A 128,504-nucleotide genomic window follows, 5' to 3' on the forward strand; every position below is an offset into this window, starting at 1 on the left:
CGAACAGATTCATCTAGTTTTTCTCCCAAGGCAAAAAACTCATTAGAAATATCAGATAATCTTTCATAGAAATCATTTAAAGTTTCAGTATCTGACATTCTCAATTCATCAAATCTAGTTTGAAGCATGGTAAATCGTGATCTCTTTACATCAGCAGTACCTTCAAATTGAATTTGAAGGATTTCCCATGCTTCTTTTGCAGATTCACAAGATGAGATTAATTTAATAAAACCTTCACCAACACCATTAAAAATAGCATGTAAAGCCTTATTATTATAACCGGACGATGTTTTTCATCTTCAGTGGTCCAACTGAGTTCAGATTTTACCTGAGTATTACCTTTTTCATCATTTCAGTAGGTTGAGACCATCCTGTAAGAATAGCTCTCCATGCTTTCTCATCTTGCGATTTGATGAAAGCTCTCATCCTGACCTTCCAATAAGGATAATTCGACTCATTCAATAGAGGAGGTCTAGAGATGGAACTTCCTTCTGCAAACAAAGACATCTCACACAAAACAAGTTAAACGGAATAACCTCAAGATCTCACTAAGAATTTAGTGACTTGCTCTGATACCAATTGAAATTCCGTATTTTAATATTCCCAGTTTGATTATTTAATTAAATGATTAATTAAATGCGGAATAATAAAACTTGTGCGAAAACGGTTTTACGTAGTTACGAATGCAACTCCGTAACTCCGCAGAAACCCGAGAAAAACAAACAGTGCATAAAAGTAAAAACACACAAGATTTTTGTACGTGGTTTCAACAATCCTTTCATATTGTTACTAGTCCACGGGGCCTCGCCCAGAGATAAGATTCATTAGATCGGTATCAAAAATACAAAGTAATTGACTTATGCATAAATAGACTCCCTCTTATTGTATGCCGCAAGCTTGATGTATTCCACCTACTAACCGAATCTTGATAAAACTCCAAGTGCTCGAACTCCCTTCGATCACCTTGAAGAGTGCTTGAATCCTCCCGATTCAAGGCTTAAAGGCTATCTCCCGAAAGCCTATACAACCATCTCCCGAAGGTTGTGTGCTTGTATCCTCCCGATGCAAGACTTCAAAAGCAATCTCCCGAAAGCTTGTAAATACCCTTCTCCCGAAGGTGCACTGATGTTCTTCTTCGTTGTAGACTTGAATACAGACTCAAGACAATACAAACAACAAATAAACAGAGTAAGAGTAGAACAACTCTTCTCTACAAATCAAAGACTCTCTTTTCTTATGATATGAAAGTGAATAAGAGAGTTAACATAACAAAGACACTCTTTCCTTAAGATATGAATATAATTCTAAGTGTATAAAAGAGATACAAAACCTAGCAGCTATAAGATGTATTTATAATGAATATACATCTCATAGACAGCTTACATTCGGTCTGAACAAGACCTCAACCCACTAGAAACTTCCCTAAAATAATTCTTCAATCAGTCCAGGAATTTCCGTTTCTGTACATACAGAATCGTGGGCAGTAACTACAACTTTCCTTTTATAGAAAAGGAAAGTCTAGCTCCGGTTTTCTCTTCAAGAAACCTGATCTTAGAAAATGGGAAACTCAACACAAGATCAGAATAACAGCTGGTTAGATAAAAAACGAAATGGGTAACCAAACTTACCATTTTTACCTTTTTTTCCAAAAATAGGAAAGCTAGACAACTTTCCTTTCAAGTTTGATTTACACAAATATGGAAACCAAATCAATATATGCCAGCCGAAATATACATTAAATAATAAAATATTTTTGTCAATTAAATATGCCAAAAATAGAATTAACATAAACCTTGAGAGCCTTCTTGGTCAAACTGGAATTGCCATAGGCCTTAACCACAACTATATAGGCAACTATTTTGGGCTTGTGGCTATTTTGCTTGATATGAGTAAATAAATCCAATGCCTTATGGGGGTGAGTTTTTCCTTAGTCAAAGCATCGATGTCTTTGTTGTATCATTGTGGAGGGTTTTGGTTTGCAATTCTTTGGTGTCTTTTCCCGCTCGTTATTCATCAACATCAATTGCAGGCTCCTCATTAATCGAGTCATTCGATGGGGAGAGCTTTGATTGAAGATTTTTTTGCGGATTTAGATTGCATAATGTTAAATTTGAGATCTCAACCTAAACTTATTATTATTATTATTTTGCAAAGTTTCAGCCATAACAGTTTGAAACTTATCCAAATCATTATATATAGCACTTATAACCTATAAATAGCATTTTTTCCATTAATATATATTTATATATCTATTTTATATAAAATGTGAGTGACGGATCCATTGATTTTACTTTGTGGGGGGGTTTATTCATCATTAAAAAAATATTTTACTTACATTATAACCACTTTTAATAAATTTATTTAATTTTGTGGAGGTTTTTTCTACTATTTTAGTCTATAATTATCAAATTAAATAAATACATTTAATTTTTTAGAAGGTAATATTTTTATTAATGGAGGCTATAGCCCTCACACGATTACTAGTGGGTTCGTCCTTGTATGTAATAGAATTTCATTTTTGGTTTTCTACGTTAACTTTAACAGAATATAACTAAATTTTAGTTGACGTCTTTGCCACTTGCTCTTTCTCCCGTCTTGACCGACTAACTAAATTCCAAATCCCAAATCGCACCACCCTTGCCCACTAGGAGTCCGATACTGAATAAGAATTAATGGATTCTATCACTCGCCTCCAAATCCCAAATCGCACCACCCTTGCCTGCTAGGAGTCCGATTTTGAATAAGAATTAATGGATTCACTCGCCTCCACATCTGCCGCTAGGAGTCCGAGTTGGAATAAGAATTAATATTTATATATTTGAATGGAAAGTTATTTTCATTCATCTAGCAATATAAACATAAACTCAATAAGAACAATAACTGAAGATTCAATCTGAAAAAAAAAAAAACAGAAAGCTCTAGCAAAACCATGAGTTACTCTGTTAGCAGAACAATAAATGAACAAAAAAGAGACTTCGCTCAAACAATTAATCAAAAGTCTACAATCATTGACAACTAAATTAAAAGGAGAGTTCATCATTAATTATCATTAATTGATTATGAATGGCCTCAAACAATCCGTCTCAAGCAAGGTCGACCTTGAGATTGGGTGAGCCTTAGGAAAATAAAAAAATTATTGGGCTCTTTTATTTAAAAATATGTAGTATTTTTTAAAACTATTGAAAAATATGTGTATATTTTTAAAGGAGAAATATTTTTTTGGGCTCCTGGGCTAAGTGGGCCCTAGGCGCAGACCTAGTTTGCCTTAGTCCAGGCCCGACCCTAGTCTCAAGTACCATCGTCAGTCATTGTTGTCCATTATCCAACTTAGAGCCTCCTGAATACCCATCACTTCAACCAACTTTTCCACATTGCCACAACAATAAATGGTATGGTCGCGATGTCCTAGTGTATATAGTTTGTATTAGGTCGCGATGTCTCTTTTCTCTATTATTTTCTAGCATTTTTTATTTTCTAACTTTGAAAAAGAGATTTCTATGTGAGAAGAACTTGTGTCCAGCTTAGCTCTTAGCATTATGTTATGGTGTGCTTTGCATTATTTTTCTTGTGATTATTTTGGCTGGTTGCTTACACTCTTGAATGTGTTTATCAAACTTCGAGAGAAAATTTATTCGTGAGATACTTTTTGAGAGAAAAACTACATGCATTACTGTTTGAAGGGATTTCAAGACAGTAATGTTTTCAGAAGGTTGATTAGATGATTGGATTACAAACAACAAATATAAGAGAGAGTCTTTTTTTTATACAATTCAATTTTTGGTTTTGTAGTTATTGTATATTTTTCTAATAAATTTCATTTTCTGAGCATGAACTTGTGAACTAAAATATTAGTTAAAATACTGATACCACATAAAAATTCGTTTGTTATTTGTTTTATGTTCATTTTATATTCTCTATGATAATCTGTTTAATCACAAGTTTTTTTTTGGACATTTCATTCACAATACTACAACAATTAATTATTTAATTTAAATAAATTAAACTTAGTAATAATAAATAATAAAATTCAAAATAGTTTACATTTGTGGTAGAAAATGATTTTTCTTTTAAAATAGGAAGAAAAGTCATTGCAAAATGAAAAAAAAAAATTATACAAACTAATTTTTATTTCATTTCATTTAATTTCTATTTATATTTTTATTCTTAATATCTCCAACGAAACAAATCCTAAATTTTATTTAATTTTTTTTTTTTTTTTTTTTTTGATAAATCAAGAGATTGTATTGCACAAAACAAATTTTTTTTTTACAAACTATACGCACCCAAGCAAGGGCCGAAACTCTATGAATACAATTATATCAAGATGGGAATCAAAGAACAAAATTAGAGACAAAATTGAGATTTGAATTACAAAAGGAGGAACCACTCTCTATCCTTAGGCTTGACTTTTTTAGGCATCACTCTATCAATCCGAGCCTTAATGTTCCACTTTGTTTCTTCAACAATTCTAGTCGGGTTTACTCGACCATTTTGCCAAATGATTTCATTCCGAGCCTTCCAAATATTGTACACCAGCCCTACAATAGCAGCCGTGTAAACACCCTTTTTAAATTTGGAGAGTTTTGACTTCCCAACCCACTTGAGAAGTTGTTGGAGGCTGCTGGTTTGGGCAAACCAGTTCAGCCATAACTTCAGAACCTGCAAGCACTGCTCAGCAACAGAACACTCAAAGAAAAGATGCTTACATGTCTCGGGTTCCATCTCACAAAGGCAGCAGGTCCCCTGCACTTGCATACCAAATTTCAGCAATCTATCTTGTGTCTTTAACCTGTTAAGCATTGCTAACCAAACAATAACACTATGCTTTGGAATGTTAAGTCTAGACCAAGCCTCTTTACTCCAATGCAACCTAGTTATAGGGATAGAGAACATTTTGTAACCTGCTGCAACATGATATTTTTGCTTATGAAAAGCATCATAGTCTACCTTGTCTCGGATATGATCTTTCAATGCCACCATTTTCTTCCAATACCAGCTGGAATGTATGGAAGGAGAGTAGGTCTCCCATGATTGACTCTTTATATAGACACTGTGAACCCATTTAAGCCATAAACTCTCTTGTTTATTTGAGATTGCCCAAACATACTTACTTATTGCAGCCTTATTCCAAGTTTCCAAGTCCTTGATTCCTAACCCTCCACCAGCCTTCGGTTGACAAATGGAATGCCAGGCAACAGAACCAGCACCTTGAAACATAGAATTCCCTTTCCAAAGAAAAGCCCTACAAATGGCTTCAATAGATCTCAGAACTTTCTTTGGAAGGATCATGATTTGACTCCAGTAAGCTTGTATAGCAATAAGAACAGAGTTTATTAATGTGATCCTTCCAGCAAAGGAAAGATTCCTAGTACTCCAAGTTTTGATTCTAGCAGTCATTCTCTCAGCTAGGATATCACATTCCTTTCCTGAAATCTTTTTCCCACAGATTGGTATCCCTAAGTAAGTGAAAGGCATTTCCTGTCTACTGAAGCCAGATATCTGTATAATACGATTAAGATCAGCAGACTTCATGTTACAACAATACAGGGCAGTTTTGGTAGCATTAGGATATAGTCCAGATGTGAGTGAGAAAGTTTTGAGTGCCTGTAACATGTATAAGATACTCAAAAACTCCCCATGACAGAATAACAACACATCATCAGCAAATGCAAGATGATTCAATTTCAGACTAGCACATCTGTCATGAAAATGAAATCCCTCTTTTTCCCCCACTTTCTTCATCAGTCTCGATAAGTATTCCATACCTAGCACAAAAAGCAGAGGAGAAATTGGATCACCTTGTCTGATCCCTCTTTGAGATTCAAAAAAACCATGAAGACTTCCATTAAACATCAAGGAGAATCTAGGAGTTGTGATACAGTTCATGATTAGATGGATGAAGTTTGGAGGAAAATTCAATCCAACTAACATTTCTTCAATGAAGCTCCATTCAATTGTGTCATACGCCTTTTGCAAATCTAGCTTTATCAAGCAACTCGGTTTGTTTGCCTTTCTACCATAGTGCCTAACCAAATCTTGACATATCAAGATATTATGCCCAATAAACCTCCCTTTAACAAAACCACCTTGAGATTGTGAAATTATTGAAGGAAGGATGTTATTGATTCTAGAACTCAAAAGCTTGGTAGCAATCTTGTAAATCACATTGCAACAAGCTATGGGTCTAAAATCTTTAACAGAACTAGGACATTTCACCTTAGGCACCAAAGTAATTATAGTAGAATTGATCTCTTTTAAGATGTTACCTGAACTCAGAAAAGATTGCACTGCAGCACATATGTCCTCACCAATAATCTCCCAGTTGTCTTGATAAAATCCACTAGAAAATCCATCTGGCCCCGGAGACTTGTTTGCAGGTATGCTGAAGACTGCCTTTTTGATCTCATCTTTAGTGAACACCTGTATAAGAGATTCAGCCTGACTTGGAGAGAGAATCGGGCCAACTCTAAGAATCTTGCTATCTACAACCTTCCTCTGCTCTCTTTTAGTTCCAAGTAAGCTTTTATAGAACTCTAGAAATGCTGATGTAATAAGTTCAGGATCTGTAACTCTGCTGCCCCCTTGATTTTCTATGGAAAGGATTCGGTTTTGCCTTATTCTATGCTTAATGCAAGCATGAAATAAGGCAGAATTTGAGTCTCCATCTTGAATCCACTCCAATTTAGCTTTCTGCTTTAGAAACAAAGAATAAGCCTGCTGCTTTTGTAACAACTGCTCACGGGCTAGCTTTTCCATCTGATGCAAACTCTCCTCAAGTGGCTGCTTTTGTAGTTGACTTTGTATATTATCCAGAGAAATCTTGGCCCCAATCACTTGCTGATGAATATCACTAAATGCTTCCTTGTTTAAGTTCCTCAATCTCTCTTTGAAAAACTTCAACTTGCAAACAACTTGATACATCTTACTACCGGAAGTTCCCAAGCACCAAGCCTCCTTTAATAAAAGGTCATACTTAGGGTGAGATTTCCACATCCGAAAATACTTGAACGGCTTTTTCCCCCCAAATATTTGAGGATGCAAAGTCAGAATAGCTGGAGAATGGTCAAAGAGTCCCTCATTAAGAAAAACGGCTTCAGCAAATTCATACTTCCCAATCCAAGCTTGATTGGCCATAATTCTGTCTATCTTAGAATAAATTCTATCATTCCCTGGTTGCTTATTGTTCCAAGTGAAGAAATTACCACTAGCCTTAACATCCTCAAGCTGACAAGAATTCACACAAGTAAGGAAATCAGAGTCAGGATGAGTCCTTACCCGATGGCCCACTCTCTCTTCCTTGGCAAGAATATCATTGAAATCGCCCATTATACACCAATTTTCACTAGTAGCCAGAGCACATAAATCCTTCCAAAGACCTTTTCTCTCTTCCCTGCTGTTTGAAGCATAGATAACCGTAAGTAGGCTATTAAATCCTTCAATAGTTGAGATCCTCAAATGCATTAGTTGACTAGTACATTTGATAATATCAACAGTAAATCTGCAAGGATTCCATGCAATAACAATTTTCCCTCCCGAGTGCCAAGCAATATTCGAAGAAAAACACCAACCATTAAAAACATTTGAGTACAAGGCTCCGAGTTTTGGAGCCTTTACCCTTGTCTCGAGGAGACCAACAAAATCAATCTTTTGAGCCAAAATGAAATGCTTGATTAACTGTTGTTTAGATTGATGATTAGCCCCTCGGACATTCCAACATAACAATCTATCCATTTGAAAGAGAGGGTCCTCCCCCCCCTCTTGTATCATCAAAATTCTGTTCACCATTACTAACCATGTCAACACCATATTCACCATGTCTTTCCTCAAAGTTCCCATCTTGTTCTTCAAAGCTAAGTGCCTGAAAAGTGTTCCCCATCCTTACTGTAGTAGGCATGCTCTGTTCTTTATTTTTGTCTACTCTCGGGCCTGAAGCAATCTTGGTAAAGCCATCAGAATCTACCTCAGTAAGTTTCTGTTTTCGATTATCATTCTTGACCACCCAGTGTTGCTTAAGCGTGGTGGCATATTTTTTACACTCCTCAGCCGAATGACCAATCCCATTACAATGAGAACATGTAATCGGCCTCCACTCGTACTTGACACCCACTGAAGTAATACAACCATGTTCATTTTCGAATTCAATCATGGATGGGAGGTGCTGATCCATCTGAACTTCAATTAGAACACGAGCATAGTTCAGCCTTTCCCGATTTTTAGTAATAGAGTCTTCCAAAAGAGGCTTACCAATCTGTCCAACAATCTTAAAGAGAGATCTTTGGCCCCAATATTTCAGTTCAAGATCTTCAAGTTGTATCCATATGGGTACAATCTTGACATCCTCTTTCTTGAAATTAATATTAGGGTTCCAAGGCTTCAAGATTACAGGTCTTCTATTAAAAAACACATAACCCCCATTCATAACCTGATCTCTAAACTCAAGAGATGTAAATCGGATGAGAAAAATTCCATGAGCCAATGCTTTAACCCTGTCCACCTGATCAGACCATATCCTTTTGGCAAAACCTTCAAGAATGTGCAATGGAGGATTAACTCCAAGAACATAGCACACAATTGAAGGTTTCCAAAACAAAATTTCCTCTTCAATGTCATCAAAAGTGATTTTTACTTTCCCATTCACCTGCTCTGTATCTTTAAATGAAGTTTCTAGGTTTCTCATCACAGACTTTGAACGCAAAATAGGGGGAATGGAATCCTTACCTTGTTGCAGGTCACTGTTACATTGATTATTTGCCATGAGGAAATGTAGAAAGTCATTCCGAGCATCTTCCCTAACCTCATCTTGCTTCTGAATCATCCTCAGAGAAGTATCAGGGGACAGAGGACGAAACTCCTGACGATCGTCGCCCACGAAGAACCGATCCTCCCCTAGCACTTCCTCTTCCTCTGAGACTTCCAGTGGGTCAACTTCATCAATTCGCTCCATCGCCTCAGCAAGATCGACATCAGCGTTGCCATTTCCAGCTTTCTTTCGTGAGATTTTAGTAGCAGATTTTGATTTTCCACGATTCTTGGACCTTGTTTTAGCCATAGCACCAGCCTCCCAGCTGCAAGGGCAAAAACCAGAGAAAATCGTTTATAATATTTACAATGTTATAATCCTAATTTGATTAATTTTATTTAAATTTTTCAATAGATTTAACATTATTTTTGTTAAACGTTGAGAACAGCAAATAGTTATAATAGATAAATATTAAAGGGAACTTAAAAAAATAGCAAAGATGTATGTCATAATTTAGTAAGTAATTAATATAGAATCCACCTCTTAACCTTAACCTTAAAGTGTCACTCCTTAATCCTTATAATTTAATAAGTCAATCTATATTGTTTTAATCTAATTTTGAAAGTTTTTTTTTTTATCTAAAAATTTGAAAGGTAATATCGATCATCTAGGATGCCTAATAATGTAACAAAATTTTTCATCAAAAAAATAATATAACAAATTGAATTACATTATAATTATAGAGTTTGCAATAGTTAGCTACATCATCATCCATGCACTAATATAATAATAAACATTAAATAATTAAATTATGGTGGTGGATAGCTATGTATATCCACATCAACGTCTGTGATTGGACACCTGTCACAGTTCAATAGGAGTGATTTTTAAGATAAGTGGAGGCAAGAGAATAAGTCAAAGAATTGAATTGATGCTGAAGTGATGGCTGATGTGGCATTATTATATAATAAAATATAGAAGATCACACCATTTACTATTCCTATGAGTGTGAGGTCTTAAATATTATTTTGAATTATTTTGTAAAAGTTATTAATTAGATTTTTTATTTTGTTAAATAATAAAATGGTTTTGTATTTTTTAAAATGGTACAAATAATTTTTTATCAAAATAAAATTTAATAATAATTCGATCAGAATGTGTTATGACAAAGCTGTTTATATTTTTTTGTATCTGTTCGTGCTGGGAATTATTTTTAAGTTGGTTATATTAAAAAAAAGTTGTCGAAAATTAAGCTCAGGGTCTTGTTTTTATCATTTTGAAAAATACTAGATCTATTTTATTATTTAACAAAACAAAGGGTTCAATATGTAACTTTTGCAAAATACAAGGTCTAAAATAGTATTTACCCTAAATTATATAAGACTCAATATTTAATTACACTAACAGTGATATTACATCTAGGAGGATGTTAAATACATATAATGTCTTTTTAGCATTTATCGAGAAGATTTCTATTAGACAATAATAGTACTTAACATCACCTAAAAATATAGGACATTACGATTGTTTAACGATACTTTATAAATATTATTATTATAAATAAATTATGTGAAACTCAATCCATAATTATACAAATAACAATATGATTACAGGATGTTTAGGGCTTTAGCCTTTTAGTATTTCTCTTACTAATATATAACCTCACATTGAAAGTGACATTCAATCCATATTATATTAAAAATAATCAAAAGAATTAAACAAGATTGTCTTAATAATTATATTTAAATAAGATAGACTTAATAATTATTTAGTGGTAGGTTTAGATGCTAATATTATCCACTTATCCAACCTCATCATCAGGTATCAACGGCCTGAATAAATTTTGGTTTTGGACAACACTTTAGAGCTTTCAATACTTTATTATTAAAGTTTATTGGTGTAATTAAGTAATTAAGTAATTAATAAGATAATTAATAGTAGTATTTTTTTTTTTGAGATAATTAATAGTAGTATTAGTAGTGTTGGATAATACAATTATACAACTGTGCTCTTTATTATTATAATCTTATATATCACAGATTCTGTACTTTTATTTTTATTTATTTTATTAGAAAATGAAAACTGGGTTACACGTAAGCCATGTTTGGCGCGTGGTATCATCTGTTTTAAGGTTTGGCTATACAATTACACAGTTTTCAGAGCTTTCTTTTTTAGGGTTCCTTATCTTTATCCATAGCCGAAATTAGCTCCTCCTTCTTCTTCATCATCATCTTCTTCACTCAGGTTCTTCTTCTTCTTCTAATCATAATAATAATGCTTATGTATATTTCTTCATTTAGTTGGATTTTATAAAAATAATTTCTCAGTCACTAGTAGAGATTTGACAAATCGATTCAGGAAATGAGCTTTTTTTTAATACTTGGATCGTAGTTTCATGGAAATGGAAATTCTATTCTTCAGTAACTTTTGTTTAAATATTAATTGATGTGTTAAATCATTTCACGATTCTGACAGAAGCTGTAACGGATTCTTTATAAGATGTGATGTGCCGATCCAGAAGGATTTGTATTCTGGCGTTTGATATATTTTAGTAGCTATGTATATTTTGGCATGATTTATATCTGGATATTTTATTTTGGTTTGCTTCATCACGGGCCAGGGATTTTGATCGTAATCGATCACTTTTAGTTGTTTTTGAATGATCTTATTTGATTAAGCATTTTTATTAATTTGGATTAAGGATGCGTTGTGATTTACAGGCTTTAGCTTTCTGTTCAATAGTGGATTGTTCCAATCACTTTTTCTCTTTCTTTCAAGGATTGTCCTATAATCACTTAACGTACTTTAGGAAAGTGATATGCTTTTATTTCATTGATTCAGCACTAATTATGTTATCAGATCCTGGTATTTACTTATTTACAGACCATTCTCACATATATATATAATAAATATTTTCATACACCTGCATTCCATATGCATTTCCACGTTTGTAGTACGAAATGGGTACTGCAAGAAGAAATTAAATATTGAGTTGCAATAGGCTCTCAGCCATTATATTAACAGGAGCCCTTATTCACAACCCAATTGATTAGTATTCAGATTTGGAGTGTGGTCTTTTTAAACTCCCACAAGTTCATTAGCTTGTAGATGATTTAATAGTGCAAATACTTGTAATATATATTTGAATGTAGAAGTATATTGATAAAGTTGTTGTGCTATGTTCTTTTCTATTGATCTCGCATTATAGTCTTAGAAAGAAGTTAGGGAACATGTATGTTATTCTCCTGAATAGAAAACTATATGATGTGTGCTGCAAGCAATAGAGGGCTTTACCTTTCAGGTTATGAGTTTTGTTTCGCAGATGTTAGTTACCACTTGTTATACCTTTGTGAGAATGGAATAGAAATTTGCATGATGGAGAAGAGCTTGAAAATAAAGCCTATCTATCTCTCTCTTTCTCTCTGCAGGTAACAATGCAAGGAGTAATTCGAGGATTTTTTTCCAATGGAAACGTTGTGAAAAATGCAGTTTTGCAACGCATTTCTCTTGTGAATCCAGTGTTGCAGCCTGCCATCCTGTCACGTTTTCAGGGGACTACAACTGCTCGTATAGAAGAGCATGGTTTTGAAAGCACAACTATTTCAGATATCATGAAATCGAAGGGTAAAGGTGCTGATGGTTCTTGGCTATGGTGCACTACAGATGACACTGTTTATGAGGCCGTTAAGTCGGTATGGACACTATTTTGATCCTTTCAATTCCTGCAATTAACATAATCCGTTTGAGTCTGAGATGCTTTCTTTAGCGTTTTGACTTGAGCAACTCTCTTCTTTGCAGATGACCCAGCACAATGTTGGTGCCCTGGTGGTCGTGAAACCTGGAGAGGAAAAGTCAATTGCTGGAATTATTACAGAAAGAGGTTTGTCTACTTTTTTTGTTGCACCTTATAACAGATATCATTCGATAAACACTTATGCTATTCTGTAACCATGTTTTAAATCTGGTGATATAGCTTGCAAATTCTGAATTAACATATTACTAATGTTTGGAAGTTCAAGTTTGGAATTGTTAAATTTTTTGATGTCTTTTGTCTGATGGTATATTTCCAGATTATCTGCGGAAGATCATAGTGCAGGGAAGATCATCTAAGTCCACTAAGGTCGGGGATATCATGACTGAAGAGGTATAGTGCATAGAGGTTTCTTTGTCTATAGCAGCGATTCATAGCTCTCTGGATTTAGATTTTTTCTTTTTGTCTATGGTTATCATGCAATTGTGGCTCAAAATGCTATGACATGATGGCTGCAGAACAAGCTTATCACTGTCAATCCTTCCACCAAAGTTTTGCGTGCAATGCAACTGATGACTGGTACATTTGTTCTTGATTTGGAATTTCTCAATTCATGTTTTCTTATTTTATTTCTCTCAAGTAAAAGATACATGGTCTAAATCTCGAAATTGATATTTTGTGGTAGATAATCGGATCAGGCACATTCCAGTGATTGATGATAAGGGAATGATTGGCATGGTGTCCATTGGAGATGTGGTACGAGCTGTGGTGAGTGAACATAGGCAGGAACTTGACCGCTTGAATGCTTTTATTCAGGGAGGTTACTAGATGATGACGACAACGACCATGATGATGATGACAAAGATCAGACAGGTTGCCCTGGTTTAACAGTGAACAATAATAGGACCAGGTGCATGTAAATACCCTTTGCTCTTTGCAACTCCTATTCTGGTTCTTTTCTTTTCTTTTCGATGTTCATATGCTATGACATCAAGACACCAATGTGGGAACTAACATGGTTAATAACGAGAACTTATTTTCTGCTTAAATTTCTGGTTCCTATATTGGTCATAGACTCGTAATTGTTTCCCTCATCTATGGTGTTTGGGATCTTGGTTTTTCTTTGAGAGTGGAATTTTCCATCCATCAATTTGTTTTTGTTTTGGTTAATTTTACTCATCTCTTTGTTATAGGGGGGTGTAAAACATCTTTGGTTTTTCTTAAAAAAAAAATCATTACATTGTCATAAAGATTTAAGAACAAACCAGTAGGTGGTGGATCAGGAAGTTATTATTTCCTTGAAGGAATATTCAATTACAATTCTGTATTATTTATTCCTCACTAAACAGGGATTAAATGATGTAAAAAATTGAATAGGACTCCTAGTGTTGTAGGTCTCTGTTGTGAAAATTGTGTACGCAAGTATACGCAATCGTAACAAGTAATAAAGTGATAAATCGAGTATCGTCTCCACAGGGATTGAAAATTGGAAATTAATTTATAAAACTAATTACTCACAAATTGGTTTCAACAAAAATAAAATAAAGTGATGAGAATATGTAAAAAACTAACAAACACAAACTACGAAGAAAGTAAGTTAGAATTATTAAATTGGCCTGAAAATGCAAAGTTGATATAATAGTGCTAAGGAGTATTGTTGTAAGTTGATAATGTCAACTAGGAATTTAAAATGTCATAATCCTTTTTCCAAAGTGTTTATGGTTTAATTCTCTAATTAATTAATATATTCCTATGCCCAATTAATTTTAAGAATACCAATTTAAGCACAATTCCTTCAAGTCATACATGGTAAATAACATATTCCTATGCCATTTACAAACCACATTTTTCCAAAGTGATATTCATGCATCATTCAAGCAATTCCACTACTAATCCTATTTTTTCCAAAATCAAGATTAGCTACTACTTACTAATGGTGATCAAGCAAAAGTAAGCAATTGTACAATAAACACACTTGAATGAACAAAACCAATTTACTAAAACATAGCAATAAAATATCAAATCACAATTCAAATTAATAAAATAATTCTAGCAAAAAAAAAAAATTAACTCATAATAGATTGTGCAAAAATTACAAAGTTTAAAAGAAAAGAGAGATAGAAATAAAAACCCATTTGGAACTTGTCACAACTTTTTTTTTTCCTTCTTTTTCTTCATTTTCTTCTTTTCTTCACTGTCAGCCGCCTCCTCTTTCAAATCCCATTAACGCCTCCTTTTTTGAGTATATATAACAATATATAAACTCCTCCAAATTCATGCCAAGCAAAACCCTCCTAACTTGGCCATGATCTCTTTTCACCTTTTATACATTTTTTTAACAAAAAGGCCTAATAAAGAAAAAAAAAAAAACAAATTAATCACTTGGGCTTCAATTAGTTTATGGACTTTAATATTTTTTTTTTTTTCAATTTTAACAATAAGCCCAAAATATACATTTAATTTTTTTTTATAAAAATACACAATACTGAGATTAACACTTACAAAATAGGAAACTAAATAAAACTGATAAAATATTACAAAATTTAACTAAAACTAATCTAAAAATGTTAAAATTAATATTTATTTAAAACTAACTAAAAGTCACTAAAATAAACTAAAAATACTTGAGAACAAAACTAATTTAATGCCCAAAAAGATATAAATAATTCTATTTTCATGGAGTTATCAGTCTCTGGTTTAGTCCTGAATGTATGAAGGGTATTTTAGCAACAACTGTCTCAAAAGGTGCTTCTTTTGTATTTTATATTTTGTGCTTTATGATTAAGAATAATAATGACAATTTTGAAAGGATAAATACCATTTTGAACTTTATATTTTGTAAAAGTTATTAATTGGATCCTTTGTTTGTTAAATGATAAAATGAATCCTGTATTTTTTAAAATTGTACAAATAGGACCCTGAATTATTTTCTGTATCTGTTCGTATTATTGAAAGTTGAGCTCAGGGTCTTATTTTTACTATATTGAAAAAAATGTAAAATCTATTTTGCTATTTAATAAAATAGAGTCTAATTAGTAACTTTTGTAAAGTATAGGGTCTAAAATAATATTTACTTATTTTGAAATGAAATTATCATTCTAGTCCTTGTAATTTTAGTGGAATATCATATTTTGACTTTCAGTTTTTAATTTTGTTTTTCCCTTTATAAACAAAATATAACTAAAATACAAGGTCAGAGTCAGATCAAATGATAGGCAAAGAACTTTCTTCAAGTTGTGAGGTTAATGACTCTTAATGTCTCATAATCTTAGGAGTCTTAACATTACCACACAACACCATTTAAATTTTAAAATATAGTTAATGCTAACCATGTTCCATCAGAGGCTGAGGCTTGCTCTTCAAATGAAAAGTTTTTTCAATATGATTTGATGAGTGATCTTTATTATCTTACTTTCATATAATCTTCAACTCATGTTTATGACCAATTTTTCTCTTAAGGCTCTCAATGATTTAAAGTCACAAAATCGTTGACAAAAGCTGGCTCCTCCATAAGTGGTGTTCAGTTTAGTGTAATGTAATGGTAATGGTAATTGCAATAGTAATGGTAATGTAATAGAATAAGAATGGTAATAAAAAATGATTACAATGTTTGGTTTGTAGTTAGAGTGAACATTGTAATTAGAATCAGAATGTAATAGAATAAAATGTGTATTGACCAAAATAACTCTATAAAATATTTTTTTCAAAAAAAAGAGTAGACTTTGACTTTTTTTACTATATTTTTATTAAGATATTACTTTTCCTTTGTAATGAAGTGTAATTGTAATGAGAATTATATTGATTTTGGTATGTAATTATCATTACAATACTCAATGTAATAAGCATTACATTGTAATGAATTAGAAAAAGAAAAAGAGAAAAACAACAATATAATGAACTTATTCATTAGCATTGTGATTACCATTACAATGAATCAAACATCACTAACTGCTTTTATCTTATACATGAAAAAATCCACTTAGATAGAGAAGTTTAATTAAAATCTACAAATAAATGCAAATCATAATTAATATATTGTTTAAATGCACACTGAATTTTACATTATAGTCAGAGCAAAAGTTTGCTTTCTTGAGTAAGTTTTTGTTCTAACATCTTAAAAAATCTTAGCGTTTTTTTTTTTTTGAAAGGTTAAAAATTCTTACTCAATAATGATAGAAATTTGCAATCTTCTTAATTGGCAACAATAATTAGTTATAGTTTTTCATCTATCTATACATTAATATAAAAGAAAGCATATAAGAGATATATGTGACTTTCTATAAGTTTTTTTTATATGTATATTTTTTTTTAATTTTATTATTCAACTAACTTTATTTTTTTGTAATAAACCTACATGATTTTTTTTAAAAAAAAAAGTACAAGAAAACATTACATATACACTATAAATAAATCTTCTCTTTTATCATTTTTGTTTTGAATGGAAAATCATAATGTATTAAATAACCATCTTAGTCACCAAACAAGGTAACAAATTAGTTGGAAGAGACTCCAAACTAAAAATACAATTAGGAAACAATACAAAGGCTCTAAAAAACTTATAAGCTGCCATATTTACTGATCGTCTAACAAAACAAATAAAAATATTTTTTTAAAACATTGAGCCCTTACAATTACTAACCACTTGACCAAAGGTGAAAATCATAACAATAGAGCTTCATAAGGCCTGAACAACCGAAAGACAATCGGTTTCCAGTACCACTGGCTGCCAATGACGTGCCTTGATCCAGCTTAATGCTTCACGGACCCTCATGGCTTCGGCTAATTCAGGAGAAGGATGACCATGAAAAATCTTGGTGCAGCCTTCAATAAGCAGTCCACGCCCATCACAAGCCACGAAACTTAATACAATTAAAGATATAAATTTTATATAAAATAAAAATTAGGGTAAATACCATTTTGGACCCTGTATTTTGTAAAAGTTACAGATTGGACCCTGTGTTTTGTTAAATAATAAAATGGACCTTGTATTTTTTAAAATAGTACAAATAAGACCCTGAATTGATTTTTAAAGTTTAATTATAATCCGATCTAAAAGTGCTATGACAAAACTGCTTACATTTTTTGTATATGTTCTTATTAGGAATTGTCTTCAAGTTGGTTGTATTAAAAAAAAAAATTGTCAAAAATTAAGCTTAGGGTCCTATTTTTACCATTTTAGAAAATACAGGGTCTATTTTGTCATTTAACAAAACAGAGGGTCCACTTTGTAACTTTTACAAAACACAAGGTCCAAAATAGTATTTACCCTAAAAATTATTAAAATTGGGTCTCTTTGAAAAAGGAAAATTTTATTTACACCTCAAAAATTTATAAAGACACCATATTTTAATAATTTTTATTTTCTATAAAATTTATATCTTTAATTGTATCAAGTTTTTTTAATTTTTTTCTTATAATTCATATTCTTAAAAAATATACCTATCAAACAAAAATAAATTATATTTTGAATATTATGACAAAAAAATTAAAATAAAAAATTATATGAAATTTTCTTAGAAAAAAATTAAATTTATATACATGAGTTAGAAAAAAATTATAAAAATAAAATCAAAATAAGTATTGAAATTAACATGAAATAGTGTGAGGAAAAAAAAATTAAGAGTAATTTATAAATATTATTTAAGTTTATATTTTTTTTTAATAATAGGGTGTATTTATAATTTTATGGAAACTCCACTTAAAATTTTTTTGAGTATAAATAAAGAGAAATTTTATTTACACTCCAAAAATTTCTAAAGACACCCCATTTTAACTTTAATTATACTAAATTTTTTTAACTTTTTTCTTCCAATTCATATTCTTGAAAAATATACTTATCAAACAAAATTAAATTATACTTTAAATATTATGGCAAAAAATAAAAATAAAAAATTATATGAAATTTTCTTAAAAAAAAAAAAAATATACATGAGTTAGAAAAAATTATGAAAATGAAATCAAAATAAGTATTGAAATTAACATAAAATAACGTGAAGAAAAAAATTTAAAAAAATATTAAGAATACGTTTTAAAGAATTATTTAAATTTATATTTTTTATAATAATAGAGTGTATTTATAAGTTTATTGGGGTGGAAATAGAACTAAATAAAATTTCCAAATATATTTGGTTAAATTACAAAAGTAACCCTCTTCTATCCATGTTCCCAACTTTCATTTTCATATATTTTTTTTCTTTTTTTCCTTTCTTACTTTGTTTCCTTTTTTCCACAATCTTCCTGGTCCAGCTCAATCGTACCATTACTATTTACTATAAATACTGGCCCTGAATTATTCTTCTTCTTCTTCTTGAAAAATAAAATTAAAATTAAAATTATTGTTATCGAAGTCTGCTTCTTATTCTTTGATCTTCGTTTTACTGGGTTCTGCCTCCTCTGCTACTACCTCACCCTCAGGTATGTATATGTATATGTATATGCATGTATATATACACAAGAATTGATGTAAATTTTGTGTGTTTAAATTTCTCATACGTTTTTTTATGGGATAAGATTCGAGAATTTGAAGACAAGCGATTGAATATCTTCGCGGGAATCTGGTGAATTTTGGTTCTGAAATTTACAAGAGTTGCGGGATGGTTGGATTTTCGTTACCGTTTGGAATTGCATCCGTTGCTGGATATGAAACTTCCAGCAGAGAATTTCAATACCTTGCTTCGGTGTTATCGGGCATTGTTCTATGCGCCATTGTAAGTGTTCCTCTACGTGAATGTTTTTGTGTGTTTGTATAAATTAGGATAGTAAACCTGGAGAGAGGGAAAATTTTTGCTCAATGATGTTGTAAAAACAGGACCGAAACTACATATTTAATGGCTGGATTGAATAGAAGAGAGAATGAATTACTGAGGATTTATTCCAAGTGTTCTGATTTTGTTACTATTTTTGATTTTGTTCTATATGCATTTTTTATGATTGAACTAATTATGGGGATTACAGCAAACAACAAAGATTTTTCAAGTGATGCATTTTGTTTTTGTTTGAAGGTTTATTGGTTAACTGGTGCTATAAGCTCTCTTTGTTTCAAGTCATATAGAAATTTAAGTGGAGCACAAAAACTTGAATGGAACAACAGGTGAGAATCTTTTTTTGCATTGTACACGCTGAATTCTACGTATTGTTTTTCAAAATTTTAGATTTCGTTTAGTATCTGTGTAATTGTTGATGCCTTACTCGTACAGGGGGTTCTCCACTGTTCATGCTATTGTTGTAGCATTTGCATCATTCTACCTCCTGGTGTTATCAGATTTGTTTCGTGAGGATTCCGTTGATGGACTAATTATTGATAGAAACTCTACTTTATCAAATACAGTTTTGGGGGTAAGTGGATACATTAGAAGTATCACAAGGTGTTTGCAGGATTCTCCATCCTAGTTATAAAATTTATCTGTCACCATCAAATGATTGTGATAATCTCAAATCTTGGTGTGTTTGTTTCAACAGCCAACAGCTATGCAATTATTGGATTTTATGCATATTAGAAATCTCACTCGTTTTGATCTTTTACTTTGCATCAGTTTTGCTTCATGCTTTGTCAATGGTTTGGTAGTTTATCTGTGCATCATGACATTTTTCCTTCTATTTCCTATTTAAGTGGTAGATTTCAGCTTGATATTTAAGTTTATGGGATGATATTTAAACTTAATGTTCTTACTGTTTCTGAAGAGATTTCTTACTGTGAGTGAGTTCTGTGTTATATCTTACTTTTATGGTATTGCTTATGATTCAACATTTGCTTTTGTTCTTCGTGCAGGTCTCTATCGGTTATTTTCTTACAGACTTGGCTATGATTTTCTGGCTCTATCCAGCTTTAGGTGGTTTCGAGTATGTAAGTGCTTAAATGAAAAGAAAAAAAAATGATTGCTTGGCACCTTGATATTAACATATTATATAAACTTGTTAAAAAAAAAGCCTATTATGAACATTGGAAAATCATATTGCTAAGGAATTTTTTTAGCTGTTTGTTGGCTCTGGGTATAATTCCTTGGCTCCACATTTTATTTGCTCAACTTTAAAAATAAATGTATTTTGTGAATCTCTTTTGACCTGACAATCTGAATTTCATATGCAATTGAAAATTTAACATGAACTGCCACTTTTCTCTTTTTCTTGTTTGATTTTACTAGGTTATACACCATGGGCTATCCATGTTTTCAATCATTCTCGCCCTTTTAAGTGGTCAAGCACAGATTTACATACTAATGGTTCTCTTTTCCGAAAGCACCACTCCTTTTGTGAACTTAAGATGGTAAGATTGGAACCAAGAAGTTTTCATTTTTCATGTTCATGGTTTTCAACCCTTGATCATTTTGAACACTGATACAGGTACTTGGACATTGCTGGTCAGAAGAACTCCAGTCTTTACATTTGCAATGGCATTGCTTTGTTCGTGGGGTGGTTGGTACGTTCCAGATACCCAAAATTTATTCATCGCTTGTTCTCATTCAATTGTAATACTGTTGCATGATGTATCCATGTTAGTGCTGGCAACTGGATAAACTATCCATTGGATATTAATTAATATTGTCGTTGGGTTTTATTCACCAACCATATGACCTTATTATTGTGGTGGGAATAAACTCAAATAAATTGGAAGTTGAATAGTTTTGTGAACTTTTGCACAAAAAGTATACAAAGCACGAATGAGCTGAGGTATCTGCCTTGGGCTATTTCATTGAAATGTGGAATTATGCATTTGGCTAATTTTTCTCCCTCGATCAGACTGACGAGAACTAGTTGTGGATTCTCTCGTGGTTTTCTTTTTTATCTTTAGCATAAATGTGTTTTCAAGTGCGTGCTTACCGACATACTATATGTATAGGTATAAAAAGATGCATTCACATCAACACACACACACACATATATATATACTTACACTTATTATTGAAGATTGATGTCTCTATTCTATAATTCCAGTACAAGAAATGGTGGGGTTAGTCTTGTGAAAAGTTTAACGACAAGGATAGGAACACTAAATAGGATTCTGTTTTTCTAAATTCTCTAGCTTTTGTTATTTCAGCAAGTATTTATCTTAAACTTTCATGTAACTTCTTTTGATGCCTGCAGGTTGCAAGGGTTATTTTATTTATATACTTTTTCACCCACATGTTTCTCCATTTTGAAGAGGTGAGTCCGTACCATGTTGTTACTGAGTCTTGATAAACACAAACTTCAGTATTCAATTTAATCAAAGACAATTCTTGAGTATAGATTCCAATGACCAATTTTTTCCCTCTATTTTCACTGGAAACACTTGTAATTTGAAAGTATTTGGGTTTCTGGCTATAAATTGTGCATCTTTCTGATAAGTCTTTAAACTCGTATAATTTTAGGTGAAGACAGTTTTTCCATTGGGCTTCTACAGCTTGCTCTCAGTGCCTCCTGTGTTAGGAATCATGAATCTGTTTTGGTTTTGGAAAATATCCAAAGGTTTGGTCAAAACTCTTACTAAGACAAGGCAAGGTAGTAAGAAGACTAAGTGATGCAACCATACATTCAAAGTGGGTATTTGACTTGCCAAATGTACATTTATTTGTATGTTTTCTCTTGAGCCTTTTGTTCTTTGTTGAAGAATAACTTCATATTGTATGAAAGGTGAATAGAACCAAATTTTTGATTTGCTTGATAAAAAATTACATTTGAAAGTGTTTATAAGATTAGTGACCACTTCATTTTTGTGATAGCTAATGTATAAAAGCTTCCTTTTTGAGACCCTGCTACTATTGTTAGGAAAGTACAAAGCAATAATTTTAAAAATTCTAGGCAAATTTGAAAGAAGAATTATCAAGGGTTTGTGTACTAACTTTGGTTTCATTATCTGTAAATTTCCTTTCTAATTGATTTTTTTCACTTTCCCTTTTTTAATTGGAAGGTTCCTCTCTATCTCTCAGGGAAGGTTTCTTTTTCTTTCTTGTATTGTATAATTTGGTGAATCAGATCAATATGAGACAATCTATTAGAAAACCAAACCATTTTTAGCTCCTTCATAAAGCTTTAACTTCTGTTTGTTAAATTGTGATTCTCTTCAGGAACTGATATACAGAGCCACCACCATAGGTACTTTTTTTCTCTCACTTTAAACAAGATTCCATAATTAATTTACTTAAAGCTTATATGATTCTTCTGTTACTTTAAATTATTTTATGTATGTACATCTGAGTTGGTTTTATATTAAACAAATTTAATATTGTGGTCGAGGGACAAATGTTTTCCACGAGTAAATAAATATGTTTAGGCATGTCTATTTTTATTATATGTATTCATTTCTTAGTGGCAACTTCTAGGAAAGGACTGCCACTTGACAGAATCTTAGTAATAAGAGGGATAAAAATATTACATATGCATATATATTGAGGTATTTTTCTTTTTAAAAAAATTAAATGAAAGCACTAACTCCAAAACTGAGAAAAACGAAAAAGGCCGGCACGTGGTGATAGGGTCATGTAAAAAAGGATTATTTTAGTGAACTATTTATTGAAGTTGTAGAGCAGTAAAATAGATTTATCATGAAATGTGTATTGGTCGCATTTTGACTTGTATATCTGCTTTGAAAGATTCGTAGTCACCTCACAAGTCACAGCCAGTGCTTTAACTGTTATCAAATTAAGTCATAATGTGTTATTTTTCTCTAGTATTGGGAAATTGGAAAGCACACTTATGTGGACATGTTTGGAGTGTTAACTCATGTGGGTCAACACGTTCATCGACTCGGCTAAGCACAATAGTACTAAGGATTAATTACATGCGTCGTCTTTATTAGCGATATTTTATAAAAATTATATATTAAAGGGTGACTATTCAATGGTTACATTTTTATTGTAACCATATGGTTATATTTTTCTTTAACCTGTAATAGCAGGTTACCAATAGGTAAATTTTCCTTTTTTAGATTTAGTTAATTATAATTAACTATTTTCTTAAAATAATTAATTAAATAAACATTCCTTTTTTAGAATTATTTAATTATAATTAACTATTTTCTTAAAATAATTAATTAAATATTTAACAAGACCTCTTTTAGCAATTAATATTTATATTTAAATCCCTACTTGAATTATTTTAATAATTAAGCCATTTAATTATAATATTTACAATAAAATTTATTTTTTTTACAAAAATTAAACTTCTTTTGACACAAATTAAAATTCTCTTCTTATAATAAATTTTTAAATAATTAATTATTTTTGAATTATATTTAATTATTTTGTTACAATTATATGAACTAAGTATGAGGCCTCAAGCTAATCAATCGATAACAAGTGCAGCCATTTTTTTTCTAAAAAATTCTTCAACTTATTTCATTTTTTACTTTTTAAATATTTAAATAAAAAAATTAAATAATTAAGTGTAATAATTTAAAATTAAGATTACAAGAATAATAAAATTTAAATTATGAAATTATTTGTGTATAATTTTAAATTATAAAAAGTTTTGTTATAAAATTCTAAATAATTTAAGTATAAAAAAATAAATTTCTAAAAGATCCTTATAGAGTAATAAATTGCAAGAAATTAATTAATAATTATAAATAATTTAATTTTAAAATATAATTAATCTTAATTAAAGTTTTATAAGGAAATAAATGATTAGGTTACTTTCAGGTTACAAGTTATTTATAATTTATTTTTATTTAATTTCCAAATTAATCACAACCATTTAATAGTAATCCAATGGCTTAAAAAAATGTAACCATGATGGTTACAATAAAAATGTAACCATTGAAACCTCTTCCATATATTAAATTATATGAGACTTGATATTTTTTTTTTGACACGGTGATCAAAATCACACATGATTAACAAAGCGACAATCCATAATCAGCGGTGACACCTTCTCAAACTAAGATAGCTCATCATCTAATCGAAGAGCATGCTTTGCCAAACCATGAGCTGTAGAATTTCATATCGCAAGACACATGGGACAAAACTGCTCCCGGAATTTTAGACAATAAAGCTATAACATCCTCAAACAGCACCCCCAACTCATTAAAACACCCTTTCTTTATTGATAGCTGAAAAAACAAACAACACCAAGCGACAACAGGTATTAGAAGAGACAATCCTTGAATTAAAACTTACCGACAAAGTCTCTGTAGACGTAGGGTGCCCTCCACAAAATTAACCTACAAAACAACAATAAATAAAACTCTATTACTACATAATTTAATGAAAAAATCACTTAAAGACAAGATAGTAATAATCCATATTATAATATAAAAACAATTCATAAATATAAAGACTTGAAATACTTATCTGTCTAAACTGAAAGGTCGTTGATATAGAAGCCAAGAGCACAAAATAGATTCTTTTGTCCATTGACTGTACCACAAAACTACTCTAAACAATTAAGGGCAAACCATAAAAATGGCACAAAAGCCGTAAAAGGCACAAAAGTCGTAAAATGCACAAAAATGCCCGTAAAAGGTATAAAAACCATCAAATCGTTATGAAGAATATTGAATGAGAAACCATAAATATAATTAATATATTTTAATATATGATTTTAAAATAATTTAAAATAGATAATTTATCCATATACTTTAAATATTTTTATTTGATCTTATTTATAATTAGGGAAAAACAAAAGTAAAAATATTATAGATATACATAAATAGGCTCAAAAATAGTATAAACTATTTTAAAAAGGGAAATTTATATGGTATACTAACTTTTGCTATTTTTTTACAAAAATACTGTCAGACGGTATTTTTTACTTTTTTACTGTGTTTTTTTATAAGTTTCATACTGCAGTATACTGTGTTAAGTTTTCACTGGTGTTCTAATGGTGTTTTACTAGTATTCTACTGTTGTTTTGAGTTGTTCTGCTTTGTGTTTTACTGGTGTTTTATAAAAATACAGTATTTTTGAAGAAAAAAAATTCTGTGTGACAATATTTTTGTAAAAGTTAACCCAAATTCCAATATTAAAAAAGGTATAGTATAATTAATAGTGATATGACATGTTAAAATGTACTATGTTACTTTTTGGTATTTCTTTAAGTATAATTTAGTGTACTATCATAAAAAAATATATATTAATTTATAATTATGAAAGAATTTATTCTTATTGGAATTTTCTTTATATGTATCTTTAATTAAAATAAGTTCGCATACAACTTGCAGTGCTTTTTGTCTAATTTCTGCTGCTTCTGTATGAGATTGGACGCTTTTTTCGAGTCTTTCATGATTTATTGGTAACATTGTTTATTTGTTTTGTTGTTAGGGTATGTTTCAGATAATGGAAGAAAATGAATCTATTTTCATTTCGTTCATTCATTTGTGAATAATTGAAATGACTTTGTTAATATTTATTTCGAATGATTATTCTTTTAAAAAACAAAACACAATTGTTACTACGCCGGAATATTGTTTTTTAGTGAATGGTAAGCCTAAGGGGTGTGTGGTGCCTTCAAGGGGGCTGCGGCAAGGGTGCCCACTTTCGCCTTATCTATTTCTTTTTTGTGCTGAAGCGTTGTCATCCATGATTCGGCAAGCTGAGGTTAGTGGTGAGTTGATGGGTTTTCGATGCTCCCGGTATGGGCCTCGTGTGTCTCATCTTTTCTTTGCAGATGATAGTTTAATTTTTGGGAGAGCCAATTGAAGGGAGGCGGAGTCTATCCGTCGGATCCTTCAGTGTTATGAGCATGCTTCTGGTCAACAAGTCAACTTTGATAAATCTGCTATCACATTCAGTCTGAATGTGTTACCTGCAGATCGCACGAGTGTATTGGATGTATTAGGCTTGGGTTCAGTGGCTACTCATGATAAGTATTTGGGTTTGCCCACAGTTATTGGAAGGAATAAGAAACGCACGTTTGCAAGCATTTGTGATAAGGTTCAGAAACGGGTTAGAGGATGGAAACGGAGTTTCTTCTCTGCAGGGGGTCGAGAGATTCTAATTAAGGCTGTTCTTCAGGCGGTTCCGAACTATTTGATGAGTATTTTCCAGCTTCCCGTGGCAACATGTGATCAACTTCGGTCAATTATTTTACAGTTCTGGTGGGGTACGAAGAATGATAAGCGGAAGATTGCTTGGGTGAAATGGGAGAATGTGTGCCAGCCTAAGTCGAAGGGGGGATTAGGCTTCAAGGATCTTAGGCTTTTTAATCAAGCTATGATTGCTAAACAAGTTTGGCGTTTACTTCAATCTCCGAGTTCTTTGGCTGGCCGTGTGTTAAAGTATAAATACTTTCCCACCACATCAATTTTGGACGCAAAGGAGCGGCCAGGCTCGTCTCATTTGTGGTCAAGTTTGGTGTGGGGGTTGGAATTACTGAAGCTCGGGATGAGGAAAGTTGTGGGGGACGGTCAAAGTGTTGATGCGTTTCTGGATCCTTGGCTTCCACGGCCTAGGACATTTCGCCCTATTTCGCCTGCTCCTACTGCCAGCGTGCAGGTTAGTGAGTTGATGGGCGTGGACGGTTCTTGGGATATTCGTTCTTTGTCTCAATATTTCCTGCAAATTGATCTTGATGTCATTCTTGGTATACCGTTGCGGAGTGGGCCTTCTGCGGATTCCTGGTGTTGGCATTATACTTCAAATGGTTGCTACACGGTGAAAAGTGGCTATGCAGTTGCTCTTGATTTGGTCAGTGGATTGAATGGTAATTCATCTATGGATCTAGCCCATTGGTGGAATGGGATGTGGAATTTGCGTGTGCCACAGAAGATCAAAATTTTTGTATGGCGTATGTTTTTCCGGGCTCTCCCTACTAACTCCCAACTTATCAAACGTAAGCTCCCTCTTCAGCCACTGTGTCACAGATGTGGCGATGAGACGGAGACTCCTGAGCATGCACTAATTTTCTGCTCTTCCTTACGTCCGTTGTGGTCGAAGCTTCGGCTTTGGAAGGTACTAGACCGTGGCAGAGCCGTCTCTTTGGCGGAATTGCTTGTTTATCTCTTTGAGGTTCTTGATGCGGATCAGTTTGCTCTGTTAGCTATGATATGGTGGTGGGTGTGGTATGATCGAAACTCGGTTCAGTTTGGGAAAAAACAGTCTCGGTTGGACGTGATTGATGTGTTGGCTAAGGAAGCTTTGATGGAGTTTCATGGGCTTGGGGCTAGTTGTGGTGGTCGGGTGTTGGGTGCGGTGGTCCCTGGGGAGGTTGGGTTGGGTGTGGGGGGTGGTGGTGTTGGTCAGGGGCGGGTGGGGAGGGGAGGGGCATGGACGGGTGGGGGGCGGTGGTGTTCACCTGGGGTGGGTGAATTTGTGTTGAATGTGGATGCGGCTGTCACTCCGAGTCGGGGCTTTGCGGGTTTTGGGGGTGTTATCCGTGGTGGTGGGGGGGTGGTTTGGGCGTCTTGGGTGGTGGGCGCTGTGGGGGAGTACCAGGTGGCGGTGGCCGAGCTCCTTGCTATCCGGGTGGGTCTGTCTTGGGCCAATAGACTGGGATTTTCTGTGGTGCGTGTGGAGTCGGATTCTTCTGTGGTTTGTTCTTGGGTTAATTCTCCAGATTCTATTCTTATGTTTAACCCAATTGTTGAGGAGATTATTTCTCTATTAGCTGCTGTTGGTGGTGGTTCTTGCTGTGCCATTTCGCGTGATGCGAATGGTGTGGCCCACGCACTAGCTAAGTCTGTTACTAGTTCTGTAGGGGTTAATGTTTGGACTGATGCTTGTCCTAGATTTCTTAGTACTCCTGTAACAGCTGATTTGATTTGAATTGAATAACAGCCTTTCTTTCAAAAAAAAAAAAAAATCAAACAAAACACAATTTTTTCTTTCTATGTATTTTCACTCCCACTCATCCAAACAAACCAATATACTTTATCTTTGTTTGGATTTAAAAACTTGAAGTCATTAGTATATAATGATGAAGACATAATTTTTATTTATAACCAACATCTTGATAATAGTGCTACCTAAACCTGAAGATTATGTAAAATAAAATTATGACAAAGGTATAAGATAAGTATTGGAAAGAAATAATAATAATAATAAAATCCTACAAATATTGAAATAGTGACGCGACATAAAACGTGCATGACACACATTATTATTACAAATTGGATGATTTTGTTCATTTCTTTTAGGACACAAACTCCTATCTTTTTAGATTGTGTGACGTATATATGTACATTATACATGCCAACCAATCCACCACCACCCTTAGATGAATGGGCCTTGGGGTCTTCTTTAAGACCTTGGCGTAATTGTTGTATTTAAACTGAGATTCATTACTTTAAAAAGTAGTGCTTATGTTAGGGAAATTTATATGGTATACTAATTTTTGTTATTTTTTTACAAAAATACTGTCAGGCGGTATTTTTTACTTTTTTACTGTGTTTTTTATAAGTTTCATACTGCAGTATACTGTGTTAAGTTTTCACTAGTGTTCTACTGGTGTTTTACTGGTGTTCTACTATTGTTTTGAGTTATTCTGCTTTGTGTTTTACTGGTGTTTTATAAAAACACAGTATTTTTGAAAATATTTCTATGTGACAGTATTTTTGTAAAAGTTAACCCAAATTCCAATATTTTTGTAAATTTCCCTTATGTTATTGAAATTGAATGTAATATTTTGGTGTATATTTTAAGTGCAAATCATTATTCTAGTTAAGTTACTTTTTAAAACTAATAAAATACTTTCAATTTGTTCCAAAAAAAAAAAAATACTTTCAAGAGGAGTGTTAATTACAATTTTTTAGTCAACATCCACGTTTAAAATTACATGTCGGAAATTTTTTTTTCATAGCGATATTCGTTATAGTTACAGTATCATCTATGTAAATTTTTTAAAAAATTTGAATAGTTTACAGTGCCCAAAACAGAGTTTTTAATATTCTAGCTTAATTAACAAGCATGTTTAAAAAATTTTAAACGTATTTTTGGCACTGTAAATTATTCAATTTTTTTTTAAAATTTACAGGAATGATATTGTAAGCATAATGAATACCATCGTGAAAAAAAAATTGAAAAAAAATATTTCGACGTGTATTTTTAAGCGTAAAAGTTGATTAAGAGGTTGTAATAGAGATTTGACAGTAATACTCCTCTACTTTCAATAGATGATTTATAATAACTCAATATTCTTCAACATTTAGTTAAGATTTACTTTTTAGCTAAATAATTTTTTTAATTATTGTTTGATCATTTGTGTTCTTTCCTTCTCATATCGTGTACATTAAAAATTAGTGTGTAAAAAATCTAAAAGAAAATACAAAATTAAATTCTAGTATTTGTATTTAAAATAAAGGAGTAAAAGGGTTATTTGGAAGTTAGGCCTTCCTTCACACAATAACAAAATTATAGGAAAATTGTATAATTGTCACTAAACTATTTTTTTTTTTTTCCAGTGATTGTGTTTGATTATTATTACAAGAAATGAAAAGAAAATCATCACCCACATATTTTGTGTTAATGCATAGTGTAACGTATCAGGAACCGAGAACACCACCACAGTGACCGACCTCCCACTCAACTCATCCTCCTTTCTTTTTCGTTATTAATATTCTTAAATTCCATTAAGTAATAATCCTAGAATTCAAAAGGGTATTATTAACTGAGAATGAAGGGTCCCAACTCCCAACTTTACGTGTGGGTTCAAATTCAAACACTAGTTAACTGTACAGACAAAACGAGTCCAAAACATTCCCATAACGTGTCCGAGTAGTGTATCTATCTTTATTATCCATATAACACTCAATTAAACAGAGTCTCGATTTTTCTCAGTTTTCGATTGCGACAAGAGAAAGAAATTGAGAAAAACGATAGATCTAACAAGTCTCTCATTGCCTTAAAGGTACCCTTTTGTGTGGCTGAAAGGCTACACTTTACCTACCTACCCTTCTAAACCAACCCTTATAATTTTCACTTATTACTATCTAACACCACACCACACCACCCAGAAATAACTAATAAGTGTGTAAAGACATATAGTGGAGAAAGAAAGAAAGAAAGAAAAAGAGAGAAAAAAAAAATCATATGAACCAATCCAACAGGTGCTTGGAGATCCACCTTTGCTTCATTACGTTGCACTTGGCTTTTTGTTTTTGCTTTTTTGCTCTTTAATTCTCACCCTCCCACTTATTCAACACCAATTTTAGATTTATTATATATTTTTAATAAAGATATTTATATTCTCCAATCTCCATTTCTCGAGAATATAAATGAACTATTTAATATAAATAGAATATTGATTTTATTTTTTGTTTTTTCTTTATTTCCTCTTTGTTTATTTAAATCAATAAAACCCATGTCTCAATTTCCAAAGAAAGAAATTGAAATCCCCAGTTATATAATAGGTAATTCTAAGAATAGATTATAGCCAATACTAATGGAGATTAGAGAGAGAGCTATATTTGTGGTCCCATTATTATTGCTATACCTGTAAATGACAGTTATCTTTGTTTGACCTTTGATTAGATTTAGCAGCGTAAACTGATTTTGGGGCCTTTCATATAAAGATATATTTTTTATTTTATATATATATATAAAAAAAAGCTGTTTAGAAGAACAGAGAGAAATGTGGAGGAGGAAATGGTGGTCTTATGGAGGAAGTCTGCTACTGAAGCAGACCCAGAAATCATTCGTGGTTAGCCATGGCTTACAACGAACAAAAACCCCTTCTCTTCTTCCTCCTTCTTCTTCTACTTTGTTCGGAGGAGTTAGGGTTTTCGTTACCCAAGATTATGTAACCTCAAAAAACCTCTGTTTTCTTCCCTTATTATCCATTGGGTCGGCTAGGGCATTTTCATCGTCGATTGACCCTTCAACATCCAATGGCAACGGTAAAAGAAGAAAAAACAGCGACGATGATGAAGAAGAAAACGGTGAATCAGATCCCATATCGTTCTCGGAGGCTAAGAAGCTAATGAGGCTGGTGAATGTTGAGGCACTGAAAGCGAGACTTGGTTCAGAAGGGAAAGAGGTGATTTCGTATTGTGAGCTTTTAGAGGCTTGTGAAAGCATTGGAGTCGCTAGAACTTCCGATGAGGCCGCCGCTTTTGCCAGAATCCTTGATGAGGCCGGCGTTATCCTTCTCTTCCGGGATAAGGTTTATCTTCACCCAGATAAGGTACGAACCCTTCTTCTTCTTCTTTTTGTTTTTGTTTAAACTTTTTTTATTATTGAATTTGAATTGGACCCATTTATTTGTGTTTTCATCTGATTTGTGGGTCAGCTCTGTTTCTCCATACTTGTTGTTCTGTTTGTTTGGCTCTCTGAAATTTCACCATTTTTGTACTCAAAAGATTGTTCCTTTAGCTACAAGCGTTTTCTTCTCATTCATACAAGAGAGGAATATGCTGATATGTTAGGTGTGTATCACGTGTTTGGAGATGAGAATTTTCAGGGGAAAATTAATGAAATTATTACCTTTTTTTTATTATATATGTACAATACATAGTGTCTATAAACAACCATAGATTAGATTTGTTTGTTGGAGATGAATAATAATATAAATTTAGGTTTTTTATTATAAACAAAAAAAAAAACATCTCTATTCTAAAACATAAATACGAGGTTTGGTTGGTTTATTTCATTGTGCTAGGGTACCATAAACTTAAGGTTTGATTTTGAATTTTTTGATTGGGTGGTTTCTCAATTGACTAGTGATGTAGAATTCACATGGTCCACCATTAACAAGGAGGAAGGAACCTATTTTATCTTCTTCTCTTTATTTTCCAAGAATCAGTCACTTTCCATTATTATTATTATTATTTTGGTATTTCACTATAAATTAGAGTGTTTATTGGACCACATGCAATATGTTTAGGTCTATCAATTATGTAGTAGATGTTAAATTTTATTATCCGATTTAATTCAATTAGTTTTAATTATCCAATCGATCGAACATCCAATGAATATTGGATTGGAACGATTCTATCTATTGGATGTATTTTATGCATATCTATTGCTTTAATTTAGGGTTATCTAGAATAATATGTTAGACATTAGATTGGTTTGGATTCATCTAACATTTTAAATTCAATATTTATTGGATTTAATTGGATTCATTCAATCTAAACAAAAATTAATGTTAATTTTTATTTATAAATAATTTTTTACGTATAACAATATAAAATTTAATTATTCATTTAAATTGAATTAAAATATTAATTAGTTTAATTAAATGTTAGATTTATTAGATTTTCGGACATCCCATTCAATATCCCATCCGATCTAATTAGATATTAAAAAATAATATCCAATCTAATCCGATTATAATTGAATTTTTGATGTTTAACGGTCAGTTATAATTAAATCAGTCAATTGTCATTGGATTGGATCGATTTATGTATACCCCTATAAACTACTCCAGTCCTGTAGTTACATCAACTCACTTTTTCAATTTGGAGTCAACTTACTTCTTTTTACAGAAAGTAAAAAGCACAAGCATCTACAATAGTTCAGAACATCGAAATATTCTTAATGTGTATGTATGTGTAACTGAAAGTGTTGTAGTGTACCTATATTGCTCGCCTGTCAAGCCATGATATCTACAATATTCTCAGCAAAATAATTTAGGAAAAATGTGTATGTTTCGGTAGATTCATATCTAGTTTGTCATTCTTTTTCCTTTTATTATCATATACTTCCTAGTTATTTAGAATTATACATAAATTTTTAAAAAATTCTAAACAATTTACAGTGTCAAAAATTAAGTTAAAACAATTACTGAAAATATTTAAAATTTATTTTTGATATAAACTATTCGAAATTTTCTGAAATTCTATAGCTACTCCTAAATAATTACAACCTTCACAATAAAAAAAATTATACTAAAAAGTTTCTTGAATACTTAAGATACGAGGTGTACCAGGTTAATCCTTTAGGGGGTATGCTAGACTTTCCCAATAATTTAATGATTTGCTTTTGGGCATCACAAGTCCTACGTTTTGGGATTTCTGATGGATTGGTTGTCCTCATTCTTGTTTTGTTGGTTGTTCAGGTGGTGGATCTGGTAAGAAGAGCAGTTCCCATTGCTTTAACTCCAGATGATGACCCCTTGAGAGATGAGCTAAGGGCACTGCATGAGAAGAAGGAAGAAATTGATGTCTTGGCTCATAAACATGTCCGACGAATACTTTGGACCGGGCTGGTCCTAGCGACATTACAGGTTGTGATCTTTTTCCGGTTAACATTCTGGGAATTCTCTTGGGATGTAATGGAGCCTATTGCCTTCTTCTCCACAACTACCGGTTTAGTCATAGGCTATGCCTACTTTATGATCACTTCAAGAGATCCAACCTACCAAGACCTGATGAAGAGGCTCTTCCTCTCCAGGCAGAGAAAGCTGATTAAGAAACACAATTTCGATTCTGAAAGATTCAAAGAGCTGGAGAGAAAATGCAGAACGCGACTAGATGCCACTGCCTCGATTAAAAAACGAGTTGGCCTGGAACTGGATCTAGATGATGCCATGCATAAAGATTAACATGTCAAGTTTGACAATTTTTTTTTGGAGGAAAATATGTTTGTAACAATGTGATCCCTCCTGTTTTTAAGTAGGTAGGGGACATAATTTTTACTTGGACTTGTACAATTTTGGGTACTTACCATAACAGTTGGTTACCCATCTTAAAGGGAGAACACTGAGAGAAAGTGTAATGCCGGGCCAACTTCACAAAAAATCTAACTAGGATAACCAAGTTCAATTTGATGCATACTTACATACATATACACATATATACTAGTGCTGACTTTCATGGATTGGACCCAACTTGATCGTTTTAGTAGTTCCTAAAGTAAATTCAAGATTACCAGAGGGAATTATTTAAGGGATTTTTTCATTTTTACACTTTAATTTTTTTTTTTTTTTTTTTTTTGTATTTTTACGAAATTCTGCATAGAAACACCTCTTGCAATTAGCGCTGCAACTTAAATTACAATAAAAAATTGTATGGAAGCTCCTATTGCAACTAGCGCTGCAACTACTTTAGAAATTCAAACCGTAAATTTAAAAAAAAAAGTTAAAAAATAGTATTTGGAGTAATTCCCCATTATTTAATTTCCTGAATTGGCTTAAATGATCTCAGAATGAAATATTAATTTTTACAATTTATAAAAACTATTCTTAACACATAACCAGAAAGTACATCACTCATATTTGTTGCATATAAATATATATCTTTATCTTTATATATTAAAAGTGCCTATCTAACGGAAATTCTTGGTTTAACAGAATATTACTTAAAAATAAAAGAATATTCTGTTAAATTTAACGATCAGGTTTGATCTCCCGTTAACAAATAAACCCAATAATTAAACCAAAAAATTAAACAATCTTTTAAATATTAATATTCTCTTTTTAAATTAAAAAAATCATCTTAGTCACATATCTCTCTAACAAACCTAGGAGAATATTAATAATTTTTTTTAATTTATAATAATAAATAATCACAATTTTTCTCCCTCTCGATTGGGAAAAACCAGCATTGCAAAACAGAAGACAATTTGGTAGAGAGAAAAGCTAAAACCCTCTTCTTCCCAAAATATAAAATAATTGAATAAATGATAGGGTATAGGGAACATCTAATCCCTCTTCTTGACTGCCAACGATTGGAGATGACTCCTTTCAGGTAATAAATGATTGGTTGTTTGTTAATGATTGTCAATATTGATTTTTTCCCAGGAGTTGAGTGGTGCCGCATGAATGATGTTGTCAATATATTTGAAGATTATTGGAGTTAATTCTTAATTTGGTTTTATTATCATTTAATTTGAAAACTTGAATATTTGATCTATTATTTTTGCATATGTTAATTTTCCTGTAATGGGTCTTTGGCTCACTTAGGTTGTAGCAAGAAAAGTTAAAAACCAGTATACATGGAAGGATTGCTTTGAAGCAGTTGAAGGTAAAGTCTAGCTTTAATTTGTTACTCTTCTGCTAATAAATATATATATATATATAATCGATAGTCTTAACATATGTATGTGATTTCATTACATTGCGTTCAATTAGAGACCAATTTTCTTTTCTATTTTTTTTTTTTTTGTATATATAATTGCATTCACAAGATCTTTTTTGTCTAATTTGTTTTCTCACCACTTATGACTTATTATTGACTAATGATTTCTCTTATCACACTCACTTCTAAAAGTGACCAATAAAATTAAATTACTCTTTAGTGAAGAAACAAATTGTTTATGTAATTTTTTGTGTTTGTGTTTGTGTTCATTAGGTATATTGTATTTATTATGCTTTATTCTGTGGGGTTCTTTACTTGTAAAAGTAAGTCTATAACTTAATTAATTTTGAGTTGTAAATATATATATTATGTTGTTGAAACTTTCTCCAATTTGTATTTTCTTACTTCTAATCAAATGCATATATTAAATACAATACTTAAAAGTTCATATATTCAAATTTTATTTTCTGTTTCACTTTAAATTTGAACAGAAAAATATTAAAGTTCATATATTCATAAATATATATATTATGTTGTTGAAAAATTCGATCAGGTTAGCGCTAAAAAATTTGAATTTTGTCATGAAAATTCTGGAATAATAGTTGGGCATTGCAAATCATTGGTGGCGACTTGCACTATTTGAGTTCTTCCGTAAGGTATTTCTTCCTTATTGTGATCTTCATTGAAGAGTTATTGGTTTTCTATGTAATAGTGATTGTTCCTTATATTTCATCAGGAGGGGATTCTTCTTAGTCTATGTTTATGTAATGACTTCCATGAAATTTTCTTATAAATAAAAAATAGTAAAGTTCTCCATTTTTCAAAATGGTTTTCTGTTTTTTTTCTTTCTTATTGGTTGGTGTTAATTCGCCCCGATGATTCAAGTGTCATGGTTTAGCAGAAATACCACTTCTATCTTTGTGTGATTGCAGATATACCACTTCTGTCATTGGCTTTATAAATGCAGTTGATCATATAATATTAACACTTAACAGAATATTTATAGATATAAACTTACATTACTATCTTAAAAAAAGAACTAAATAGAATAATCTACTACTCCAATAATAAATTTATTTACAATTTTATAATTACACTAATATTATTTTTGATACATTATCAAATAATATTTCAAATATAAATATTTAATTTTTTCAAACAAAAAATTTGTAATTTTTAAAAATAAAATATATTTAAAATCTTAAAAAGACCAAAATCTTAAATGAAACTAGCAATATGTGGCTCGGCACGTACATTCACCTAGTATATATATATATATATCTTTGTTTTTTTCTTTTCTGATTCATTCAGAGTTTGAAAACACAAGCATGACATGGAATGATGAGGTTAGAATGATTTTAGAGAGTTAATTAGAATGTTGTAATCAATGCATTTGGTTTGTTAATTTGGTGCTATGGTAATCTACGGCATGTGCTGGTTCTGGTTCATTCATCCTACCAAATCCAGTTAATTTTTAGAATTGTCATTATTGAACTACTGAACCACTAATTTCCATTTTAGTTTGTGCATTTGTAAAACTTGAAGAATCCGCTACATAATTTTAGCATTCCTCTTTTTATTAAACACTTATATCAGCATCTCTACTTTATTCTTTAAAATATATTATCAAAATCCTTTTTTTTTTTTTATTTTTTATTTTACACTTTATATAAGTTTTTCTAATTTATTTTCTGTATCATTTAAATATTATATTTATAAAAATATTTATTACTTTTATTTATACTTTTAATATTAATATATATATAATTAAAAATAAAGTAATAAATAATGTTCTGTAAATATAGAAAAACTACTATGTTTTTTTACTCAAATCGGTATCTTTATTAACTAATTAAATCGTTAAAAACAATAGAACGTTCTTCAAAGGAACAATCCTCCAATTGAAGCACACGACTTGGAGAAAAACAAGAATCTCTGGCTAAGCAGTGAGCCGGCTTGTTTGCAAATCATTTGACAAAACACAATTCAACATTGTCTAAAGATAAAAGCAACACACGAACATCATACACTAAAAGACCAAAAGAAAATGACGTAGAGATTTTACTTTGAATAGCTTGTATGCATACCAAGCTGTCTAATTCCAAAATTACTTGTCCCCAATTGTGATGATCAATCCAACTTAATGATTTTTTGATGCCAACCATCTCAGCAACTTCGAGTTGAACCCTCCCCAAATGACCCTGATTGAAAGCCTCCACGACATTACCATGGCAGTCGCGAGCCACACAACCCCACCCAAACCTGCCTTCATGCTCAAATAAGGCGCCATCAACATTAATCTTGATCTTTCCTGAAGAAGGTGCACTCCAATGCTCAAACAAATGGCCTCTGTCGAACAACGAAGACAAGGAAAGACCCTTTCTTTTTTGAGCGTCTTTGAACTGATCAAGTAGCATTCTTGTTGATGTAACCACATTTGCAACAGTCCAACTTTTTTGCTGCCAAACAAAGTCCTTCTTGGCACGCCAAATGGCCCAGCTGACCATAGTCGCCTCCTCCAACTCGCCTTCTCTTCCTCAGCATTGCAGCACCAGCAGCTGATTGCTGAAATCATCATCCATATTGCTGCCAACATCCACACTTGTCCTGTTCCAGCAAGCACGAGCATGAAAACACCCAACTAACGCATGAAAAATAGTTTCAGCTATAGTGAGACACAAGGGGCATGTTGGGTTAACTGGAATGTATCTTTTTTCCAATTGGACACAAGTTGGTAACGAGCCTGAAGCCACCTTCCATAAAAAGTTGCTAACTTTAAGGGGAACTTTTAAACTCCATAAATCCTTCCAAAAACCCATAGCTCCATTAACAGGCCAAGCTCCTTTTTCTTCTTGTAAGAACATGTAGGCACTCTTAACCGAGTAGTGCCCCAATCGTTCAAACCGCCAGCTTCAATAGTGAGATATAGCATTAGAACTCAATTGTATAGAAAAAATCAGCTCTTGATTTAGAGAAGCTACTATCCATCACTTAAAAAAGGTTAAAATAGCTCATTTTATAGAGGTGGTTTTTTGACACTTTTAAACTATATTAATTTTAGCTGATCAAATGAGGATGCTCGTTCAATTAGTTGCTAACAAGGTACTGCTATTGAATTTTTGTTTGTTAATTTGTGCCTTGTAAATTAGATTGAAATTAATTTTGTTCTTGATTGTTGTTCACTCATTCTTAGTTAATTATTAGATGAATTAATATTAATTTCTTAAAGTTTTGTATAAATTTGATGTGTTTTCTCTAAGTTTGTAAATTTGTGCTTAAAAGATAATTTTGTGATAGACTGAGATCTTTGAGCCAATTTTTGATAATATTTTCATCATTTTCTCAAAGACCTTATGAAACCTAAAATGATAGAGCTCGTTCTCAATTTTTCAAAACATGTTAAATCATCTCATTTAAAGTCCAAATGCGTTACTGAGCAAGGTCGAAGTAGTAAAAGAGCGACGAAAAAATAGCCTGTAACGCTATAGTGCCACTCCTAAGAAAAAAAATAAAACGAAGAAAAAAAAAATTAGCACATGGGTGATATCGAGAAGTCATGTATGGCACTATAGTACTGTGTCTTTGGCGCTATAGCGCCGTACGAGTATTTTTGAATTTAAATCCTAATTTTAAATGGATTCTTTCTATCTTTTTGGACTTATATAAAGAATGATATAATTTGAATTTTGAGACAAGTGGAGAGATACAAATAAGCAATCTTGAGATTAGAAAATACATTAAAGAGCAAGAATCTGTTTTGATGCTCCAGAGAGGGTAGCATTAGATTTGGAAGAACTCTGCCATTTCCACAGCATCGCAGAGAGACATCTCGTGTTCTCAATCTAATCTCCTCGTGTTCTTCTCATTTGTATTCAATTTCATCTTACTACTAACTGCATAGTATACAATTGGTTAGTAGTATTCAATATACAGTATTGATACATATACTTCACATCACATGTGAGAGCATATTTATATCCCATCGTTATTCATTAAGGCATGAACAAAAGGTTAATACATTATTATTATATAGACAATAGGTGTATGTTGTCATTTCTTCACCTATTAAAAAGCAACATAACTCTAGGTACAAAATCTCTATGTATAATCTGGTAGAAAGAATCTTATGTTCTACAGTTGTCTAATGAAAACAAATTTTGTAGAATTAGAATGGGAATGATGGGAATTGAGGAAGACATAGATTGAAGGTACATAGAAGATTAACTCTAGTGAAAAATAGGATAGTCTATTACACCACCACTATCCCAAGCTCCAACCCAAATTTCAACTACGATTTACATATTTTGCTGCACGCGCAATTATTTTTTCTTATACACGTGGCAAGTAATTGTTTATGTTGTGGACATTGTCCCACATAGAATAAATAGTAGAGAATTGAGTCATATATAAGAACATGGACTACTCCACTCATTTCCAATTAGTTTTGAAATGGAACCCCATGATTCTCAACAGTTTAACCTAACTTTCGGTATTGTAAACTATTCGAAATTTTTTAAAAATTTGCAAGTGGTTCTAAATAACTTTAACGTAAGAGATCATATAAAAAAACAAATAGATTAAAAAATTTATCTAAATGCCGCAACAGATAAAAAATCTACCCAAACAATCTTTTTAGGATTCTACTAGAGGAATTTCCAAAAATTATTTATGTAAAACAACTAAAGAAAAATAAAACACTTAATTAAAACTACTTTAGTGTATAAAAATAAATGGATAAGAATTATTTAATTAGTTAAAATATTAAAGACAAAAGAAATGAATAATCATAATTTTTTTTAACTTTCTGAATGTATGAGAATTTTAAATTATCAAAATAGGTGAAAAGATTTACATTTGCAATAATAGTTATTTTATCAATTTAACTATAATAATAATATGGATTTATCTTATGCTACTGTCTTTTTTAGGAGTATTCATTCAATCCAATACTCACTATTTTGCTTATAGTACATTCAATCCACACTAAGTACAGATTTCATTTTTGATTTCAATCCAATCCGCACAACAACTCAAATTGAATCTAATCCAATCCGCAAAAGTGCGAATTGAATCAGTTATTTTGAATTTGTTACTTTTTAATATTAAATTATTTAATATTTATGAAAAAAAAAAATTTTGTTTCACATAACTAGCAATAAAATAAAACAAATTATTGTTATTTTATGTCTCCAACAAAAAATTAAAATAAATAAAATAATAAATAACAAATTCAAAAGAAAGAAAAAAAAATTGTATTTATAAAGAAATGTTTAATTTTTTTTTAAATTGTACGTAGAATAAAAATTATATAAAAAAAAATATACAGAAATATAATTGTATTATAGGTATTAAACTTTTAAATTATTATTTTCTTTACATAATATTATTTATACATACAATTTTTTAAATTTTTTTATAAATATGCGTAAATTAAATTAGATCAATTACTTTTAAATGTCAATCAACATCTAATCTGCACAAGTACGAATATTCACACTTTGTGAATTGAATTAGATTGAATCGTGCAAATTGAATTAGATAGACCATTTTATGAACACCCCTATTCTTTTCTCTATAACTAAAGGAAAAATAATAAATTGATTCAAAAAATGTAAATTTTTTTTTTTTTTTTTGAATATGATAACAAAGGACTTGAAAAACATGCTACTCCATTGAAAATGGTACTATATAAGACAAGGGATTTAAGGAATCTACATGAAAACATTTTGGTTCAATTACATAATCTTATATACGTTATTCTTCTTATAGATTAAAAATTCAGCTTCAAGAGAACAGATTAGCTCATTGATAGATTCTTCTTGAGATCCATTAAAGTGCTTCACGATATCTGATAGAGTAACCTGGCAATAAACCCGAATTGGTAAACATAACAACGAAAACAATAGTTTGACAAAAAATAGATATCTAGCATTGAACTCACTCCATCCTTAAAGTTCTTAATCCAATCTAGCACAGAATCCTCAGTTGCCTCCGGTGGTGTGGAGATTCCTTCCGCTGGTTCAACGACTCTTTGTCGTTTTTTTGATACTGGATCCTCATCAGAGTCTATGGGCAGATCTGCAGGTTTCTTGTGGCAGTTGGACATAGTATCCGAGGGAGACACCCCAATCTCTTGCATTGTCAAGCAGACCTTGATATGTGAATAACTTACCTGTCATTATACAAAGCATATTTGAGTGATTATATATAATTATATATGTATTGTACTTATGGAAAAATGTTCAAGGTTGTATTGTAAGCTTACATCTTCTGGTAATTCATTCTTTATAGGCTTCAACTTTTCTTTCGAGCCAACCTTTAAAATGGCACTCTGAATATCTGACAACACTTCGTGTGTTAGTCCGATCTCTTGGCAAAATCTCATCCAATCCATTGCCAACCCTTCTCGGGCCGCATCGAGTATGTAGTCAATAACAGTTTGTTCTTTTATAGGAGCTGACCTACCTGGGAAGTTCTATGAAGAAAAAAGAAAAAGCCAGAGAATGAAATACAAATCCAGAAAAATTATGTTAGTGTAATTATGAAATAAAAACTTACAGCAATTTTCTCTATTTTGAGACCATCTTCCATCCACATTTTCCAAGCCTCAAACTTTGCTGGTGTTAACTTTCTCTGTTGATTGGACACCCCTTGTTGATCGGACACTGGATAGACTTTTCTGGTAATAGCAGTTTGTAAGTTTGCTTCTCCATCCAAGGAAAGGCTAAGACGGTGTGATAGCTGCTGAATAACTTGAAGAAAACGATCTCCGTGTTTCGTTACCAAGTGCTGCAACATTAGCTCAGTTAAGATTTCATTCAGCATCAAGTTAAGTTTCAAGTCAAGACCTTGAAGAACTCATGACCTCAATGACAAATGGTAAAAATGTGCATGATGCAATAGAAAAATTATTCTAATTTGTGGATTGCTTTGTCATTTCTCCCACCCTGAAGAGATACCTGGTTGACACCGTCGATGTTTGCTAAGCGTGCTCTCGTAGATGGTCGAGTCAATGCAATTCTTTTCATTGTCTGGTCGCCACATATGGCATATCTACAAAGGATTATAAAGAACAGATCAATTTCCCGAAACCAGCTCTAGGAAATATGTCAAAACAAAAATTTTAACGACCAATGACTTGGACAGTATTATTGTGAAAGAGAAGGGTAAAACCCTCACGGAGCTGTTCCAAGCTCCTTCGCAAGTTTCATTCTTTCTTCTAAAAGCATGTGGTAAAATTTTGCCTCAGTCTGTAAAAAATAATGTGCCAAAGTGAATATCTGAAGTGAAGCAGGAGTGGCAGATAAAGGAAATAATCAATTAACAAAAGTACTAATAGTACACCAACCTCAGAAAATCCTTCACTCTCCAAAGTACCCAAACTTTTAATTTCTCCATTGCCAGCAACGCTTTTATTTTCCTCATCGTCCATCATTTCACTGGTCACTGACAGAACCAGGGGTGGTTGATAATCAGGTGTGGCAGAACTAAGAAACTGTTCCCCTTTTGGACTCACTCTGATAAATGATGAATAAACTAAATTTAATAACTGAAAGCATACACCACATGCAGCTTTGAATGAAATTTAGATGGAAAACTGTGCACCTTATAGTTTTGAACACATCAGTTACAGTTTCCGTCAAATAATCTGTATGAATTACAATCTCAAGTTATAAACAGGTCAATTACAAAAACCAATTTTATCAGCATAAACCAAAGATAACTTAAATAACACCCATCCCAGCATTCAGGGCAAGTGTCAACGCAATATGATGTAAGCAGTTTCAAAAAATTTACTAATGCTTTGCTAATTATTTGATAGTTATCAAGCTACTGCAGTATTCAAGCTCTAAGTAATTTATTAGATAAAAAAAAAAAAGCTCTGAGTATTTTATAATGGTGGTCAACCCAAATCAACTACAGTATTAGAAGTGTAATCTCTATACCGTTAGAAATTAACTGATGAGCTAGAGCTTTCCACCAATTTGCAGAATAATCCTTGCCAAGGCCATGAAGTGGAAGCCTGTCAAACTGAGCATCCAAAATCTTTTTTGCCTGCACCAACAGTACAAGGACAAATCAAAGAAAAAGAGGGGATGGGGAAACTCATAATACATCAATTGTACACCTTTATTTATTAAGGAACAGTACAGTATGAACCTAAGTATGTATATCATTACACTATTTCAAGCTAGTAGCAAGCTACTTAAAAAATAAAAAAAAAATTAAAAAAAAAAACTAGTAGAAAATTGAATTGCAAAACTTCTCATGGATAAATCTAATTTTAGGCAAAAATAATTTTCAAAGTTAGCCTACCCTATAACTTCTGTTGCTCAAGGATTTTCCATATGCCAGATTAGCAACTAAATTATTTACTAGTTTTCTTTAAAGGTGGCAAGTTCTGCATTGGTTAAATTGCAAGCAAACAACTTTTTTCAAGTGCGAATGGGGAAATAACAGGGCGACCTTCAAAGCTATAAAATAAAAATGTCTAGACATGTTAGTCTCTAAGCACTAAAGATTCCCCCAAGGTAAACAAACTTTAGACTCCATAAAAATAACAACATGCAACACTGGGCCAACGATAAACAATTTAGAATCAAAAAGCAAATACTGTGAAAAAAAATTACAAGTAAAAAGAAATAACATATAAGTAAAGTGGATAAGAATAATATGTACCAATATACACTTCAAATTATAACAAATCTACCATCCTATTCCCTACTGATGAAACTTACACGAGAACCACGGAGAATGTCAACAGGCATATTCAAGCCCCATCTCCCCTTGCACGATCGAATACAGGCCAGTAGAAGGAATGCTTCTCTGGACATGTCACGCTCATTCTTTGAACTAAGGCAATTATCACAATTTCCTGAAAACATAATAACAGCCAATAATGAGAAACGTTTTAAACATTAATGCAGAAGATATTGTGCTAGTAGTGTGGTAATTAAGCTGAAACAACAATGTCAACTACATTTACATAATTATTAAATCATTGGAAAAAAACAATCTCAATGTTCAGAAGTCATATTAACTCATAATTGATTTTTCTATTATAATATTACTCACCCTATATTATCAAATATTGATGGTATTTTTACAGATACATTGCTATGTAAGCTAAGGTTGGTACTATTTCTAAATGTTTAAAATAACTCCTATTAATATTGAGCTATAGACCAAATAATATCAAAACCTTAACCAGGGCAGCACAGTATTCAAGCTAAGAAATCCATATGTTTCCCGTAAAAGCCCAGTATTAGCAGCTGTTGATGAAATCAATAATGTTAAAAAGCTAAAAGCCCCCCAAAAAGAACTAGAGATGTAGAATAACTCGCAAAATAAAAAATTGCTAAGAAGAAATTATATTTGAGTTCCTGTAACAAATCAAGACTCTAGATATTAAAAAAAATCTAGAAAAGACAACAATTCCAATGCAAAAGGTGAAAGGAAGCAAAATCCAACCACAGTTATCGGCCGGATAATTCTCCCCAAAATGTTTAAGCAAGAACGTTCTTCTGCATGTAGTCAACAAACAATAGCGTTGTGCAGCCATCAGTGACTCCATGACAGCTTTTCGCTGAGTTGCCTGGTGAACAGCACCCATAAGTACTCTCATATGACAGTGATAAACCCACAGAAGCAATTGTTAATAGAACTTGCTTACTTAAAATGCTAAGTGAATTAACAATTCAATTTATACAATCTGTATATAAGGCAATCAACTTATTAAGAAGCTATAAAGCAAATCAACTGAGAGAAAAGGATGTGTACTGTGTGCGATTCAGCTGTATAGAAGTCTCCTTTTGCAAAATCACTTCTTGTGTAGTAAAGCCAGCAGATAGATGGCACACCATCTCTCCCACAACGACCACTTTCCTGGTAGTAGCATTCTAGACTTTTGGGACAACCATAATGAATTACTTGTCTAATGTCCGGCTTATCTATTCCCATACCAAAAGCAATAGTAGCAACCATGACATGCAATTCGTCTCTTATAAATAATCTGGAAAGAGTTGAGAAAATGAAAAAATGGTATTATTATGTCTGATAAACATCATAGCAACCCTATGGCAATGAAAGAACCGAAGCATCCACTCCACAGCATGTATTCATGACATAAGAATGATGAAATCTGCTACGCAAATATACATAAAATGAAAGTTGGAACCTGTGGGACTCAGCACGAGCTTTATTATTCATTTGTCCATGATAAATTCCAGCCTTGATACCCACATCCTGAAGTGACTTGAATATCTAAGGAAAAAAAAGGTGAATAGAGTTAACAAAACAAAGTGATTTGAAAATACAACCGGGAACAAGATAAATCTTACAAACAGCCTACAAAAATCTGAAGACAAGTCATGTTAAACCTATAGTGGCTGTGCTTGTAAAAAAACATATATACTTATCTCTATTGTCTAGTAAAAGAAACAACATAGGTGAACTACAACATGTAACAGATGAAAAATCCCATTTCACAAAAATGTAGGCATGTAAAAAAACGAACCTGCTCAACATCCTTAACTGTCGTGCAATAAATAATGGTTGAACCAGCACTAGCTACATATTTTGCAATTTCTTTAACAAGCTCATCTACAGATGATTGACCGCGATTAAATAACTTGACACCATAGAAGAGATTGTGCCTGTCAAATGAGCCTATAGAGACAACAGGGTCTTTCATCTTTAGAGAGTTAATGATATCATTTCGAACCCTGAAATAATGCATTAAAAATAATCAAATAAATATATAAACCCTCATTCTCCAATCACAACTAGAAGTAGGCTACTCTTAAATTAAGATTTGACCAAACATGATGATTAGGTACATGTTTAAAAGATAATTTCAAAAGAAACAAAATAGTCTAATTGAGAGAGAGGGAGAGAGAGAGATACTTTTCAGTAGCAGTTGCAGTTAGGGCAACAAATGGAACGTTCACAAGAATACCCCGCAACTTGTCTAACTGCTTGTATTCCACCCTGTAAATCAAAAAGGACAAACTCCTCAAGTAATGATGGTGTGAAAAATATGGAAAACGGTGTATTAGTCCACAGTGATGTAGACAAGAAATGGAAAAACCTTCATGATCAAAAACCAAAGACAATAAAATAAAGTAATAGAAAACCTTAATAACAAATCAAAAAACTGAAGAAAGTACTCTGAATGGTAATTGAAATTTAAAAATTCAAATTACATAAAACATTTAAAGATCATAAGTTGATAACATATATTTCCAATTGAAAATTGGTTAAATTGATCACAAAAAATAGCCTTTTGCAAAGAGAAATTTAATCAAATTAATTTGAATAACCAATATACATGTTTAAGATTGCCGAATCTTATCAATCATCTAGGGACCATAATGACGGCAGACTCTCTACCAATTCCAACTTATAGTCCCAATTTCGATAGTACAGATTACAGAAGCAAATTTATCTAATGCATTAGTAGATTCCAAAGGCAGAGGCCAAATTTCTGAGAAGTCCAAGTTGGAAAGTAATAGGCAAACGTGATTACCTGAAATCATGCCCCCACTCTGATATACAATGAGCCTCATCAACAGCGAACAAACAAATTCCCACATTAAGCAAATTTGACCAGAAGCTGAAAATGAAACCAAAATCATGACACTAATTCGTGTAAAAAAAGTCATCCAACATTATATAATGTCACAAAAATGTCTACTCTTGTTTATAACTATCCACAATGATTTGTTACTATATACACCAACTCAATTACTAATGAAAAAATCACTATTTCCTTCTCTCATTTTAAGAATTTTAAAACATAATTTCCAACAAGGCTAAGATACCTTTTAAAATGTATTTGCAACTTATTTTCATTAGGTAGATTTGAAGGGCTAAACACACAAAAAAGTATTACACTACCAAACCTAAATGCATTGCATATGTTCATTCAAGTTTAGATGTATCCTGCAAATGATGTACATATAACAGTTCAAAACACTGATCTCCAAGATAGTGGCACGTCATTAATGCAAAAACCAATTATACCTGCTAGGAATCAAGCATGCCTTTTCAGGAGTCATATATAAGATATTGAAATGACCATTCTCGGCTTTCTTCTGGACAGATTGATCAGTCTGAGCACTTCCAAGGAACTCAGCTTTAATGCCCCGTTCTTTCAAAGCCATCACCTAATAATGCGAAATGAAAGAAATGCTCTAATCTCAAATTTGTAACCCAATGATGTCTGAACATTGAACACGAATAATTCGCTGCAAACTTACTTGATCTTGCATCAAAGATATAAGAGGACTCACTACAATTCCAGTCTTTCCAGCAATCAAGGGAGGTACCTGATAACTATAGTCCCAAAATTAATCGAACTTCTTAACCCGAAATCGAAACTTAAAGTTAAAACAGCAGCCGGAATTAAAAAAAAAAAAAACTGTTGCTTGCCCGGGCCAAAAAAAATGAATGGACTGATTTTGGGTAGCTTACCATAAGGACTTGCCACTTCCGGTTGCCATGACCACCATACAGTCCTTTTTTTCTAGAATATTCTCGATCACTTCCTTCTGGTACGGCCGAAAGGAAGAATAACCAAAGTAATTCTGCGCAACCAAGAAAAATCCATATTATACAGATAAAATCTATACACAGTAAGTAATAGCTTATGCATTTTCCTACAGCGCCACATACAAAAAATCTGACAAGGATAAACCCTAATCCGTATAGAAAATCATCAATGAGTGATGAGCAGTGACATGAAATATACTAAGTGTAAATGAGGAAGAAATCGCTTATATATTTTGAATACCTAAAAATACTAATAATAATAGTAAAAAGAAAAGGCATTGAAATCTTACTTTGAGTATGGATTCCATTGTTGTTCTGAGTTTGGAGGTTGAAAAGATGGGTTTTGAGGCGGGAAGAAGACTCATTAAAAGCTCTGAGTCTCAAGGAACGAGAGGCAGAGAGAGTACTGCATTGGGTGCACTGCCACCACTATAGTCTGGTGTTTGTAGTGCTTTACTGTATTTGTTTAATAATTTTTTTAAACTAAAAGTATTCATTTCCTTTTTTCTTATTATTTTGGGGAAATAATAATATGTTCCCGCCATATGTCTAAGTGGGCTCATTGCAAGCTCAAGCCTTTAAGGCCCAGTCTAGGCCCATTCTTCTTCATGTTTTTGATAAATTTTGATAAATATGAGATTTTTAATTAGGTTTTTACACCACATATTCAAATTTTGAACTTTTTTAGTCTAGGGCGGAATTTATTTAAAAAAAATATTATGTAAGTATTATACTGTGTATTGTGCTAAGTTTTTACTATTATTCTATTGTTGTTTTTTAATCGTTCCACTGTTGTTTTAATTGGTCTGTTTTATTATTTTACGGTTGTTTCAAAAAAAGACAATATTTTTGTAAAAAAGATTGTGTGACAGTAAAATTATAAATTTTTTGCTCAAAATCTAGTATTTTTGTAAAAATCTCTTTTTAATTTGAGCAATTTATTTTTTTTGTAGTTTTTTTTTTCCATATTCATAATTCGATATCTTCTTTTTCTACTCTTACAGCAAGAGCGATACATATAGGGTGTGTCTAGTAATATTTTTTTAATCAGGTTTTTATTTTTAATATTAAAAAAGTGAAAATATATTTTAAAATCATATTACATATTCTATAAAATTGTTTTTATTTTTTAATTTTTTAATTAAGAATCTAAATTTTTTTATAAAAAAAAAAAAAATCATCACTTTCAAGTAAAGTTGTTTAATCATGTTCTATGAGATATTGGTGGTGTTAATCAAGGAATAAGAAACCTGGCTCTCTCAATTCACTTTTGTCTCTTCTATCACATTCATTGAAAGCATTAGAATTAAACAACTCATTTTGAAGTGTAAAGAAAATAAAGAAAGAAATTAAAAGTGTCATAGAAAAACATAAGAGCCTTACAGCAGGCAATGCTGAAATGGTAAAAGACTACAAGAAAATCTTTCTATATTCTTCAGCTTCTTGAGCCCTCTCCTCAGGACTTCTGTCCTTCCTTTCGATATCTAAATCCATATTTTGCTTCAGTTTCTTATCATTGTCATCAATCTACATTGTTAAAGTGAAATACATATTAATTAAATTAAAAGGACTAGTGGAAGAACTTTCTATTTATATTCTTACTTACAGCATCATATATATCATCATTCCTCTCATAGTCACCAACTTTCCGTGGAACAATATGGATGTGAACATGGGCTACACTTTGTCCTGCTTGAGGTCCATCCTATAAAAAGTAGTGTACATTATACATTGTTATAAATACAGTTTGCTCCACTGGTAAGAGCGATTTATTTGACATTTAGAAAAAGAGCATTGTTATTGGGCACTAGTAGCGATATTAAAAGGTACTAGTAGGCACTATTGATGTCTTTTAGCATTTCTCTTAGAGAAATTATAAGACTAATTATGATTTTTGCCCCCTAAACTTTGACATGTACCAAATCATGCCCCCGGAACTATTGAGATTGTTAAATTTAAGGACTTTTGTCTAATTTCATTCAATTTTACTATTTATGTACTAAACCATGCTCTCCAGATTTTGATATATACCAAATTATGCCCCTCGAACTTTAAAATATACTAAATTATGTCTCTTGAACTTTCATTCATGCTATATTTTTTTACTAAATTTGGATAAAAGTCTTTAAGTCCAACAATCTCAATAGTTCATGACGCATTTTTAATGACCTTAATGTTGGGAATAAAGGACAATATTCCGATTCCCCTTCAGGATCAATATTTGCGGGAAAATACAATGGGGACTCCAAAATTCCTTTCTGATGTGAAAGATCAGTCAAAGCTGGAATCACAGAGCATATTCAGAATTTTTGGATATCTTCCAACGTAAATAGTACTTTACGAATAATAATCAAAGAACTAAATACATGCCAAGAATTATCTCGTGGCTAATAAAAACCACGGTAAACCTTCTACTATAACAATAATAATGGGTACACAATATTATACTCTCAAGTTCTGACAAATACTTGAGGAATACAGTCAAATCTCTCACACTCACTAGTATGGCAATCTCATCATCTCTCTACAAAATATTTCTCATAATTTTGTAAGAATTCTCTTTTTCTCACTTTCTTAGATTTCTCTTACTAAGAGGTATTCTCACTATTTTCTCAAGAGCCTCACTCTTCACTCTTGGAATAGCTTGTGATGGTTGTAATGAGATGAACAAATGAAAGGGATGGAGCTCTATTTATAGACCTCCTTGAATGTATGAACAAGACACAAAAAATCAATCTTGCATTAAATGCATGGTTGAAAATGTGCATATGTCTCAAGTCAAAAATTACTATTGTAACTTTTTCACATGGTTGAAAAATACAACCATATTTTCACATGGTTGAAAAACAACCATTACCCATCACTTAATGTCAAAGTTCAGGGGTAAAATTCTTAATTACGCAAATTATAATATAAATTATTTTATATGATGATATATATTTTAGGATATCACACTAATTTTTGTGACATACTAAATAATATTAGGTGTTGAAAATTGATTTTAAAGCAATTTATTTCACGAATGAATAATATAAACTTTAAAACAAGTTATTTTGAAGCATGTTAAAACTGATTACTGCAAGTCATATAAAAAATTTTGAAATATAATTTTCCCAATTAACAAAATCTTACTTGTATTGTGAATGTGAGGGAAGATGCTTTGTGGTAGGTCTGGAGGGGAGCAGAGATTTTATGAGCTATTGTCCATAGATCGTTAGTCTCATCAATAGTTAGATCAGCAAAGCGTTTCACTTCACGTTTTGGGCACACAAGTACATGTACTTAACATTATATATGTTAAGTTTAATCAAATTGAAAACTATTTACTTCAGATATTTAATGAAGTTTAATTAGCAGTTAACCCCAGTTTAATTAGTCGTAACCATTAAGCATGCAACTTTGGGTTTTAGATAATTTGAGTATACATACAATACAGATTAACAAATTAGAGAGGGGAAAAAACAAAGGATATGACCTGCAAAAGAAAAGAACTTAAATAAATATCACACAGAAATGAAAGAGAGTTTTCTTTCCAAATTGATTTTAACTTGAGAATTTGAAGGATTATTTGATTATAGAATATAAGCTCATAATTTTCGTAAGTAATTAAGTAAATTATACCAGGAAGAACAGGACGGAGATTAACGAAGGCAAAGGAGAGATGGGTTGTGTAAAATACATCGTTGCTGCTAATCTTGTGAGGCCCAAAGGCATAGAATAACTCCTTCTCCATAGCCATATCTAATTTATTATTAGTATTCAAGTTATTGTGATGGGAATTGAAGTTGAAGATGAGATTTGAATTTATTATCTAATTTATTGATTGATTAGTTTCACTTTTTTGATGGTGGTGTCTTCTATAATAAATCTAAGGAAGGTACTAGGTGGATTCTGAGCAATAAAATATTTCCCACTCGAAGACCATACTTTCTCAAAAAACAAAGTTGGAAGAAACTACCTTCAAATATAATATAATATAATATATATAGTAACAAAGTCTGAAGTCATGCCCCTCTCAACTTTCCAACTAATTTGTGTTAAAACAATGGTATTGGCGTATGTTTTGTTTCATTGTTTGTATTGATTTCAATTGAGTTTTTTATTTTTTTGACAAATCTTCTTGTCCCAATTAGCATTATTTAAAAATTATTTTGTAAGTTTTTACTTTAATGACCATCAATGTAGTGGTAGGAATGCATCACCTCCACGTTGGTTCATGGTTTGATTTAATCCAGTTCCAACAGAAAATGTTGAAGATGTTATGAGCTTATCTTGATCTTGGCGGTGCACCCCTTTGCGGATGAAAACCCATAACTCAAACATGTGAAGGGATCTCTTTGACTCCTATGGTTAACTAGGGATATTTGGGTTCGCCAGGCGTGACAATTTGGTAAGCAATCTCAGTGGCACCTTAGAGCCCTTAAAATGCAAGGTATTGCGGCAGAGAAAGACTTGCAGTTTGTTAATACAGAAAGTGATCCTAACATAGTTATTAAAAGTTAAGAGTCTAAATTTAGATGTAACATTAATAACTATGTTGCTTGTTGTAGAAGTTTTTTGAACTCTTTTCTGAGATGTAATTTTTTAAAAAGTGTTTAGATCTTTTAACTTTGTTGCTCACAATTTAGTTAGGTGGGTGTTTACGCAAAATGTAACTGGTATTTTTGAGACTTCCTCAATATTAGATAATATTGTCTATAATGGCCATTAGGCCTATTTTGTTTACTTTATATAATAATGCTTCTTTTCCAAAGAAAAAAAAAACGCAAGGTGCTAAAGGTTACTCCACACTAGCTGCTCCTTGCTATAAACATAGTCTCATAGTGTGAGGCACTTCAATATCTAACTATTACTCGGCCTAACATAAAATACATTGTCACTAAGCTGAGTTAGTTTTTAGTCTTTTAAAAAAAGGGTGTGTTGAAGTAATTGAAACACACAACTACACATGGAGCTAGCTTCAAAACTAGCTCAATCAAGGCACTCACTCTACAAGGCTTCTCGGATGCAAAATGGGCCAAGTCGCCCTAATGACAGGCACTCGACGAGCCTATTGTGTTTATCTTGGAGCTCCAAAAAAGTGAATTGTTGTGGCTCGGTCAAGTACTTAGTTTGAGCATAGAGTGTTAGCACATGCTGCTGCTGAAGTCATAAGATATAAGAATATACTTAAAAGAGATGCATATTCCTGTTCAAATAGTCTGATGTGTCAGCCTTAAAGCTGCTTCACTCGCGGCTACTCCAATTTATCACCATGCAAGGACAAAGTACTGAGATTTGGTGTCCATTTTGTTCAAGACATGGTGATACAAAGACTCATTATTATTCGATATTTCCCAACTTATGAACAGATTGCATGAAATTACAAAAAGCTTATATGTAGAGAGATTACTTCGAAGTCAGAAATAAGCTTCAAGTTCAAGTGAAAAAAGTAAGTGACGTTTAATTAACACATAATGTTAGTAATCTGACTCCCAACTTTTTGTCACTTTCAATTTAGTTAACAGTACACAGCAGAAAAATGTATGTATGTAGAATCACTTATCAAATAAGTTTTGACTTACAAGTCAAAGGAAACAACTGGTATCATATGCATATGCATTGTCTACAAAAATAGCTTTCTATATTCTTCTGCTTCTTGAGCCATCTCCTCAAAGCTTCTGTCCTTCCTTTCCTTATCCAGGTCCAGCTTTTCTTTTAGTTCCTTATCATTTTTGTCAATCTACACCACCAAATCCAAATAAGACAATATTTAAACATAAGTAACCAAAATCAAGGACAGGAAGAATTTTCCATCTTACTGCATCGTATATGTCATCATTATTCTCAAAATCTCCAACTTTCCTTGGTATAATATGAATGTGAACATGAGGTACAGTTTGTCCTGCCTGGGGTCCATCCTTGATTTTCAAAACAGAGATCAAAGCAGTCAGTTTTCTCTAAAGGATTCCCACCATTTTCATCATTCCCAGTGCTGATTAGCAACGAATGTAGAAGGGGATGGTATGAGGAGGTTCTTATGAAGTAGCTTCCATCAAGACATAACAGATAAAAAAATAAATGAATCTCATTGAACAAACACAAAATGTAGGTTCTTGCTATTCTACATTCATCATCTGAAAATGGAAAACTCCATAAGACAAACAATGTAAATTTATATTAAAATGAGAAGGAAAGAAAATGAAAGAAAAATAATGGAACACACTTGTATTGTGAATGTGAGAGATGATGCTTTATGGTAGCTCTCAAGCTGGCCACCAACCCTTTGTGCTGTGATCCATAGATCTGTAGTCTCATCAGCAGTGAGATCAACAAACCGTTTCACTTCACGCCTCGGACAGACAAGCACGTGTACATATTGTCAAGGAAACAAAGTTGAAATGACTCATAAGCAATTTGTGGGCTAATTTTACTACGAATGCACCAGTAGCAATGCCAATGAAGTTCAACATAATTTAAAGCATGCAACTTTGGTCAATTGGTTTACATGTTACAAGTTTGTAATAACTTGATGTTGTATACCAAACATACATACAAATTATAAGAAAACTGATTACTCTTTTAAAAAGCTGCTGTGTAATTGTTTAAAACAACCCAAAAAATAATAATCCCAAAAAATACAGAGTTAGCACAATTTGTCCTTTTTCTTTATGCAAACAAATCAAAAATCAAAGTATTTAGCTCACAAATATCAAAATGCCACACACTTCATAAGAAAAAGGATATGACCTGCAAAAGAAAAGGAAGAAAAAGTAATCATCGCAACTGGAATAACACATCGATATCATCACATGAAAGGGAAAGAAAAGACAAGAAAAAGAAGCTATATTAAGGGAAATTCTACATTAAGAAATTGTTATGCTATATAATCAACTCAAAAGTGGACAAATGTAAAGAGAGTTGATTGATCCCATAACTTAGCTTGAGCTTAATTATGAAATAGCAATATAGATATTTGCAAAAGACAAAACAATGGAAAAGACGAAATAGACAGTTAGTCATGGGCCATACCAGGAAGAACAGGACGGAGGTTGACCATGGCATAGGATAGGTGGGACTTGAAGAACACTTCCTTGTCGTCTATCTTATATGGCCCAAACTTGTAGCTGTCCATAGCCATCTGGGTATAGTTGAATCAATTTATCAGTAAATCAGAATCAAAATAAAAAATACATTAAGAAAAAAAAAATAAAAATAAGAAGGAAGAAAGGGGTTTGGTTTGGTAAGGTTAGGGTGGGAGTGGGAGTGGTAGTTGCCTTGGGGGTGGAGATACGTCGGAGCGGTGTAAATGAACGAGCGACGAAACCAGTGATATGCGGAGCCAAAGACAAAGAGGGGAGTAGTTGCAACGCCCAATGCTTTACCATTCTCTGTCAGCTCCAATATTTTTTTTTTTTAATATTTAATTGGAAGTTTATTTATTTATTATTGTTTTTTTTAGGGTCCGTTTGGTACAGGACTGGATTGGATTAGACAGACTAATTTGTCTAATCCAGTGTTTGGGCATGTTAGAAGTCTGCATAACTAATCCAGTTAACCTCATCTGTCTGGGATTATTTATCCCATCCAGCAGGGTGGGATAAATAATCCCATGCAGGTGAGATTTTTTTTTTATCGTTTTTTTTTATTTTAATTTTATTAATATATTTTAAATTTAACTATTATTTAAAGGAAATAATTATCACACATTTATTTATACATTTTCTTTATCAAAAACTTATTCATTAAAATTAGTGAAAATGTATAATTTTAAATTATTATACATAAGTTTTCAAAATTTAGAATATTATTAATTAAATAATAGTTACTTAAATTAATTCTAAGAAAAAAAATATGACAATAAAATTATATATTATTTTTAAATTACTAAAAAATTTATATAAATATTTTTAAAAATTAATATTTATATTAAATTAGTGATTAAATTAGTGTTTAAGATAAACAATTTTATATTATTCAAGTATTTTTATTTTACTATTTTATTATATATTTATGATATATTCTTAATTATATATGATGTATTATTTTTTTTTACTACGAATTATTTATTTTTATTTATTTATTATTATATATTTTAATTTTAATTTATTATTATATATTTTTATTTAATTTAAATTTAACTTTTTCTAAAAAGAAATAAATAAAATAGTCCAGTCCATTCTTAAACCAAACACAGGATTACTTTCAGCATAATCCAATCTTGTCCAGTCCAGTCCAATCTTTTTCAATCCAATCCAGTCCAATCCTGCTTACCAAACGGGCCCTTAAGGGTTAATAACAAAGGAAAATTTGATTTTCTATACTTAAAAAACCTTAATATTTTATTCTTAAACCAATACATTTCAAACTAAAAAAATATATGACACTTTTATCTAAAACCCAAAAATACCCCTCTCATAACTCAGCCCCATTTTTTCCCAACCCGCATATGCATCGGACCCCCCCCCCCCCATTGGGCCCCATCGGACCCCCAGCTTACAAGCATCGGACCCCATCGGACCCCAACCCAATTTTTTTCCCCAACTCGCAAGCATCGGACCCCATCGGGCCATCGTCTTCCCCAAACTGCAATTTTCCCAAATCTCAGATCTGAACCTAAAATCGAACCTAAATCTAACAAAACTCACCGTGCACACATAAACACATACATTATACATTATAACCCTAGAATCAATACCTATCAATAGTCCAAAACATATATCACACAAAAAAATGACAAAAAAAAGGGGGTCGGCGTTGTGGACGGTGGTGAGGGGGGGTTTGGATTGTGGTTCGGTTTGGGTTGTAGACGAGCAGAGAGAGAGAGAGAGAGAGAGAGAGAGAGAGAGAGAGAGAGAGAGAGAGAGAGAGAGAGAGAGAGAGAGAGAGAGAGAGAGAGAGAGAGAGAGAGAGAGAGAGAGAGAGAGAGAGAGAGAGAGAGAGAGAGAGAGAGAGATGGGGTTGAGTTATGAGAGGGCTATTTTTAGGTTTTAGATAAAAGTGTCATATTTTTTTTAGTTTGAAATGTATTGGTTTAAGAATAAAATATTAAGATTTTTTAAGTATAGAAAATCAAATTTCCCATACCAAATCACTATCTATTTTGCAAAGATTATTGATTAGATTTTTTGTTTTATTAATTGACAAAATAAACTTTGTATTTCTTAAATTAAAAAACAGACATTGTATTTTCTAAAATAGTACAAATAGGATTTTGAGCTCAATACTCGATAATTTTTTTTAATATAATAACTTAAAGACAATTTAGCACGAATAGAAGTGAAAAACGTAACAATTGTTATCATAACACATCTATATTAGGTTATTATTAAGTTTTATTTTACATAAAAAATCAATTCATGATACTATTTAATACTATCTTAGAAAATATAAGGTCTAATTTGTCATTTAATAAAACAGAAGGTCTAATTATTAACTTTTACAAAGTATAATGTGTGAATATTTATCTTTTTTTTTTTTAATTATTTTGAACAACTAAGGGCACCAATCCACAAAGGGAGAGGGATCTAATCCATACAATAAAACTTATTGTTAAGTTATAAAAGAGATGAGGGTTTGCCTTCCTCTTCTAGTGAGGTGTTCTCGATATGGTGGAGGAAATTCTGGGGTTTAAAAATTCCGCGAAAAATTCTTCAATTTGCATGGCGAGGTTTCCATAAGATTCTACCATCGAATGGTGGCCTATTTCAGCGTAAGGTTATTCCTCATAACAACTGTCATATTTGTGGTTATGGGGGTGATTCAAATTCACATGTAATTTTTGGAAAATTTACATGGTATACTAACTTTTGTCATTTTTTTACAAAAATATTGTCAGGCGGTATTTTTTACTTTTTTACTGTGTTTTTTTATAAGTTTCATACTGCAGTATACTGTGTTAATTTTTCACTGGTGTTTTTTAGTTGTTCTACTGGTGTTTTGAGTTGTTCTGTTTTGTGTTCTACTAGTGTTTTATAAAAACACAGTATTTTTGTAAACTTTTCCGTGTGACAATATTTTTGTAAAAGTTACCCCAAATTCTAGTATTTTTGTAAATTTCCCTAATTTTTTGGTGTCCATGGGCTCAAGGAATTTAGACTTTATTAGATTACCTTTTCCTTCACGAGGCGAAGGAAGATTTATCTTTTAATTAATAAGTTATGCTTCTGAGATTATGGAGAAAAATTCATTTGAAAGATTAATTATTATTTCATGGGCAATATGGAAGGAGAGAAATAAAATGACTCATGGTGATCCTCAAAAACACCCTAAGCAAATAATTAGTTGGATCTCAAGTTTCTGTGACTCTGTTGATTTAACGAAGGAGCTAGTAAAGAAAATTTTGGCTATGAGTGAGGATGGGGTTTCTAACTACTCTCCTTCTCAAATGGATCCTTTCACAATCAATGGATCCACTTCGCTGGTAGATGCAACTGTCTTAAAAGAATCTAAGTTATTTGGTGTGGAAGCCATTATTATGTCAGCAAATCATACAGTAATGGTTGCATTAAACACACCATTACAAGATTAGTACTGTAGATTAATTTTAAGGTTTTTATTTCATACAGTGAACAATAGTATTTCTAAAAGTTTGAGGATTTTGACAATTTAATTACACTGCACTAAGGACTAGTACTAACCAAAGGATTCTTAGTAGAGGAGTATGGATTATGTGTGTCTATTTGCTCAGTTTGTACACGAGTTATAACTTTGTTAGTTACTAACCAAAGTGTAGGACTTTACACTTTGGTTATTAAGGGGTGTTTAGTTTTATTTTTCTTTTTTGTTTTACTGTAATTTTAGATCGGTGTTAAAAGGTTTTATTTGAGTGTTTAGTATTGTTATTATTTTTCTCTAATTTGTGAATAGTAGGTTTTCCTGCCTGTAATAATGTTGTTTTGTTTGTCTATTGTTTGATTCTTTACAGGTAGTATTACTGTTTTTCAAGCTGAAACTTTTGCCCTGCTGACTGGACTAAATTGGGCTCATTTGTGTGGAATTCCCCTAGAAGCGGTTAAATCTGATTCTCTCTCCGTATTTATGGCCATCAATAATGGGAAGGTTTTCGTTAATGAGATGGGTGTGCTGTTAGAGGATGTCATAGCTTTATTGTCTAAATTTCTGAGGGCAGTTTTGTCTCATGTGTCTCGCAAAGATAACACTACGGTCAATCAATTGGCTAAACATGCCCTTAAGCTAGACAATGCGTTATGCTGGTTTGAAGAGGTTCCAACATTGATTATTGAAGTCTTCTCGGGAATGTCCTAATGTGATTCAGATCACGTTTTTTTTTTTTTTAAAAAAAGCTTTAAAGTGTAGTTTTTTTTTTTTTTTAAACAAAACAACCTGTTATTAATGAGAAAAAAAAACTCAAAACCCAAAGTGTAGAGCGGCAACAAAGGGCATCACTTCCCAACAAAAAAGGACTTAAAACACGAGCTGAAAGTAGCCCAAGCTGCCAAGTCATGAGCAATGTCATTGGATCCTCTTGAAATCCAACAGAAGTGAGCATTAGAGAGACCAGAAAAAATAAGAAGTATGTCATCAAAGACTCCACTAGACTTCCAAATTGGAGCTTTCCTTCCAATCAATCCATGCATTGCCATTTTGCAATCCGAAAAGAAGGTGATACTTGACCAGCTTCGCTGCAAAACCAGACGACAAGCATGTTGTATAGCTACCAACTTTGCCGCAAAGGCAAAATCCACCAAACACTTAGCCGTGAGGGCCTCCATCACTTCCCCCAACTTGTAAAAAACAATCACCGTAATGATCCCAAAAAGACCTCTAACCGTTACATCAACAAAGATATTATGGTGACTCCACGGATGGTTACGAGTATCAAAGTTGGCAATAGACATAAGCCTCACCTCCTACACCTCAGCAAGAAAAAGAGAGAATACATTTATGAAAGGCTATAAATCAGCCAAAATCAAATTAATGTTTAAGTTTATTACACTTTGGTACAAGCTAGCTTATATTTAAAATAAGATTTTAATAAATATATAAATATTTATTATTTTATTAATAAATATTTAAATAAAAATTAAAAAATATTTATAAACTTAACCAATTTCAAAGTTACACGTGTTGGTCCAATCAACTACTTCGCGGATCTAATAGAGAAAAAGTAACAAGATTACTGTTTTTTTTTTAAATTTGAATCATTTTTTTCGCAAAAAATAAGTTTGTACTGTTATAAACACCAAATTGTTAGCAAAGCCCAAGAACAGGGCCCAATACCAATTGACCCAAAGCTAATGGACCAAAAAGATAAGAGAATGGGCAGATAATTGTGTCAAAAACCAGGAGGTGGAGCTTTCGGCTTCAACTGTCAACGAAGGGGAAGAAGCTGCTGAAGGTGAGCATGAGCTTCTAGCACGTGGGAGAAGGAGTGGAGTGAGATCCAAATGGCTAAGAGACTTTGTGATGGCTGAAAGGAGTTGAGAAGCTAGCTGGATGAACCACTTTTACTTTTCCATTTGAGATATAATTTCCTTTTCTTTGCTTTGTTTAGAGACATATAAATAGTGGCTGAACCTTTTTTAGTTTTGAATTGTGGAATGAATTTGTAATAGTTTGCATTTGAAGATTTGTCCTGTCTCGAAGAGAATCTTATTGCTATTACAAATATTGAGTATTTATGACATATCTATATAAAATAAAGTAATAACACACGTGTAAAAGTGCTTGAATTGTTAATGTGAAGTAATATTTTTTTTTCTCTCTTTAAATGTTGCATATGTGGCGTTACTTTATGAGCCATTCATGCTTAATAAATTATAGAGCATTATTATTATATATTTTAAAGTGTTTAACACTATAACAATATAATGTGTTGTGAGTAGTTAACGATTTTTTATATTATTTATTAAATTAAAATATGTGAAACTTTTTATGCCCCTTTACATTTCAAAAAAAAAAAAAGATCCAATATTAAATTAAATCCATAACATTACAATGACAAAGCAACATATCACCAAAGAGAAGGAAACAAGAACAAATCATAAGAGAAAGAGTTAAAAGTAAGAAGGAAAGCTATACAAAAGAATATTTTAGTAATGCATAAAAACGACCATAATGTATTAAAACGACACATACAAAAAAGATAATAAGATACACTCCTACACAAGTAACTGTAAATTAAAATCATATAGACGAATGAGCTTCGTGAAACTAAGTAAGAAAGGGGTGTAAACGTAATTTTAACCTTTTCTCCTCTCAACACAATTCCTCCCTGTAATCGAATCAGAACCGTCGATGATAATCGAACGGTCTCAAATTTTCAGAGATTAAATCCCGAGGAACCATGGCCAAAACATACAAGTGAACTAAGCTTCTTTTCTCTCTCCTTTATCCATATTCACAGAATAAGAAGAAGCAGAGAGCTTCATCCACCGTCACTCCAAAAAAAAAAATTGTTGATTGGGTTTCGCGGCTGCGGCCATAATCGTACTAGTAGAGCTCAAATGGGGTTTTGCGCAAATGCAATTGCTCCCACTAGCAGTAATGGCGGAATATGGAGCATGGCGTCTCTGAAGTCATCCTTGCCTTCCATTTCTCCATCTTCTTCGTCTTCTTCGCTTCGCCTTCCGGTGGCTTCTGCTGCTTTCCCGTCTTTTTCTCCATCTGGGTTTAGGCCGTCGTCTCGCCCCAAACCCAAAGTGGTTCTTCGCTCTTTTTCTGGTCTCGCTCCTCTTCATACCGACCTCTTCAACATTGCTTCTTCAGGTAACTTGTTTAAGCCTAATTGGTTTAAAAATTGGGTCTTTTACCCTTTGGTTGCTTGTTTTTGAATTTTATTAAGTCAATTGCTTTTTGTTGATATTGTTTATTGGATTCTGTAATATGGAATTAGCTCTTTAATCGTATTTATCAATTAATTTTTATGCTAATACTGTTTGATACTTTGATTAGGAATGTACTACAATCGACTGTGTAGTGTAGAAAGATGTTTTGGGTGTATGCTATCTTTGAGAATTGGAAGTCTTTTTTCTTTTTTCTTTCTCTGATATGTTTTTGGATAGAGAAAATTTATCATGGTACTAATGGAGAAATTGAAGGTGTTTGATTTATTATTTTGGGTCTTTTCTTTTAGGCACTTTAATCTTCTGTCTTTGCCCTTCACCTAAACCATCAGTCAGAATTTTAACGAATTTGAATCAATAAGCTAAGCTACTAAAAGTTGTATCACAAAGATTTTGGAATAATTGAAAATGCAAGATAAGTAGATCAATGCTTCACATTCAACATTTAATAACAGTAGCCAAAGAAATCTGTAATTTGCAGTAATTCAAGGTGTTTCCTACATAATTTTCAGCTCTATAAGTTATTGTAGCACATTTTGGGGATAATATTTAAGAGTTTGTTTCGGCCAGATAACTTTTTTCCTTGGAGCTTCTGAAGTGTCTGCCTTATCTCTATCTGACTTTCAGCAGAATATTCAATCTTCTGTTGTTTTTGTGATCATGTTGCGTTATTACTCACTTTTTAGGCCTATTGTTACACATGACCAGCGTTAACTAAGTGATTATTTCCAGCACATGCATCATTAATCCTGAATTCTGTCTTCATGGTAGAAAAATAACATTGAGATTTTTGCACCCCTTTAAACCTTCTTGCTGCAGAAATGAACAGCTTTGAGCATCGATTTGCCATGATCGACAATGGGGGCCGAATTTCTGCCATGAGACATGGCAAGCGAATCCCCAGACTCAGCAGGCCAGCTGACCAACGTAAAGCACTGCTTCGAGGTCTTACAACTCAGCTTCTGAAGTATGGTCGAATCAAAACTACTAGAGCAAGGGCAAGCGCGATGAGGAAGTATGTTGATAAGATGATCACTCTAGCAAAAGATGGTTCTCTTCACAAGAGGAGACAAGCTCTTGGCTTCATCTATGAGAAACAGATAGTCCATGCCCTGTTTGCAGAAGTACAGGATAGGTATGGAGAGAGAAATGGAGGTTACACAAGGATTATCAGAACTCTGCCGAGGCGAGGGGATAATGCTCCTATGGCCTACATTGAGCTTGTCTAGCTTCTAATCACATATCTTCTTGCAAACATATGTGAAATCGGTTTCCTAATTCCGATTCTTAGCTGGGAAATGTAGTTCTGTATTCAAGCGAGACAAAAATTCTTTGTATTTTTACTTTTTCCTTGAAATAGTTCTCAGATTTTGCAGGCTTAACTATTCTCTGTTGTTACATAAGTTCAAGAACTTGGTGCATAGAAGACCTTATTGAAAAATGTTTATAAAACCATAATTGCATAGTTTTCAGATTGTGCAAAGTCATTTGCTATTGCTATCCCAAGCCATAGAGCAAATTTTATTCTTCACAAATGAAAATAAAATAAAATCTAGAGCCCTATACTGGTCTTGGCTCTGTCAGCTTGATTCATGACAGAGGCAAACAAATCTTACTTCCCCTCTTAGTTTTGTTTTCGGGTCTTGGGGTAATTTGTAAATATCATCAATTCATTACTTGAAGTAAGCTTAAAAAAGGATTATGCTAAACAATATTGAAATTGTCTCTTGTGTCGACTTTTCTCTATGCTCCCACTAATAGTAATAATACATAACTAAAACTTCTCAACAAAATAAACTAATAAAAAAATACTTACGTATTTAACGATCTAATTTGTTTTTTAAAAATTGTCTTTTAAAGCATTAAAGTACAAAAAGAAATGGTTATTATTAAATAATTTTAGATAAATATAGAATAGAAAAGATAATAAAGAAGATAAGGTGTGTTATCTTTTCATATATCGCCTACCTCTCTGAACAGAGAGAGACCCAACTCACAGCACAGCAAAGATCGAAACTTTGGCTGACTGACAGTACTCAACAAAGGAAGAGATATTCAGAGCAATTGAGATAAAAGAATGAGCGGTGTGGCGACTCTCGGTCAAGGGTGCTCGGCAGCCACAGCTTCGATGGCTACCCATTTTCAGAACCCAATGCTTCTCCACCAAACCCAAGGAGGCAAATCGATAATATCGCTTCCCATGTCTGCTAATCGCAATTGCAACTCTTTCTTCTCCTTCAATTCCAACGCTTCACCTCCGTCATTAGCACTCGCAGTCAAACCCTCCTCAGTCAAGACCGCCGTCGCTGCAGTCGACTCCGACCAAATCAGCTCCTCCGATTCCCAAGAGAAGGTCTCAGATGATAATTTTTAAGAAAAAAAAAGAAAGAACCTTTTTTGTGTAGTTTTTGCGAGTAATTCTTACAATTTGCGAGATGGGTTTTGTTTTGACAGGGAGAAGCAAAGAAGTATTATTTTGTGGTTGCGAATGCGAAATTCATGCTTGATGAGGAAGAACATTTCAAAGAGCTTATGTATGAGAGGCGTCGTCTGTTTGAAGAGAGGAACATGGAGCAGGATTTCTGGCTTGTGATCGAGCCTAAGTTCTTGGATAAATTCCCAAACATTACTAAAAGATTGAAGAGACCTGCTGTGGCTCTGGTTTCCACCAATGGCCCCTGGATCACGTAACCCCTCTCTAATTCTCTTGCTAAATTACATTACTTTCTTTTACTATGAAATATGAATTTCAGCCTTATTCTTAATCGTAACAGTAACACAGTTCTTGAGAACTTTTGAGGTTTTTTTTGTTAGTAGTATCATATTTATGAGAGTGATACTTTTGGTGGGCATTGGTTGCAGATTCATGAAACTGAGATTGGACAGAGTATTAGCTGAGAGTTATGAAGCTGAGAGTCCTGAAGAGGCATTGGCTTCTAATCCTACTGATATTAAGTTTGACAAACCTGAAAAATGGGTGGCTCCATATCAAAAGTATGAATATGGTTGGTGGGAGACCTTTTTGCCCCAAACTGGAACCAAAGAGGAAGCCAAAGTATAGATCATATAATATCACCCTTCTTCTGAATTGTCATGTATTTGATTGCATATTTATCATTATAAGCTTTGATGGTGTATTATTATTACTAACTAGCCATTTAAGTTAGTGCTTTAGACTTTTGTAGTTAGTTGAGGCATTTAGTGAAATACTTGGTCAAGGTGTAGTAGATGAGAAATTTTAGTGTTTGTATTTGGCCTAATAAACTTTTCAGGCTTGAAGTCGAATCATGCTGAGGCCTCATTTGTTATTACAGTACCTTATTTTGAAAATCATAAAGCTCATGTGTGTATTACTATCTAAAAACATGCTTTTCATTTTTAAGAACCTGCCTATAATATGAAGTTGAGCTTGATTATGTGTCGATTTTGGCTGTAGTTGTAGACTAAATTCTTCAATAAACTGCTGTTTAAATGTTTACCACAGTGTGCCTATTTTTTTTTTTTGACAAATGTCTAATGTTTATAGATAAAATTGTTAAGTAAATCAGCCAAGAATCATACACGACAGAATATTGTTCTACAAATTCGTGAGCAACATTGTTACAACAACGCAAACTATAAACTCATTTCTACAGCCAAAAAAGAAAAAGGAAACTCATTCATATGATATGTATTTTCATAATAACCTCCATCAAAGAGTTTATAGTTTATAGCCATAAAAGAAAATTAGTGACAAAAATTGCTTGAACAAGTAAATGAGAAAAAAGAAAAATGCTGAGATACTAGTAAAGAGTTTCAGCAGTTGTTAATACCATTTTTAAGTTTTTGGAATACACTTTGATCCAACTGCGCATACTTATTTCTTATCTCAAGTAGTGCCTTCTCGGCAAAGCTGTCCACATTGTCTTCAAAGTTCTCATAAAGCATTGGCACAGTCAGCAATATTACGGTCACTGCAGTACCAAAACACAAGTAGTATAAATTTGGGAGTAGGGACATCCCTTAACATTTTTATTTTTAGAGAATTATAGTACATTGTAATTATAGGACACATTCTATCTATTTTCAAAAAAATTTAAAAATTTATAATGGTGAAAACAGAGTTCTAACATTCACTGTACACGTGCAACTAATTATTTGAACATTAATTTTGACATCGTAATATTCAATATTTCTCAAAACAAGTGAAATGTCTGCTATACTATAATGTAAACTATAAAAAAAATTGATTATAATTTTTTTCAATGCCGAAAAATATAGATGTCCCTCCTGCTGATATGTACAAAAGTAGTGTTCCTACTATAGTTACATTCAATAAATTTATATCTATATCTAATTAATTATAACATTGTCGTTTTTGATCCAATGAATTAAAATAGTGAAAATAAATACAAGTTTTTTTTTAGGTTCAAAATTAAGACTTGAGGAAATGAAGAAAGGGGGTTCACGTGCATATTGATTATATGAGAAGCTGAAACTAACCCAAGTAAAAGAGAGTTAAAAAGTTGAACCGGCTACCACAAATCGAGAGAATCCACAAAGCTCCAACCATCTACCATTAACAATATTATAGTATTAAGTATCTCATGTTAGTGTTATAAGGCATGCATGCATTTTATTTATAACAAAACAGAGGTTTTTTTTTACCTTAAGAAATCTTTTAAAATCTGCCCCAAAAATTACTTTATTAAAGGTTCTCAAAGCTCGATGATACTCACATCTCAGCAAAAGAGCAGGTCCCACTAGTGAGCCTTCAGGTAATGTGATATTTGGCAATTGAGGGGGTAACCTATATATACAGCACAAACTAAAAACCTCACTAAATAACTCTTCAAAGCTGACAACTATATATAATTAACATTAAACAAAATCAAATTTGGAGAGGAAAAAGAAAAAACTCACACAAAATTGGTATAAGTGGCTAGATTGGACCAAAGGAAAAGTAAGGTGAATGTGATTAAGAGAGTATTGCAAAACAATGTAAAGAATTGGTAACCAATCCATTCTGTTAGAAGCCATACAACCGTTGCACCAGCAAGTACACATGCTGATGTTTCTTTGTTCCTCCAAAGTATGACGTCAGCGGCTACATACATACATACATATATACATACAATTTTGAAAATGAAAAATTATGGGTTTTGTGTTAATCTTAATTAAAATTAAATAAGAATGTAAAATGTGTACCTAAGCCACCACCGATGACCAAATGAAGAGGTCTTTGGCGACCAAATAAGCGATTTCGACAAGTAATACAATGAACATAATATTTATTAATCTCAGGATCAGATGAGTATTCATCATCAGGGATATCATTATCAACATCACTATCACCTTTGTCGCTCAAAAAATCACAATCAGCAATATCCATGTCCACTCCCGAATCCATCATTGTTATTATTATTATTATTTTCTTTTTGTTAAAGAATTAATGAAGGAAGAAACAATAGAATCCTTTGTTTTGTTGTATACGATCCAAGATCATATATCATGGGGAGAAGAGAGGAGAAGAGTATGGTGAATGGGGAGGGTTTGAGTTTGAGGATTTGATGAGTAAAATTCGTGGCGCATTATAATGGTTTCGATGATCGAAGAAGATGATGACTGCGTTTTCATGGCCGGGAATGTGATCGTTTGGAGATGCACATATTCCTTTTTAATAAAGGGTCCCATCTTAAGTGAAACTCAATGAATGGTTAAAATGTTTTGCCACGTAATCAATGTGTGTCAACTTTGTGTTAGCACATATTATTACTCATGAATATATTTTTCGGTGATTATACAATGATGTAACCTTGACTTGTTTCGGTATCTAGAAGAATTTTTTAGTCTAATTTTTTTTCATATTCATGTACGTTATAGCTGTATAAGATAACCTACAAAATTTTAAAAAATTCAGAATAATTTACAATATAGAATACAATGTTCAAACAGTCTATTCTACACTTGTATAAAATAAAATAGTCACTCGTGCAACACACTGTTTGAATGTATTTTTTGGCATGTTAAACTTTTCCAAATTTTTTAAAATTTTGCAGGATGTCCTAAATAATTATAACGTACATGACCATGAGAAAAAATTTGACTAAAAAATTATTTCGGGTGCTAAAACAGATAAGAGTGCATCAATGTATCTATTTTAAGGGGGTGCATTGTAGAATTTTCCTATATTTTTTTGGATGTTTCTACAATACACCACATTAAAATGGGTGTACTGATGCAACCCCTAACTATTTCGGTATCTATAAAAAAATTTTAATCTAAATTTTTTCATAGTCGTGTACGTTATAGTTATTTGAGACATCTTGTAAAATTTTGAAAAAATCAGAATAATTTACAATATAGAAATCAATGTTTAAACCGTCTATTTCACACGCGTATAAAATAAAAAAGTCACGCGTGCAACAAACTCTTTAAACATTATTTTCGACGTGTTAAATTTTTTCAAATTCCTTAAAATTTTACAGGATGTCTTAAATATCTATAACGTACACGAGTATGAAAAAAATTAGATTAAAAAATTCTGATAGATACCGAAATAGCTAGGGGTTGCACTAGTACACCCATTTTAAGGGGTTGTATTGTAGAATTTTCCTTTTTTTTTTTTAAGAAATCATAAATAAATTAATAATAGGAAAATTTTATTTACACTTCATAAAGACACTCCATTTTAAAAATTACTCTTATTATAAATTAAAGAGTGTCATTTACAACAATAGATAAAATGATAGAGAGAATTTCCTCAAACTACATACAATCATTATCTAATACTAAAGCTTGCTTAGCCAAGTCGTGAGCAGCTTAATTAGCATCTCGCCTAACATGAGACACACAAACAAAAGGGAGATAAGATAAAAGATTCTTAATGTCAAACACCAAGTCTTGATAGGGAGAAAGAGTTGATGATGGACTATTAATAGAGTTTACCAAAATTAAAGAATGGGTTTCAATAAAATCCACATGAATATATTATGTTGAGAAGCCCAAATTAATTCTGAGAGTAGAGCTTTTGCTTCCATTTTTTGGGGTAGATACTTTCCAATAAGTGTTTTGAACTAATTTTTATATCAAAATAAAACTTAATAATAATCACATTTAAAGGTGTTATGACAAAATTATTTAAATTTTATGTATCTGTTCGTGTTAGGAATTGTCTTCAAGTTAGTTATATTAAAAAAAAGTTATTAAAAATTAAGCTCAGGGTCCTATTTTTACTATTTTGAAAAATACAGGATCCATTTTCTCATTTAACAAAACTGAGGGTCCAGTTGGTAACTTTTGCAAAACACAGGATCTAAAATGGTATTTACCCAAAAAATATTAAAAACTTTAATGGTTTTTTTTTTTCAATTTCTTTTATTAAAGATTAAAAAACTATATATATATAAAAAAAATAAAAGATTTTACAAACTTCTTTGATTTGTTACCCACCCTTCTCAGTGGTGTACGCTTACTGGTGACCAGTACTATCCCTTCATCTCCACCTTCTTCCTCATCTCATCCCACTTTCGCAGGAAACTAATTAAGTAAAAAAAAAAAAGATATATGATCAGGATCAGGATTGGGATCGAGATATATCTTGGAAAGGATGAAGCTTTTTGTTTTTTTCTTTCTTAAAGTTTCTTGGAAACCGAGAGATATGGATGGAGTATGCAGTGGAAAAAGAGAGATATGGGTACGTAGTGGTGGGTGGTGGTTTTTGGTGGTCGATTCTTTGACGTCGACTTTTTTGGTTCAAAGTTTACTTAGACATTTTTTTTTTTTGATTTAGAGCGACCCATATTGCTAATGGAAATTGTAGAGTTTTAGTAGAACAAATCGGGACTAGACAGGTTGGCCTAGGAGTGAACGAGAAGAAAAAAAAGATAGAAAAGATAAAAAAAATAAAGTAAATTAATTAATTTTGAAAATTATTTATTTAATTATTTATTCATTTTAAATTTTTTTTAAATTAAAATTATGATTTAGACCAATAAAATATCAACATGTGTCATTTTTTAGAGTAACAAACGGAGCAGTTACATTGTGTTTCTACAAATTAATGAAAATCTTAAGCTTGTGTCTATTACCATAATTTTTCGAGATTGAGAACTTATCTACATCAAAGTAAATTTTTTAGAAACTTATGCTGCAATTTAATATCAACATGTGATATTTTTAAAACAACTAACAGATTTGTTAAAATGAGGACTAACATACTTACAAAAATTTTGAGTTTGAGAGAGTATTATTGCTATTTTTTGATGTTGGATAATTATTTGCATCAACATAAACTTTTTGAAGACTTTTACTGCAATTTTCTAAAAATATTAATTAGATATTAAATTTTACGTCAAGTTTTGCAATTTTACATCAGAGACAATGCTAAAAATTGCTACAAACAAAGATATTTTTTGTGTAAAATATATAACACAATTTTTATATTTTTATTGGCTGGAGGTAGTCTAAAGTACGTTAACACAACAAAACGACGTTAGTGTATATGGGTTGGCCTAGAGGATGGGCAACATCCTGTAAGGACCGTCAGACACTGTTAGTTCCATTTTTGGCATATTTAATTGACAAAAATATTTTATTATTCATTGTATATTTTCGGCTGGTATACATTAATATGGTTTCCTATTTGGTGTATTCAAACTTGAAAGAAAAGTTGTCTAGCTTTCCTATTTTTAGAAAAAAGGTAAAAATGGTAAGTTTGGTTACCCATTTCGTTTTTATCTAACCAGCTGTGTAATCTGATCTTGTGTTGAGTTTCCCATTTTCTTAGATCAGGTTTCTTGAAGAGAAAACCGGAGCTAAACTTTCCTTTTCTATAAAAGGAAAGTTGTAGTTACTGCCCACGATTCTGTAGGTACAGAAACGGAAATTCCTGGACTGATTGAAGAATTATTTTAGGGAAGTTTCTAGTGGGTTGAGGTCTTGTTCAGACCGAATGTAAGCTGTCTATGAGATGTATATTCATTATAAATACATCTTATAGTAGCTAGGTTTTGTATCTCTTTCATTCACTTTCATATCTTAAGGAAAGAGTGTCTTTGTTTAGTACCTCTCTTGGTACCTCTCTTGTATCTTTGAATCCCATTCATATCTTTAGAAAAGAGAGTCTTTGTTATGTAGAGAAGAGTTGTTCTACTCTTACTCTGTTTATTTGTTGTTTGTATTGTCTTGAGTCTGTATTCAAGTCTACAACGAAGAAGAACATCAGTGCACCTTCGGGAGAAGGGTATTTACAAGCTTTCGGGAGATTGCTTTTGAAGTCTTGCATCGGGAGGATACAAGCACACCTTCGGGAGAAGGGTTTTACAAGCTTTCGGGAGATTGCTTTTGAAGTCTTGCATCGGGATGATACAAGCACACAACCTTCGGGAGATGGTTGTATAGGCTTTCGGGAGATAGCCTTTAAGCCTTGAATCGGGAGGATTCAAGCACTCTTCAAGGTGATCGAAGGGAGTTCGAGCTCTTGGAGTTTTATCAAGATTCGGTTAGTAGGTGGAATACATCAACCTTGCGCTATACAATAAGAGGGAGTCTATTTATGCATAAGTCAATTACTTTGTATTTTTGATACCGATCTAATGAATCTTATCTCTGGGCGTGGCCCCGTGGACTAGTAACAATCTGAAAGGATTGTTGAAACCACGTACAAAAATCTTGTGTGTTTTTACTTTTATGCACTGTTTGTTTTTCTGGGTTTCTCTGGAGTTACAGAGTTGCATTCTGTAACTACAGAAAACTGTTTTCAGTACCAGTTTTATTATTCCGCATTTAATTAATCATTTAATTAAATAATCAAACTGGGAATATTAAAATACGGAATTTCAATTGGTATCAGAGCAAGTCACTAAATTCTTAGTGAGATCTTGAGGTTATTCCGTTTAACCTGTTTTGTGTGAGATGTCTTTGTTTGCAAGGAAGTTCTATCTCTGCATCTCCTCTATTGAATGAGTCGAATTATCCTTATTGGAAGGTCAGAATGAGAGCATTCATCAAATCGCAAGATGAGAAGGCATGGAGAGCTATTCTTACAGGTTGGTCTCAACCTACTGAAAATGATGAAAAAGGTAATACTCAGGTAAAATCTGAACTCAGTTGGACCACTGAAGATGAAAAATTGTCTGGTTATAATAATAAGGCTTTACATGCTATTTTTAATGGTGTTGGTGAAGGCTTTATTAAATTAATCTCATCTTGTGAATCTGCAAAGGAAGCATGGGAAATCCTTCAAATTCAATTTGAAGGTACTCCTGATGTAAAGAGATCACGATTTACCATGTTGCAAACTAGATTTGATGAATTGAGAATGTCAGATACTGAAACTTTAAATAATTTTTATGAACGATTATCTGATATTTCTAATGAGTTTTTTGCCTTGGGAGAAAAATTAGATGAATCTGTCTTGGTTCGAAAAATTGTTCGAGTTCTTCCTGACAGGTTTGATACAAAATTGCTTGCAATGGAAGAGGCAAAAGACTTTGGCAAAATGAAGGTTGAGGAACTCATGGGATCTTTAAGAACTTTTGAGTTGAATCAACAGATCAAGAAAAAGAGTAAGCAAAGTCTCTCGAATGAGAAAATCAATGGTAATGCTTTCAATGATTCTGAAATTATTGTTTCTGATGATGAAAATGATGATGAAATGGCCTTGTTAGCAAAAAATTTCCAAAGATACATGAAATTTGTTGGAAATAAAATGAACTTTTCAAAGAACTCAAATGGTAACATTTCAAGTAACAATCCCTCTAAACCTTTTTCATCTAACAAAAGTATTCGTTGCAGAGAGTGTGAAGGGTATGGTCATATTCAATCTGAATGTGCCAATACCTTAAAGAAAAATAAAAAGGGATTGAATGTTACCTGGAGTGATGATTCTGAAAGTAGTGAAGATGAAAAAGAAAAATTTGCTCTAACAAGTGTTTTGTCAAGAAATTTGCCTTTAAAAAGGAAAATTCATGTGCATGAATAATACTTCGATCGATGACAACAAGGAAGAATCTAGATCCGAATCAGATGAGTCAGAAATTGATGAGAATTCTATGGCTGAATCCTACAAGGTAATGTTTGGTAAGTGGTTGGAAACATGTGCTGAAAATCGTCCCTGGTTAAAGATAATAAAGTCTTGTGTAACAACATTAATGAGCTGGAAGATAAACTTAAATGTTGTGAATCTGAACTGTCTTTAAAAGAGTCAAAGATTATTTCTTTAACCAAGGAAATTGATAACATTAAAAAGAATGTTAAAATGCTAAATCCAGGTTCCACCATCTTTGAAGAAATTCAAAAATCTGGCCAATCTAATCATGCAGGGCTGGGTTATGTTCCAAATCAACCCGATTCTAATACCACTTTTGTTAAAACTAATAGTTTTATTTCTGGAAGAACTGTTTCTACTTCGCAGGTTTCTGTTTCTACAGCAAAGCACTCTGCTGTTACCGAAAAGAAGCAGCACGGTAAGTTTGACAATTTCAAAGGGATTGGAAGACGTTTCATTCCTATTTGCCATTTTTGTGGAATAAAAGGTCACATTCGACCTAAGTGCATAACCATGCAAAACATGTTTAAATCTAATTATCTTGGAAATAAACATGTTTTACAAAAACAAAAATGGGTTGTCAAAAACAAATGCTTGGTAGGTTCTACTTGTATTAAACCGCTCGCTTCTAACATGTGGTATTTTGATAGTGGTTGTTCTAGACACATGACAGGTGAAAAAGAATTTCTTGAGAACATTAGACCAATGCAGTGTGAAGAAGTTACTTTTGGTAACGGTCTTGTTGGAAAAGTCATAGGGATAGAAACCCTCAATTTCGAAGGGCTTCCTAGACTGAAGAATGTCATGTTGATTGATGGACTAAAAGCTAATCTTCTTAGCATTAGTCAAATTTGTGATCAGGATTATACTGTGAGCTTTGATAGCAATCATTGTTATGTGTATAATATTCTTGATGAAATTGTCTTGCAAGGGTTCAGATCTAATGATAACTGTTACACCATCACTACCTATGCTACTTGTCATTCGGTTATTGATAACACCACCGATTTATGGCATGAAAAACTTGGTCATATTCATTTTAAAAATCTGAGGAGATTGTCTAATGCAGGAATTGTTCGAGGATTACCTAAATTAGGTAAGGAGTCTTTGGGAAAATGTGGACCATGTCAGCTTGGTAAGCAACTGAAAATTTCTCATAAGAGTGTTTCTAATGTGAATACTTCCAGAGTTCTCGAACTCCTACATATGGACTTAATGGGTCCAGTCCAGGTTGAAAGCTTGAATGGTAAGAGGTATATTTTTATGTGTGTTGATGATTTCTCTTGGTTTTCACGGGTAGAATTTTTTAGAGAAAACATTGATACTTTTGATGTTCTTAAGTATCTTTGCTTGAAATTAAAAGTTCAAAAAGATTGCAACATTGGTAAGATAGTTCGTGGTAAGAGTAATCATGGAAAAGATTTTGAAAATACTGTGTATGGTAAATTCTGTAAATCTTGTGGTATTTTTCATAATCTTTCTGCTCCTAAAATCCCACAACAAAATGGAGCGATTAAGGATTCCCACCTTCTTGATCATGTTTTAGACAAGGCTTTGTATGGCATGAAAGCACCCCGTGCTTGGTATGAGCGTCTATCTGAGTTTTTACACTCTCATGGTTATAGAAAAGGAAATGTTATTAAAACACAGTTCATCACACACATTCAATTTGATATTATTCTTTCATATGTTGATGATCTTGTTTTTGGAACTACTTCTAACTCGAAGTGTGTTTTTGTTTCCCAAATGCAAAAGGAGTTCGAAATGAGTATGGTAGGTGAACTCACTTATTTTCTCGGTCTTCAAGTGAAGCAATCAGATGAGGGAACTTTTGTCGCTCAAAGCAAGTATGCAAAGAATTTGGTGAAAAAGTTTGGTCTTGAGAAAGCCAAACATACCAACACTCCCATGAGCACAACTTTGAAATTAAGCAAAGATGAACAAGGAGTAAAGGTAGATCAAACTTTGTATCGAAGTATGATAGGTAGTTTGCTTTATCATACTGTTAGTCGTCCTGACATTTGTTATAGTGTTGGTGTTTGTGCACGATATCAGGCAAATCCCATGGAATCCCATCTTTCTGCTGTGAAAAGAATCATTCGCTATGTAAATAGCACTATTGATTTTGGGATTTGGTTTTCAAAAGACACTAATTCTAACCTTGTTTGCTTTAGTGATGCTGATTGGGCAGGTAATGCAGATGATAGAAAAAGTACTAGTGGTGGATGTTTCTATCTTGGAAACAATCTGGTTTCATGGCATAGCAAGAAGCAAAACTCAATCTCTCTGTCCACAGCTGAGGCTGAGTACATTGTGGCGGGTAGTTGTTGTACCCAATTGTTATGGATGAAACAAATGATGGCTGATTATGGGTTTGATTTGAAAACTTTAACCATCTTCTGTGATAACACTAGTGCTATAAACATTTCTAAGAATTCTGTTCAACACTCTCGCACAAAGCACATAGACATTCGTCATCACTTTATTAGAGAGCTTGTGGAAAATAAAATTCTTGTCTTAGAATATGTTGAAACTAGCAAACAAATTGCAGATATTTTTACTAAAGCTCTTGACTCGATCCGATTTATTTCTCTAAGGAAATCCTTAGGGGTTTGTACTGTTTAATGCTTTTGTTTTTCATAATCCTTGATATTTGAGTTGTCTTAGAGTTCATAATGTCTTGTCTTTGTCCTAGAAGAAAATTTCAACCTTATAAGAATTTCAGTCATTATTTTATTGCTAATGTTGTAATGTTATGATGTCACACAGGTTTGTCAGGAAAATTGTTCACTCTTCCCAGGAATATTCAGGTTCATCAAACAGTGTTATGTAAGCTATCATTTTCGAATAATGTTGTTCAGAAACTGTGTGTTCAAGCTCCATTGGATGAATAGAGCTACCTATCTCAATGTGTGAAAGCCATCTCTGAGTAAGTTGGAACTATGTAATTAGGAGTTATGTAGAAGATACGCTACCATTGAAAAGGGCTACCATTGAGGTAGTGTGACAAATTGCCTTCCTATGGGTACAATTTATCAGAAAAAGTCTTTTTGACAAATTGGGCAATGTTCCCTGCTTACACTTTCACACACTAATGCTCGACACAGTTTGTGGTAAAAATTTGTTTATTCTCAAAAATGGTGTTATAAAGCTATTACATACTGTTTGATGTGCTTTAATATTCTTGGTGATGGAGTCAATTTTTCCTGTGAACCGGTATGACCTCATTCTATTACTTCATTAGTTTGATAAAATAATTTCTGATTATTCTTGTGAGTTTGATTTTTTCATCAGGGACAAAGACAAATGGACATTATGAATTCTAGTTGCAAAAATATCAAGGTTATTTTATTTTTCTGTCTTTTAATCAAAAAATAAAAAAAAAAAAAAACGGGGTTCGTGATCGAGTTGTCAAGTGAGCTTTGTTAAAAAATTTTTGTTATTTTTTTGTTATGTTTCATTATGTTCTTAGACACAATTTTTGCTCTTAAGTGGTGATTAGTGCTTTTTGTATCTTGGTGTGTTCTCTTGTTCTTTATTTGCAATTTTTCTTTGGGGGGCATTTTTTGAAAAAATAAAAGAAAAAGGGGGGCATATTTTTTCTTTTCGAAATTTTTGTTTTCGAATCCTTGTACATTTTTTTTTTCTTTCTTTTATTTTTTCATTTTATGGAAACATGTTTTAATTGTATTTATTTATTTAGAATGTTTCCTTTATTTTGTGGAGATTTGGTCTTTTTGGTGGCTATTTCGGTTTTGGTAAGGGTTTTTAAATTCTTAAATTTTGTGGGGATTTTTGGTTTCCTTTTTCCATTTAAGGAAACATTGACCAAATTTTGAAAAACCTTTTTTGGTTTCTTTTTTTCTCTCCACACGTGAGTCAAAGGTAAGGAGGTTACTTTCCTTTTCAATTATTTTTCTGATTTTGGGTAAGTAAAATCAAATGCTATATATACTCAACTACCCATTAACCCACGATCACCACTCTCTCTTCTCTTTCTATTTTTTTCTCTCTCAAAGGTCTAACTTTTTTCAAAGTGTAAGAGTGCTTGTGTTCTAGGGTTTTCAAAGGAAAATGGCCAAAACTAAGAATGCCCAATCGTCCAAGAAGCCCTCTCGTGGCTCTGCTTCTGCTTCTCCTGGCCACTCCCGCCTGCGCCGCCCCGCACCAAAGAATCGGAGCTTCTGGTTCGTCTTCTGCTCCGATGAAATCTGCCAGAAAGTCGAAGACCAAAGCTTGAAAGTCGACTTACAACCTTGCTTCCCTTGGTGTTACTGTTGAACCTGCTGCTGCTTCTGCTTCTACAGAAATGGGTGAATTCAACTAGTGTTTAGGGAGAATAGCGACAAGTCAAGCCTTGCTTCTCAGGAAGATGGACAACATCATGAAATACTTCCGACCCAATGATGATGAATAAGTGGTTCAATTCTCTATCTCTTGCTTTTTATTTGTGAATGCTTAAACTATTATGACCTTGTTCATGGTTTTTGCTATCTTTGGCTCCTTGATAGACAAAAAGGGGGAGTAGTACTTATTTTTTTTTGGATTATGTGTTACAACTCTGGATCCTTGTTTTTAGGGGGAGTTGTCTTGTTTGTGGTTTTGCACTTTTCCGTTTAAAAAGTTGTTGTGTTATCGGTTTGCAAGCTTTTTCGTCCAAAAAAAGTTAATTGTTTTATGTGTTAGAGAGCTTTCATGCAGGGGGAGTATTTTTAATACTCTTGTATCTTTAAAAAGCTATTTGCTTTGGTTTCTAACACTTGATGCAGGTTTTCTCATAATAAAATGTTTTGTCAATCAAAGTGCCAAAGGGGGAGATTGTTAGTTCCATTTTTGGCATATTTAATTGACAAAAATATTTTATTATTCATTGTATATTTTCGGCTGGTATACATTAATATGGTTTCTTATTTGGTGTATTCAAACTTGAAAGGAAAGTTGTCTAGCTTTCCTATTTTTAGAAAAAAGGTAAAAATGGTAAGTTTGGTTACCCATTTCGTTTTTATCTAACCAGCTGTGTAATCTGATCTTGTGTTGAGTTTCCCATTTTCTTAGATCAGGTTTCTTGAAGAGAAAACCGGAGCTACACTTTCCTTTTCTATAAAAGGAAAGTTGTAGTTACTGCCCACGATTCTGTAGGTACAGAAACGGAAATTCCTGGACTGATTGAAGAATTATTTTAGGGAAGTTTCTAGTGGGTTGAGGTCTTGTTCAGACCGAATGTAAGCTGTCTATGAGATGTATATTCATTATAAATACATCTTATAGTAGCTAGGTTTTGTATCTCTTTCATTCACTTTCATATCTTAAGGAAAGAGTGTCTTTGTTTAGTACCTCTCTTGGTACCTCTCTTGTATCTTTGAATCCCATTCATATCTTTAGAAAAGAGAGTCTTTGTTATGTAGAGAAGAGTTGTTCTACTCTTACTCTGTTTATTTGTTGTTTGTATTGTCTTGAGTCTGTATTCAAGTCTACAACGAAGAAGAACATCAGTGCACCTTCGGGAGAAGGGTATTTACAAGCTTTCGGGAGATTGCTTTTGAAGTCTTGCATCGGGAGGATACAAGCACACCTTCGGGAGAAGGGTTTTACAAGCTTTCGGGAGATTGCTTTTGAAGTCTTGCATCGGGATGATACAAGCACACAACCTTCGGGAGATGGTTGTATAGGCTTTCGGGAGATAGCCTTTAAGCCTTGAATCGGGAGGATTCAAGCACTCTTCAAGGTGATCGAAGGGAGTTCGAGCTCTTGGAGTTTTATCAAGATTCGGTTAGTAGGTGGAATACATCAAGCTTGCGGCATACAATAAGAGGGAGTCTATTTATGCATAAGTCAATTACTTTGTATTTTTGATACCGATCTAATGAATCTTATCTCTGGGCGTGGCCCCGTGGACTAGTAACAATCTGAAAGGATTGTTGAAACCACGTACAAAAATCTTGTGTGTTTTTACTTTTATGCACTGTTTGTTTTTTTGGTTTTTCTGGAGTTACAGAGTTGCATTCTGTAACTACAGAAAACTGTTTTCAGTACCAGTTTGATTATTCCGCATTTAATTAATCATTTAATTAAATAATCAAACTGGGAATATTAAAATACGGAATTTTGAGACACCATCTATTTCTTTATTGGAATGATATTGTCTGCTTTGGGCCAAGCCCTCACGGATTTGTTTTTGGGCACCTTCCCAAAAGGCCTCATTCCAATGGAGATAGTGTTCATCCTTATATACCCAAGATCCTTCCCATTTCTAGCCAATGTGGGACTTTGGATGTACACTCAACAATCCTCCCTTCAAACTAAGGACCACTTTGCCTCCCCTTAGACGATTATAGATCTAAACTTGAATCCCTCGATTCCAACACTCAAGATCCTCTTGAGTAAGCTAGATGAATCCCTTCACCAACAAGATTCGAAATCCCTTCGAATACAAGAATCCCTCGATTCAACCACTCAAGATCCCCTTGAGTAAGCTAGATGAATCCCTTCACCAGCAAGATTCGAAATCCCTTCGAACCAGATCTAAACCTCCGACGGCTCTAGCAAGCTTCACCTTCTTTTTGTTTGGAAATCCGAGGATACATTCACATGGCTAATTTTGAGATTCGGCTCTGATACCACTTGTAAGGACCGTTGGACACCATCTATTTCTCCATTAGAATGATATTGTCCGCTTTAGGCCAAGCCCTCACGGATTTGTTTTTGGGCACCTTCCCAAAAAAACTCATTCCAATGGAAATAGTATTCATCTTTATATACCGAAGATCCTTCCTATTTCTAGCCAATGTGGGACTTTAGATGTAGACCCAACACATCCAATCCAACCTAAATAATAATCATGTTATTTAAGTTCAATCTAATTTTAGTGTGTCTATTTTTCATAACCCTCATCTCTACTAATTCATATTAAATTCGTGTCGTGTTATCATATTGATGAATTGCCACCTCTATCTTCAAATTATAGCCACTTAGTCAACATATCTTAATTTTATTCCACAAAACTATTAAGTTACAACATACCATACATAAATTAATCCTACAACTTGGTGACCAAAAGATCAACGCCGTGCTCCGGCTCTACTACCAATCTAAGAGTCGGCGCGTGGCGGTACGCGGGAGAGAGGGCAAAGGAGAAGTTGGACAGGAGAAAAGCAAGAAGCAACTTGAGCTCGACCATGGCCAAGTTCTGGCCTAGGCACACCCGGGGGCCCATCCCAAAGGGCATGTAGAGATGAGGTAGCTTGCACGCGCCAGTGATGCCGTTGGCGAATCTATTCGGGTTGAACTTGTAGGAATCGGGGCCCCATATTTCGGGGTCGGTGTGTAGGGTGAGCACCATGATCCACACGTTCACGCCCTTGGGTACGTTAATGTCTCCGAACTTCATGTCCTTGAAGGCCTCTCTTGACACCACCGTCACAGGTGGATAAAGCCTCAGTGCTTCGTTAATCACCATTGTTAGCTACACATGATTACAATAATTTAATTAATAAAATAATATAAAAGCTAATTAAGAAACAAAATATGTATAGAAAATGTATATAGATACATATATTAGCATATTATAATGTTACAAATTAAATAATTTTTGGTGCTAGCTGCTTAATATTACAATACAAAAGTTGAGGTACGTAATATTAATTCCTTCTTTTAGGTTCTATTTGGTTCCAATTTCAAGTCATCAAATACATATTTTATGATTACAAAAATGTATTTATAGCTTGCACACTTCCACTATATTTACTATATCTTATCATATATATATATATATATATATGTTAGCACATGTGAGCTTGTATATATAATAGAGCATTGCTATTAGGTACGAGTGGTGCTTAGCACCTTCTCAACATGTCGTGTTGCGATTAGCTAACGATACTCTCTAAAAACTATTATATTAAATTATATGGGACTCGATATTTAGTTGAACCAATAACGAGATTGACATATCCAAGATATGATTATATATAATAATTACAAATTCATTTATATATATACATGTGTTGAGAATCATGGGGTTCTATCTCAAAACTAATTGAAAATGAGTGGAGTAGCTCATGTTCTTATATATAACTCAATTCTCTACCATTTATTCCATGTGGGACAATGTCCACAATAACATGCATGCAAGCCCGGCCCTGGGCATAGACGAGCTAGGCCTGTGCCTAGGGCCCACTCAGACCAGGGGCCCAAAATTTTTTTTTCCTCTTTTAAAATTATACATCTTTTCTACCGATTTTAAAAAATACCACATTTTTTCTAACATAAGGGCCCAAAATTTTTTTTTTTTCCTATGGCCCACTTTGTTTCAGGACCGGCCCTGCATGCATGCTAGATATATATTTTTTTTGTTAAAAAATTACTTAAATAAAAAAGTGTACATTGTGTATAAAAAGTTTGTGTAATTTGAATGTATCCCCATCATTTTTTTTTTAAAAACAAAAAACTAATTATTTTTGTAAATATGAGATTAATTATAAAATAGTTTATTTATTTTGAGTCTTAATTAATTAATATAGTACCTGTTTGAGGTTGCGAAGCATGTGATAATTAATAGGAGTGTGAGTGTGAGTGTGAGTTTGGGAGAGATGGTGAAGAAGCTCTTGTCGAACACGATGTTGCCAATCTTGATTGGCAGCCAAGAGCATGAGACACCACGTGGCAGAAACAGCAGTGGTTTCGTAGCCAGCCAAGTAAATGTTCTTACAATTATCTACTATGAAACGCTCTCTGGCCTCTTCTCCTTCCCCAATAACCTGCTTATTACTATTCTCTGCTCCTTCCATAACCATTTGAAGCAAATCTTTCTCGTACCCAAATAACCCAACTTTCTTTCTCTCCTTCACTACTTCAATTATCAGTCTTCCCACCTCTGCCTCTAAACCCCACACTTCTCTGTTACTCTTTGTTGGTACATATCTGTCATCATCCACAATTAAATATTAAGTTCAAATATATTTTTATTCATTTTTTTAAAATTATTTCGATAATGAAAGCTCAACATTTTAACACTCCCAACAAAAAAAAAATTGTGTATTTAAATTTAATCAATTATTAATTAGGTAAAACACTCATCAAAGTATATGGATCAATTAGTTAATTAAAAAACTTTTCTACACATTTTTAAAAGGAAAAAAATAAATCAGTGCTAACTAATAAGGCCGAAAATAGATCATATCTATTTAGAGTCATCGAGTAAAGTAAAAATATATAGTTTCAGCAAAAAGTTAGAAGTTTATATTATAAATTTATAATATGCCAACCCTCACTCTAATTTTTTTTTTTTAATCATAATAAAATTTGTAACTGAAATGCAAAAATATAACTAATTATAAATTATAATTTTTTTTATGTTGTGATGAAAAAATTTATAAATATATGAATTGTAAAAATTATAATTTATTATGATTAAATATATTTAATCACAAATAATAATTTTTTTAAGATTATATTTAATCACAAATAATTATGTGTATCACATAACAAAAATAATAAAATAATAATAATGATAGATATATATCTAACATTTCTTTTTTTTTTTTTTGAGAAAAATATCTAACATTTCTTTTAAGTGTAAAATAGTTTGATGACTTATTCTTTTAAATGTTAAAAATAAAAAGTTTTCTCTAACAATATCTAAAAGTGACACCCTTACTTAAAAATATTTCTAATTTTATATTCTCAATAATCAACTTATTTATTAATTTACAAAAATATTGTATTTTAAATAAAATTTACAATTTTACTGCCACACCTTTTTTTTACAACCGTAAAACAGCAGTAAAAACTTAATACACAGAATAAAAAATATATAGTATTTTTTAAAAAAATTCTGCCACACAATAAAAAAGAAAAAAAAAAATTAAAAATTTTAATACATGGTGTAAGAACCCATTTTTTCTAGGGTTATTTGCGGCAAAACCCCCTAAAGTATGGAAGTTTTTGCAACTAACCCCCAATTCTAAAATTTTTGCGGTAAAACTCCCTAAACTCAAGTTCTGTTAGCACTTAGCCCTTTCCGTCCATTTTTAGCTGTTAAGTGCCAGGTTGGAATGTCCACGCGTACACAGTGTACACGTGGCACAATTTTATTGGTTCACATAAATAAATATTTAAAAAAATTAAAAAATTAATTATTTTAAAAATAAAAAATAAAAAAAATTATTTTTCTTTAAAAAAATTAAAAATTAAAAATTAAAAAGTACTTTAGGAAAAAAATAATAAAAATAAAAATTACAAAAATAAAAAAAATTATATCTATATTTTTTTTTTTCATTTTCCCTTCTTTTTTTTTTCTTCTTCTTCTACTTTTTTTTCTCTGTAAACCGAGAGCCATCATCACCATATCAACACCCACATCACTCACCACCATAACCCCATTTCTTCCCCATACTCTCTCACTTAACAGACCCCAAAAATGACTAAAACCCCAAAAATGAATATAATCACATTTGGAAAAATAACCCCAAAAATGACTAAAACCCCATTTCTTCCCCATACTCTCTCACTTAACAGACCCCAAAAATAACAGACCCCAAAAATGGGAATCGTGAATGATTCAAACGGCAAGATCCAATGCCCAGATCACGACACCACCACCACCTCCTTCCGAGACCTCCCTCGAACATACAACGCTGATTCTCCCATTCTAGATCTCTCTCACTCCTCATCTTCTTAGTGGGCGTCGAGGACAACGAGATCTAAGCTCCCCTCTGTCAAGATCATTTTTGGCACTGTATGTCGACGGAGGTTTTCGCAACTGCAGGAGGTTGGGACGACGAAGCTTCGAATTGACGAGCTTGAGGATGAGATAGTTGTCTGGAGTTAGGCTTCTCGGTTGAGGAGGTTGGGACGACGAAGCTTCGAATCAACTGCACTATATTTTTTTTTTTCATTTCATTTGTATTTTTGTTTGCTTTTGTTGGATTTGATGGGTTTTAGTTTGATTTTGTTGGAATTGAATTTGATTTGGATTTTATTTTGATTTTGTTGGATTAAGAACTAAAAAATAGGTTTTGATATTGGTGGTGGTGGTTTTGGTATTTGTGGATGGTGGTGGGCTTGGTGGTGTTGATAGATTGAAGAAAAAGAAGAAGAACTAAGAAGAAGAAGAAGAAGGTTGAATTAGGGAATTCGGGTTTATTTTATTTTCAAAAATTTTAAAATAATTTTTTATTTTTTTAAAGAAAAATAATTTTTTTTTATTTTTTATTTTTAAAATAATTAATTTTTTAATTTTTTTAAATATTTATTTACGTGGACCAATAAAATTGTGCCACGTGTACACTGTGTACGCGTGGACATTCCAACCTGGCATTTAACAGCTAAAAATGGACGGAAAGGGCAAAGTGCTAACAGAACTTGAGTTTAGGGAGTTTTACCGCAAAAATTTTAGAATTGGGGGTTAGTTGCAAAAACTTCCATACTTTAAGGGGTTTTGCCGCAAATAACCCTTTTTTCTAATTTACCTTTTATCCCCTTGAACAATAAATTGTTGCCTTGGTTTGTGAAACTATAATAATGTTAAAATAGATATATAAAATTGTTGTTTACAGGCCAAAGACGGAGACCTATATAGCTATAATATATTTATATTTATATTTATATTTTATATATGTATATACCTCATGCCAGGAACACCAGTTAAGAACATTTTCTTGGACAAAGACTCTTGGATGGATCGAAGCTTTTGAAAAATCTCTTCTCCTTTACCATAATTGCTTCCAAAGCAGGCTTTCGATATAACATCTCCAGAGAACCTTCTCATGTACCAATCAATCTTTATTTCCGCACTACTTCCTCCAACCATATTCTTCCACGTGTCCACAAGACACGTGGCACATTCCGTAATCAAACTCACCATTCCCTGACGTCGTTAATTAATTATAATTATTATTACTTATATATAAATAATAATCAATTTTTAATTAATTAATTATTACGTACTTTGACTTTGTCCATGTAAAGTTGAGGAGCAAGGACTTTTCTCTGGTGGGCCCAAACGGCACCGTTTGAAGTGAGAATTCCCTGACCGAGCAGAGCACCTCGCTCCTTGGCTTGATACAATGGCTTCCCTAAGTCCAAGGATGTGCATGTGGTGATCTCCCTCACCATATCTGCCTCATTCACGTATAATATTTGTGTGTTCCCAAGTGAAAATATAAATACTTCACCTGAATAATTACAGTATAATATTGTGGCTCATCTTTTGAATTCACTTTATCCAAAAAAAAAAAGAAAAAACAATGCAAGGAATGAAATATAATTCACATATTTTATAAAATTCAATTAGTAATATTTAAAAGGAGAATTACTCTCTATACTATTTTTTTAATTTACGGTTTGAGTTTCTAAAGTAGTTGCAGAGCTAGTTGAAATAGGGATTTCTATACGATTTTCCGTTACAATTTAGGTTGCAACGCTATTTGCAATAGGAATTTCGATGTAAAATTTCGTGAAAATGCAAAAAAAATTAGTTTGAAGTGTAAAAATAAAAAAATCCTATTTAAAATTGTTACTCACACGTTAAAGAACATTGATTGGGTTTGACCCAGGACCGGCCAACCCGCCCAGACCCAATCCAGTCATCCTGTAAAATTAAAAAAAAAATCGTTCTGTTCGGACGGGTTAGGTCCAATCCAGCATACTTTCGGACGAATTTGCGAGTTGATTTTTTATGGTCATCGAGTTTCGGGTTGTACACCCAAACAGTCTGCCAACCAAATCAATTTTTTTTTACATATATATTGTATAAGAATATTTTCATTAATTTATTTATAAATAAATATTTTATTCAAGTTTACGGTAATATAAAAATTCTTTCATTAACATTAAAATTTTCGTTTAACAACTTCTCACTAAATTTAAAGAAAAATTATATAAAATAAACTTTTGTTTATTTGAAAAAAAATTAAAATTTATAAGCAAAAAGAAAAACTACATAAAATATTTTTTTAAAAGAAAAACACAATATACATACAAAAATTAATTTTTTTTTATATTATTACTTCAAAATAAGTTTAAAAATTTGAATATTTAAATAAAGTAGGATTATGAATTTCATAACTTAATAATAATTTCTAGGAGATTTACTAAGTATACGTTAATTCATCAAAAAAAAGAACTAACAATAGCAATCATACAATGTAGTCATTTAACTGCCCAACAAGATTCATTCATCTTCTATTTATTTATTTATAATTTCTATTTTGTTTTAAAAAGGAAAATGTTCCCAAAATATTTATTTATGTAAATTTTTCCCATAAAGAAAAATTATATAGAAGGACTGAGTTGACCGAGTCAACAGGTTAACCCGATTACCCGTGACCTGTCAACCGACCTTATTACGGGTCTGAATCCGAATCCATTTTTTTGGATTCAAAATTCATGAACTCGAAACTCGTAAACTTAAAATCTGATCAACCCGCCCAATTTTTTTAAATTTAATTTAAATTGCACATGGAGGTGTATAACAATAATACATCAGCTACATCTATATTTAATTAGCCATGGAATAAAATTTATCAGTTTCATATTTAAAGATAAATGCTAAAATGTTAAAAGATATCAGTGGTGTCTATTCCACTTTTTATAATATCATGTTATTGATGTATTTAAATATTGGGTACGTGAGACAGACGTGACATATAAATATTATTAATTAATCGAAAGATACTAATGTTGTTGGGGAATACTAATACCTCTGTAGCAATTACTGTAAAAGTTAGTTGGAGTTTTTAACAGAAAAAAATCCAGGAAACAATTTAATAGATTTAGAGGCATGCAAACATTTCAAATTAACTTTATAGGAGCTAAAAATTATCATAGCTATAGCATAATATATATTGCTTTGATAATATTATTAATTCATTATTATAAGATAAAAGGAGTGGAAATATGTATAATAATACCGTATTGCTTTCTCCATTTCTCAAAGAAAGGAAAGAGAATGTTAGCACAGTTGTGTTGGAGAGGAGATTCTCCGGCCGAGAGGGCGGCAGAAAGGCGAGACGCGGCGGACTTAGAATTCTTTATCTCCATAATATTTCCAAGAAGAAAAGAGGGTGGTGGTCCGGTGAGGCCTTGCTTCGTCATCAGAGAACGAAGCCTCCGTGGATTGGCCACTAATGACTTGTATAAACGAACCAAAAGGCTTATCATTCCCATTAGAGCCACACACATAAATATGTTTGAGTACTCATCAAACTGGCCCATAATAATTTCTAAATTTATTACTGCAATATATAATTGATATATGTATATTATGATATATAACTTGAAAGCTAGAGCCTATGAGAATTATTTGGTGTGGTAAGGAGTTGGTTTATATAGAGGTCAGGTCTAATAAGTTTAGTCACTTTGTGAACCTAATTAATTTTGGTAGAGGTCGATTATACACTAATTAATTTTGGTCCTTATTTGACTCTACTAACCAAAAATCAACTCATAATTTCTTTTCTTTTTCCACCACTGATCTCTCATGTAGTGACACCTTGACTATATTCTTGTAAAAATAATAATTATTAAAAATTCCAATATCTACCAATAACCTAGTCTCGGCAATGTAAAAAATAGGATTTTCTTCACTTTTACCTACCAAAAGTAATAATATTAGAAAGATATTTTTTTTGAGCAAAAATTTTTTTAGTTGGTCAAATAAACAAATATGCAGCTCAAATAAAAAAAGATCCATAATACCACTTACACACACCTTCAACCTAGAATCCATGTTTCTTGGGCAACCATTGCACAACCACACAGCAATCCAACGCAACCGAAACGAAAATTCAACCAGAAAGAGAACTACCATTAATTCTGGCGACTTCACCTGAGAAGACAACCAGAATCAATCAAAATATGAGTTGTTCCGAATTCATGAAAAAAAAAGTGTAGAAAAACTACTATGAAACTAAAATTCAACCAAAAATCCAGTTTAATTTGCATAAAACTAATGTCTAAACTTCAATTTTCAGATCCATGAAATGCAGATCTCAAAATGTTGAACTGAAGTCCCTAAATAATCCAACTCAAGTATAATAAAAAAAATTACATCAATACTATAGTAAAATATTTATCCTGGTATCTTTTCGTTGTTTTTAAATTTCTAATGGTGAATTTGTTCATATTAAATCATGAACAGACATGTAGATTGAGTTACGTACGTGGAAACACTGTTCTGATTTTTAATATTTCATAATAGTTGCATTACAATTGCATAAATATTTTGCTAACAATTATTTCGTCTGATTGAAACCTTTGTCTAATGCAATCTTCGGTCAACCACCTAGCAACCTTTGTCTGATTGAAACCTTCGTCTGATGCAACCTTCGGCCAACTACCCAGCAACCACCCTACAACTATTATCTGATTGTGTAAGTGATAGTGTAAGAGGTATAAGCACATAAAAGATGTTATTCATACCTTATGGAGGTATTTTTGTAAATAAAGTGTCAATTTATATTTTTCATGTAATAATTTCTAAAAAATATACCTTGAAATAATTTTATTTATTTATTTTATTTTGGAGTTTTTACACAACATATTGAAAAATTTCTATTTTTTTCTTTTTTACTATGGGCGGAATTTTTTTAAAAAATACTGTGTTTTTTTTTTAAAAAAAGATACTATATACTGTGTTGAATTTTCACTTTTGTTTTTTAGTTGTTCCACTGTTATTTTTAATTGTTCTGTTTTGTTATTTTACGGTTATTTTTTTAAAAAGGCAGTATTTTTGAAAAAAAAAATCGTGTAGCAATATTTTTGTAAATCTTAACCCAAATTCATGTTGGAGGTCCTGGGTTCGAGTCCCAAGTTATGCATTGTGCAATATATAAACGCTTAAAAAAAACCAAATTTTAGTATTTTTGTAAATGAGAATTCTACTATTTGATTAGTTAGCATGTCATGGTTGAGAAATTTATTAACTTTGATTATACTCTATCATCATAGTTTCACAAATTTGTTAATTAATTATAGAAAAATTCTTAATTGTTGTTGTTGCCCCTGATTTCACCCAGTATACGTGGACTAACCGAACAGGGACACGTGGATCAGATAACTTATGAATATTTGCTAAGTCTTTGTATGCCACAAGGAAATAGCCTAAGCCTAAGTCCCGGAGGAGGCACCCGGAGTGCAAGGCGCTCCCGGACGCTCGCATAGCATAAAGCCTCTCCGTGAGGTGTCAGGCTTCTCCTGAGCAATCAAGTCGCATTTAATGCTGCATGGGAGGAAGCGTGTTGGGACTGCAACACGCAATAAAGTCTGACGGCACAACCTCCAATCAGCAGCGCCACAGTAATGATCATTTAAGTCTAGCGACGGCTACACTGCGAAGAGTCACATCAATCACAAGGCAAAAAGGACATTCTTCATAAAAGCCCTACAGCACCTAGGGATTTGACCATGCATTACCCATAGTATATTCATTGGGAATACCCAACTTAATGGATACTTACAGATACACTTGTAAGAACAATTCTAGGGATTACCCCACCAAAACACTATAAATACCCCCTCAAAGCTCATTAAATGGGATCGGGAATCTTGGGCTGCATATGAGCAAGAAGAGTAAATACTCACCAAGAACATTCTCTGTATTTATAAGGGTGACATTCTCTCAAGTGTAGAATCTGTATTAAATACATCCATTAATAACAAAGACTCGTGGACTAAGGCTCATTAACGCCCCAACCACGTAAAAATCCTTCTCTCACTTTCTTACAGCTCAATAGTATAATCATATTTTACTAGTTGCCGAAAATCTCGGTCAACATTTTGGTGCTTTCATTGAGAGCTGAAGAAAGCTGCTACAAAACAAGCATTTGACTTCACAAAAATGGTGGAGACAAGAAAAAATACTCGTCAGCCTCGCCCTCTGGAAGACGCTCAAGACCCAAACGAGGAAGATGTAGCCTCAAGAGCAGCAGAGGAGTCCGAGGAAGAAGAAATAGTCCCCGACGATGACTACGAGGGAAACCTCGATAAAGGTAGTTACTCAGAACTGGTGCTTCTTAGACAAAAAGCTATCAATCACGAAGCCGAGATCGAAGCTCAGAAAGCGCAAAACCAGAAAATGCAGGAGGTGATGCTGGCCATGCAAAAAGCCATGGAAGCAGCTGGCATTCACGTGCACCCCAAGGCAATGACCGCTGGACTCGACAAGGAGCCAGCGACATCTTCGCCTAATTCCCAGCAGCAGAAATCTAGGGAGCCTAGCCCTATAAGATATCCTGCTGAGGGGAATCAAACAAAAAACCCTACTTCTACCCCTGGGCGAAAGAAAAAGGTGCAGGATCCGCGAAAGGTCCGCTCAGATTTCCCTAAAGGGAAATGTCCGCAGAGGGGCAAGCCCCGAAAAGGGAGTCTTGGCCCTCAGGATCGAGGGGACCGGAAAAGCGTTTCTGTACACCAGGAACCCGGGGGTAGAGGGAGAAGAGGACAGAGATGTCCTCCCGTTGATCTGAGAAATCAAATCAATGGGAACCAAGGTGACCTTCGGGATCACCTTGACCAAAAAAGATACGGACCCGTGGTTTCCTCGGGTACGTTGAATGAGGGAATTATGGCGGAACTTGCCATACTCCGAAAAGACATTGCCCGAGTCTCCCGGAGACAGAAGGGAGACGACTCCGATTCGGACAGTAAGGATCGAGAGCCATGTGCCAAGCACATCCTGGAGGCGGAGCTCCCTAAAAACTTCAAGATGCCCGAAATGGTGGCATATACCGGGAACTCCGATCCCAGCGACCACCTGTCACGGTTCAACCGTGTCATGACGGTCTTGAGGGTCAGCAATGACGCCAAGTGTCTGTGCTTCCCACTCACTTTAAGTGGGTCCGCGGAGGAATGGTTCAAAAAACTGGAACCAAGGTCTGTGGGCTGTTGGAACAAGCTACAGACCAACTTCTGGAGACAGTTTGTCGCCGCAAGAAAGGTCAACCTGGAGGTCAGTGCCTTGACTAATATCAAGCAACTGCCCACCGAGACCTTGAAAAATTACATCAAAAGGTTCCGAGAGGAAGCCTCGAAAACCAAGAAGGTTGATGACGGACAACAACTTGCACTTCTCCAAGCAAGAATCCGTACTGGAACTCCCTTCTGGAATGAGTTGCAGCAAGAAGGGGCTGCTAGCCTCCAGGACTTCCTGAAGAGAGTACAAAAATATATCAACCTCGAAGAAGCCCAAATCGTGGCTTATGGAGGCTACTACCCCACCGGAATAGCAGGGTTTATGCCCGGAGTATCGCCCTTGGGTACTGCCCCGATCGCAACTCCACAAGCAAGTGGCATACAATTCTCTGCTACCCCCGGGTATAGCCAGGGCCAAGCTTTGGCACCAGCATCCTCTCATTTTGGCAACCCGTCCGGAGTAAATGGGCAAGTTCCTTCACACTCTGCTCCGGCTGCTAGCTTAACAGGCCCTTCCCAGGGATCAAGGAGTAAAAGGTCCTCCAAAGGCAGCACCCGAACGGGAGAGAAGCGCCAGAAAAAGGGGTACACCCCCCAATATACTCAATACACGGAGCTATCGGACTCCCAGGAACGTGTGTACTTCGCCACTAGGCAAAATACACACTATCGGAGACCGCAACCGTTGTACAAAGACAGCTCCCGGAGAGATCCGAGCAAAAGATGCGAGTACCACAATGACATTGGTCATAGCACCAATGAATGTAAGAATCTCAAGGACGAGATCGAAAATCTAATCCGATTGGGCCACCTCTATGAGTGGATCAAGAATAGGTTGCCCCACCTTAATCCGGGTCAGCTGGCTGGGGGTATGCCTCCGGGAACGCCAGGGGGTACAGCAGGGGTATTGGCTCCAGCTGCTCCCGCAGGTGACGCCCAGCATATCCCCGGACTGCCGCCCCGACCTAATGGACGGGTAGCCATGATCTCCGGAGGTCCCCATATCGGAGGGAATACTCGCAAGGAGCGAAAGCGATACGCCGAGGCCGCAAAACACAATGAGATATGGGAAGTTACTCAACTCCCAGCTCAAAGGCCTCGGCTGATGGACCAACCCATCACGTTCACGGAAGAAGACGCCAAGACGGTGCGTTTTCCCCATCACGACCCGCTGGTCATAGAGACCCCCATCGCGAATAAAGTGGTGGCCAGAGTCTTAATTGACAATGGGAGTTCCGTGAACCTGCTCTTCAAAGAAGCCTTCACCGCGATAGGCTTGACAGATCGTGACCTCTCGCCTAGTGGATCCCAGCTCACAGGGTTTAACGGGACGACACTTATCCCAATGGGAAAAGTGAGGCTCCCGGTTACCCTGTGCCCGGACACCCCCAGAGCACATTTAAATATTGCACCTTCGTGGTGGTGGATTGTCCTCATGTCATCACACATGTACTCAATGTCAATCCGGACATGCCTCCTGTCCAGCAAAAGAGACGCCCGCTCGACTCGGTGAAAGCCGAAGCTCTAGAGAAAGAGGTGGACAAACTTTTGACTAACGACATGATCCGCGACGTGTACTATCCGGAGTGGCTGGCCAATCCGGTCCTGGTGCCCAAGCCGAACGGAACTTGGCGAGTTTGTATAGACTTCACCGATCTAAACAAAGCTTGTCCAAAGGACTGTTTCCCGCTGCCCAAGATCGACCAGATGGTAGATGCCACTTCCAGATTCAAGCTGTTATCCTTCATGGATGCCTATGCTGGGTATAATCAAATAAAAATGCATACGGCGGACCAGGAGTGCACTAGCTTCAGGACCGATAAGGGGGTATACTGCTACCTAGTCATGCCTTTCGGACTGAAAAACGCCGGAGCAACCTATCAAAGAATGGTTAACCGGATGTTTAAAGGCCTCCTGGGGCGGAACATGGAGGTGTACGTGGACGACATGCTCGTCAAATCCAAAGCATGCAACAGCCATGCAAGCGACTTAGAAGAATGCTTTGAAGTGGTCCGGAGATATGGCATGAAACTCAACCCAAAGAAATGCACCTTCGGGGTCAAATCAGGAAAGTTCCTGGGTTTCATAGTCAGCCAAAGGGGGATTGAAGCAAACCCGGAGAAAATCCAGGCTCTCCTGAGTATGCCATCCCCCAAGAAGCATAAAGATGTGCAGAGCTTGACCGGAAAGGTAGCTGCATTGAGCCGTTTTATCTCACGGTCCACGGACAAGTGCATACCCTTCTTCAACGTGCTAAAGAAATGCCAGAAGTTCGAATGGTCGGACGAGTGCGAGGAGGCATTTAGAAAGCTAAAAGACCACATGGCCAAGCCTCCTATCCTATCAAAACCCGTCCTCGGAGAAGACTTATTTCTTTATTTGGCCGTCTCTGAACACGCGGTCAGCGCTGCCCTGGTCCGGGAAGAAGAAAAAACTCAGCATCCCGTGTACTATGTCAGTAAGCGCATGATAGGGGCCGAAACAAGATACCCGGTCATTGAAAAACTGGTATTTTGCATCCTGATGGCGTCAAGGAAGTTAAGGCCATACTTCCAAGCCCATCCGATCAAAATTCTGACCAATCACCCGCTCTGGCAAGTTCTCCAAAAGCCTGAAGCGTCCGGGAGACTCCTCAAATGGGCAATGGAACTAAGTCAATTCGACTTGCACTACGTCCCCCAGATTTCTATAAAAGGCCAAGCTTTGGCAGACTTCATTACTGAATGCAACGAAGCCGAGGCAACAGCAAATGCGCCGGTACCACCAATCCCCACCTGGAGGGTATTTGTAGACGGAGCTTCTAACGAGAACGGTTCCGGAGCCGGAGTAGCTATGATATCACCAACTGGACTGCGACTCCAGGCGGCCCTCCGATTCGACTTCACAGCTTCAAACAATGAGGCCGAATATGAAGCCCTGATAACAGGGTTGAAACTGGCAAAAGCTGTAGGAGCCAAAAGAGTGGAAGTCTACAGTGACTCCCAACTGGTCGTAAACCAGGTATCCGGAGAATACCAAACCCGCGGCGAGCGGATGGCCGCGTACGTAACAATAGTCCGAGAACTGCTCCACGAGTTCGCGGACTACAAAATAGAAAGAATCCCCCGAGAAAAGAACGCTCACGCGGACTGTCTGGCTAAGTTAGCCTCGGATAGCGAAATCGAAGAGCTGGGGGTAGTACCAGTGGAACGCTTGGCAGAGCCAAGCATCAAAATAAAAGAGACCACACTAACGGTTGGGCAAGAACCCAGCTGGATGGTCCCCATCATAAAATACATAACAACAGGTGAGTTGCCCCAAGAGAGGGCACTGTCTCGGAAGATTCAGTATCAGGCTCATCGTTATGTGATGATGGATCAAATTCTCTACCGGAGAGGACTCAGCATGCCTTATTTAAGGTGTGTATCGGACCCTGAAGCTAGACAAATCATGCTAGAGGTCCACGAAGGGTTCTGTGGAGATCATACGGGAGGACCCAGCCTCTCAAAGAAAATATTGAGGCAAGGGTACTTCTGGCCAACAATGAAAAAAGATTGTATAGACTATGTCCAAAAGTGTGACTCGTGCCAAAGGTATGCGAACATACCGAAAGCCCCTCCAAATGAGATCACCCTGATGACCAGTCCTTGGCCCTTCGCAGTTTGGGGAATAGATCTGATCGGGTCCCTGCCAACAGGAAAAGGAGGGGTAAAGTATGCAATAGTAGCAGTAGACTACTTCACCAAATGGACAGAGGCTGAGCCTATGAAGACAATAACTGCCAAGAAAGCATTTGACTTTGTTATCAAAAACATAGTATGTCGATACGGCTTTCCTCACAAAATAGTCTCTGACAATGGAAAGCAATTTGATTGCGAGGAATTTACTGACTTCTGTAACCAACACGGAGTAGTGAAAAGCTTCTCCGCGGTAGCCAGGCCTCAAACAAACGGCCAGGAAGAAGCAGTCAATAAAATCCTAAAGGTCACCTTGAAGAAGAAGCTGATGGCCTGCAAAAACAACTGGCCTGAAGAATTGCCAAGGGTATTATGGGCCTACCGGACGACCCCCAGAACCACGACCGGTCACTCGCCTTTTTCAATGGCGTACGGTTGTGAAGCGATGGTCCCGGTAGAAACATTATTCCCATCCCACAGGAGGACGACTTACGATCCTGCCACGAATCAAGCTCTGCTTCAAGAGGCTTTGGATCAAGTCGAAGAACTCCGGGATGAGTCTCAAATACGGATGGCTGCTTATCAAAAGAAGGTGACCAAGTATTTTAACTCTAAGGTTAAAAACAGAAAATTTACTATTGGGGATATGGTCCTAAGAAGAGTCTTCCCAGCCACCCAGGAACCCGGAGTGGGGGTACTTGGGCCAAATTGGGAAGGACCATATGAAATCGAGGATGAGATCGGCTCCGGCACTTACAAGCTAAAAAGAATGGATGGAACCATTGTGCCAAGAGCCTAAAACGCCGATCACCCCAGAAAATATTACCAATAGCAAAAATATAACTTAGATTTTGTTCAAAGAGTTTGTACCGTCCAAATGTATACCTCCTCTACATGTTGAATAAAACTGAGTACCTTAAAAACAAAGTTTCTATGCCACTCAGGGGGGTACTAGGGTATACCGCACGGACAGACAGAAAGACAAACTAAGTAAAATATCCTGACCCAAAGGGCAGGTCAAAAGTATGCACAAAAATAAAAAAGCATAAGTATAAAAACCCTGATCCAAAGGACAGGTTAAAAAGAGAAATATGTGGCAAAAGAAAGATCACATATAAAATATCCTGACCCAAAGGGCAGGTCATATACATACAAACGGCCCGGGGATAGGCCTTAAAAAATTGTCTCCCCTTTGAATAAAAACTGCTACCTAAATATATTGTTCCAAGGCAGCAGCAAATATGTACAAAGAAAAAAAAAAGAGAGATAATAATAATAAAAGAAGCGGGTGGAATCTTGGTTATACTGGGTCAATCTCAAAGCGGCTCAGTCAATGCATGGAGGAAGGCAAGGTCCAATACGCGCCTCTACCATGGCATCAAGTTTCTTCTTCTTCTCCCGGAATTTGGCAATCATTTCCTCAGGTTTGGGATAGAAGGTAAGCTTGATATTTTGGTCGTTGGTAGACCAAGCCATGTAGACCCCATCGTCGAAGCGCTTTGGACACTGGCCGCAGGAAACAGGAGAAAGGAGCTCGGCTCTTTTTGCCTTCTTGATGGTTTTCTCCTTGAAGTCCCTGTGCTCCTTCAACTCCGCGGCTAGAGCGGCCTTGGACTCTAAGTTCGCCTGGTGAGTTTCCTCCAAGGATCTCACCTTGGCAACCATTTCGTCCAAAGTTTCCCTGGCCTCCCGGAGCTCCCGCTTGGCCTTATCAGCAGCCTCGCTTTGTGCCTTCAGCTCCTCCTGATGATGGGCCTCCAGCCTGTCTCTCTGCTGGGCCTCGTCCCGGATCATGGCCTCCGCTTGGGCCTCCCTCCGTTTGGCCTCCTCCTCATTGGCCTTGGCAGCCGCCTCCCGGTGCTCAGCAGCCTCCTGGTAGAGCTGCCTCTCCGCAGTGAGGTCCTGAAGGACCTTCCTGACGTCATTCATGTCCCCAAAATCAGACAGAACGAAGCCATGATTAATGATTTTCTTGGAGAGGCGGCCAGCCTCTGCAGCAAGCTGAAAAACAATACAAGTGTAAGAAAGAATCCCCAAAAGAAAAATAAAGGGAAAAGCAAACTTGTAAAACACTTACCACGGTGAGAGAGTGGCTGAGGTCCTGGACCTGGAAGATAGAGCTCAGGGAGGCGCAAGTTGTGAACCGCTTAGGCGCGCATCGGGTAAGCTGAGAAGCAAACTCGCCGGTCATCTCCGCGGCGAAGGGAGCCAAGGTGGGCCCAACGAAGCAACGGAACCAGTCCGACAGGGGGTCCAAGTTAAGGTCCCACGGATCCTGGTACTCCGGGTTGTTGATACTCTCCTGTACCTCAACCCGCAAAACCCTCCTAAGGGCTTCCACCTCGGCATACCCCCGGGAGTACTCGTCCATGGCATAGTTATACTTGGCTATCCGGAGCTCATGCCTCACCTCGTCCCCAGGAACTGGAGTCAGCACAATGTTGGGAGGAGCAGGATGTTCTTCCATGGGGGAGACCCCGCCGTCGAGACCATGGGCAGGAGTGTCAGCTCTACGAGGCCGCTTGGGCTGGTCCTGGGCAACCATCTTGCCCTTGCTCTTGCGAATCAGAGCCACCTCAGGCTCCTCTTCAACTTCTTCAGCGTCCCCAGGAAGAGCCCGGAGCTCTCCCGCACCTTCTGCGACTTCCTCAGAAAAGCCCCATTGCTTTTCCTGACCTTCTCCCGGTAGCACCTCCTCGTCATCCACTAAGTCAATAGTGTCAGGGGGAGCGCTGGAGGAGGCCTTTAGGGCAGGGGCTATTGGGGAAGAAGTAAAGGCCGGAGGAGCCTCAGGTTTATGAACTCCGGCAAGCTGGTCCAAGATACCCCTTACACAAGATATGGCAAATAAGCTACTCCTACCCGAACTTCCTAATTCGGCCCTAGCAAAGTCCTGAACTTTAATGCTGGCAGCATCATCTCCAAGATAGCTGTCCGAAGGCCGGAACCAGCTGGATGTAACGTAAGCTGAAGGACCTAAGGGAACAGGTTCCGGAGGACCGGAACCCATCCGGGACCTACCTAGAAAATCTCCTAAGTTTGAAAAATAGAACTCCTTCAAACGATCCCCCCACCGGGTCGAGGGCATCCTAAACCTATATAGACGCTCGTCGAACCCAACGGGCCTACGACTGGCATATTCGCCAACGGAAGGAACATAATGAATTATCAAAGGAGACTTACCGCCGGCACCGGAAGTGCTGGCACCAGGAGCCCCTGAGTTTGGCTCTGGAACCGAAGGCTGTGACCTAGGAGCCCTTCTCTCCGAAGAATCCTCAATGCGAAGGGACCTCCCGGCAGGACGATCTCCAATCTCTTCTTGAAGAATCTTGTCAAAAAATTTAGCCTCGGACTTCCCGGCAAAGGCCTGGGCCCTCCGGAGGAAGGTCTGTGTGGGGGCCGTCCGCTGATAGGGAGGGATCCTCACCCACTCGGTAAGGAGCTCCGGTTGGTCCACTGCCCTGAACCCGGAGGAAAAGAAAAAGCGATGGCGATACTCCTTGACGTGAGTCTGCCTATTATATGGAACCACCCCTTCGTTAGCAGGATGGATCCGGAAACCATAAAAACCGTCCTTAAGTTTATCCCCCTTCTTGGGGACGGATACAAGTCCATAAAAATACAAAATTTCTGCCGGGCAGGGAGATCCCCATCCGCGGGCGGCATAAAAAATGAATAAGCCTGAGAGCAGGCGATAAGCTTGGGGAATGAGTTGGTATGGCGCAAGGCCGACAAAAATAAGAAAATTAATAAAATAGTCCTGAAGAGGAAGCATGGCACCGGCCATCAGGTGCGTCTGGCTCCAGGCTCCAAAGCCGTCATAATTATGGTTGGGCGTCTCCGAGTCGCGAGGTGGCCGATGGTAGGTTCCAGATGTGGAAGGCTTGATCCCAGCAACTTCCACAATATTCTCCAGTTGATGGGGACAGGTTAAAGTGGAATGAAGCTCAGTCGCTTCCCATCCGGTCGCCCAGGACTTATACCCCTCCTGGGCAACGGGTCCCAAGGAGACCTCCTCTAGAGTAGCCATGCGTTTTCCACTTGCCTTCGAGGACTTTGAACCAGAGGCAGACATTTTCTATTCTATGAAAAAAAAAGAAGAGAAAATCTCAGCAGTTAGGCCCCATAGCAAACCCTAAGTCATGAAAAAGGGAATGGGGGTCCCCTAACCGCTGGGAAGAGGCCCCCTCCGGACATGTGTCACACGGGAAACCCTAGAAAGATTCCCTGAACAAGTGTCAGGTGCAGTAAAATTGCAGAAGGTGGTTTCACACAATAAGGGGAACAGAAAGAAAAAGACCCTATTATATGCCCTAAACAACCATTGAATGAAGAACGTATGGTCTTCTTCAACGAAAATGCACAATAATAACAGAGGCATGATAATGGCGATCCTACGACTAAAGCAGTAAATGCAAAACAGAATACATGAAGAACCTAAACACTTGCATACCCAGAAATCTCAAAATGCGAACCCAGAAAAGAACAAACAGAACAAGTAAAAGCATGTCACTACCAAAGGATGCAGGAAACTTACAATGAAGTGTTGAACTGGGGGTCCTGACGTGAGTCGAGTAAAGACGAGAAGGACTAATAGCAGCAAGCAAGGAAGAACTGGGAAAAATGGCAAAGTGTTCAAAGGTTTCGTGCTGGTTTTGAGAATTTTCTCTCTAGGAAATTCAAGCAAAATTGGCAAGAAATGGAAAGTAACCGGAATGAAGGAGAGATGGTGGCTTTTATAGGCAAAGGTGCATGAGGAACAGGCGTCACCACCTACCAATCGAACGGTGGGGGAAACGCACGATTCAAATACCCAAGGATCAACGGGCCAGATTGATTTGCAATAAAGGCGGTGGAAACGTTTGAGTATCCGTCTGACACCATTAATGCGCCGCATCAATCAATGGGCATGAAACGAATCGACCTCTGCAAAAAGCGAATCGCTGCATTTAATGCCATCATTAGACGCACCCTCACGCGCTCCAAGCTCGTGCCGGGAAACCGAGGAGTCGGCCAGAGACACCTCTGCAAAAAGCGAATCGCTGCATTAAATGCCATCATTCAATACGCCCTCACGCGCTCTAAACTTGAGCCAGGGAACTGAGGAGTCAACCGGAGGCACCTGAGCAAGCCTTGGTTTATTTTTCAAGTAAACAAGGCTTGGGGGTAAATGTTGCCCCTGATTTCACCCAGTATACGTGGACCAACCGAACAGGGACACGTGGATCAGATAACTTATGAATATTTGCTAAGTCTTTGTATGCCACAAGGAAATACCCTAAGCCTAAGTCCCGGAGGAGGCACCCGGAGTGCAAGGCGCTCCCGGACGCTCGCATAGCATAAAGCCTCTCCGTGAGGTGTCAGGCTTCTCCTGAGCAATCAAGTCGCATTTAATGCTGCATGGGAGGAAGCGTGTTGGGACTGCAACACGCAATAAAGTCTGACGGCACAACCTCCAATCAGCAGCGCCACAGTAATGATCATTTAAGTCTAGCGACGGCTACACTGCGAAGAGTCACATCAATCACAAGGCAAAAAGGACATTCTTCATAAAAGCCCTACAGCACCTAGGGATTTGACCATGCATTACCCATAGTATATTCATTGGGAATACCCAACTTTATGGATACTTACAGATACACTTGTAAGAACAATTCTAGGGATTACCCCACCAAAACACTATAAATACCCCCTCAAAGCTCATTAAATGGGATCGGGAATCTTGGGCTGCATATGAGCAAGAAGAGTAAATACTCACCAAGAACATTCTCTGTATTTATAAGGGTGACATTCTCTCAAGTGTAGAATCTGTATTAAATACATCCATTAATAACAAAGACTCGTGGACTAAGGCTCATTAACGCCCCAACCACGTAAAAATCCTTCTCTCACTTTCTTACAGCTCAATAGTATAATCATATTTTACTAGTTGCCGAAAATCTCGGTCAACAGTTGCTAAAATTGAAAAAAAAAGAAATTTGTAATGATTGTAGAATGAATTGAATGAATACAATGATGTGCAAAGCAATTTATGTATACATGAACTAAACCAACTAAACTCACAAGAACTGATTTAACTGAAATAACAAATACTAACTTAACAATACAACACAACTAACTTAACAAACCATAACTGACAAAGAAAAAGAAAAGATTAAGACTAATATTTTGTTATCCCCTTAAAATAAACTATATATCGTATACAAACATCTTACCTACATGAGATGCAAGTGTTATTGAAGGTAGATGTTTGGTAAATGCATCAGCTAGTTGGAGTTGTTAGTGTTCAAGAAATAGATCGAAACGAAATGAAGAGAAAAGCATTGATTTTATTGATTGAGAAAAGTGATACAAAACAGTTAGGGAGAGAAGATACAAAACAGTTGTAACTAACCTAACTGACATTAACTAACTTCACTAACTAACTAGGTACTCTTAATAGCCCCCTTCAAACTTCGGGTAGTGAAACAAACCACACCAAGTTTGTCACGAAGAAAAGGAAACCTAGAGCTTGATGTAGGTTCAGTTAGTGAATCTGCAAGTTGATGTTCAGCTGGAACATGTTGAACCAGGATTTCTTTGTGGATCACTTTGTCCCGAACATAGTGAATGTCATGTTGGGTTTTATGCCCTAAATAAAACTCATTTCAATATAATCAGATTTACTTATTAATATAGATCAGAAATAACATTTAATGTTGCATGGTTCACATGATTTATTTCATGATTATATGTACATAATGTATAAATTCATCTGAAACCCTTTTCACATACTTGATCCTGTTTATTGTGTCGTCAACACATTGGAAAGTAAACATGACTATGTGAATAAAGTTTCCTAGATTTATCAGACATAGGGTTTTACTGATATGATAATCTACAACAAGAGTTTACTTGTATTTGGAGAAATACTATGTTCTTTCCAGAGCATTGGTTAAAGTAAAGCTCAGGTTGGATGCATGGAGTATGCATCGGAAGGGACCGATATTGAACTTTGACTTAGATTTATTAAACTTACCGTAATATCTATTCAAGTCAATATCGCCTAGTTGATCCTAGATCAAATGATCTTAATCCTGATATGATTAGGCTCAATCTTGAAAGGCTATTCGTGTTCTTTGATTTGTTAGTTAAGCCTACTTTTAGGTCAGGGTGATACGTACATTTTGGGAACACGGTAGTGCAATTGAGTGGGAGCGCTATCATAAACATGGAATCTATAGCTTCTATCTGGCGAATAGTAAGCAAAGGATGATCTCCTTCGAGCTTGACCAAACGAATATAAATGGTGGAGTACTCATTTCACATAAGTTGAAATATCATTTATACGGGGTCAAGTGTTTTAAGGAATAAATACATTGTAGGGTGTAACGGTAATTTAATCCCTTTACAGTGTAGATCATTCATATAGAGGATCATTGATCACATTAGGATTATAACAATGGATAACTAATGATGTGTCTATATGGTGGAACATATAGAGCATTCTATATACTGAGAGTGCAATTCTAAGTTCTATGCGTGGATTCAACGAAGAATTAATAAGTTAGTGAATTTTAGTGTTAAATTCTTGATCTACTTATTGGAAGCTCGGTTATATAGACCCATGGTCCCCCCACTAGTTGAGATAATATTGCTTGTAAGACTCATGTAATTGGTTTTGATTAATCAATTATAATTCACGAATTAGACTATGTCTATTTGTGAAATTTTCACTAAGTAAGGGCGAAATTGTAAAGAAAGAGTTTATAGGGGCATATTTGTTAATTATGATACTTTGTATGGTTCAATTAATAAATATGATAAATGACAATATTATTTAATAATTATTTATAGTTATTAAATAGTTAGAATTGGCATTTAAATGATTGAATTAGGAAATTGGCATTTTTGAGAAAATCAGATACAAAAGTGGTAAAATTGCAAAATTGCAAAAATAAGGCCCAGTCCACCTAGCCTAGGGCCGGCCACTTATGTCATCTTTTTTAAATGATTTTTTTTAATTATTTTAATGCCATATAATTCAAATCAAGCCCTAGAGGAATGCTATAAATAGATAGTGAAGGCTTCAGGAAAATTACACTTTCTGAATCAGAAAAACCTGAGCCTCCACTCTCTTCTCTAGCCGCCACTCTCTCTCTCTTTTCTTCCTCAATATTTCGAACCTCTCTTAGTGATTAGAGTAGTGCCCACACACATCAAGTGATACCTCAATCATAGTGAGGAAGATCGTGAAGAAAGATCATCAGCAAAGGAGTTTCAGCATCAAAGATTCAGAGAAAGAGATCCAGGTTCAGATATTGATAATGCTCTGCTACAGAAAGGAATCAAGGGCTAGATATCTGAACGGAAGGAGTCATATTATTCCGCTGCACCCAATGTAAGGTTTCTTAAACTTTATATGTGTTTAATTTATCGTTTTAGAAAGTTCATATTTAGGATGTTAATAAACATACTTGTGAGTAGATCTAAGATCCTGGTAAAATAATTTCCAATAACTGGCCTCAGAGCCATGGTAATTGATTTACTTACATGTAATTTGGACTTTAAAACGATTGTTTGTATGTTCTTTGGATGGTATCATGTTGTATTGAGTGTTATTTGATGATTGATTGATGATTGTGAAATTTTCGTGAAAAATAATTGTTATTTCGGTTCTGGCATTATTTTTATTGGATAGTATGGAAAAAATTAAGCAAGTTAGCCTTTTACAGAACTCAATTTGGATTTTATTTGAATTAGTTATGATTTTTTGAAGATTTGACAAAATCGGAAATCTTGATAGTTTCCTGCGATCGCAGAACTGTCCGTACAGTTTCGAATTTTTTCAATTTTCTTCAATTTTTCATACTTTTTCATGGAATTAACTTCCAATTTTTTGTATGGTTTTGTATATATACTATTACTATTCCTAATTCAATTCTAATTATCATTTTGAATTAATTTAAATTTTTTTTAATTTAATTCAAGATATTAGTGTAATTTGAATTTGAATAGAATTAGTATTTATCCTTTTGCTTAAAAATCTATCTTATTTTTAAATTTGATTATATTTTTTTTTAAATTTAAGGTCAGATATTTTAAGATATTTATAATATCTTTTAAGATATTTATAATATCTTTTAAGATATTTTAAAAATATCTTATCTTTTAAGATTTTTTAATTAAATCTTTTTAGATATTTTGACCATATTTAAATTTAAAATAAGATATTTATAATCATGTAATTTTTAAATGATATAAGATATTTTGCTAATTTTTTTTAAATTTTGTTATTTTATTTATTTAAATTACATTTAAAATTTGAAAAAGATATTTATTTATCTTTTCTAATTTTTTATTTAATTTTTATTTATAAAATAACATTTAAAATTTAAAAGTAGTTAGCAAATTTTTTTTTTTTTTGAAATGATATTTAGGTTGGTTGAAACCTAATTTTTCAAAAATTGTAGGTTTAATTTTAAATTTAAATTTTTTAAAAAATTTTCGAATTTTTCAATTTTTTTTTTAAATTTTTCGAAAAATTATTTTTTTTATTTAATTAATTATTTTCGAAATTAAATATTTAATTTAAAATTAAATAAATCCTACATCCAACTATCCAACTAACCTTGTTGCAGGAGTATGTGTTTTAGCTTATGTGTAAGTTTTTTAAAACCTATTATTACTTGATTGCAAATAGCCATGGTTACTTTTTGCCAGATCTAATGATCTGATGGCTCCCTTGGTCAAGATAATAATTTGTAACAGGTATATTTACAATCTTCTTTCATCTGTGTATGACCTAGCAACATGATAGGACCCATCCAAAGTGTGCCTGTGTGAGCCTATGTGTTTAATTTTATTATAGATGCATATAGGTTAATGTTGCTAAATAAAATGTCATAGTCATTGATAGATTTTATTTAGGCCCATTTAGTTTTGGGCTTATTCAATTAATAACAGTTGTTCTTATTAAGGTTAAATTCCTCTCTTTTGGGCCTTGTGTGAGAGTTGGGAGCCATAGAAGTGGGTACGACATACCGAACCCGGCACTCACACAAACCACCCCAATTGTGAAGGCCCATTTGCACGATTTGAATGACTGTACTAGGTTAATTACACTAGTTTAACCTAATTAAAATTGATTAGCAACATAATTAATTTCATTTATTTTGAAATTAATTTAAGAAAAATATAGTTTAAGGAATTTTATATTCTAAGCTAAACTATATGTATTTTCTTGTATTTAATTAAATATAGAATTATAACCATATAGATTCTTTCTGGAACTTAATTTAAATTTTTCATTAAATATTCCTATTTAAGTTGATATTTAGTTATCTTCAACTAACCAACTTAAATCTGAATATCTTTTGAATTCAAAATTTCAAAATTAAGTTGAGGAATTTTAGGCATTGGTTATTAAGATTCTTTAGATATTTTTTTTTAAGTTAATATCTTTTCAAATATTAACTTAAAATGGAATATTTTCAAATTAAGTGGTTACAACTTAATTTTTGATATTTAATTAAATTTAAATTTGAAAATATTTAAGTTCTAGATTTTTCTAGTACAACTTAAATTAGATATTTTTTCAAATTTTGTGGAAAAGATACTTAGTCAAATAAGATATTTTCTAGATAGTTATTTCTAGACTACTTATTATTTCTAATATTAAATAGGAAAATATTATAAATTGTGAAATTAATTATTTAAATAATTAATTTTGGTACAATTTATTTTAAGTATATTTTTCCTAGTATTAAACTAGAGATTAATAATTAAGTCTTCTCTACACTTAATTATTTATTTCTTGAATTTAATACATTTAATTAATTTGAAAATTAAATATCTAAGTTGATTTTATCATCATACTTAAATATTTCTTTTTCATGACATTTAATTAAATAGAAAATTATTTTTAGTTGAAATTTAATTTTTCAACTAAATTTAAATAATTTTCAAAATATATTTTTTCTTTATTTTATTAATCAATTTTCGAAATTGCATTTCTTAAATGCTAGAATTTCGAATTTTATCTTGAAAAATAGATTAAGTTGTAAATTAATTATTTTAATTAATTCTTGGATCAACTTAAATCAATGATTTTTTCATTTATTGATTAATTTAAAATAAATTGAATTAAAGTATATTATTAGAAATAGAATTAATTAGTCAAAGGAAAATCTAGATAGGTGATATTTTTGCTTGAAGTATTTTTCTAGTGTATTTAATTAAATAGAAAATTAATATTTAAGTTGATTTTCATCATCATACTTAAATATTTGTAATTTTTCTTATATATTTAATTAAATAGGAAAATTATATTTTTTGTTGTAAATTAATTTTATTAATTAATTTTGGGCCAACATTAAATTAGAATAATTTTTCCAGATTTATTTTTTATTTTAATATGCATTTTTCGAAAATTGTATTCTTATATACTTTAATTTTTCGAAATGCAATATATATTTATAGAAAATTAAATTTTAGTTGTAAATTAATTTAAATTAATTTTGTAACAACTTAAATATTTTTTCTAAATATTTATTGGAAATTATTACTAAGATGGAAATAATTCATATTATTTTCATATCCATCTAAGTAAAATTTATAAATATTAAATTAAAATTTATATTTAGAATTTTTCATTCTAAATTGGAAATTTTAATTAAATAAATATATATTTAAAATAAATAGAATAAATAAAGAGAATAATAGAAAATACAACTCTTTTCAAATAATGAGCTTTATTATAGAGACATTCGATCTCCATTGTGGGTTTTACACCGCGTTTGTTTTAGTGAGTAATCCTCCCTAATGGAGGAACGTTCATTAGCAATTTCGCACCGTTTAACCTCGCATGATAAGTAGTTTGTAAGTGTTTTGTATGGTATGGATCACCCTAATGGTGGCGACCATACTTGACTTACAAATTATGAAACAATGGTGGAAGCTCATAAGATAGAATTGCCTTGACTCTCGCCTAAACGGGACAACGCTGAATTCCAATCTTGATCGAATAAAAGGTTGCTAGAATGTTTAACATTTTAGACGAGCTGACAACTCTATTCAATGAATGGTAGCTTTGACTCTCGCCTAAACGGGACACTGATATCAGGTTGTTGAAAACCTTGGAAATTATTTAGGATTGTAAGTTTTAGTATTTTCACTTGTCATTCCTACTTGCATATATGCTTATAATTTACGAATTGTGTATGAATTTATATTGAACCATGTTATTTTCTCGTTATTAAGTTGTAGTTTAATTTCGAATCTTCATTGTTGGTCTAACTTGGCTTGTTTATCTAATGAGATAAATCCACTAGTGGATTTTCACCATTAGACATTCATAATAGTGTTAGATCTCGAAAGATAAATATTGTATATGCGACATCTAGCTGTTCATCAATTGATGACACCTTAGACTAGTATTTTTACAATATGAAACAAGAAGATTACATGAATAAGATTACTTTGTCTTTCGCTAATCGAAGCATCGTTGGATTCTTATTTATAAACGAAATTATCCTAATTCCTCTTAGCTTATTCATTTCGAATTAGCTCCATAATATATCATTGGATGAATGGTCTATAAATCATTTCATGTCATTATATTTTCTCTTAAGAAATTAAATGACGCATATGATTATAATCCCGAAATTCTATTCCCAATTGATAAAAATCCTCAATCTTAGAAATCTCCTACTTGTATAAGCAAATCTGACTTAGAGTTTGTATTAGTAGTGGTGGTCCAAGAAAGAATTACTCATTAAATTTGGTTGAATTTAAGTCTTTGACTTTAATTTTAGATTCCAAATAGAAATTTTCTTAAATTTCAAATTCCAGAATACAATACAGTTACACTTTCTCAAGTGTTTAATATCCATCTTTTATTAATGGATTAAAACTGTATGGAATGTGAGTTAGGTATTCTGTGACCAGGATCCACTTGAAGTATTCTAAGAACTCTTTGATGTAACTAAACCTATGTCATCATAGACACTACCACATTTTCTTAATCTATGGCATTTGTATCTTGTTCATAGTGGATTTGACAAGATCAATCTCTGCAAAGAGTTAATATGCCTATATCCACTGAAAGTAGTTCATCTCATTCGCAGATGAATGTACATTCAGGGGTGGATATGAGTTTTTCGTTGTATTCTTAAAACGATAACTCTAGATTATACCTTATGCAAAGAAATTTGAAATGTTTGAAAAATTTCATTAATTTCTAGCAATGGTTAAACACCATTAAGGTATGTGGTTAAAGATCTTGCGAACTGATAGGGGTGGAGAAATAGTTAGTAGATATGCAGTTCAAAGATCATTACATTGATTTTTGAATTATATCCAAACTTACCTCCCCAGAAATTTCGAGTTGCATATTGATGATTAGTTACTAGTCGTTGCCTAATTCCTTCTATGGTAATACAATTTCAGAATGATGTAATGGTTGGCTACTTAATGTAAATCATTACTAGATTCATTGATGACCTAATCAAAATCTTAAGAAAGGCTAGAACTGTTAACCATGGTTTCTTAGCTATTCTAAGTGATTAGGGGTGGACCATCCCATTGTCAATAGATAAGAAAGTGTTTGTTCAAACAAATACTACTTTTCTAAGAAAATGACTAAGTCCGGAAAAACAAGTAGCAAATAAAGGAGATACTTAATTCTTGATTCCAAAAGTGTTCTATCATCTTATATGACATATGATGATCCCACTGCCTCTGTTGTCTTGTCACAACCAAAGAGGTTAATACCATTTAGTTTTCTTCGACATAATTCACGGTACCTTGTCGTAGTGGGAGAGTTTCTAGGAACTCACCTTCTTATGACTTGGGAGACACTAGTGATTAAAATCCATTGTGAGTTTAAACAAGTAATGGATTGTCAAGATAAGAAACTAAGAAGAAAGCCAATAGAACTATGGTTTAATCCATTCACATGGAATAACCTAAAGTTTTCTATTACAAGGACATAAAAGGAAATTTTAGTTAATAAGTCTATTCTATGGACTTAACAAACTTCCTGTTCCTAGTATTATAGGTTTGAGTTTATCTAAACCTATGGCTTGTGGTATACCTGGTAATTACTTACTCTAATGCAAGCAACTTACTTTAGTAAGATGCTGAAGCATTTTCTTTCTAATGGCAATCTATAGAAGCTTCACAACTTCTTAGGTATAGATTTTATTTATCTAAGGAAAAGTCTTAACTATTCCAGAAAAGATAAAGCCATGAAAGAATTTCTTATATCAACAGTGAGAGGTCTTAGATATGCTGTTGAGTGGGAGTAATGAGTAGGTATCAGATTAATCCAGGAGAAGAACATTGGAAGACAATCAAGTAAATCTTAAGATAAAGAAGAGGAACTATATGTTAGTCTATAAGGGTGTGTTTAAAACTCTTAGACTACACCATATCAGATTTCGAAATTTGCCTATGTGCTAGTAAATCTTTCTGATAAGATGGTGGTTACTCTGGGGGTGGAATAGTGATTTTGGAGAAGTGTAAAAACCTATCTGAAGTCTCTAGGTCTACCAGAAAGGGACTGAATGTTAAAGCTGCAGGAAAGTTACTTATTCAGTCTAAGGAAAGTTCTATACATCTATGGCACCATTCCAAATTGCCTTAAACTACTAGTGTTAATTTCACGATTAACCAAAAGTAGTTGCCAAAGGTATAGAATCCAGTATCCCAAGAGAGTAAACATATAGAGAGGAATTTCACATTATCAATGATTTTGTGATTAAAGGAAGAGTAATGGTGGAGAAAAGGTTGTGGTTAATTCAACCTTTCAGATCCTATTACGAGGAGTTTACTACTACTACACTTGATTTGTATATCAAGGTGTTGAGATTATTTGAAACGCACTTTTTGTTTTATATTAGTGCAAGTGGGAGTTTGTTGGGTTTTATGCCCTAAATAAAACTCATTTCAATATAATCAGATTTACTTATTAATATAGATCAGAAATAACATTTAATGTTGCATGGTTCACATGATTTATTTCATGATTATATGTACATAATGTATAAATTCATCTGAAACCCTTTTCACATACTTGATCCTGTTTATTGTGTCGTCAACACATTGGAAAGTAAACATGACTATGTGAATAAAGTTTCCTAGATTTATCAGACATAGGGTTTTACTGATATGATAATCTACAACAAGAGTTTACTTGTATTTGGAGAAATACTATGTTCTTTCCGAGCATTGGTTAAAGTAAAGCTCGGGTTGGATGCATGGAGTATGCATCGGAAGGGACCGATATTGAACTTTGACTTAGATTTATTAAACTTACCGTAATATCTATTCAAGTCAATATCGCCTAGTTGATCCTAGATCAAATGATCTTAATTCTGATATGATTAGGCTCAATCTTGAAAGGCTATTCGTGTTCTTTGATTTGTTAGTTAAGCCTACTTTTAGGTCAGGGTGATACGTACATTTTGGGAACACGGTAGTGCAATTGAGTGGGAGCGCTATCATAAACATGGAATCTATAGCTTCTATCTGGCGAATAGTAAGCAAAGGATGATCTCCTTCGAGCTTGACCAAACGAATATAAATGGTGGAGTACTCATTTCACATAAGTTGAAATATCATTTATACGGGGTCAAGTGTTTTAAGGAATAAATACATTGTAGGGTGTAACGGTAATTTAATCCCTTTACAGTGTAGATCATTCATATAGAGGATCATTGATCACATTAGGATTATAACAATGGATAACTAATGATGTGTCTATATGGTGGAACATATAGAGCATTCTATATACTGAGAGTGCAATTCTAAGTTCTATGCGTGGATTCAACGAAGAATTAATAAGTTAGTGAATTTTAGTGTTAAATTCTTGATCTACTTATTGGAAGCTCGGTTATATAGACCCATGGTCCCCCCACTAGTTGAGATAATATTGCTTGTAAGACTCATGTAATTGGTTTTGATTAATCAATTATAATTCACGAATTAAACTATGTCTATTTGTGAAATTTTCACTAAGTAAGGGCGAAATTGTAAAGAAAGAGTTTATAGGGGCATATTTGTTAATTATGATACTTTGTATGGTTCAATTAATAAATATGATAAATGACAATATTATTTAATAATTATTTATAGTTATTAAATAGTTAGAATTGGCATTTAAATGATTGAATTAGGAAATTGGCATTTTTGAGAAAATCAGATACAAAAGTGGTAAAATTGCAAAATTGCAAAAATAAGGCCCAGTCCACCTAGCCTAGGGCCGGCCACTTATGTCATCTTTTTTAAATGATTTTTTTTAATTATTTTAATGCCATATAATTCAAATCAAGCCCTAGAGGAATGCTATAAATAGATAGTGAAGGCTTCAGGAAAATTACACTTTCTGAATCAGAAAAACCTGAGCCTCCACTCTCTTCTCTAGCCGCCACTCTCTCTCTCTTTTCTTCCTCAATATTTCGAACCTCTCTTAGTGATTAGAGTAGTGCCCACACACATCAAGTGATACCTCAATCATAGTGAGGAAGATCGTGAAGAAAGATCATCAGCAAAGGAGTTTCAGCATCAAAGATTCAGAGAAAGAGATCCAGGTTCAGATATTGATAATGCTCTGCTACAGAAAGGAATCAAGGGCTAGATATCTGAACGGAAGGAGTCATATTATTCCGCTGCACCCAATGTAAGGTTTCTTAAACTTTATATGTGTTTAATTTATCGTTTTAGAAAGTTCATATTTAGGATGTTAATAAACATACTTGTGAGTAGATCTAAGATCCTGGTAAAATAATATCCAACATGTCAATCTCGATATGTTTTGTGCATGCATGTAAAATGGGTGATGCATGTCGTAAGCCACAACAAATTTACTATTTTTTTAATTCCAATACTTCTAATTTTTTTAGTATAATCGTAAGTGAGGGTCGATCCCACGAGGACTATATTTATTCAATTATTCACAATTTAGTAACAAAAATTAGAAAAGGGGAGTTTTAATGAGTAGAATAAAAATAGCAATGATAAAAATTAAAAAGAAAATAAGTTTAAATAGAGACTACGATATGAGAAATTAGTTAAAGGTTATTCACCACTCTCAACAATCATTCTTAATTCCTATTAATGAATGTAATTTCAGTTTCTAATCAAACTATTAATCCCACAGATAAAGCTGAAGCAGTCAATTATTCCAATCTCCCTATTATATGTAATCAAAGCGAAACGCTCAATAATTAACTCTTTTACCTAAGCAGTAAATCTACGAAGCATGTAACTTATTTAACTTAGATAAAACTTTGAGTTTTATGGAGATAGACTAATCTACGCAACAAATTAATGAAGCATATAATTTATTTAACCTAGGTTTTATTCTTCATCACAAATAAAAATTGTAATTTGTCACAAACACTTAGAATCCTAGACTATTAGGTGAATAGTAATCCTAAGATGATGGTAGATTAAAGTAAATCCTAATTTAGCGGCCGTTTAAACAAGATTAAAACAATAATCATAACATTAAACATAAAAGAATAGAAGCAATTTGATATGGCGGAAACTAGAAATTAACATTCAATAATGAAATAAAGAATTCATGTTTTGGGTTTTAAAATAACCCTTAACTAAAAAAAAAGCTACTCAAAATTAGACATTATAATGATAATCACAATAAATAGTAAGAGTAGAAGGAGAAGAAAAGAATTAGAATGAAGAACACTTCAAAGTCGATCTCTGTCTCTTCCTTGCTCTCTCTCTCTTTGAGTTTCTCTCCTTAATTTGAAGCTTTAGAATTATTAAATTCGTAGCCTAAGAGGTCCTATTTATAGTTCTTGAAAAGATAGATGAATTCTTTTAGAATTAGGATGCTATTTATAGTGCTCGAAAAGATAGATTAGAATCCCTATAGAATTAGGATTCTATTTATGGTGCTTGAAAAGATAGATGACTCCCCTTAGAATTAGGATTCTATTTATAGTATTAGAAAATATCTCACTAAAATAAAATATATTACTCTATTTATAGTATTAGGATTCTATTTTTTCGCTATATTTTATCTTCTTTTTTTTTGTCAGAATTTGCCTGCTGTAATTATTAATCATATTATTTTGGTCATAACTCTCTCGATATTACTCAAAATTGGACGATTTAAGATGGTCTGGAAAGCTAAGAACGAGATCTAAAACTTTTATGCTTAGTTCCAAGTTTAGTTATGCTTCTTAGATCATCAAAATTTGTAATTAAGCTCTGTCTTATAAAATCGAGCTCGCCGGCTTCCATTATTTTTCACCAAAATATGTTGAATTCCCTCCAAAAGACTCTAAATGTATGAATAGTCTTTAAAATAGTCTAACAAATTAAAATCACACTAATCAATAATTTAAAGAATCAATTTAAGAATTTTTTTTTATCAATAAGTGAATTTTATTACTCCAAAACTTAATCTTTTACATCCTATTAGCATCTTCATCCGAAGACCTAATATTTTAATGTATACAATCTTTTTTCACATCTATACATCCTTTGAATAAAAAAAATCAAAACAATTCTGATTTACAAATTTGAAAACTAAGCACACTCAATCGACTTGACTTTACTTGGCCAACAACAAATGGTTCTACTTTTAACATCTTCCTTAGTCTTCCGAACAACCTGCTCAACTGCAATGGCTTCTAAATTCCATAAAACACCATTACGAACCTTCCATATTTGATACACAACAGCAACAACAATAGCTGCTAAAATGGCTTTTTGAAAAGAGTTGATTTTTGCTCTTTTAATCCACTTGAGAACTCAAGGCTAATGTTTCAGCTCTCCAATCTAACCATTCCTTTACTTGAGATAGATAAATGTTAGAGAAAGCACACGAGAAGAATAAATGATTAGAAGTTTCAGCCTAGTTTCTGCAAACCAGGCAGAAATCCTCCCTAATAATGTTCAATCTATGCAATCTTTCTCTAGTTTTAAGCCTATCTTGGACAACAATCCATAAACAAAAGCTATATCTAGAAATGTTGTCTATTCCATACCTCATGGCTTCAATTCACTCTGCTTTGGGAGGGACAAAGAGCTTTGTAACCATTAGCAATCCGGTAGGGAACTGTTGCAAATTGATGTATGTCCATGACATCTTTTAACTTGATTTTTGACAGCAACCAACTTCTTCCAATACCAACTAGCTTGGGGAGGAGCTTGATAGCTCCACCAATCCCCCCCTTTGATATACATACAATGGATCCATCTAATTCACAAGTTGTCTTCCTTATTCCCAATTGTCCACACATATTTTATCATTGCAGCAATATTCTGTTGGAATATGTTTTACCAGGATCTAGATTTACTAACAAGTATGTTTCATTAACATCCTAACATGAATTTCTAAAACAATGAAATTAAACACATATAAAATTTAGAAAACCTTACATTGGGTGCAACGGAATAATATGTCTCCTTCTACTCAGATCTCTAACCCTTGTATCATGTCTATCGCAGAGTATCACCAAGATCTGAGCCCGAATGTCCTTCTCTTCAATTTGGATTCTTCACAATCTTCCAGTTGAGATACCACTTGATATGTGTGGGCACTCACTCTATCACTCAAGGGTTCAAAAATTTGAAGAAGAAAAGAGGGAGAAGAGGTTTTGGCTATAGAAGGATAGTTGATGGCTCAGTTTTTCTGAAGGCAAAAATTTCTGATTTTTCAATCTCGTTTAAGTGTGAGCCATCACTATCTATTTATAGGTAACCACTAGGTTTAGGTTAGGAATTATTGGGCATTAAAATAATGAAAATATTAATTGGAAAATCACCATTAAGTGGCCGGCCATGGGTTAATGGGCCCCACTTTGGTATTTTGCAATTTTGACCATTTTCATTTCTATTTTCTCAAAAACGCCAATTTTTCAATTCTAACCTTTTAAATGTCAAAACTAATTATTTAATAACTAAAATAAATTATTAAATAATATTGCCATTTAATATATTTATTAATTAGACATAATAAAGTCTTTCAATTAATAAATAAAACCTAGAATCTCTTTTCTTCACAATTTAGCCCTTGCTTAGTGAAAATTCATAAACTAGACATAGTCTAATTTTAGAATTATAATTGATTAATTAAAATCAATTATCTGAGTCTTACAAGCAGTATGGTCTCAACTAGAATGGGGACCATGGGCCTATATTACTGAGCTTCCAATAAGATGGACTAGAATTTACCAGGTAAATTCTCTAACTTATTAATTCCTTGTTGCATCCACTCTTAGAACTTGGAATTGCACTCTCAGTCATATAGAACACTCTATATGTTCCACCATATAGATACGCTATAACATTTAACCATTGTTATAATCTCAATAATCAAAGATCCTTTATATAGATGATTTACACTGAGTAGGGATAAATTTACCGTTTCACCCCTCAACGTATTTTGATCCTTAAAACACTTAGCTACCTGTAAATGATATTTCAGTGAACTAAAATATAATCACTGAAACAAGAGCTCTTCCATTTACATATATTTAGCTAAGCTCGAAGGAAATCATCATTTAACTTCTAAATACCTATAGAAGCTATAGATTCCATATCTATGTTTAGTGCTCCCACTCAATCATACTACCATGTTCCCAAAATGTACGTATCACCCTGACCAGAAAGTAGGCTTAACTAACAAATCAAAGAACATGAATAGCATTCCTGAGATTGAACCTAAGCATATCAGGATTAAGATCTTTTGATCTAAGATCAACTAGTGATATTGACTTGGAAAGATGCAACGATAAATATTATAATATCTTAACCAAGATCAATATCGGTCCAGTCCAATGTATACTCCATACATTCGAAGCTAGTATACTTTGCCAATGTTCTGGAAAGAACATAACACTTATGCAATGTGTAAGTACTCTTCATCGTTGATTATCACATCAATGTAAATCAATTGCACTGATGAAACAGGCACTTTGTCTTTCGAAGCATATAATCACAATCACATTCCACTGTGTTGACATCACTGTAATTGTAAATGACTATATATTCTGGACTTAACAGATTTTGTATATATATTAAACCACAAACATGAAAACAACATGCAAACATAAATGACTTCTAATCTTTTATTGTTAACAAATTAGATTAGATTGTATGGGTTTTATTTAAGGCATAAAATCCAAACATATTCCATTCGGCAATCTTTTTCAATCTGATCCCTCCAGCTATTTTTGGTTGGCAAACATGATCATAAGCAATAGGTCCAGCCCCCAGAGACACATTATGGCCTTTCCACAAGTAGGAACAACATATAGCTTTAATATCCCTTATGATCTTCTTAGGTAGTACCATAATTTGGCTCCAAAATGAATGAATTGACATAAGGACTGAGTTAACAAGAACATCCCTTCCTGCTAAAGATAAATTCCTTGAACTCCATGTTTTGATCCTAGCAGTCATCTTATCTGCTAGCACAATACATTCTTTACTCGAAATCCTTTTAGCACAAATAGGGATACCTAAGTATTTGAAAGGTACCTCTTTTTTGCTAAACCCAGAGCTATTAATGATACGTTGAACATCATGATCATCCATACCACAACAATAGAAAGCAGACTTGTGAGGGTTCGTTTGAAGTTCAGAAGAACTAGAGAAAAGCTTAAGGCCTTGTAAAACATAGTATATATTCTTGAAATTGTAATATCCAATTTAAAATAGTATTTAATTTAATTTTTTTTGTTTGGATATTAATTGTGCGAGGATAATTATCTCATTTATTTGTGTTGTTAGTGAGTTGATATTATTACTTAGAGTTGTTGTACCAATTTTCTAAAGAAAGTTAAAGTTGTATTAACTACGAAAGTAAAATAATGATATTTTCATAAGTAAGTAATGTTTAATTCAAGCCCGATATGAAAGTCCATTACGTTTTTATAATATATTTATTAGATTTAATTAATTGTATATATAAGTGGTATTAAATAATATTATTATTTGATTAATGTTAGAAAAATCGTAAGTTTAGAGAAATTCGTAGGTTTAGAAACTGTTTTACTAAAATGACCATATCTGGAGTTTTATAACTCCGATTGAGGTGATTTTAGTGGCGTTGGAAAGATAATTCAAAGATCTATAAATTTTGTAGAAATAGCTATATCAGAATTCGTAATTTTTCTAGGTCAAAACTAAGCCCTAAAGTTACAAGATTGAGAACTTACAATTTAAATTTAAAAGTTAGATATTTGTTTATTTAATAATTTATCATATTATTATTGTTATTATATTAATATTATTATTATTGATAAAACTAAACGAGTCAGATAGTATAGGTTTCAACCCTAAAATTATATCTTTCTATTCTTCCCACCTGAGCAAGACTAACCCTAAAATTTTCAAGTCATCTTTCCATTACATCCTTAGCCAAATCTGTACCACTCTTCACTCTCATCTTTGATCACCATCATCTTATGTCTATCGATCCAAGCAGCTTGATGTATTTGAGGTAAGAAACTCTACATTTACTTATTTATTGATCACAATAGGAGAATATTCGTAGGTCTCCTTTTCTTATTTTTCAGAATGAAACATGTCTCAGTAAAATTGCCATATCTCTTTAAATACTCATTCGATTCTCGCAATCTTGATGTCTATAGAAAGCTTATTGAATTTTCCATAATTCTTATGAAGAAAGGTTTTACTGAATCGAAATTTATCTATGTCAAAAATAACTATTTCTACGTTGTTTGTTGTAAATCGTTTTTCATATTTTCTATATAAGTTGTCTCAGTAAAATTCAAATATCTCCCTGAATAATGATCCGATTCTAGCGATCTTAGTACCGTTGAAAAGATAATTCAATTTTCTAAATGTTTTATGAAGAAACCATTCACTAATTATTGATTATTCTAAGTCAAAATTATTGTTTTATTGCTGTAGTTCGAAATCCATTTGTTTCAGGATTTCTAGAAAACTGTTTCGGTATAATACCTATATCTCTTACGTTATAACTCTGATTTTAAAGATTTTAGTGTCATTAGAAAGGGAATTCGATTTTCTAAAACTTTTATGAAGATAGTATTCTCTGATTTGGAATATTTCAGTATCAAAACTTTGGATTTCCGATGTCTACTGTGATTCGTTACTCCATATTCCTTCTCAGAAATAGTTTCAGTAAAACTATCATAACTCTCTCAGTTTTAGTAAGAGTGTGAATTTTAATGTTAGGGCCTTGACCCATGTGTTATTATAGGTATTAGTGACGAGATAACAAGTTTAAGCAGCGGGATTTGAGGTAAGGAAATTAGATAGTTTTATACGTGTTTATCTGCATAAATTTGGATTCTTTGTGTACTGAAATATGAGTTATGATCATTCAAAAAAGAAATATGAGTTATGATTTGTTATTATAAGTCTATATATGGTACTGAGAATGTGTGTTATGGACACAATGTTCGTAAATTGATATATAAATTATGGTTGTTATGACTTGTATAATGTTGTATGTTGTATGATGTGTATTGTATGTTGTATGGTGTATGGTGTATGGTGTATGGTGTATGGTGTATGGTGTATGTTGTATGTTATATGTTGTATGCTAACGTCTCAGGTAAAGTGAGGGACCATGGTGGGGTATAATACGGGATAAGGCCGTTGAATGTAGAGATACCCTACCCTACATTTTACTGAGTCGTGTATGAGATTGTTATGGTGGGTATGATACAATGATGTTACTGTTGAATATAGAGATACCCTATCCTATAACAATAGTAGGGCTGCATAGGCCCAAGTTATTATATGGGCAGATTAGGCCCAGGATATTGTAGGGCCAAGCTAGGTCTGGATTATGTAAGTAATGGCTATGATATGCCAATATTATGGTAATGGCAATATTATTTATAGTATTGATATGATTATGTTATGAATGTGATACTGAGTTATGATCTCTGTATATATGTATGGTGTGAACAATTTTTATGGATCTATATGATAAAGGTTTCTATGTATACAGTTATTTGATTATGGTTATAAAATAAAGTGTATGATATTGCTAAAACTTAATAAATACAGTAATGGTATGTGTGATATTATATGATATTTTATGATAAGCATTTCCTTACTGAGCTTTTAGCTCACCCCCTTACTTTCCCCCTACAGGTATTAGACAGGGAAGTATGTATAGTGAGCAGGGTCAGTTCTGGTACGTATACTGTGAGTGGCTATGGACGGGCAAACGATCTAGAACGCCGGTGGTGCCTGTTTTATTTTAAGCAGTTGAAAAATCTAAACACAATGAAAATGTATTATTTAAAATTATTTACTTATCGTATTTTGTTTTACAAATGAAGGATCCTTATCTTTTGCATTTTGATTTCTAAAATCCATTGTTGTGTTTAAAGGGTTTTTTTTTCTTTTCAAATTATGCATTTAAAATGGTATTTTTGTAAAGTAAGGCAAATATCGGGGTGTTACAGAAATTACCATGACAAAAGAGTATAACATCATCAGCGAACATCAAATGATTCAACTTCAATTCTGCACACCTGTCATGATATTTGAATTCTGGTTTGGATCCAATCTTCAGCATTATTCTTGATAGATACTCCATACCAAGAAGAAAAAGTAATAGTGACATTGGATCTCTCTGCCTTAAACCTCTTGTCCCTTCAAACTATCCATGAAGTGATCCATTGAACATGAAGGAGTACCTAGGTGTGCGCACACAGATCATTATTAGGTTGATAAATTTTCTAGGGAATTGAAAAGCTTGAAGAATTTCTTCCAAGTAGTCCCAATCAAGAGTATCATAAGCTTTTTGAAGGTCCAATTTGATCATACACCCAGCTTTTGAACTTTTCCTTCCATAATGTCTAATCAAGTCCTAATAGATCATGATATTGTGTGCAATAAACCTGCCTGTAATAAATCCCCCTCATTCTGAGCTATTAGATCAGGTAAGATAACTTCAAGCATGAAGCAGATTAGTTTAGTAGCCACTTTGTAAATAACATTACAACATGCAATAGGTCTAAATTCACTAACTGTATTAGGGCACTTCCATTTGGGAATAAGTGTTAGTACAATAGTGTTGATCTCCTTGAGAATCTGACCTGAGTGCAAGAACAAGAGAACTGATTCACTAATGTCATCTCTAAGTAATTCCCAGTTATCTTGAAAGAAACAACTAGTAAATTCATCTGGCTCAGGAGCTTTGATTCCTGGAATTGCAAACAAAAGACTGAGCATTAATGAAACCAATTTTGAAGATTTTGCCCCCACCTGCACGCTCAGTGCATGCCTTGAGGCCACTATGGGCGCCTAGGTTGATATATCTCAACTTAGGGCACTTTAGGACTTCTTTCTAGAGAAATTATCCAGGAATTTCCCTTATTTTTGTCCACGAGGAAGATACAAGTGCTTTTGGGAAGCAAATGAAGCCATCTACGCCCTAGATAAAAAGTTAGGCGCCCAAGGTGACATCACCCCAATCATTAGGCACCCAAGTTAACATAGCACCCCGTTGGTGGTTTCGTTGATTCGATTACAATTCTGTCTTAAGCAACAATCTTGTTTTGCTCCAAAATCAAGATATGAGACTTGGAATTAAGAGAAAATACTTTTTGAGTAGTGAGTTATCTCCCAGGCATCATCAGGTACCCAAATTGACATTGTCCTGGGCCTTAGTGTTTTGTCCTTCAAACAACAGCTCTGCTCCAAGCATCAGTCTTATTTTTCCTCCAACCACCTATCTCTCTGTTTTGCTCAATCTCGTCAGAATTAATGGTTGTTTTCCGACTGTTCTGGTATTTCTGTGGTGTTTCTGTCTGTGAGTGTAAAAGATAGAGATCTCGTTTTTCTTTTTTGTATTTACAGTACAAAAAATAAAAAAAGGGAGACCAATATAAATATAAATTCTAACAGTAAAATTATAAACTTTTCCTCAAAATTTAGTATTTTTTTTTAAAAAAAACCCCTAAATTTTTCAATAGAGTGGACCTTAAAAAAAAGGTTAATTTTACAAAACGTCCTTTAAATTAGGAAGGTCTAAAATCTTGAAAATGCTGCGACTTATATAAAGGAAAATAAAATGAATGTTTAAATTTAGTTTCAATTTCAATTTCAATTTATAGTCTTAAGCAGGAAGCAGGGCCCTTCATCTTCCAGAAATTCAATGGAGAAGTAGTGAGACTCAGTGTGAGAGCGAGAGATGGAAGCCGTTGCAGAGGGGCTTTGGGGACTCGCGGACTACCACGAGAAGAAAGGAGACGTAGGGAAAGCTGTGAAGTGTCTCGAAGCCATTTGCCAGAGTCAGGTCACCTTCTTCCCCATCGTCGAGGTCAAGACTCGTCTTCGAATCGCTGCTTTACTTCTCAAGCATTCTCATAATGTTAATCACGCTAAGTCTCACCTCGAACGATCTCAGTTGCTTCTCAAGAACATCCCTTCTTGTTTCGATCTCAAGTGCAGAGCTTATAGTTTGCTCAGTCAATGTTACCATCTCGTCGGTACTATTCCTCCTCAGAAGCAGGTTCTCCATAAGGCTTTAGAGCTTACTGCTTCTGCTGGCAACGAGTATGTCTTTCGCCAAGGCTTATTTCTTTTGTTTTGTTTTTTAGATTTGAATTTACTTGGATATTGCTATGAATTGGGGTTTGAAATTTTCATTTTTCTTTATTTGGGGTGGTGAAGGATCTCAGTGAATTTGTGGTCTTGCAACTTTAACACCCAGCTTGCGAATGCTCTGATAATTGAAGGAGACTTTCAAAGTTCAATTTCGGCTCTTCAGTGCGGTTATGATTGCGCTTCTCAAATAAGTTATCCCGAGTTACAGGTTTGTGCATAAACGGTTTCTTTCTAGCAGTTGCATTTAGTTTCTGGTTGAACTGTTTTTTAGTAAAATTCGTTGTTTCTGGATTTATGCTGTAAATTGGTCTTTTGGGCACTAAGTACCAATTATTGGTATGGTTCACGGGGTATGGAATCTGTAATTCCGATTCAATGGGCAGGTTTAATACATAATAAAATAAAATTCAGAAGGGAAAAGGTTTGGAAATGAACCAGAAAAACTAAGACAAGTATGGAAATTTTATTTCGTTTGCTTACATTTTAAAAGGAGGGAAACCTCTTCTCTTAATGGTTGTCTTTTACGGATTTGTAAACACAGCCGTTAGGTATGTAAGAAGGGGAAGGTCTAATATTCTCTTCCATAAATAAGAAAGGAAGATAAGAAAATGAAACCTCTTTTTGGACTGAGTTTCATCGTTTGTAATAATATTTGCAATTTCCCATTCTTTGTTATGTGATCCAGATGTTCTTTGCTGCTTCTATCCTGCACGTGCACCTCATGCAATGGGATGATATGGATTTAGTTGAGGCAGCTGTTGATCAATGTGATCAGATCTGGGAGACTATTCGGCCAGAAAATGTATGTACCATATTTTCTTTAACATTCTATTGTTATGCAACTGGGAAAAATTGGCTTTTTTACTTTGTCTGAACAAATATTTCCTGTATTGCTAATAATTGTTCTGTCTTGTACTATATTGTTATCTCCTCAACAACCAAAAAGAGACAACACTGCCTTGGATTACTCTTTTACAATGAGCTTCTGCACATATTTTATCGACTTCGGATATGTGATTACAAAAATGCTGCACCACATTTAGACAGATTGGATGCTGCTGTGAAGGCTGATTCACAGAAAATGGAGCAGGTCAAAGAAATGACAAAGGAACTTGATTCCTTGAATCAAAGTCTTTCTCGGTCTGATCTACCTAAAAGAGATAGGTCAGCACTTTCAGAAAAGCAAGCTCAGCTACAAGAGAGGTTGACAAGTTTGACTACTAGTTCGAATGATCAAACTGGAACTGGATCGCTGGAACCAGCTTACTTTGGGAATATGAAGCGGACTTATGGGGACAAGCTTGTGTTGGCACCGCCACCTATTGATGGGGAGTGGTTACCAAAAAGTGCAGTATATGCTCTTGTTAATCTTATGGTTGTCATATTTGGACGTCCAAAAGGGCTATTTAGGGAGTGTGGAAGACGTATTCAATCTGGAATGCGTACCATAAAAGGTCCATATCTTTTTTATTATTATTATTTTCAGATAAGTAGAATGCATGATAAGGCTTTTTCCGCTTTGCTTTTTTATTTTATTTTATTTTTTTTATTCAGAGTGCTGGTTTCTATATTAATTCTGATGCTTGTGATGTATGAATGAGGTCTTCTATCATCATCAGCGATATCATCTTGGGGATTCTGAATTGTTATGTTTTCATAATATAAGGTATCCATTTGTTAGTATTGTTTTTCTTTTAATTTTGCAGAGGAACTGGCAAAGCTTGGAATAACTGATGGTGTGAGAGGTAAGATTTGCATTCTTTTAATGATTAAAATGTTACGAGTATGCGGCTCACCAATCCTAATAGATCATATTTATTTTAACTCAACAGAGGTGAATTTGCAACACTCCGCCATTTGGATGGCGGGTGTATATTTGATGTTGATAATGCAATTCCTGGAAAACAAAGTGGTTGTGGATCTTACTCGGTCTGAGTTTGTTGAGGCACAAGAGGTAGATGCTATGCCCTAATTAGTGTTATTTTTATGCTCTTTCCCAGTTTGTATGTTTGGTTGTTATGTAATTGTTTGAACTAGAAATAATTAATTGAACTATATATGTTGCTATGCAACTTTATTCTTGCTTGATATACCACCCTGTTATGAATTAAACCCATTGTTTCTGATAGGCACTGATTCAAATGAGGAACTGGTTCATGCGCTTTCCAACAATTTTACAAACTTGTGAGAGCATAATTGAGACTCTCAGGGGGCAATATGCTCATTCTGTTGGGTGTCATAGCGAAGCTGCTTTCCATTATATCGAAGCTTCAAAGGTAATTGTTCTACAGTTTTCCAGTCTTGGCTTTAAAGAGATGTCAACCGACCATTATCCAATCTTCATACTCTGATTAGGCAAAGGGATTCTTTTATGATTTCCAGTGATTTCGATTTGCTTCTTGATGAATGGAACATTTTCTTCAAGTACTAAGAATCACTGGCTATTGTAACTTCGTCAAGGAATCTACTCTAAATCTTTTTTTTCTTTCTTTCTTTATATTCAGCTAACACAGAGCAAATCAATGCAAGCCATTTGCCAAGTTTATGCGGCTGTCTCTTACATCTGCATTGGTGATGCAGAATCTTCATCACAGGTGAAGTGTTTCACTGTGACACCCATATGATTTCTTCTTTTAGCTGTTATAATTTTGTTTCAAAGCTAAAAAATGAAAAATATATCCTTATCCCTGAAAACAAGGTTTTGTGCAGGCACTAGATCTGATTGGACCAGTTTACAGAATGATGGATTCCTTTGTTGGAGTTCGAGAGAAAACCAGTGTTCTTTTTGCATATGGCCTTTTGTTAATGAAGCAACAGGATTTACAAGAAGCAAGGTAAATATTTTGAAATCTTTCTATTCTGATGATATACTTGCTTTATTAACTTCATCCCATACCAGGTCTTGAAAATAGAGAGCATATGTTGTGTCATTACTTTTATATGAGCTTCAACCAACATTTGTTTCATAGTGGAGGTGATTTATCTAGTATTGTTGTTGTCTTTGTGACTAATTCTGATTTCAGCTCTTGAATGACGAGGGTAAAGCTCATTATGTGAAGTAATAAATACCAGCCTCTGATAAATAGGGGTTAAACTGATATGGGCTTTACCTCCCTCCCTGAATTGATATATTAATTTGATGCAGAAATCGATTGGCCAAAGGTTTGCAGTTGACACACAATCATTTGGGGAACCTTCAACTTGTTGCACAATATTTGACAATTCTTGGAAGTTTGGCACTAGCCCTGCACGATAATGTACAGGCTAGAGAGATCTTGAGATCATCCCTAACATTGGCCAAGAAGCTTTATGACATACCTACTCAGGTTTGGGTGCTTTCTGTTTTGACAGGTATATTTTTCCCCCATCCATTCAGTTCTACTTATAGCTATTCTAGTTTGACTGTATTTTTGTTATATATCATCTTCTGAGTTCAGACATGGTGGAGGTTTGGAGTAAGTACTCCAGGCTTCTGTCCAGCAATAATCCACTGGACTCAATTTCTACATTGACATAATTTTGTTATAATTATTACTTATTAGTTTAAATTTTCTACAATTGCAGCATTATATCAAGAATTGGGTGAGAAGGGAAATGAAATGGACAATATTGAGTATCAAAAGAAAAAGATGGATGAATTGCAGAAGAGACTTGCTGATGCGCATTCTTCCATTCATCATATTGAACTTGTAAGAGCACTCATTTTGGTCTTCTGAGTAGAAAGTAGCTTGTTGTTTATAACCCATATAAGTAACTTATTTTGTTATATGCACTGATGAGCAGATTGACAAAGAAAGGTTTCAAGTCCAGCAATGTCACGAGCTCAACATCAAGCGTGCCATTGCAGGCACTGCCGCAGGAGTCAATCTTGACATCCCAGAGTCCGTTGGTTTGTCCACCCCATTACCCAACTTTTCTTCAAGGTTAGTTGACTTAGACACTGGAAGACGTGGACGTGGGAAGAGGAAACTCTAGTTCTGACTTGTACAGGTTCTGTTCCGACGACCTATCATTATTAAGAAAAAATGAAACAAATAGCTTAGAGCTCTAGTTTAGGAATTTTGGACGTAACCTTTCGTTATGTCCAGTAAACAATGTCTTAAGCATCAAACTCTTGGGAGATGCTGTACAGTTCTTACTACTTAGTTATGATGTTTCTTTAACCTATTCTAGTAGCCCCTCCATTATATTTACTGTGATTATGTATCATCTCAGAACAGTTAAGCCAAGTTATCTAAAACTATTGTATATGCAATTTGGTCATTGCAAAAATGAATGAAATTAGTTCTAGGACTGATTTCAATTGGTTCTAGGAACAAGGGTATGCATTTTTTTTTGTGGAAGTTGACATTTTCCAATTAAGCTTCTTGTTTCTCAATTCTCAATTTTGAGATATGGATTGCATGCAAAGCAGGAACAACAAATTTACTTTAAATTGTCAAATAATTGATGAGGTGTAAAGCAATCACTTGAACCTTTTACATCAGAACTATTGTGTAGTGTGCATAAATATACAATTGTGGATACAAATTCCCAGTATCCTTAGATTTGCTTAAACCCTCGGTGATACATCTCAGAGGCTTTCAGGCTAGAAGATTCAGCTCAGCAGAGGCATTATTATACATAGTGATATGTATTTGAAATTCAGGTATGCCGTCTTGCTTATTGTTAATGTTCCATCTCAGTCCTCACTTTCAGTTAGTCCTGCAATTTCTTTGAGTGGCTTCATCTTTTGGATCACAAACCTGTTCAATGAATAAGAATCCCAACTGAGATGATAATATTGTTCTATTCATAGCAATTTTTCGTCCACTGCTTAATTAAACTCATAGGGCAAAGAGGGTGAATCTTGGTAAGTGTGGTCTCTGGATGATAACTTGGGCCATGAGCTGAGAGGTCATTGAAGTCATAGCCTTTCGTAAATGGGACAATTAAGGTATCGTCTCTCATAGCCTCCTTCACGAGGAGAGTAAACAGCTTGGGCCTTGTTCTTCCACAAGAGCCAACACCCCAAATCAGGTTTCACCAAATCTCCAGCAATGAAGTCCCCTAGTCCACCACCCTATATTAACTGCTCTATTACCCTTTTGCCATCTCACTCCCATGGCTATCGTCACCGCTGCCCATTCTCGCATTGGCGAAGCGGTTTTTCTGGTTTGGGGTCCCAGGGAGATGGGCATAGAGGTGCCCCACACTTGAAGTTGGTTGTTGATGCCATGTTTGAGATTTCGGGTAAAAGTTTGTTTTTTATAAAAAATTACAAAACTTGCAACATTTTGCGGCTTGTATATATGTGTGGTGTCTAAACAAGATGAGAAATTGAGCTCTATGAAAATGTGTACTCAATTACACTCCATCGAATTCTTTTATATATTAGAGTTTTTGGCGGTTAAACTCTTCTAATTTTCATTAAACTGGCATTTAATTCTCTAAATTAAAATTTTGACAGTAAAATCTTTCAAACTATTGAATTGGTAACAAATTTAAGATGTTATTCGGTTAACTGCTATTATAGATTGTTTATGTGTATACTTTTGTATAGGTGACAAGTTTATATTGATACAAATAATATTATTATTTAAAAATTATATTCAAAATTTATTTTGAAATTAAATAAAATTATAAAAATAAAAATATAATGTTTAAAAAATAAAAAGAGAATTTACCCCATATATTATTTTATAACTTTATTTTTTTTTTTTCAAATTACGGTTTGGGATGCTATGATGATTTCTATGTGGGTTGCTATGTGGATTTTGATTGTTATTTAGATTGTTGCGTTAGTTGCTATAGGAGTTTTTATGTGGAATTACGTAAAAATATGTATAAAAAAAATTGTTTTGGCTGAGGAAGATTCTTGAAGAGTTACACTTTAAGCAAGAGGGAGACACCATAATTTATTGTGACAATAGCTTAGCAATTAAATTCTTTAAAAAATTTCTTCTTCATAGTAGAAGCAAACACATTGATGTGAAGTACCATTATTTAAGGGAGTACAATGTGGAATGCGTTATTGATCTTATTTATTACAGAAGTGAAGAAAGAGCAAGTTGCTGATATATTCATAAAGTCTCTCAAATTATCTATATTTCAAAAACTAAAGAAGATACTTGGAGTATGTCTTTTAGAAGGTCAAGCTTAGAGAGGGGATAAAGTGAGTGTTTGCAAACACATTAGTTTTAAAAAGAAAATGTTGAATAAAAAAGTGAGTTTATTAGTTATTAATTATAGGCGAGTCTTTAGAAGTTTTTTTTTTGTGTTTTTTTTTTTTTTGAAGGAGAATGGTAAACTTTATTAGAATGAACTTTTAACCATTACAATAGATAAAAGATCAGTAGGAGCATTACTCTCACTGAAAATACGATCTGAATACAAACAAGAGATACGAGCAAGACAGTGTGCAACTTTGTTTACAGAACGTTTAACAAAATTAATCGCGACTAAAAGTAAGGAAGCCAACAATGTACGACAAGTAGACACATGTTGGCCAAAAGGAGATGGAATGATGACCTAACCTCGGATTGCTTGAACAACAACCAAAGAATCCGTCTCAACTTCAACCCGACCCCATTGGTGTCTCTTTATCCAACTCAGAGCCTCCTTAACGAGGAAATTACACTCTATACCCTTTTTATATTGTCCTCTTTTATTTTTACCTTCTTTTTTAAAATCTATCATTTTTACCTCTTTTTTTAAATATTGTACCAATTTTTCCCCTGTCACTTCAAGATACTCTCCATGTGATTCTCTTATGTAAGGGTATTTTGGGTACAATACACATAAAAAGAGGTATGTTTCAAATAAATATAAAATTAGAGGTAAATTTGATTAATTAATGAATAAAAGAGGCATTTTTCAACTTACCCCCTCCTTAACCCCCACAACTTCAGCTATGGCCGGGTCCACGAACCCCTCTAAGAGGACCGTGAAGGCTTCAATAAACCGACCATCATGGTCTCGAGCCACGGCAACCGCTCCAAACTTTCCGTCATTTGCAAAGATTGCGCCATCAACATTCACCTTAATCTTTCCCATAACCGGTTTCACCCAATGCTCCAAGTCTATGTTCGAACCCGAAGGAACAAATAAAGACCCCAATCTCCTTTGTTGAGCATTTCTCCATTGATTAAGGACTACTCTTGCCAATAGAATAACCTCCGCCGCTGACAGTGATTTCTCCCGCCAAACTAGCTTATTTCGGGCATGCCAAATTGCCCAAATCACCATTAATAATTCCTCCTGTGCCATAGTAGAGTGCTGAAGTATCATCTGACTAAACCAATCCCAAAATGATGTCAAAGACACCGAGACCATATTTAAACTCGACCTCTGCCAACATGATCTTGCAAAGGGGCATAGATACAATAGATGGATGATCGTCTCAGTCGCTTGGTGACACATGGGACATATTTGATCAAGAGGGATGTGCTTGGTATAAAGTTGAACTTTAGTAGCCAAACAGCCTTTCATAGCATGCCACGTAAGTTGGTGAACTTTCGGAGGGACTTGAAGCTTCCAAGCAATCTTTCAAATTTTTATCTCAAAGTCACTAGTGTTAGTGACATCAGCCTGATGAAGCATGCGATAGGCCTCCCTTACAGTGTAAGCACCATGCAGATCCAAAGACCAATACCA

The 128,504-nt window shown here is 33.8% G+C and overlaps 11 protein-coding genes and 1 long non-coding RNA gene across 13 annotated transcripts; 7 read left to right on the plus strand and 5 right to left on the minus strand.

Moving 5' to 3' along the window:
* The first annotated feature begins 10,918 nt into the window (after window positions 1-10,918).
* On the plus strand, window positions 10,919-13,540 carry LOC115719298 (CBS domain-containing protein CBSX3, mitochondrial). The gene is made up of 6 exons (XM_030648278.2): window positions 10,919-10,984; window positions 12,169-12,432; window positions 12,539-12,620; window positions 12,811-12,884; window positions 13,010-13,070; window positions 13,177-13,540. Exons 2-6 carry the CDS (start codon window positions 12,175-12,177, stop codon window positions 13,317-13,319), a joined length of 618 nt encoding a protein of 205 aa, XP_030504138.1. The 5' UTR covers window positions 10,919-10,984; window positions 12,169-12,174; the 3' UTR covers window positions 13,320-13,540.
* Window positions 13,541-18,705: 5,165 nt separating this feature from the next.
* On the plus strand, window positions 18,706-22,220 carry LOC115721409 (uncharacterized). Its single transcript, XM_030650697.2, has 9 exons — window positions 18,706-18,905; window positions 19,002-19,198; window positions 19,493-19,581; window positions 19,688-19,826; window positions 20,260-20,334; window positions 20,633-20,754; window positions 20,832-20,907; window positions 21,573-21,632; window positions 21,839-22,220. Exons 2-9 carry the CDS (start codon window positions 19,085-19,087, stop codon window positions 21,986-21,988), a joined length of 825 nt encoding a protein of 274 aa, XP_030506557.1. The 5' UTR covers window positions 18,706-18,905; window positions 19,002-19,084; the 3' UTR covers window positions 21,989-22,220.
* Window positions 22,221-30,178: 7,958 nt separating this feature from the next.
* Window positions 30,179-34,169, plus strand: LOC115719568 (calcium uniporter protein 6, mitochondrial). The gene is made up of 2 exons (XM_030648666.2): window positions 30,179-31,523; window positions 33,399-34,169. Exons 1-2 carry the CDS (start codon window positions 30,972-30,974, stop codon window positions 33,882-33,884), a joined length of 1,038 nt encoding a protein of 345 aa, XP_030504526.2. The 5' UTR covers window positions 30,179-30,971; the 3' UTR covers window positions 33,885-34,169.
* Window positions 34,170-34,876: 707 nt separating this feature from the next.
* LOC115722146 (uncharacterized) lies at window positions 34,877-36,378 on the plus strand. The gene is made up of 3 exons (XR_009685975.1): window positions 34,877-35,028; window positions 35,244-35,304; window positions 35,961-36,378. It is a non-coding gene; the product is annotated as an uncharacterized LOC115722146 (long non-coding RNA).
* A 4,555-nt stretch (window positions 36,379-40,933) lies between these two features.
* On the minus strand, window positions 40,934-48,410 carry LOC115721363 (uncharacterized). Its single transcript, XM_030650648.2, has 20 exons — window positions 48,201-48,410; window positions 47,833-47,945; window positions 47,619-47,694; window positions 47,383-47,525; window positions 46,886-46,972; window positions 46,264-46,347; window positions 45,875-46,082; window positions 45,536-45,621; window positions 45,139-45,370; window positions 44,830-44,953; window positions 44,097-44,233; window positions 43,305-43,413; window positions 42,964-43,006; window positions 42,707-42,875; window positions 42,538-42,608; window positions 42,318-42,411; window positions 41,917-42,147; window positions 41,624-41,833; window positions 41,300-41,530; window positions 40,934-41,219 (listed from the first exon to the last, which is right to left on the minus strand). Exons 1-20 carry the CDS (start codon window positions 48,273-48,275, stop codon window positions 41,094-41,096), a joined length of 2,649 nt encoding a protein of 882 aa, XP_030506508.2. The 5' UTR covers window positions 48,276-48,410; the 3' UTR covers window positions 40,934-41,093.
* Window positions 48,411-49,152: 742 nt separating this feature from the next.
* LOC115720861 (bifunctional bis(5'-adenosyl)-triphosphatase/adenylylsulfatase FHIT-like) lies at window positions 49,153-52,246 on the minus strand. Its single transcript, XM_061108859.1, has 4 exons — window positions 51,532-52,246; window positions 51,043-51,191; window positions 49,517-49,615; window positions 49,153-49,437 (listed from the first exon to the last, which is right to left on the minus strand). The coding sequence occupies exons 1-4, from the start codon at window positions 51,647-51,649 to the stop codon at window positions 49,321-49,323; spliced, it is 483 nt and encodes a 160-aa protein (XP_060964842.1). The 5' UTR covers window positions 51,650-52,246; the 3' UTR covers window positions 49,153-49,320.
* A 1,081-nt stretch (window positions 52,247-53,327) lies between these two features.
* LOC115718529 (bifunctional bis(5'-adenosyl)-triphosphatase/adenylylsulfatase FHIT) lies at window positions 53,328-55,325 on the minus strand. The gene is made up of 5 exons (XM_030647330.2): window positions 55,167-55,325; window positions 54,920-55,030; window positions 54,116-54,262; window positions 53,712-53,810; window positions 53,328-53,632 (listed from the first exon to the last, which is right to left on the minus strand). Exons 1-5 carry the CDS (start codon window positions 55,275-55,277, stop codon window positions 53,516-53,518), a joined length of 585 nt encoding a protein of 194 aa, XP_030503190.2. The 5' UTR covers window positions 55,278-55,325; the 3' UTR covers window positions 53,328-53,515.
* Window positions 55,326-61,045: 5,720 nt separating this feature from the next.
* Window positions 61,046-63,079, plus strand: LOC115718919 (large ribosomal subunit protein bL17c). The gene is made up of 2 exons (XM_030647738.2): window positions 61,046-61,620; window positions 62,517-63,079. The coding sequence occupies exons 1-2, from the start codon at window positions 61,359-61,361 to the stop codon at window positions 62,924-62,926; spliced, it is 672 nt and encodes a 223-aa protein (XP_030503598.1). The 5' UTR covers window positions 61,046-61,358; the 3' UTR covers window positions 62,927-63,079.
* A 498-nt stretch (window positions 63,080-63,577) lies between these two features.
* Window positions 63,578-65,061, plus strand: LOC115718918 (uncharacterized). Its single transcript, XM_030647737.2, has 3 exons — window positions 63,578-64,050; window positions 64,152-64,384; window positions 64,560-65,061. Exons 1-3 carry the CDS (start codon window positions 63,775-63,777, stop codon window positions 64,756-64,758), a joined length of 708 nt encoding a protein of 235 aa, XP_030503597.2. The 5' UTR covers window positions 63,578-63,774; the 3' UTR covers window positions 64,759-65,061.
* Window positions 65,062-65,269: 208 nt separating this feature from the next.
* LOC115720478 (reticulon-like protein B2) lies at window positions 65,270-67,344 on the minus strand. 2 transcript variants are annotated; one of them, XM_030649627.2, is made up of 5 exons: window positions 66,885-67,344; window positions 66,600-66,783; window positions 66,345-66,486; window positions 66,180-66,249; window positions 65,270-65,650 (listed from the first exon to the last, which is right to left on the minus strand). In XM_030649627.2, exons 1-5 carry the CDS (start codon window positions 67,087-67,089, stop codon window positions 65,493-65,495), a joined length of 759 nt encoding a protein of 252 aa, XP_030505487.1. In that variant the 5' UTR covers window positions 67,090-67,344; the 3' UTR covers window positions 65,270-65,492. The 2 variants fall into 2 exon arrangements, with proteins under 2 accessions (XP_030505487.1, XP_060964843.1); XM_061108860.1 differs by having other exon boundaries at window positions 66,345-66,504; window positions 66,885-67,343.
* Window positions 67,345-79,696: 12,352 nt separating this feature from the next.
* LOC115720479 (cytochrome P450 714C2) lies at window positions 79,697-87,013 on the minus strand. Its single transcript, XM_061108861.1, has 5 exons — window positions 86,637-87,013; window positions 84,673-84,899; window positions 84,351-84,592; window positions 81,249-81,645; window positions 79,697-80,188 (listed from the first exon to the last, which is right to left on the minus strand). Exons 1-5 carry the CDS (start codon window positions 86,938-86,940, stop codon window positions 79,763-79,765), a joined length of 1,596 nt encoding a protein of 531 aa, XP_060964844.1. The 5' UTR covers window positions 86,941-87,013; the 3' UTR covers window positions 79,697-79,762.
* Window positions 87,014-120,311: 33,298 nt separating this feature from the next.
* On the plus strand, window positions 120,312-125,212 carry LOC115719294 (sister chromatid cohesion protein SCC4). Its single transcript, XM_030648275.2, has 12 exons — window positions 120,312-120,818; window positions 120,936-121,077; window positions 121,555-121,671; window positions 121,816-122,323; window positions 122,576-122,614; window positions 122,702-122,823; window positions 122,999-123,145; window positions 123,374-123,463; window positions 123,579-123,703; window positions 124,015-124,220; window positions 124,434-124,558; window positions 124,653-125,212. The coding sequence occupies exons 1-12, from the start codon at window positions 120,454-120,456 to the stop codon at window positions 124,842-124,844; spliced, it is 2,178 nt and encodes a 725-aa protein (XP_030504135.1). The 5' UTR covers window positions 120,312-120,453; the 3' UTR covers window positions 124,845-125,212.
* Window positions 125,213-128,504: the final 3,292 nt, after the last annotated feature.

This window comes from Cannabis sativa, chromosome 2 (assembly GCF_029168945.1).
Source record: "Cannabis sativa cultivar Pink pepper isolate KNU-18-1 chromosome 2, ASM2916894v1, whole genome shotgun sequence".
NCBI lineage: Eukaryota > Viridiplantae > Streptophyta > Magnoliopsida > Rosales > Cannabaceae > Cannabis > Cannabis sativa.

What these genes read in the sequence shown, in the direction of transcription:
- LOC115719298 (XM_030648278.2), top strand. Translation starts at nt 12,175, where the DNA reads ATGCAAGGAGTAATTCGAGGATTTTTTTCCAATGGAAACGTTGTGAAA. An exon ending in GGGATATCATGACTGAAGAG is followed by an intron (nt 12,885 to 13,009) that starts GTATAGTGCATA and finishes TGATGGCTGCAG; the next exon opens with AACAAGCTTATCACTGTCAA. An exon ending in TGCAATGCAACTGATGACTG is followed by an intron (nt 13,071 to 13,176) that starts GTACATTTGTTC and finishes ATTTTGTGGTAG; the next exon opens with ATAATCGGATCAGGCACATT.
- LOC115721409 (XM_030650697.2), top strand. Translation starts at nt 19,085, where the DNA reads ATGGTTGGATTTTCGTTACCGTTTGGAATTGCATCCGTTGCTGGATAT. An exon ending in GCATTGTTCTATGCGCCATT is followed by an intron (nt 19,199 to 19,492) that starts GTAAGTGTTCCT and finishes TTTTGTTTGAAG; the next exon opens with GTTTATTGGTTAACTGGTGC. An exon ending in CTTTGTTCGTGGGGTGGTTG is followed by an intron (nt 20,908 to 21,572) that starts GTACGTTCCAGA and finishes TGATGCCTGCAG; the next exon opens with GTTGCAAGGGTTATTTTATT.
- LOC115719568 (XM_030648666.2), top strand. Translation starts at nt 30,972, where the DNA reads ATGTGGAGGAGGAAATGGTGGTCTTATGGAGGAAGTCTGCTACTGAAG. An exon ending in TTTATCTTCACCCAGATAAG is followed by an intron (nt 31,524 to 33,398) that starts GTACGAACCCTT and finishes TTGGTTGTTCAG; the next exon opens with GTGGTGGATCTGGTAAGAAG.
- LOC115721363 (XM_030650648.2), bottom strand. Translation starts at nt 48,275, where the DNA reads ATGAGTCTTCTTCCCGCCTCAAAACCCATCTTTTCAACCTCCAAACTC. An exon ending in GGAAGTGGCAAGTCCTTATG is followed by an intron (nt 47,695 to 47,832) that starts GTAAGCTACCCA and finishes TTGGGACTATAG; the next exon opens with TTATCAGGTACCTCCCTTGA. An exon ending in GAGTGGGGGCATGATTTCAG is followed by an intron (nt 46,348 to 46,885) that starts GTAATCACGTTT and finishes TTTGATTTACAG; the next exon opens with GGTGGAATACAAGCAGTTAG.
- LOC115720861 (XM_061108859.1), bottom strand. Translation starts at nt 51,649, where the DNA reads ATGGCTATGGAGAAGGAGTTATTCTATGCCTTTGGGCCTCACAAGATT. An exon ending in TCTCCGTCCTGTTCTTCCTG is followed by an intron (nt 51,192 to 51,531) that starts GTATAATTTACT and finishes TATAATGTTAAG; the next exon opens with TACATGTACTTGTGTGCCCA. An exon ending in CCCTCACATTCACAATACAA is followed by an intron (nt 49,616 to 51,042) that starts GTAAGATTTTGT and finishes TACTTTTTATAG; the next exon opens with GATGGACCTCAAGCAGGACA.
- LOC115718529 (XM_030647330.2), bottom strand. Translation starts at nt 55,277, where the DNA reads ATGGTAAAGCATTGGGCGTTGCAACTACTCCCCTCTTTGTCTTTGGCT. An exon ending in TCCGTCCTGTTCTTCCTGGT is followed by an intron (nt 54,263 to 54,919) that starts ATGGCCCATGAC and finishes TGACAATATGTA; the next exon opens with CACGTGCTTGTCTGTCCGAG. An exon ending in ATGATGACATATACGATGCA is followed by an intron (nt 53,633 to 53,711) that starts GTAAGATGGAAA and finishes TTGGTGGTGTAG; the next exon opens with ATTGACAAAAATGATAAGGA.
- LOC115718919 (XM_030647738.2), top strand. Translation starts at nt 61,359, where the DNA reads ATGGGGTTTTGCGCAAATGCAATTGCTCCCACTAGCAGTAATGGCGGA. An exon ending in CTTCAACATTGCTTCTTCAG is followed by an intron (nt 61,621 to 62,516) that starts GTAACTTGTTTA and finishes TTCTTGCTGCAG; the next exon opens with AAATGAACAGCTTTGAGCAT.
- LOC115718918 (XM_030647737.2), top strand. Translation starts at nt 63,775, where the DNA reads ATGAGCGGTGTGGCGACTCTCGGTCAAGGGTGCTCGGCAGCCACAGCT. An exon ending in CCTCCGATTCCCAAGAGAAG is followed by an intron (nt 64,051 to 64,151) that starts GTCTCAGATGAT and finishes TTGTTTTGACAG; the next exon opens with GGAGAAGCAAAGAAGTATTA. An exon ending in ACCAATGGCCCCTGGATCAC is followed by an intron (nt 64,385 to 64,559) that starts GTAACCCCTCTC and finishes CATTGGTTGCAG; the next exon opens with ATTCATGAAACTGAGATTGG.
- LOC115720478 (XM_061108860.1), bottom strand. Translation starts at nt 67,089, where the DNA reads ATGATGGATTCGGGAGTGGACATGGATATTGCTGATTGTGATTTTTTG. An exon ending in GGTCATCGGTGGTGGCTTAG is followed by an intron (nt 66,784 to 66,884) that starts GTACACATTTTA and finishes GTATGTATGTAG; the next exon opens with CCGCTGACGTCATACTTTGG. An exon ending in GCCACTTATACCAATTTTGT is followed by an intron (nt 66,505 to 66,599) that starts GTGAGTTTTTTC and finishes TGAGGTTTTTAG; the next exon opens with TTTGTGCTGTATATATAGGT.
- LOC115720479 (XM_061108861.1), bottom strand. Translation starts at nt 86,940, where the DNA reads ATGGGCCAGTTTGATGAGTACTCAAACATATTTATGTGTGTGGCTCTA. An exon ending in GAAATGGAGAAAGCAATACG is followed by an intron (nt 84,900 to 86,636) that starts GTATTATTATAC and finishes GTAATTATTCAG; the next exon opens with GTGAAGTATTTATATTTTCA. An exon ending in TTTACATGGACAAAGTCAAA is followed by an intron (nt 84,593 to 84,672) that starts GTACGTAATAAT and finishes TAACGACGTCAG; the next exon opens with GGAATGGTGAGTTTGATTAC.
- LOC115719294 (XM_030648275.2), top strand. Translation starts at nt 120,454, where the DNA reads ATGGAAGCCGTTGCAGAGGGGCTTTGGGGACTCGCGGACTACCACGAG. An exon ending in ACTGCTTCTGCTGGCAACGA is followed by an intron (nt 120,819 to 120,935) that starts GTATGTCTTTCG and finishes GGGGTGGTGAAG; the next exon opens with GATCTCAGTGAATTTGTGGT. An exon ending in ATGCAGAATCTTCATCACAG is followed by an intron (nt 123,464 to 123,578) that starts GTGAAGTGTTTC and finishes GGTTTTGTGCAG; the next exon opens with GCACTAGATCTGATTGGACC.